This window comes from Neovison vison, chromosome 6 (genome assembly GCF_020171115.1).
Source record: "Neovison vison isolate M4711 chromosome 6, ASM_NN_V1, whole genome shotgun sequence".
Classification (NCBI taxonomy): domain Eukaryota; kingdom Metazoa; phylum Chordata; class Mammalia; order Carnivora; family Mustelidae; genus Neogale; species Neogale vison.
This window is the reverse complement of record NC_058096.1, coordinates 212,779,208-212,915,563: the sequence shown is the minus strand read 5'-3', so window position 1 is coordinate 212,915,563 and position 136,356 is coordinate 212,779,208. Positions and strand designations below refer to the sequence as shown.

The 136,356-nt window shown below is 55.8% G+C and overlaps 6 protein-coding genes and 1 pseudogene across 21 annotated transcripts in view; 5 read left to right on the top strand and 2 right to left on the bottom strand.

Annotated features, from left to right (window-relative positions):
• The window catches only part of KCNN1 (potassium calcium-activated channel subfamily N member 1), a 28,184-nt gene extending 8,387 nt beyond the window's left edge, over positions 1-19,797 (top strand). The window contains exons 2-11 of one of the 5 annotated variants that reach the window (XM_044253926.1): positions 1,125-1,613; positions 2,328-2,423; positions 5,187-5,605; positions 5,965-5,973; positions 8,254-8,395; positions 11,187-11,297; positions 11,891-12,018; positions 16,113-16,121; positions 16,567-16,636; positions 19,184-19,797. In XM_044253926.1, the coding sequence (XP_044109861.1) occupies positions 1,206-1,613; positions 2,328-2,423; positions 5,187-5,605; positions 5,965-5,973; positions 8,254-8,395; positions 11,187-11,297; positions 11,891-12,018; positions 16,113-16,121; positions 16,567-16,636; positions 19,184-19,438 (1,647 nt within the window). In that variant the 5' untranslated portion in view covers positions 1,125-1,205 and the 3' untranslated portion in view covers positions 19,439-19,797. Of the gene's footprint in view, positions 1-1,124; positions 1,614-2,327; positions 2,424-5,186; positions 5,606-5,964; positions 5,974-8,253; positions 8,396-11,186; positions 11,298-11,890; positions 12,019-16,112; positions 16,122-16,566; positions 16,637-16,936; positions 17,876-19,183 lie in introns of those variants that run through there. The other 4 variants (XM_044253924.1, XM_044253925.1, XM_044253922.1 and 1 more) reach the window with 4 other exon arrangements.
• A 1,681-nt stretch (positions 19,798-21,478) lies between these two features.
• ARRDC2 (arrestin domain containing 2) lies at positions 21,479-28,128 on the top strand. Of its 2 annotated transcripts, none has more exons than XM_044253928.1 (8): positions 21,479-21,774; positions 24,664-24,730; positions 24,961-25,108; positions 25,621-25,723; positions 25,813-26,069; positions 26,195-26,357; positions 26,635-26,792; positions 27,035-28,128. In XM_044253928.1, exons 1-8 carry the CDS (start codon positions 21,516-21,518, stop codon positions 27,086-27,088), a joined length of 1,209 nt encoding a protein of 402 aa, XP_044109863.1. In that variant the 5' UTR covers positions 21,479-21,515; the 3' UTR covers positions 27,089-28,128. The 2 variants fall into 2 exon arrangements, with proteins under 2 accessions (XP_044109863.1, XP_044109862.1); XM_044253927.1 differs by lacking the exon at positions 21,479-21,774 and adding an exon at positions 24,161-24,570.
• A 7,904-nt stretch (positions 28,129-36,032) lies between these two features.
• On the bottom strand, positions 36,033-36,262 carry LOC122910728 (annotated as a pseudogene).
• A 15,023-nt stretch (positions 36,263-51,285) lies between these two features.
• Positions 51,286-70,050, bottom strand: IL12RB1 (interleukin 12 receptor subunit beta 1). 2 transcript variants are annotated; one of them, XM_044255346.1, is made up of 16 exons: positions 69,921-70,050; positions 68,481-68,543; positions 67,603-67,717; positions 66,741-66,910; positions 65,494-65,636; positions 62,692-62,725; positions 62,143-62,277; positions 60,904-60,986; positions 59,591-59,834; positions 57,165-57,332; positions 56,313-56,450; positions 55,764-55,919; positions 54,021-54,155; positions 53,001-53,106; positions 52,607-52,688; positions 51,286-51,839 (listed from the first exon to the last, which is right to left on the bottom strand). In XM_044255346.1, exons 1-16 carry the CDS (start codon positions 70,048-70,050, stop codon positions 51,486-51,488), a joined length of 2,256 nt encoding a protein of 751 aa, XP_044111281.1. In that variant the 3' UTR covers positions 51,286-51,485. The 2 variants fall into 2 exon arrangements, with proteins under 2 accessions (XP_044111281.1, XP_044111282.1); XM_044255347.1 differs by having other exon boundaries at positions 57,165-57,326; positions 69,921-70,044.
• Positions 70,051-76,728: 6,678 nt separating this feature from the next.
• MAST3 (microtubule associated serine/threonine kinase 3) lies at positions 76,729-113,398 on the top strand. Of its 10 annotated transcripts, none has more exons than XM_044253905.1 (28): positions 76,729-76,805; positions 83,782-83,813; positions 94,532-94,620; positions 94,700-94,772; positions 94,954-94,974; positions 95,507-95,621; positions 96,032-96,192; positions 96,376-96,451; positions 96,745-96,954; positions 97,053-97,154; positions 97,409-97,541; positions 99,117-99,178; positions 99,545-99,630; positions 100,462-100,670; positions 101,325-101,463; positions 104,291-104,423; positions 104,613-104,778; positions 105,353-105,454; positions 106,116-106,238; positions 107,053-107,162; positions 107,990-108,165; positions 108,667-108,911; positions 109,399-109,605; positions 109,880-110,106; positions 110,583-110,705; positions 111,289-111,425; positions 111,545-111,732; positions 112,783-113,398. In XM_044253905.1, the coding sequence occupies exons 1-28, from the start codon at positions 76,767-76,769 to the stop codon at positions 113,313-113,315; spliced, it is 4,017 nt and encodes a 1,338-aa protein (XP_044109840.1). In that variant the 5' UTR covers positions 76,729-76,766; the 3' UTR covers positions 113,316-113,398. The 10 variants fall into 10 exon arrangements, with proteins under 10 accessions (XP_044109840.1, XP_044109847.1, XP_044109844.1 ...); XM_044253912.1 differs by lacking the exon at positions 94,954-94,974 and adding an exon at positions 86,309-86,398 and having other exon boundaries at positions 94,703-94,772; positions 95,507-95,585; XM_044253909.1 differs by lacking the exons at positions 76,729-76,805; positions 83,782-83,813 and adding an exon at positions 91,878-92,083 and having other exon boundaries at positions 94,703-94,772; positions 95,507-95,585.
• Positions 113,399-116,011: 2,613 nt separating this feature from the next.
• Positions 116,012-127,524, top strand: PIK3R2 (phosphoinositide-3-kinase regulatory subunit 2). The gene is made up of 16 exons (XM_044253913.1): positions 116,012-116,091; positions 117,923-118,668; positions 121,383-121,475; positions 121,833-121,883; positions 121,965-122,096; positions 122,186-122,396; positions 122,896-122,981; positions 123,128-123,236; positions 123,325-123,423; positions 123,581-123,761; positions 123,841-123,966; positions 124,946-125,088; positions 125,523-125,699; positions 126,528-126,599; positions 126,771-126,941; positions 127,223-127,524. The coding sequence occupies exons 2-16, from the start codon at positions 118,347-118,349 to the stop codon at positions 127,428-127,430; spliced, it is 2,181 nt and encodes a 726-aa protein (XP_044109848.1). The 5' UTR covers positions 116,012-116,091; positions 117,923-118,346; the 3' UTR covers positions 127,431-127,524.
• Positions 127,525-131,006: 3,482 nt separating this feature from the next.
• On the top strand, positions 131,007-134,737 carry IFI30 (IFI30 lysosomal thiol reductase). Its single transcript, XM_044253916.1, has 7 exons — positions 131,007-131,242; positions 132,265-132,447; positions 132,535-132,609; positions 133,043-133,135; positions 133,975-134,127; positions 134,303-134,356; positions 134,448-134,737. Exons 1-7 carry the CDS (start codon positions 131,108-131,110, stop codon positions 134,508-134,510), a joined length of 756 nt encoding a protein of 251 aa, XP_044109851.1. The 5' UTR covers positions 131,007-131,107; the 3' UTR covers positions 134,511-134,737.
• Positions 134,738-136,356: the final 1,619 nt, after the last annotated feature.

Here is a 136,356-nt window from a genome sequence, read left to right as displayed (position 1 = left end):
TGCATGCTAGCCTGGCCTTTTCAAAGAAGACAGCACTTGTCAGGGGAATCTCACAAGGCAGCCCGGTCTAGAATCTACCCTATAAGGAGATAGTCCCTTTATAGGGACCTCAGTTTCTCTAGCTATAAAACTGGCCAAATTCCAGGACCCCCTTCTTGGGAGCATTGTGAGGATGGAGGAGAAAATTGGGGGGAAGGATAGAGCCTGGCATGTAGTAGATGTTCACTAAATGCCATCTTGTGGGAGGGGGAGAGGTGGGGGAGGGTCTAGCAAGTGGTAACCCCGGAGGCGAGACTCCAGACAGCCTTGTCATGTATGTGTCACTGGCATCAAGGTTCTTGCCCTTGAACATGATGCCAGAGGACACTGCCCTATCCAAGGGCAGAATGCAAGGATATCAGGGTAATGAGTCTGCTCCTTGGTAGCCTGGTGGGGAAACTGAGGTTGACCTGAGATCACACAAGGCCAGGCTGAGCCCATCTCACAAGGCCCCACAGAATCCATTCTGGGACCTTAGAGCTGAATGCTCGGTTGCCACACTGGTCGTGGAATCTCTTTGTAGATCACGGACCTCCTTCCGCCCAGGCAGGAGGGAGCTGGGTAAGGGTGTCCCTGTAGCCCCAGCCATCGTCCTAATGTCCCCCACACTGAAGTGTGTTCAGGCTTTTGGACAGCTCTAGGGAAGGAAATGGAGGCTCAGTAGGGTGACATTAACTTGTCCAAGAGCCTGAAGGTCAGGAGGAGTCAAGCCTGGATTGGAGTCACCTCCGGACCACACACTTACACAGCCTCCAGCCCTCCCAGGCAAACCTGCCAGCAAATTCCATTTCCAGACCCTCAGAAGTCTTTACCGAGTGTCTGCTGTGTGCTAGGCATTGTTCTAGGTATCCAGAGACAGAAAATCAGTGGGCAAAGTTTTGGTAAGAGGCCACAGCAGATACAAGGACCCCAGGCAAGACCAGGCTTGTCACGATCTGGTCATGGGGATGCTTATGGGGCTGGAAGGCCTCTCTGGGTTCATGGCTTCCTGAGCCTCAAAATGTTCTGGGGTGGTGGCAGTGGCCCCTGGCCCTCTGGTCCGTTGGCCAGGCCCTGCCATGACTGTGTCCCTTATGCCCCCTCAGGTCAGCGCGGGCACCCAGTCTCTGAGCCATGCTGGGCCCCGGGCGGCCTACAGCGAGCCCAACCCCGGCGCCCACATAGTCATGAACAGCCACAGCCACAGCCACAATGGCTGCGGGGGGCGGCCGCTGGGCAGTGGGCTGGGTGCCCAGGGCAGAGATCCTTCGGAGCCCGAGGCTGGCCACCCCCCCCAGCCCCCACATGGCCCGAGCCTCCAGGTGGTGGTGGCCAAGAGCGAGCCAGCCCGGCCCTCACCCGGCAGTCCCCGGGGGCAGCCCCAGGACCAGGAAGAGGAGGAAGACGATGAAGAGGATGAGGCAGGCAGGAGGAGGGACTCCGGGAAGACCCCGAACGTGGGCCACCGCCTGGGCCACCGGCGGGCACTCTTTGAGAAGCGGAAGCGCCTCAGCGACTACGCCCTCATCTTCGGCATGTTCGGCATTGTTGTGATGGTGACGGAGACGGAGCTGTCCTGGGGGGTCTACACCAAGGTAGGCACAGCCCTTCCCCTCGGCACCCCAGGGAAGTCCCTTCTGGGCCTGCCTGGCTCCCCCATCGCTCCCTGGGCACCGGTCAGAGACCACATTGGCCACAGAAGAAGTAGGTGGAGAGTGCTGGGGGGAGGGGGCCCCGGCGGCGGGGAGTACTGGGCGGGCTGCCCAAGGGGAAGTTAGGTTTCAGCCCATTCCTTTTGCCCTGCACCAAGAGGCCACACCCTGGCTTCAGGTGGGGCCGGGGGGCTGGCTCCCAGGCGGGGCCCAGGATAAGAGAGCCCCAGAAGAAGGCCAGGGCCCCAAAGCCCAGAAAGAGCTTCTTCTGAGAGTGGTTGAGCTGGGTTATGAGTCTGGCTCTGTGTCCCCTTGTGCCCCCCAAGGTTGTGTGAGGACAGAGAGAGATCGGCATACCAGCCTATAAACGATGAAACAGAGAAGATGAAGGAGGCCAGGCCTTAGAGACGGTGACAGCCTGTGCCTACATGAGGCCAGGCCTCATAGATGGCCATACGCGAGGACTTTAGAAGGCCAGGCCTTATAAGCTCCGAAGTATAGGCCAGCCTTGCTGTCAACTCAGGCCTATGGAGTAAGGGCAGAAGCATGGCTTCCTGAATAGAGAGCCCAGGTGGGGGTCAGGAGGGCCACCTGCCCCCCAACATCCTTGTCCTCCTGCCCTCTGCTCTCTCTCTCTTTCTCTCTCTCTCTGCCCAGGAGTCCCTGTACTCATTTGCACTCAAATGCCTCATCAGCCTCTCTACCGTCATCCTGCTGGGCCTGGTCGTCCTGTACCACGCCCGGGAGATCCAGGTCAGTGCCCCGCTGTCCCTGGCGTTCCCCTCCCTGTGCCCCGCCCCCACCAACACCAGTCACCCAGGACCCCAACCCTCTAAAACATAAAAAGACCAATAGCTTCTTTCTAGAAAGAAGAAAAAAGATCTCAGTGAAGACACACGCTTTAGATCACTCCAAATTTCTTTGGAATGCCTATGTTTTACTCTTCAGAGATTATTGGCTGCAAGGAGTTGGGGGGAGAACAGTGAGGGAGCAGGAGGAGGTGAGCTGGGGTCTGGCACTCGCAAGCACCTTCCCAGCCCTGGGGTCTTCTGAGGTTTGGCAGCCTTGGAAACCAGTGTTTGCGACAGCAGGCTTCTGTTCCTATTTGATCAGACCCCGCATTTAAAGGGTTATTAGATGTCAGAGAGTCTGTTCTCTTGTTTCTTGTTTTGGGAGTTAATCGAAATCTCACTGGGCCAGAGAGCCCAGCTCAGGGCACATTGGGCATCTGTGCCCAGAGCAGGCAGAGGCCACCTGGGGCTGGCACAAGGGCCGGGGGATGCCACAGGGTATCAGAGTTGGCTCCTGAGTCTGGCTTCTGGCCTCTGACCTCTGACCTCAAGCAGCCATGGTTTGGCGGGAGACAGGTAGAGGAAAATCCTGCCTGGGTTGCACCACCCACAGACATCACTGGAGACAACCAGGGTCTGGCATGTGGAGAGGGCCAGTGGAGGGAACAGTGATCCATGAGTTGGAAGGAAGTAGTTCTAAAGGCACAGCAACTGGGGACAACAGTCAATTCCCCATACAGTGAAACACAGAGGTACCATGCGACTCAGCGATTCCATGACATCAAAGAGACATGAAAACCTACATCCACACAGAAGTTGTACACCTGTGTACCACTATTCACAGTAACCAAACACTGGACATAACCCAAAACAGGTGGATGGACACATAAAATGTCTTATGGGCATACAATGGAGTAAGATTCAACCATTCAAAAATGAAGCCCACGGGTCCTGGCTCAGTCGGTTAAGCATCTGACTCTTGGTTTTGGCTCAGGCCATGATCTCAGGGTCATGAGATCAAGCCGGTGCTGGGCTCTGTGCTCAGCTCAGTGCTGAGTCTGCTTGAGCATCTTTCCCCCTCCGTCTCCCTCTGCCCTCCCCTTGCTCGTGGGTGTGCACATGCATGCTCTCTCTCTTGCTCTCAAATAAACAAAATCTTTAAAACAAAAACAAAAAAAGAAACACTTTGTGAGTGTGCTCAGGCTGCCACAACAAAGCCCCCTTTAGGAACGGGAATGTCTATCCTATGCCTTCTCCCTGTGAACTCATGGCTTTCTCCATGTGTGTGCATCCATGGTTGTGGCCCTTGTCTTATGAGGAAACCTGTCCTGTAGGATCAGGGCCCCTCCCAGATGACCTCATTTAACCTTCAGTCTTTGAAGCCCCTCTCTCCAAATACAGTCACGATGGGACTTAGGGCTTTCAATTACAAATTTTGAGGGGACTCGAGTCAGTCTAGAACACTCCGCCAGCGGGGCCATCCCTCCAGTTCCTGTCCCCCTCCCAAGCAGAGTCCATTTACTGCATCCCAACAGCCGGCAGAGTCTTACTCCATCCCAGGAGCAACTCCAGGTCCCAAGCCTCACCGAAGTATCATTTACGGGTACGACTGAGGCATACTTCTTCTCTAGCCAAGAGCCAGACAAGTCACTGTCTCCCCGATTATGGGGCTGGGGCAGACATAGGGTAGACTTTCCCATTCCCAAAGAGAGAAAGGTGAAAGAAGAGAAGGTGTCAGGTGCTCAGCAAGTCAAAGAGCTAGCAGGGTTACATTCCATCAGATTTGTTCGAGAATGGCCCTCCTGAGCTCAGCACTCCAGCTTCTGAGCCCGCTGGGTTGGCCTAGTTGCCCCTTCGGCTGTGGGGGGTGACCTTGTGTGACAGCCTTCTTCGATTCAGCATGTTTTCGAGGTTCTTCCACATTGTAGCAAGTATCAGAGCTCTTCCCCGACACACACCTTTTTTTTTTTTAAGATTTTATACATTTATTTGACAGAGAACAGGCCGGGGGGTGGTGTCAAAGGGAGAAGCAGACTCCCTGCTGAGCAGGGAGCTTGCCATGGGGCTTGATCCTAGGACAGGACCTGAGCCAGCCCGGCACCCCTCCCCTTTAAAAAAAAAATTGTATTTATTCATTTGAAAGTGAGAGTGGGGGGAGGGGCAGAGGGAGAGGAAGAGAGAGAGAATCTCAAGCAGACCCACAGAGCTGGATGCAGGGCTCCATCTCAGCACCCTGAGATCATGATCTGGACCGAAATCACGAGTCAGACCCTTAACCAACTGAGCCACCCAGGTACCCCCCCAGATGGCTGAATCATTCTGTTGCAGCAAAGGACCCCATTTTTGTAATACATTCATTCATACACGGACCCTGGGGCTGTTTACACTTTGCACAATTGTTCACATACCAGGATTTGTTCCAAGGCCTGTTTTCCTCTCTCTTGCCTCTGTACCTAGGAGTGCGCGCGCTTGCTGGGTCATCGGTAACCCTGCATTTTCTTTTTCGGGAACGCCTGTCCCACATTTAATTGGGATTGTGGCTAACCCCGCCAGCTAGGGACAGCTAGGGAGTTTCGCACTCCAAGGCCAGTTTCTTGTAAAAGCCAAGCGCGGGGCGGGGCTGGGTGTGTGTGTGTCTCGGGCTGGGGGTCTGGGGCTGGGGTCTGGAGGGGGTATGGGCATGAGGTCGAGCCCCACCACCGCCCGCCCCGCCCTCCTCCCGCAGCTGTTCATGGTGGACAATGGGGCGGACGACTGGCGCATCGCCATGACGTGCGAGCGCGTCTTCCTCATCTCCCTGGAGCTGGCCGTGTGCGCCATCCACCCGGTGCCCGGCCACTACCGCTTCACGTGGACCGCGCGGCTGGCCTTCACGTACGCGCCGTCGGCGGCCGAGGCCGATGTGGACGTGCTACTGTCTGTGCCCATGTTCCTGCGCCTCTACCTGCTGGGCCGCGTCATGCTGCTGCACAGCAAGATATTCACAGACGCTTCCAGCCGCAGCATCGGCGCGCTCAACAAGATCACCTTCAACACACGCTTCGTCATGAAGACTCTCATGACCATCTGCCCGGGCACCGTGCTGCTCGTCTTCAGCATCTCCTCCTGGATCATCGCTGCCTGGACCGTGCGTGTTTGTGAGAGGTACGCCCCGCCCCCTCCAGCCCCGGCCCCGCCCACCGGGCCCACCCCAGCCCCGCCCCACGTCCTGGCCCCAGAGACCATCCCTCAAGCACAGGCCCCTCACCCCCCCAGAACTTCAGCCTGTCCCCCAACCCATACTCCTCTGGGACCCCTGCCCTCTCCTCCTGGGAGGGAGGGGGGTCTTGGGATCCGCTTTCTCCCTGCTCCTCCACAGTGAGCAGCCAACCTCCGACCTCCGGCCCCGGGCGGTGGAGGCAGCCGGAGCCGGATGGCCCCATTTCTGCCTGTTCCCCCCACAACCACCATCACCAATTTAACCTGCTCTCCTTCTCCCCTCTGCCCGCCCCACCGGACTGTAGGGAAAACATGTGAGTCCTACCTTTGACCGAGCTGTGTGCACAGAGCTGCTGCCGTCTGCCCGCCAGGAATTTAAGATTAGCTGCCGCACGGGGAGGGCATAGGGAGGTGAGGCGGGGTGGCTGTGACCAGCCCAGAGTCCCAGTGGGGCCCGGGCAGGCAAGTCTGGAGCAAGGCCAAGGATAGCGGGAGGCAGGCTGCTCTCCGGCTGCATCCCCTGGGCATCCTGGAGGTCCTGTGTCCAAGGTTGGGGAGGGTTTTGTTTGGACAGCTGACCCTGGGGGACTGGGACAGCTCCTCCCAAGAGCTGAGTGGGTCTGGGGTAAATAAAAACCGGCCCAGCCTTTGGCAACTCTCCCTGCCCAGGGTTTGTTCTGAACAACCCTGGAAGGTGTGGACCATCAACCCAGTTTCCAGATGAAGAAACAGAGGCTCTGGGGCAAACGGACATTCCTGAGGCCTGATTCCTGGTTGGCTCTGGAGACCCGCAGGTGCTTCAGGAAAGGGAGGGTCCCCCTGGGCTTCTCAGGGCACAGGGGCACCTTGCCTGGGAAGGAGACTCTTCTACCTCATGCCTTGCTGGGGAAGGACCTGGAGGGTTCTATGGCACGTGGTGCTGGGACTGGGCTTCCCATGGGATCCCTGGGCTGGACCTGCCCCCCAGGACCTCAGCCTTCCCCCTTTAAGCCCTTCTCCATGGCCCCTGCCTCAGACTGTTGTGGGGCTCATGTCGGTGGGGGCCCTGGCCTTATTGTCATTGGGGCCTACCACCTCAAGACCTGTCAAGGTCTCCTTGGACTCCCAATGTACTGCCAGGCCGGTACACACAAACCATACCCCACGCTGTCAGGAGTGTGGTCTGGGGAGTGAGAGGGGCACCCCTCCTCGGGCACCCTCAAGGTGCTGTCTGGATCATTGCAGGGCTCCCTGGGTTGGGGCAGGGAACGGGGCAGGACCGGGGGGCAGCAAATCCTAAATTCTGAGCCCTATGATGCTACTCGAAGCCCCCTCGCCTGCCTCGCTCCGCCCCTGTGGCTCTGTCCCACCCCCCACCCCACCCCTTGCCTCCCGCATGTCCCCCACTTCCTGGTCCTAAGCAGTCCTGGGGCATCCCGCAGTCCCCACCACAGCTCCAGCCAGGCCCAGGGCTCCCCCGCCCACCACTAGAGGGCCTCGCTCTCCTCTTGCCCCTGGGTGTTGGGTGCTGGTTGACTGAGAGGTAGAGGCCAGGGTAACTTGGGACTTAGGTACCTCAGTGAAAGATGGGGTTCAGCCCCAGGTCCCCCTCAGCCAGCAAGAAGACTGGCAGCCCAGGCAGGGGGGCCCGGAGTGGCATTCGGCCCCCAGGGTTGGGCAGGGAGTCCCAAACATCAGTCCTGCTGGGAAGTTCTCCATCCCTTCCATCCCCGTTTGGGGCCTCTGTCACCTCCCCATTTCCAGCCCCTGCCCCCAGCTTCCCCTGTCCTATCCCTGTCCACAGAAGAGGCCCACCCCCCTTTGTGCCACCTCAGTTGACCTCTGACCTTGAATACCCCCCTCAGGGCCTGAAGTCTGGGAAGGAGTGGGTCGCCTGGAAAGCGTCCTAGCTGGAAGGGCTGTGCAGGCTAGGGGCTGGGCTAGAGCAGAACCCTTGACCAACCCCGCAGACCCCCAGCCTAGGCTGACCATGGGTAGAACTTGTTTATAGCCCACAGGACCAGGTTCACAGTGTTAGCTCTGACCAGGGACAAAACCATGTCCCTTGCCCCCCCCCCCAAAAAAAACATGGTCCTCTTCCCAACATGGGGGCTTGCTGGCTGGGGAAGTTCTTCCCGGTGTCTGACCTGAATCCTCGCCTCCACTCCCTGCTGCTTCTGGTGCCCGTGGCCACCTGTGTCTGCGTCTGTCTGTGTGTCTGTCTTTGGGACGGGGATTGTGTGCACAGTGTGGACACATGTGGACACGTGCGGACGTACTCTCCCTTGGCCCACTCTGCCCCATAACTGGGGCTGGGGAGGGCACACATCCTGGATAGTAGCTCCGGGGGTGGGGGTTGGAAGGGAGGCTGGGAGGAGAGTGTGGGTACCCTCTGCCCCATGGTACCCTCAGGAGGCTGATAAACACCCCCCTCCCTGCTCGAAGTGATACCTTTATTACTTTGAGCCGTCAAAGCAATCAGCTTCTTGCAGTCAAGGTCCCCACACAGCTGGGAGGACCCAGGGCCCTAGTGGTCCGATGCTGCCTGCCCCAGGGGTATGATGATGGCAGAGACACCAGTGTAGACTGACTGGGCTATCCCTGGCTCCTCGCAGGTACCATGACAAGCAGGAAGTGACCAGCAACTTTCTGGGGGCCATGTGGCTCATCTCCATCACCTTCCTCTCCATCGGCTATGGTGACATGGTGCCTCACACCTACTGCGGGAAGGGCGTGTGCCTGCTCACTGGCATCATGGTAAGGGTGAGGGCCCTTGCATGCCCCCTGCTGGTGGGGAGCTCACCCCATTGCCAACAATAATGCATCAGAGTTCCTTCTTGTGTCATCCTAACCCATTCACCTTCTTCCTCCTTACCTCTGCCACCACTCAGAATCTGCACCCTTGGGCCTCCTGGGGGCATCTCTTCTTGGCTCCTTCCAGCCCTGGCTCTGTAGCTCCTGTAATACACACAGCACTAGATGCTGTGGTCTACTGAGAACAGAGTTTTCTTTGCCCTTTATTCTCTGCAGCCTGCTTAAATCATGGCCCTTGCGTCCAGGGCTAGGAGCTTGATACTTCCATGCCTCAGTTTCCCCAGTTGTAACCAGTGCCTACCTTCACTCACTATAAGGTTCAAGTCTGTTCCTTTCCATGAAATGCCTAGAAACTTGAATAGTGTGGACATCCAGTCAACACCTCCGATTCCCTATCCTTGCCTGACTATTCGGGTATCCCAAGCACCCCACTGAACCCCAGTGGTGTGAAGTTTGTCTCCTGTGACTCAGTGCACCCTGGCAGTTCCCCATCTTCCCCAAAGACTTCTCAAGGCCATCCATGGGTGTGGGCAGCCTTTGACATCCGGCCCCTTCTTTCCCTGACTCCATCACCAGTCTTCCTGCTCCTCTCTTCCTTCTCGAACCTTTTTCTCCAAACTTCTACCTCCTTCACAAATGCTTTTCCATGTTTTGAATTATGACTCGTTGGATGCACAGTCCTCTACTCCTCTCCCCACAGTCAATAACATGTTCATTGGTGACAACCAGTGAACACCAGCAGGCCAGACGCTAATCTGGTCCCCACCCCCCACCCCCCACCCCCCCCACCCCCCCCCCCCCCCCGCCCAGCTTCCATCACAGGCCGGTCCTTGGAGTCTCTCCTTCCTTATCTCTGCACGCAGAGATGCATTTGTTCTTGAAAAACAAGACGCCATCCCCACGACAGTGTCCTCCCCTCTGCAGACGGGGGTGGGGGCTGTCTTGCAATGCCTCTGCCCATCCCATTTCGTGGCTTGTAGACTGTGCCCAGTGATCACTGTCTCCCGAGGCCCGTGGCTCTGTCTTCTCTTCACCCCTCATCCCCTCTAAGCTGTTTGGGCAAAAGCTGGGGGTCCATATCCTCTTCCTGCCCCCACCCCCACAGGAGCCTCCCTTCTGGCCAAGCTGATATGGCCCCTGTCTTGTGAAATGGCTTCACGCGATTTGCTTATGTTATTTTACAAGAGCGGGGAGGGGAAAAGACTAAAGCCCGGTTGCAGTCCAACCCCTGACGACAAGCAAATGAAATTTGCAAATGAATAAAGATAAGTAGTCGGGTAATGTGAGGTCAAACCCAAAAGCCCAAGACAAAACGGAAAAGCTGAGTTCCGTTCTCTGGGACCTGGCTCCTGTCAGAACATGAGTTCCGTGTGTGGCCCGGAGCTTGCTCCCTGGTGCGCCTGGTGCACGCACGAACAGTCGTGCTGGGGTCGGTCCCAGGCTTGCTTTCTTTGAGGGAGAGGGAGAGCACAAGCAGGGAGGGGAAGGAGAGCAGAGGGAAAGGGTAGAGCGTGGAGCCCAACACGGGGCTCATTCGCAGGACCCCACGTGGAGGTTTCCAGCACGTTTCTTTGCCCCCGTGGGCCGGGCTTTTTCCAAGATGGAACTCCAGGAACCCGTGACAGGGTTTTCTCACAGGGTGACCTTGTGCCCATCCAACCCAGGCTGAGCATATGGCCATCTGGACCTGCCCAGGACCGTGCAGTAGTGTCCCTGGCCCTTGTCCTCCCCCTCCCCTTAAGTATTTCCTTCCATCCAGAAGAAAAACTGAACTATAGCCCGGACCTCTTAGGCTCCCCACCACCCACCAAGTCCCAAGGGCTGAGCTCAGACTCTCCTTCCTTCCTTCTTAGAGGCAGCAGCCTCAGGAGGAAGCAGCGGGCAGGTAAGGCACCAGGAACTTCTCTTCAGTGCAGATGGGGACCACCAGCCCTTGCTTGCTCCTGCCACCTGCCTTGGGCACTTCTGGGGCTTGATGACCCCTCCTGGGTGTCCTAGGCTCCGCAGCTCCCACTCCTGGGTGGCACACCCTTCCCCTCCCTCCCATGTTAACTTCGTGCAGCCTCCCTCCCCCTGTCAGCCCTCTCCTTTCTCTTGGGACCGCTCTGACCTTTTCCACTAGCCACGAGTTTGGCTGCCATTCAGGGTATCCTGGGGAATGTGGTTGCATCAAGCAGGGAGTCTGCCACTGGGGAGGCATCCTCCCCTCCCATTCCCCACCTCCAGGGACCCCCACTTTGCTTCTTCCTACCTGCAGATGCCCCCCCTCTTTCCTCACACTGCCTTCGCACCCTGCCAGCTGACCCCTCCCGTGACCCCTATCCTCTGGGTCTCTGTCCCCAGCACCCAGACCCCAAAGCCTGGATGGAAATGCTTCCAAATCCTCCCTCCTCCATGGTCACCAGTGTTGAATTCACCTGCAGATCGTCCCTTTCCATCTCCCTTTCTTATCTCTGAGCCTCAGTTTCCCCCTCTGCTCCATGGGGATAAGAGTGGGCTTACCTCCCAGGGCCTTTGGAAATCAAATAAGACATTCAACTGATACTAAGCCAGTGGGACTCGGAATCAGGGACCTCAACACTGATTGAGTGTTGGCAGTGGGATCTGCCAACACTGTGGGCTTGGAGGGGAAAGGTGAGGTAGGAATCAGGGCAGGCTTTCTGGAGGAGGGAGGGTGTGGCCTGGGACCTACCTGAGGCAGCACACTGATGTGTTCCCCACCCTCCGCATGCAGGGGGCTGGCTGCACAGCGCTCGTGGTGGCCGTGGTGGCCCGGAAACTGGAGCTCACCAAGGCAGAGAAACACGTGCACAACTTCATGATGGACACTCAGCTCACCAAGCGGGTAAAGACGTCCATCGCAGCCACTTCCTCTCCCAGTTATCAAGGGCAGACCCTCCCCGCCTTACCTCTGTACACAGCGGGCATGTCCATGTGCCCACAGGCCACTGCACTGCCTCGTGCTCTGCTGCCCGTGCAAATGTTCATGAGCCGCGCACGGAGACATGGCAGTGGTCCTGGGTGTCCACCTGTGTGCCCAGGCCTCACCCCACCCTGAACCACAAGCAAGAAGCAAGCCTTTTGGGGCCGGGGCAGCTAGGTACCATCTATAAGCTGTCAGACTTTGGTAGGTTAGCTCTCTGTGCCTCAGTTTCCCCATGTTTAAAGAGAGAGATGCCAGCATGTGCAGATACACTGATTTAACATTTGAAAGGTGTATAGAACAGGTCTGGCCCATGCCGAATGATATAAATGTGCACACACACACACCCACAGAGCGCAGATGTGGATGGGTAAACATGGCCTCACTTTATAGGCCCAGGACCCCAGAGGGGCATTTCCAGGAATTTCTAAGAGTTTCTGGCAGCTTCTGGAAGTTCCCAGAACCTTCTACAATTTTGTGCCTACCTTGAGGAACTGTTCTTTTTCTGGCCCCAGGTAAAAAATGCCGCTGCTAACGTTCTCAGGGAGACGTGGCTCATCTACAAACACACCAGGCTGGTGAAGAAGCCAGACCAAGCCCGGGTTCGGAAACACCAGCGTAAGTTCCTCCAAGCCATCCATCAGTAAGTCCAGCACCTTTCCCGCTCACGTTTCTGTGTCCACCTGGTGCAGAGGCAGCTGTGGTTCTTGGGAGGAGGCTATGGGCCAGGCCAGACAGCTAGCGTGGCCTTGTCATGGCCCCTCCCATTCCGGGTGGTCAGTTGGCTGGGGTTTGAAGCCTTTGTGCTGGGTGGGATGGTGGATGGTCAGAAGGAGGCAGTGATGGGCCCACCACTTGTCTAGGGTGATCACCTTTGATAAGTCAGGCAACCCAGGGGCACCTGGCTGGCTCAGTTGATCAGGCGTCTGCCTTCAGCTCAGGTCATGATCTCGGGGGCCTGGGGTCAAGCTCCACATCGGCCTCCCTGTTCAATGGGGAGTCTGCTTATTCCTCTGCCCTTCCCCCAATTGTGCACATACTCTCTCTCTCTCTCAAATAAAATAATAAAAAAAGAAAAGTCAGTCAACCCACCCAACATAAATGGCAAGAAGCATATTTTATTCTCCAGAAGAGCCAAAATTATTTTACCTTTTAGATACTAAGCAATTTCCCTTTTTTGCTTTGGCTGCCAGGAAGCTCAGAATTAACTTTGTGTCCTGATCCATGTGCTCATGTGGGGTAATTAGAAATTATTTGATTTTCTCTGTTGTCCCTTTGTATTGAGAATTATTTAGTCAAGTAGTTCTTATCCTTGGCTGCTTGCACCCACAGGGTTTTAAAAATCCTACAGGCAAAAAATAAAATAAAATAAAATATAAAAATTCTATAGGCTGCACCCAACACCGGTTACAGTGGAGTCTGGGAGGTACCCTAGGCTTAAGTTTAAGTCCCTCCAGTGAGTCCAGTGTACAGCTGGAGTTGGCAAATGTTATCTGTAGGGCCAGAGAGTAAATATTTGAGGCTCTGTGGACCAGACAGTCTATCACAACTACTTTACTCTCTGTTGTAGCAGGAATGCAGTAAAGAGGAATGGGTGGGCCATGATCTAATAAAACTTTATTTTTCCCAAATAGGCAGCTGGCCAGATTTGGCCTGGGCTAGGCTCTAATATGCCAATCACTGTCTGCTAGAACTATCATGTAAACCACTGTGTAATTTTAAGTTTCCTAGTAGCCACATTTAAAAAAAGTAAAAGAAAACAAGTGACATAAATTCTAATATATTCATTTAATATATGCAACATTATTTTAATATGATTAATGTAAAACTCAATAATGAGCTATTTTATTTTATTTTATTTTTTTAAAGAATTTTATTTATTTATTTGTCAGAGACAGAGGGAGAGAGAGCGAGTGAGCACAGGCAGACAGAGAGGCAGGAAGAGTCAGAGGGAGAAGCAGGCTCCCTGCCGAGGAAGGAGCCTGATGTGGGACTCGATCCCAGGACCCTGGGATCATGACCTGAGCCGAAGGCAGCTGCTTAACCAACTGAGCCACCCAGGCGTCCCAATGAGCTATTTTAGAAAGCTTTTGACACTAAATCTTCAAAGTCTATTGTGTATTGTATATTTATAGTCCATTTTTATTCTGACCAGCCACATTTCAAGTGCTTAGTAGCCACATATAGGATGTATGGGACATAGGGTGCCTGAGTAGTTCAGTCGGTTAAGCGTCTGCCCTTGGCTCAGGTCACGATCCCAGGGTTGGTCCTGGGATCAAGTCCCTCATTGGGCTCCTCGGTCAGCGGGGAGCCTCCTTTTCTCCCTTTGTCTGCTGCTCCCTCTGCTTGTGTGAGCTCTTGCTCTCTCTCTCTCTGACAAATAATTAAATCTTTAAAAAAAAAAGTTTGATCAGTGTATATACCCATCAAATAATTGCCACAGTCAAGATAAAAAGTAGGTCCATTGTCCCCAAAGTTTCCTGGGGCTTTTAACTATCTTTTAGCTCCAGAGTTTAGTCCATTTACATTTGTTGTGTTTACTGTTATAACTAGATTGCTTTTGAATGATAACGGTCTCTACTTCACAAGACTGCAGGGAGATCTAAATGGGATGATAGGCAGGAATGCCTGGCATAGTCCCTGGGTACATGGTAGCCACACCCACCCACCCCCACCCCTGTGTCTGCTCCCACCATCATCTAAAAAGTGGGGAGAGGAGCTGGTCCCACATTTACTCAACCTCACTGTGTCCAGGTCTCAGTCCTACCTCCTCACAAGACCCCAAGGCCCTGGAGGACAGAGACCCCTCTTTGTTGACCCTCCTACAGGTTTACCGACCACTGGGGCCCCATCTGCTATCTGCCACCTAATTGTGGGGACCTGGGCAAGTGACTGTGTTATTCCAAGCTTCGTTCTCTTATCTCTAAAGTGGAGGCAGTGGTAATTAATGTATCTTTCCTCCAGTGATAACATATAGATCAAACACAGCTGGGGACTCAACCATGTCTACCTGCCGTCCAGTATTTTCTAAACATGGGAGCTAGCATTGATACTGCCCTCTATACGTTCATTTGCTTATCATACCAGCATTTCCTATGCCAGCTGGTGTGCTAGGCATGGGGGACACAGACATGGCTCTGCCCTGGGCTTTGTCCCAAGGAATGTTCCAGAAGATTGTTGGAGGAAAGTGGGAGGATGGGAATTGAGGAGATCCAGGTCTGGGGAAGAAGGCACCTGCTCTATGAGTTACCTTTGTGTCCCTTTGTTCTAGGGTGCGACTGTCCCACTCTTATTTATAGATTTATCTATCTATCCATCTATTTATTTTAAGGGTTTTTTTTTTAATTTTTAAGATTTTATTTATTTATTCTTCAGAGAGAGAGAGCACAAGCAGGCAGAGCGGCAGGCAGAGGCAGAGGGAGAAGTGGGCTACCGGCTGAGCAAGGAGCCCGATGTGGTACTCGATCCCAGGACCCTGGGATCATGACCTGATCCAAAGGCAGGCGCTTAACCAACCAAGCCACCCAGGTGCCCCAAAACAACAGTATTTATAATCTCATGGTTCTAGAGGCCAGAAGTCCAAAACCAAAGCGTTGGCAAGGCCATTTTCCTTCTGAAGGCGCTAGGGGAAGATCTGTCCCAGGCCTTCTTCCTAGCTTCTGACAGCCTCAGGGCGCCCTTGGCTTCTGGATATATCACTCCAGTCCCCCATCTTCACATGGCCTTCCCCCCGGGTCTTCCCATCGTCCTCACTCTGTGCATGTCTGTGTCCAAATTTCTTCCCCCTCTTTACAAGGACACCAGTCATGTTGCTTTGGGGCCCACCCCAGGACCTCATTTTAACTTGGTTAGATCTAGAAAGACGCTGTTTCCAAATAAGGTCACATTCTGAGGTGCTGGGGGGTAGAATTTCAGTATATCTTTTTCGGTTGGCAAGGGGGACACTGTTCAACACATAACATGGAGGTTGCAAAGAGGTCAAGACTGACTTCCCTGGAAGAGGCACCCCAGAGCTTGGCAGACCGCGACTTCCACTCGGGGCAGCCTCAGACCTCCAGGGCTGGGGGTGTTTGTACCCACCGCGTTTCTCCAGACCGAGGGCTGGGTCCTATCAGGGATCCTGGTATCTAGCATAGGTAGGCCCTGAGGGCCTCCCCAAGCATCTGTCATATGTGGGCATGCAGGGATTCGAGCTTGGAGCAGTGAGGAGGAGCCTTACCTGGAACAGCTTCCCTGGGCCGGTTTCACTACACCAGGGATGGAGATGAGGGTCCAGGATACTGTGTAGCCACCTCCCCACCCCCTTTCCTCTGGGCAGCTATTTGGGAGGCCAAGGTGCAATGGCCCAGTGGCAGGTACAGGTTCAGATCCTGTTAGAAGGCCAGTGGGCACTGGCTTTGCCTCTCTGAGCCTTGTCACCCGCCTTGGGAAACAGCATGGCCAGAGTTCTCCGGACTAAATGCCCCCCCGTGGGGCCAGGTTTCTGGCACACACTAGGATACAGCAGGACCACAGGCTGAAAGCAGCTGCATTTGCTGGGGGGCCCTGCTGGAGGGAGGGGCAGAGAAGAGATGCATCCCTAAGGGGCTGGCACGGCCCCAGCAGCCACACGGGGCCCCCCGCCTGGTCCTGGGGTTATACGGGCGGGAGGCGGGCACGGTTGGGCACAAGCCAACCCAGCGGCACTGAGGTTAAAATTGCCTTGTGATTTCTCTCTGCTCTGCCGGGTCCTGCCAGAGCTCAGAAGTAAGTCTCTTCCTGGGGGTGGGGGTGGTGGTATATGGTGGGCACGGGGCAGGGGCACAGGCCCAGGGCAGCTTGTGGAGTGCTACCACCCCTTGGCCTCAGGCGGTGGCCCAGGGTTGTAGCCACCCTGCAGACCCGGTGCAGCCTTCACCTAGGCCAGGTGTGGGGGTGGGGGGAGGTTCCAGGTTCCCCAGGACCTCCTGACTGAGCCCGAGGGGACATGGCCAGAAAGAGGAACGCTGTGGGAGGTGGCTTAGCCATCCCCCAGGCCCTGCCACCCCATGTGTGCTGGGAGGGAACCAACAGCATGGGGCCCGATGCTAACTCCCACCCCATCCCCCCCTGCATGGCTCACAAGGCGACCCCAGGTGGGGCGGGTGCATGAAGGACCCCACTGCCCCCTGCAGCCTCCGCCCACAACCCCACCCACCCACCTGTCCCCCAGGCTCCGGAGCGTGAAGATTGAGCAGGGGAAGCTGAATGACCAGGCCAACACTCTCGCGGACCTGGCTAAGGTGAGCAGGGCAGGGGCGGGGGTGGGGGCAGCTCCTCAGGCCCACAGGAGGCTGCTCAGGCCCCCATGGGAGGAGAGGGAGGTATTCCAAAAAGAACTGAACCACCTCCTGCCAGGGCAGGAATTGTGGTGGCGCCTGGAGGACAGACAGCCGACGCAGGCCAGGGGCGCGAGCAAGGCAGGCAGGGACCAGCCCCGACTCTGCAGCCCTTTTATTGTTAAAAACCAGTCTCTCATAAAATAGCTTGCATCAGAGTATCTCATTAGTGGGCTAAACTGGGGATGTGCCCTTTTGTTGTAGGCAGATCTACATACAGCCTCCAAAACTGAAGAGAAAAACAAAATTCTTTCGCGATGGATATAAATTCAGATTCTAGAATCAGCAGAAAGCTCATTTATGCAGCAATTCAGCCTCCCTCGGGAGATTAACGTTGGTGGCCAGAGCTCTCTAAGACCCGTTTGTGTTACACATGAATCTCTCTGCTGGTTTTATTATCAAGCCCGACTCCATTTCCCACTTTTTATTCATCCTCCAGAAGATGGGACGTTTGACCCAACTTCTGTCAGGCAGGCTCTTAGCATACGCGCCCCACTGTCCTAAACTCCCTTCTGAGCAGTGGCCTACCTTCCACGAGTGGTTCACGCGTGAACTCTGCTCACCGGCTCCCTCCCCCTTATTCAGCTAATTAGGCTGAGGTTCATTTAATATTATCTCTGGGAAGATGTTAAGTCCTATTCTCCTTCTTATACCCAGAGCGTTTTGGACTCATTCTCTTCAACATTATCAAGAGAAATGCAGTATAATATTAACCTACATAAATTTAATTTGGAAAGAAACATTATAGAGGGGGGAAAAAAAACCCATATTGTGGATCCCTGAAGAAATCACTCAGTTGGTAGTAGAAAGAACATAATCCTGAGAGCAGACAGAAACCCTCGCCAAACTAATTTGATGTCATATAAGATTAGAGCTAGAAATACATAGGAAATGCCTTTGAATAACGCAGGTACTGGTTATTATCATTTGGATTATCCATATCGCTCTTTCTTCCATTAGTACAGATGATTGAAGTTTGAATTTTTCAGTTATTTAAACCTCGCTATCAACGGCAGTACGTCCCTCTCAGAATACATTTAACAAAGCCTGCTTTGAAGTAAGGCTTTAATTGGATAGGATGGTAGGGGTTCCTAATGTTTAAAATTTAACAAGGTTAAAATGTCGTCCAGTATTAAAACTTTAATGCGCTCCTACCCAAGACTGCTGATTTAATTTGTGTATCCCCGACCAAAGTACAAGGTGTCTTCTAAGTTTTGAAGAATTGAAACCTCAGAGAAGCCTGAAAAAAATCATCAGAGGCTGGACGCCTCTAGATGTTACCCTGTGGCCCTGGGGACTGTGGAAGTGGGGGCCCAAAGGGTGTGTTCGCCCTGGGGCTGGGGTGCGTGGGCCAGTAACAAAACGTGGTGGGGTCACCACTGAGGCTTGGGCACGGAGGCTGGGAGGGAGAGGCTGGGGTGGAAGGAAGCAAGATGCTGGTAGCTGCCTCATCCTGTCCCCCTCCCGTGGAGCGAGGTCAGGAGGGGGCCTCTCTCCCACCTCAGTATCTCTCCTCCTGTCTCAGGCCAGGGGGTGGTCAGCCGCTATTGGCCTGGGGGTCTGGTCAACCCTGAGGGGCGGGCAGAGACGAGGAACGATGTTCTATCGCCACCTGGTGGCAAGAGTGGCACTGCACCCAGGTCTGTCTGAGCCGCTGGCCTTCCCTTCCTTTACCGGGGCCCATCTGGACAGCGACAGAACCGGCTCCTGCTTGCTGGGTTGCGGGGAGCAGTTGAGGTGCTGGAGGTATCCCATTGCCTGCTGCGATGGTCATCGTCATAGCTGCTCTGCCCCCTGGTCTGTGATTGGGTCAGAGCCTTGGAGTCCGGTTGTCATGGCTGCCAACCCGCTCCATACCCCTGCCCCATCGCTGACCCTTGTCCCCTCCTCAGCCTACTGTGGAGTGCAGGGGGGACAGTTCTCAGCTGAACCTCCTCCCTCTCAACCACAATTGGGTAGGATGGTAGGGGTTCCTAATGTTTAAAATTTAACAAGGTTAAAATGTCGTCCAGTATTAAAACTTTGGAGCACTGTCAGCCCAGAATCTGCCCCACCCCCCACCGACCCCAGCTCTGCAGGCCATGGTTCCCCTGCGTGAAGGCAGCCCCAAGACCACTCTTGGTCTTCATGTGCCTGGTGGCCAGTCCATCCCCTCAGGGCGGCTCTGGCCACATCCACCCCAGGACTTCTCCAACCTTCCTCAGGCCTGCTGGTCCCCCGCATTCGAGACCTGTCTCTCCTCTTGCCTCTTCTCCTCCCATTCCCTGGGGTACAGCAACGGGGGTACAGCAGGAGGCCTGTGGGGTCAGGGTGCCCTCACAGTCATCTCCCACTTGGGTCCCTCTTAGTGGGCTCCCACCTTACTGGCGCTGGTCTCCTGTCTCTCTCTGCGTCTGTCCCTCCCTCTCTCTCACTTGGCTTCTCCTTTCTCTCCTGCTCTGTCTCTGGCAGACCCAGAATGTCCTGTATGACCTCATGTCCGAGCTGCACGCCCAGCACGAGGAGCTCGAGGCCCGCCTGGCCGCCCTTGAGAGCCGCCTGGATGCGCTGGGCGCCTCCCTGCAGGCCCTGCCCGGCCTCATCGCCCAAGCCATACGCCCACCCCCACCACCCCTGCCGCCTCGGCCTGGCCCCGGACCCCTGGACCAGGCAGCCCGGAGTCCCCCATTCCAGTGGCCACCTGTGGCCCCTTCAGACTGCGGGTGACTAACCCTGCCCACCACCAGACCCCTCAATCTTGGCCATCGTGTGGCCGCCACCTCCACGCCATCCAGGAAGCCCTGTACAGTGGCGCCTCTTGGAGTTCAAGGAGCCGAAGCTGAGTTGGGCTGAGTGGACCAGGGCTCTCCCCACCCAGACTGTCTGGGCAGAAGACAGGGCCGGACCGCAGGCGAGGGCAGGGGTGGGCCACCGCCCGCTTCCTCCCTGATTGGAGCCGGGGCAGGGGGCAGCCAGGAGCTTCCTTTTGGTCCCCTGGCCCCCCAACTCTCCCCAGGCCCCCGGTGGGCATGGAGCAACCAGGAGAGGGGTCCTTGCCAGTTCTGAATAAAGCAGGACCCACCCAGCTGCTGCCTGGTTTTGCCTGGCTATGGGACATGGGTCATCACAGCATGGGAGGTGGCCACTCGACTCCAGGGCCCAGAACGGATGTGGGGATCCGGCCGAGCTGGTCCCATCACTGTTCTAGCCGGGTAGCCCTCCTAAGCCTGAGCTCAGTTGGGTACACCTCCTGAGGACATCAGCATCAGGCCCCGCTGGCAGGGATGGCCCTGGCTGGCAGGAGGCAGCAGATCAGGGAGACCTCCTCCCCATTCCAGCAGCCAACTTTGCCAGAGCACCCGGTGTACGCCAAGCTCCAGTGGGGAAGGTGACATGAGTGAGGAGGACTATTCAGTCTTCGCTGGATGTATGTTGAACATTTGCCTGATACAGGGGACATAGTGTAAATTGCCATACTTCACCAAAACCTAACCAGGGGGAGGATAGGGAAACGGGGGGTTGGAGAAGTGAAGCCACCTGCCTGGGGTTCCAGAAAGGGGCAGGAGTTGGAGGAAATGCAGGGCAGGATTCAAACTCCGGCCAAAGTGAAGAACCTGGGACATGGGGGGAGGATATAGTGTGATTCAGGGGTTAGAGTGGCCTCAGGGTAGGCCAAGGGGGAAGGTTCTGGATACTAGTAGAATCAGAAAGGTCCCTCCAGGCCTCGCTCTCTGTGCTGGGATGAGGCAGGGATGCCAGGCGCTCGGCAGCCGCTGGGCTCCAGGCATAACAGAGAGGTAGAAGCCTGGCTCCTGGGAAGGCTAGTCTGAGGGCCTCGGGCCCTGGCAGTCTCTGATATATAGCCATCAGCCAGCCAGCCTCAGGAGATAACTTGGGCGCAAGACGGAGAAGAGTGGGGAGGTGCCAGTGGGCTCCAGACCTGCGTGGGGAGTCCTGATTGCCACTGCTGGGTGCTTCTGGGCAGAGGCTGCCCCCCTGTGAGGGCCTCACTTTCCCCATTTGTAAGATCTGGTGAGGAGAACAGGGCACAGCGCCCACCTTTGGGGAGCACCTAGTCTGATGCAGGAGGAGGAACAAAAAACATAGCGGTCACAAATACAGCGACCAGAGCCATAGAGAAACAAGACCAGAGTATGATCAGGGGACTCTGAGGAAGTGACATTTGGGCATAGGGGTGGGGATGGGGAGATGGGAGCGCCGATGTGGGGAAGGGCGTTCCTAACCGGGTAACGGTCAGTGCAAAAGCCAAGAGGCTAGGTCTGAGCTTGGTGTGTGGGGAGAACAGCCACGAAGACCAGAGTGGGAGGCTGGGGCGGTGCCGGGGCCAAAGGTGCTGGGTGGGGGGGACACATGAAGCCGCCAGATAGCCGGGTGGCTGCTCACTCTGGACCAGCCACATCCGCGTCTGAGTCAACAGCGCCGACCCTACAAAAACGGCACGCCCCGCGCTGGAGGGCGGGGGATTGGGGGGGTGGCAAAGTCAACAACACGAGCACGCGGGCGGTACGTCCCCGCCGGCCGGGGCGCGTCACGGGGGCGGACGTCCAGGACCAGGAAGTCGGCGGCAGACTCGCCGGCCGGGAGCCCTGGGCACAGGCCCGAGTTCGCGGAGGCCAGAGGAGGCTCGGGGGCGCTCGGGGGCGCCCGGGGCCGCGGGGAAGGGCTCCGAGCCGCGGGAGGGCAGCAGATACGCCCAGCCGTGCGCCCGCTCGCCACAGGGCCAGGACCGGGGCCGGGCTCCCTGCTGGGGGCGCCTTCCCGGCGGTGCGCCCCGGCCTGCGCCATGCGCCCCGGGGGCGTACGCAGCTTCGTGCTGGAACTGGCCCGGGTCCCCGGCGGCGCGTATCGCGGCGGGGAGCGGCTGTGCGGCCGGGTGTTGCTGGAGGCGGCGGCGCCGCTGCGGGTGAGAGCGCTCGAGGTGGCCGCACGCGGCGGGGCGGCGACGCACTGGCTCGAGGGCCGAAGTGTGGGCGTCAACGCGGTGTCCAGCGACTACGCGGCTGCGGAGACGTACTTGCGGCGGCGGCAGCTACTGCTCCGAGGTGAGCCGCTCGCTCCGCACTCCCCAGCCGGGATCCCCCGCGGGCCCCTCTCCCCAGGTCTGGGCGCTCTTCTCCAGTGCCCAGAGAGTTTCGACTTAGAGGTTGCGTGGTCGGGTGACCCGTCTTAAGAAGTGGAGACCTCCTCCCCAGGGTCTGGACCCTCTCGCCAGGACACACCCACCTACCTCCACCCCCAACCCTCTCTCACAGGGTCCACTCTCAGGGTCTAGGCATCACCCCCCTTTCCAAAGCCGGGAAGCCCTCCGCGTAAAGACTATGCGGCTGGACCCCCACCCCCCACCAGAGTCAGGAGGAACCCTGGGTAGAGTCAGGACATCCTCCTCTCTGGACCCTAGGATCCCCCTTTATCTCCAGACTTGGGGTCCCTTATTTCCCAGAGACGACCCCCATCTCACGTTCTGCCTGTGCTTCCTCCCTCAGTTTACCCCTAGGGCTTGCAGGGATGAATTCAAACCTGGGTGGGAGTTCTGGTGGTGTTTGCAGGCAGGTTTGCATTCCCAAGAGGCAAGAGACCTGGGATGGGGTCAGATCAGGCTGGGAGGACTCCCAAATGTCTCCCAGCTCTAAACTTCAGTCCCACTCAGGGCACACAGCGGGATCAGGAGCAGGCCAGGGGTGAGTCTGTGCCTCGGCACTGAGCTGTGTTTGCTGATGGAGGATGTTGCTACCCCCTCAGCTAAGCCAGACCTTACTATACTCTGCTGTAAAATGGGCAGAGGCAGAGCTGTACACAGTAGACCCTTTGCCCACAGCCTTTCAGCCTTAGCCCAACAGCCCCAGATGTGGGGACTGTCCCTACTAGCTATGGAAACCCAGGCCTAGAGGGCCCTAGGACGGGACAGGAAGAGGCCCCAGAGGCCCCAGAGGCACTTCCTTTCCCCTGAGACTTAAGGGAAATTGGTCACACCCCTGGTCCCACTCAACCAGCTGCTTCATTAAGACACTGGGGTGAAGCTTGCAGAACCGCCAGGTAAGGTCGGGTGAGGCCCTGCTCCTCTTTGGGCCTCTGGGAACCCATCTGTGAAAAGGACTCACCACATCCTCCACCTTTTCCTGGGCTTACAGCCTCCAGGGCTTCACTTGGCCCTGGAAGAAGGTACTAGACTTTCATTTCAATCCCAGAGTTCCCTCCTCCATGCAGCCCCCCAGGCTGATCGTTGTGTCTACAGCCTCTGCCCCTCCCTTAGGTACGGCTCTGACCCAATGCCTCTGTGGTCACTCTGACTGCAGAGCACCATGTCCGATTATGACCGCCCCCTACTGGGGTTCTGAGGCCTCAGGTGGTCAGACTCCACAAAAGTGGCCTCGAGGGTAAGGGGTGGGTTCGAGCGGCTGAGCATCTCGCTGCCACCAGAGGGCGCAGGCGTCCTGCAGACCGCGACCAGGAAACCCTTCGCTCAGAAACGCTGTTTGAGGTTCTTGTCTGAGTACACTGAGGCCCAGACAGCAGTCATACAGTTTTGTGGGTGGCTCCTGGGGTTCATGGGAAGTCCCCTCCACTTGGCTCTATCTGTGAAGGGATTGGGGCAGGGTGGAGGTGCCAGGAGAGGGCCCAAGGGCTGCGCCTAGGGGGCGTGTAGGAGTTTGTTGGGGGGCGCAAGTTGCGACGTGAACCTCAGGTGATGGGAACAGCTTGGGCAGAAACGCTAAGTCGTGACCCAGTGGCGATATGTGGGGAGTGAGCCGAAGACCTGGGAGCGAGGCTCTCTGGAGACGGAGGGTGTCTGAGCAGGGGCTACACCGTGACTCCTGCACAATACTCAGAGGTCGGGGCCGATTTTCTTCCAGCTCTACAAACGACAAACGTGGAAACTTAGGCTCAAGAGGTTGTCACTAGCCCGGGGTCATCCAGCTGAACGGGATTCGAATCACAAGAGGGGGCAGCAGGTGCCCAAGCAGAGGGAGGCCCTACCCACTTCCTCCTCCTTGCCGCATCTCTCAGAGTGGGAAATTGACGCTCAGTCTAGTCCGAAGCTCCCAGCCCCGATTGGAGCCAGGCCATTCCGCAGCCTTCCCGCTCGGAGCTGGACATGCCTCGAGTCAGATCTGCAAGCTGTGGCCAGTGGATGATTAAACCTAGTGGCCCCATGCTCTTGCTGGGCCTGGGGCCCGCTCCCGGCCCTGTTTTCCCCTCTTTACCCCCGAGGTCCACGAGAGACAGGCTCTGGTCCGCGATGCTTCAGTCTCACGCTAGGGTCCACGAGGGTAGAGGGCAAATGCAGAGTTTGTTATTTTGTTTCACGCCTGGGCGGAGCCACGCCTCTCGCCGCGCTATTGGCGTATTCCTTTATGGGGGTGGGGCCCGCGTGGCGCCCCGCCCCTCCCGCCGTATAAAGGCAGCGCCGGCGCAGGCCGCGCAGGAATTTCTGACCTGGTCCGCAAGTGCGCCTGCGCACCCCGGGCAGGTTCGCGTTCTGAGACTGTAGCCTCCGCGCCTCGCGCCACTGCGTCGCGGGTTCGAAGCCAGGGTCTGTGTGTCGCGGGTTCGCATCCCAAGCGCGATGCTGTTCGACAAGGTGAAGGCTTTCGTGGTGCAGCTGGATGGCGCGAGCGGCGGCGCCGAGCCGGTTTTCAGCGGCGGCCAGGCCGTCGCCGGCCGGGTGCTGCTGGAGCTGGCGGGCCCGGCGCGCGTGGGCGCCCTGAAGCTGCGCGCGCGGGGCCGCGCCCACGTGCACTGGACCGAGTCGCGCAGCGCGGGCTCGAGCACCGCATACACGCAGAGCTACAGCGAGCGCGTGGAGGTCGTGAGTCACCGTGCCACGCTGCTCGCGCCAGGTACGGGCCGGCTACCCAGACGCGGCACACGTGCTGCGCGCTCCTGGAACTAGGAGCTGCCGCTGAGCCTCCCCCTCTTGCTCCTACCTGCAGACACAGGAGAGACCACGACGCTGCCTCCTGGGCGCCACGAGTTTCCATTCAGCTTCCAGCTGCCTCCGTAAGTCCGGCGTCTGGGGCACGGGATTGTCGGGGAATCCCTCAGCCTGCAGCTCCTTTCAGGTTTAGGTCTCCATTGCTTGGTTTCTGGGGACCCTCTGGACCCCAAGACTGGGGAGGGGGGTCCTCAGTGTCTCTCTCGCGCGCTCTCTTAAGTCTCTGGGACCACCCCCACACACCTGGGTGTCTCTGTTTTTCTGCCCCTTGAAGTACCTTCCTTCAACCCTGCAGGACACTAGTGACGTCATTCGAGGGTAAGCATGGCAGTGTCCGGTATTGCGTCAAGGCCACCTTGCACCGTCCCTGGGTCCCTGCCCGCAGGGCAAGGAAGGTATTTACGGTCATTGAGCCCGTGGACATCAACACACCCGCCCTGCTGGTGAGTGGCTGCTCCCAGGGGAGATAGGTTGAGAGACCTTTGCAGGTGGGGGAGGGAGCGGGCTGGTAACTGGGTGACCCCAATTGGCTCCTCACCCCTTCGCTTCCTGCACAAAGTGGGAATCACAGCTGGGCCCTGGCAGGGAGGGAGGCAGGCACGGGAATGCTTTTGGAGTCCAGTGGAGCTGGATGCAGATCCCACCTGTGCCAGTTTGCTTTGTGGCTCTGGGCAAGTGTCTTACTCTCTCTGAGCCTCGAAGGCCTCATCTGTGAAATAGGGGATAGCCAGGGCTTGTGATAATAATAGCTTTCTGAGGACTAATTACATGCTAAATAATTAGCCTGTTCCTTTCATCTTCAACTTTATAAGATGGGTTTCATCTGTGGATTTTTTTGTCCAGATGGTATTTGGTTGTTAAGAGAAAACCAGGAACTCTGCCCCCAAATCCTCCCTCAGCTGGGAATGGCTTGCACAAAGTGACCTGTTACTTTCCCTTTCCTCCAACCTGCCAGGCCCCTCAGGCCGGAGCTCTAGAGAAGGTTGCCCGATCCTGGTACAGCAGCCGTGGTCTTGTCTCCCTCTCCGCCAAGATCGACCGAAAGGGTTACACCCCAGGTACCAGGCAGGCGGGGTTAGATGGGGAAGAGGGCCGACCTCAGGGCTGCAGACAGGGAGTCTGATGCCCCCACTGCACCCCACCACAGGCGAGGTCATCCCAGTTTTCGCGGAGATCGACAATGGCTCCACGCGCCCCGTGCTTCCTCGGGCAGCCGTAGTCCAGACGCAGACCTTCATGGCTCGGGGCGCCCACAAGCAGAAACGAGCGGTGGTGGCCAGTCTTGTGGGCGAGCCTGTGGGCCCTGGGCGGCGGGCGCTGTGGCAGGGCCGGGCGCTGCGGATCCCCCCTGTCGGTCCTTCCATCTTGCACTGCCGGGTCCTGCACGTAGACTACTCCCTCAAGGTAGAGTGTCCCGTTGGTCCGAGGAGGGCAGGTGGTGGCTGAATCCACCCGGTCCCCCAGACCGGAGTTCCCCCGGGGCTGGTGTCCGGGCGCCCTCCCGCATGGCTTGTTCCCTACCTCCCCAGGTCTGCGTGGACATCCCCGGCACATCCAAGTTGCTCCTGGAGCTACCACTGGTCATCGGGACCATCCCCCTGCACCCTTTTGGGAGCCGCTCATCCAGCGTGGGCAGCCATGCCAGCTTCCTGCTGGACTGGGGGCTGGGAGCCCTGCCAGAGCGCCCCGAGGGTGAGCCTCTCCCCGCCCCCATCCTGCTGCAGGGGGGCTGGGTGGGCAGAAAGGTGGCTGCTAGGTGGGCTCTCCCTCCCCCAGCCTCAGCGGCCCCCCTGTTAAAGGGCATGATAGTGATCATGCTGGCGGCCACAGGTCTCCCCAGAATCTCAGCCTGGGGACCCGCAGCCCATCAGCCCCAGAATTGGCCCAAGCCAGTTCCCGGCCATGGTCCCCGATTCCGGGGCTCCCCTCCTCCACCAGCCTCACCCAACCCCGTCTGTCTTACTTGCAGCCCCTCCCGAGTACTCAGAGGTGGTGTCTGATGGGGAGGTGGCGGCCGCGGGGCAGAGCCCCTTTCCACCACTGCAGGACACCAACCTGAGCCTCGAAGGCCCCTTCTTCGCCTACATCCAGGAATTCCGCTACCGCCCACCACCCCTGTACTCCGAGGTGAGTGTGGGGGGTCCAAAAAGCCCCCGTCCCTCTCCAGGCCCTGGGAGCACAGGTGGGCATGGGACTCGGATGAGTTTGGGGCCTGAGGCCGCCTTGCACCCCAGTCTGCTCTGCACTTTGCCCTCCCCTGCCCCCCGGTTGAGTGTGGGAGTTGGGGAGCTGGAGATCAGCAGGGCAGTGAAGGGGTGTTTCTGAGCCTCCAGTGCCCCCCTGAGACCGGATGGGACTATTTCCCTCAGGAGGATCCAAACCCCCCCCCAGAGGCCATGAGGCCACGCTGCATGACCTGCTGAGCAGCGAGGGGAGACCTCGAGGGATGAGGTCGCACACGCGCTTCCGGCCGCCATGGACGCGGGCGATGCTGGGTCAAGAGCTGACCAACCAGCTTCAACTTGGCTGTGTTGAAGTTGGGGACTCCGAGTCTCAGAACAGGCACGGCTTTCTGACAACACGCAGGACAGAGGAAGAGCCGGGCAGGAGTCTGATATATCCGGACCGGTCCTCGTGAGGCATTGAGTACCCGTCGACGGATCCTGTCGGTCCACACTGGGCCATGGATAGGGCTCGGGTCCCCCAGGAGCCTCTAGTCTGGGGGAGATGTAGCCAGACATAAATACTTCCAGTCTCGTGGGACCAGAGGAAGAGACCCAGGGCTGGGAGAGTCCCGAAGGGAGCAGAGAAGGCTTCCTGGAGCAAAGGGCCTTCGGCTGAGTCCTCGGCATACAAACAACTGCTCAGCAGGCAGACAGGCAAAGAGGAAGAAGAAGTCGGAGAAGGTCCGAGCTGAGTGATGTTGGAGATCACCCCCTTTGGGGCTTAGAGGGCAAGTGCCTCAGTTGAGGCCCCATGGCAAGGTCCGGCAGGCGAGAGGGCCCAGGAACAGGGCATTCAGGGATGTGTGTCTTCGAAGCAATGTGGGACCTAGGTGGGGCAGGGACATCGGCTCCAGCCTTTGAAAGCCAGAGAGAGATTGCCGGTTCAGGCCAGGACTGCCTGGGGACTCCTCCAAGTATTCCAAGACATGAGACCTCGTCTGCGTATTGTATGACCCCAGGAAAACTGGTTCAGAACATTCAGCTGGGCCCTGGGGACAGAGGTCAGCCTGGGGTAACATCAGGCCCAGTGCAGCTCTGGGAGACCTCCTGGAGGGAGGGAGGGACAAAGTATGAGGGGGGGCAGCCGGACCAACCCCCCACCCCCCGGGTTGCAGATTCTCAGCCCTGGCTGGGGCAGGGTCCCCGCCTGGGACTCAACATTTCTGATAAGCCTTAAATTGTTCCCTTTTTTATAGTTGGGTTTGTTTATTTTTTAAATAAAAGTGTGGGGAAAGAGACTATGTTTCTTGCCTTATTTCCTACAGCTGCCGAAGACGAGTGGCTTTGGCTTCCACCCTGGGTCAGAATCTCCGGGATTGAATGCCAGGCTAAGGGAGAGGGTTTTGAGAGGGCCCATTGTCCAGAAGGAGAAACTGAGGCCCAGGGACACATAGGAAGGCTGAGTTCAGGTTGGAGCTGGACCCCATTCCCTTTCCCTGGTGTAGTCACAGAGGCTGGGAGTGTGAATGGGGGAAGGCTTTTGTTTTCAAGACAGTTCGTATACCATGAAATAAGCCATGTGAAAGCCACGTGAAGTACCCTTTGGTGGCACTCTGTACATTGACATTGTCAGCTACCTGTCACCTCCATGTAGCTCCAGGACATTCCCATCACCCCAGGGGATGGCCCATCCCCAGGCGCAGTCCCTGCCTACCCCACCCCCCTCACTCCTGGTACCCACTGATCTGTGGATTTGCCTGTTCTGGACATTTCCTGTACGTGGGATCGTGCTCCCTGTGGCCTCATTTGTGTCTGGCTTTCTACTCAGCTTAAAGCTTCATCCAATGTTTCATTCCTTTTTATGGCCAAATAATATTCAGTTGTGTGGACGGACTCCCACTCTGTCCCATCACCCCTTTGATAGGCATTTGGGTCATTACCACCTTTTGGTGAATGTGAATAGGGCTGCGGGGGACATAGGTGTCCAAGGATTCGTTTGAAGACACACTGGGCTTCCAGGCAGCCCTGGTGACACGGAGGTCACGTCTTCTGGAGGTGAAAGTAAGGAAAGGGGAGTCCAACAGAGTGAAGTGACTCCTGCAGGCTCTGGAGTCGCCACTCAGAACACCCACACCTCACAGATCAGCAGCACCCACGGCGGTGCTCCCTGCCGGGTAGGGGCCCTCGACCCCGCCCCAGACTCGAGGCCCCGCCCCAGACCTGAGGCCCCACCCTCCTTGGGGCGGGGCCAAGTTAGAAGCCCATCTAATGGCTCTAACTGGGCTCACAGTTTGTCCAAGGGGGTGAAAATTAAGTGGCGGTCTGGGATGACCATTGGCAGGGCTGAGGCACAGGGATGGGGATGGGGGGGACCCCAAGGTTGGACACTGGCACGTATGGGTTCAGGCTTAGCTCTCTGAGTGACCATGGGCAAGTCACTTGCTTCTGAGCCGGTTTTCTCATCTGGGATTCCGGACACCTCTCTGCCACCGCCTCAAATGCCTCCCATCCCTGGTCTGAATTTGAGTCCTGATTTCTACCTGCTTCTGGTCCTGGGGTTTACCCAGCCCTCCCTGTCCGGCAGCATCTGCCCTGGCATCTAGTTCAGAGCTTGTCAGACTGGGGGTTCCTCTGGGCCCAGCACAGGGGAGATGGACCCACATGGCACAGTCACCCCAGACCTCCAACATATAGCAGCCTCGGGAATGGGCAGGTTCCCTGTCACCGTGGGTGTGCAGGACACAACACCCCAGCTTCCGGGTCCATGTTCCCAAACCGAGAAGAGTCTAAGACATCCCATTACAGCTGCAGATGGGGGTACATAGGAAGAGTTTCTCCCCAGCAGGCTTGGTCAGACAAGCCACCTTGTGTCCCCAGGACTCCTGCATCTGCAACTGTCTGGAACCTGATCTCTAGAAGAAGTGGACTATCTGATTCAGATAAATGAAAACCAGAATGGAGCAAGCTTGGGTCATCCAGAATTCAGGGAACTCCCTGAACACAGAGTGACGCCCATAGGGTATCAAAGAGGTTGGTCAAATATTCTTCTCCTAAAATAAAATCCTATCCCTCTCTAGGCCCCTAAGATCTCTCACCACTTCTCACCCACCTCTCCTTCCAGCTTCCCCTGAGTGGTAGGCAGAATACCTGACTGCCGCTAAGATACTCCAAGCTGGGTCCTACCTCAGGACCTTTGTACATGTGGTTCCCTCTGCTGAAAGGCTTTTCTCTAGGACTGGCTCCTCTCTGCCTCCTAGCCTAATCTTTTCAGGAAACAGCCCAACCTCCTGGCTTAAGCTGCCACTCCCCGTTACTCCCTCTCCCAACCCCCGTCCTATAGTCTTAATAGCCCTCATCGCTCTCTGGAATTTTTTATTTAGAGATTCACTTGTTTGTCTGAAGCTTTGAGGGCAGGGTTAGAGAGGGCTATGTCTCTGGCCCCAGCACCCAGCAGGCATGAGAGGCATGAAGGGGGTTGTTGATTGGAGGAGACTCCCCACCCTCTGTAGTGTGGACCAAGATTCCGATGGGGATGGGGGTATTACCACCTTACGTTGTTCCCAGGACCACCTAGAATCAGAACTTGTCACTCATTCGGAGAGTGAAATACCAGGTCTCTTCTCTGACTCACCCTCCTTATCACCGTCCCCTCTGGCTCTGCCTCTCTATGTGTTTTTTGCACTGTCCCTTTTGCTCGCTGTCTCTGTCTCTCATTGTTTCTGTCTCCCCTGTCTCTGTCTCTGGTTCACCATCTCTGCGTCTCTCTCTCTTTATTTCTTTGTCTCTGTCTCTCTCTCACCATCTCCTTGGATATCTCTCAGGCTCTCTCCGTCTCTGACACCTTCAGCAACTCTGTCTCCTCCCTTGGCCTGGCCCGGCCCCTGGGCCACAGGGTGACAGGCAGGCAGGGCTCCCTCCGCTTGTTTTCCGCCCTCGCTGGCAGGGGGCCCAGCTGGGCTGCTGTTCAGGAATCTTCCAGCTGCCCAGCTCCAGCCACCAGGCATAGCCGCTGGCCTCTCCTCCCAGCACATTCTGTCCCGAGCAGGGAGCACTGGGGGTGGGTGGGGTGGGAGTGGAGGGTTCCTGTCAGGCTCCGGTTACAGGACAACCCGTCCTGGTGGCCTTGCTCCCCACCAGTGCTGCCCCCTGCTGCCTCTCCTCCCTACTTTGGGCTTAGATCTTCCTGAATGGGGCCCCTCTGTCAGCTCATCCCTACCTCCGGGGCTTTGCACCTGCTCTGCCTTCTACCTGGAGCTCACTCTCCTAAGCTGTGCCCAGGACCTTCTCCCCAGCAGCCTTCAGATCACAAATCACCTCTTCAGGACGTCCTCTGTGTCTCTGGGCCAAAACGCCCTGCAGTTCCCCTACTTCTGTCCTGATGCCTTTTGCTTCCTGGTCTTTCCCCTTCCTTGGAGTTCTATATTTACTTGTTTGTTGGTGTGGTGTCAGTCACCCCATTGCCCTGCTCTATCCTCAGCCTTGGGCATGCACTAGATGCTCAGTGAATATTTTAAAGTTCGTGCCATTTCATCCCCAAAGCTCAGCTCTGCCTTAGCCCCCAGGCTCACACACACAGCTCCCATCTCTTCAGCTGACTGACCAACCCCTTCCCTGTGCCTCTTCCCAAACCTGCGGCCTCGCGTTCCCTGCACACACCTCCTGCCGCTGTCCCCTGCGCCCCCAACACACCAGCCATCTCCCAGCCCTCTCATCTCTTCCCAGGGAGTTCCCCCACCTAGATGCACCTTTTCCAGAGAGGGGCTGGGTCTCTCCGTCTGGGGCTGTTAGGACACACACACATACACACACACACACACACACACACATGCACGCACAGAAATGCATGCACACACGGGAAACACAGAGATAGGCCCGCGGACTCGGGGGGCACACAGCTTGGATCTCGATGAGCACGGGCCCGCGTGCACATGTATGCACGCGCACATAAAGCAGGTGCAACACTACTGACACTGGGTGCGCACGGCTCGAGAGGGAGGGCATGCAGGCTGTTCATGTGTGGAGTCCCCCAGCTCTGCCAGGAAGCAGGTAAAACGCCCTCCATCTCACATGTGGGTGCAGGATGGGGATTTTGAACCCATGCCAGGGTGTGCACAGGCTTGTCCACAGGGGTGTCTCTGCCCTCGCTTCCCCCACCTCATTTCTGATGGTCAAGGCCAGGAAAGTCCCCAGAAAACACAGGCCGGGCAAGGGGCCCAGGAGGAAGAAGTGACTCAGCCAGTGTCCATCCGGGCCTGCATAGATGGGAGACCCTTTGCGGGGGTGGGGGGGTGGGGGGATGGAAGGGAGAGTTGGGGGATTCACAGAGAACAATAAAGGAATGGGGGGCGGGGACACGGTAAGCAGGGCCTGCTAAGCAGGATTGAGGCATGGGCCATGCCTCAGTGGGTCCGCAGTGCTCCAATACCTCCCTTCTGCCAAGCCCGATTCACAGGTGGGGAAACCGAGGCACAGAGAACAGGTGACTTGCCTAAGACCCTCCAGCCAGGATGGGCAAGCAGAGGACCCCTTAGTCCTTCAAAAGTTTCTGCGGTTTTTTAGCTATTCTCCTCACCTGCCTTCCGGCAAAAGGAGCCAGGTCCCCTTCGTTGCTCCAGATGCGACATGTGACCACAGGTCTGGCCAGTTAGAGCCTTTTGTGACCACAGACTCAGGGATTGGTTCAGGAATAGTGACTCTGGGCCAGTCACCCCGGGAGTTGGGGGGCTCCTGAAGGTGAGAATGGGCACCATCTTTGCTACCCTAAGGAGGGGCAGAACAGAGAGTCCCCAGGTCATTGTGGTGAAATCCACAAACACCCCCAGCCCTGTGGAGTGAGGTAGAGCCTGAGGGTAGGGTGAGGGCAGGAGAGCCCTGGGTGGGCTTCCAGGAGGAGAGGAACCTGGAGTTAGGGCTTTGATGGATGAAGAGGAGTTCTCCAGGGAGCTAGAGAAGGGCATTCCAAGCAGAGGGAACAGCCTGTGCCACCATAGCAGGCCAGAGAGGGCCAGGTGTGTCCTCAGCCATTCCTGCGGCCCTGGGGGGCTGGAGCAGAGAGGGCAGTTGTAGATGTGTGGGATTCTCTGCTCCCAGGCACCCCCATCGGCCGCTTAAGGGTGAGACCAAGTCTTTGCTGGCAGCTTTGTTGGAACCTGACATTTCTTTAATGTTTGTAGTGTAGGTGGCCCTTCTTTGGGGACACGGATGAGAGACATGGGTGGGTAGTGAATGGGAGAATTGGGTTCACAGGGCAGGAGAGCCTGAGGCTGGGTGAGGATGGCACCGGGAACCCGAGAACAGGACCACAGTCCAAGGCAGGAGGGAACCTTTTCCTTTTCCCTGTCCGTGAGCCCTCAACCCCAGGCATGGTGCTCCAGGGGAAGTGGGGTAGGGGTTCAGGGTCTGGACACCCAGCACTACCTCTTCCTTCCTATGTGACCTTGGGATAGTGGCTGCACCTCTCTGAGCCTTGGATTTGTCATCTGGAACCTGACTCCGTTGTGGGACCGGGTCAGCACTGGGCATGGAAGCAATAAAAGGTCTGTGGGCCTGGATGGGGCATGCTGAGCGGAGGGAGGAGGGGCTGGGTCTGTCCAAAACATTCCCTCAGCAGTTCCTGGCCTCTTTGAAAACAGGAAGCTGGCTCTCAAGGGAGCCCCCAGCAGTGTTTCCTGAGCCTCCTTATGACGTGTGCTGTGCTTGCGGGGGTTGGGGGTGCACGCACACGTGTGGGTTTGCAGACAGCCTGGAGATAAACGGAGCCCCCAGTGCGTATGTGTGTGTTTGCGCGTCAGCCTTGGCTGTGGAGTTGCCAGAGGCGCGTGCATGTGTGTTGCATGTGCCCAAATGTGGGCTGACACATCTCAGCCGGTACGGGGAGCAAACAGGGGCTGCTTGGTGCATTTGCGAGTCTGGGTCTAGGTGTTGGGCATAGGTGTTTGTTGGTAGCGGGAACTGGTGAGTGCTGGCAAGAGCTAGCTTGTGCCAGGGTATGTATAGTGCTCTCCTTTCCTTCCATCTGCCCCTTCCTTCAATGGCCTCTAACCCCCTGGCTCTTCCTGGAGACTGCTAGGTAGTTCTTACCTCAGGGCCTTTGCACCTGCTATGCCCACTAACCAAGCTACTCTGCTCTCCATTCCTCTCTGTCTCTCAGGCCTCAGGACAATGGCCTTGAGCGAGTCACCCCGCCCACATCTTGGCTGTTCCCCTGCCCTTTCTTGAGTCCTGACTCAGCTTTGACCACTTCCCTCCACATCCTAGGTTGTGTGGGCTCCCTCTGTAAACCTCAGTTTATTCTCCTGTACCTAGGGTCAATCCTGGTGGTGTCTCACTTACCTAGAGTCACCAAAAAAGTGGAAAGGGTTGACTTCAAGGCTGGAATGGCCAGATCTGACAATGCATAAAGCCTTTGTCCTGACTCACATCCAGTGGGGGAACACCGGAGGGGCAGGGATGGTCCAGGGTCCACTCAGCCAGCAGGACCAGATGGGGTCAAACTGGGGCCTCCTGTATGCCATGTGCCTGCCCCAGAGCTCAGAGCAGGAGTTGATGATTTTCTCTGTAAAAAGTCAAATAATAGGGGCACGTAGGTGGCTCAGTGGGTTAAGCCTCTGCCTTCAGCTCGGGTCATGATCTCAGGGTCCTTGGATGGAGCCCCGCATTGGCTTCTCTGCTCAGCAGGGAGCCTGCTTCCCTCTCTCTCTGCTTGTCTCTCTGCCCACTTGTGATCCCTCTCTCTCTCTCTCTCTCTGTCAAAATAAATAAATAAAATCTTTTTAAAAAAGTCAGATAATAAATATTGGAGGCTTTGTGGGGCATGCAGTCTCTCAGATGCCAGACAGCTCCCTTGAAAGCAGCCATACACAGACACAAACGAGTGGGCATGGCCGGATCCCAATAAAACTTTATTTGTGAACACGGAACTTGAATTTCAGATAGTTTTCATGTGTCATGAAGTCCTCTTTTGGTCTGTTTCCAACACCATTTGAAAGCATAAAAGTCACTTCCTTCTGGGATGTGGCCAGAGCTGCTATTGGCCAACCCCAGGACGGGGAGCTCATCAGGCAACTAAGTATCAGGACTCCCTGTTTACAAAATATTGGAACTCTGCTCCAAGTGCTTCCAGGTCAGCCAGCTATGACGTAGTAGAGCTGGTCAGACACCAACAGTGTCTTACCATTGACAAATAACAGCTATCAAGACTCACTGTTTACAGAGTATTAGAACAGAGCGAGCGAGGATGGCCCACGAGGTGTCGGGACCCGGGTTAAGTTGGATCCGGCCTGGCTCGAGCAGCGGACTGACCAAACGGGGTGCTGCTGCCCATTCTCAGAACACTGTTTACTGAGTTTCAAGTGACAGGGGCCGGTGGCAGAGTATCGAGTCACAGGGCAGTCACACTGAGACTCGGGCACTGTGACAACAGCTCTAGACACCAGCTGTTTACAGTGACATAAGACCGGCTGTTTACAGGGGACCCAGCTGACCACCAGCTTCCGGATGCCAGAGTCCAGATGGCAGGTGGGACGGGCCCCTCTGCAGGTGTTTGCAGAGGACCCTAGGCCTGGGGACCCCTTTGGCTTAGCTGCCTCTGGCACCAGGAGCGGGAATGTGGAAAGGGTTCTTGGCCCAGGCAAGGCGAGGTTTTTGCTCACTGAGGACCCCCAGGCTCATACCTGCTTTTCAGAGGCAGGAATTGAGTCCCGCAGGTGTCAGGTCCCAGGGTCTGGCTTGCACCCTCTCTCTCTCTCTGCTTATTCCCGGCTGTGCCACTGTGTGCACATCACAAGCTCCACTTCCCATCTGTAAAATGGGCATGCCGATGGATCAGGGTGTCCAGATAAAATACAGGGTAGATACCCAGTTAACACTGAATTTCAGACAACCAGCACCCCCCCCCTTTTTTTTTCGTCACATGACCTGATTTTTATATTGTAGCAAAACGGGTGTTATGGAGAGGGGTACGGGGAAGCAGTTGATTTCTTCCAGTGAACACACCCATTGTTTTTTGTTTGTAAGCTTTTATTTATTTGAGAGAAAGAGAGAGCATGAGGAGGGGGAAGGGCAGAGGGAGAAGGAGAAGCAGGCTCCCTGCTGAGTGGGGAACCTGATGTGGGGCTCGATCCCAGGACCCTGGGATCATGACCTGAGCCAAAAGCAGATGCTTAACCAACTGAACCACCCAGGTGCCCCTTACACCCATTTTTTATATTTGTTCCAAAGCTTCTCACATGATGATGTCATTTCCTCATATTACTGCTGTTCCATTATTGTTCTGTGGCCCACTCACTAGTTGCCATCCCCACACATTCATCTGTCACAAGATTCCTAAAGGGATCAAACCCCCACAGTATTCCTTGGGCATGCCTGCCACCATTTAATTTCAATGATAATATCTTGTCCATAATTTTTTGTCAACTCGGGAGAGTGAGCTTTGCTTATGAGGTCTACTCGGCAAGCTCAAAGATCAAGCAATACATTTTTAGTATAAGTATATCCCAAATATTGTATGGGATTTACTTACACTAAAAACCACAAAGCAAACAAACAAGAAAATGAGATGTTTATTTGTCACATCTGCCTCTCCTGTGAGGACGTCTTCTGGAAGGGAAGCTGTGAAGGTCCTGAGGGGAATCTTGGGCCAGGCACGGAGAAAGGGCCCAATGCGTCGTAGTGTTGATGTTCACTGTCCTTGTCTTTGCCAGGACCTCGTCACGGGGATGAGCCTAAGTATGGTCTGTTGATGAGCTCATAAATGCATCATGTGTCTCTGGGGAACAGAGCCTGGATGACAAGAATGGCACCATTCAAGAGTTTCACTAGGATGTCAGCAAGAGGTTCTGGGCCACAGGAAGAAGGGAAGGTTCATTCACAGGATGTCCCCCCGCACCTGGGTGCTTTGAAGGGCTCAGGGGAGTTGGCTGATCAAATGTAAGACGATGTTCAATAAACAGTTGTTGAAGTCACTGCTCGATTCTATCACTTTTTATTGTATAATTGCTGTATGCCTGGTACTCCAACCCCTGCTTGCTCAGGGCTCCCATCAACAAGGGAGATGGATGTTAATACAGTCATCATCATAAATACAAAACTATAAGTCGGGCAAGACCTGCCAAAGGGAGATACTCAGTGCTAGGACCCCCTGAATAGGGTCCAGGAGGGCTTTCCGGGGGAGGTGACACTTGCCAGAGACCTGGAGGTGGAGGTTTGCAGGAATAGAGAATCCTAAGCAGTGGGATCTGTGTGTGCAAAGGTCCTGGGGTGAGAGGGAACACAATGATTTCAGGGGCTGCCTTCATGCCACTCCCAGCTACCTTTGACAATTTGCAGGCTCCAGCAGATAGTCAAGGCTAAGTTTAGGATGGCCAGGGTCGTCTGGCAATTCAGGCAGGATGTAGTGCCCTCAACAGCCCACAGGTGGAAAGACAAAAGTCTGAGCACAACCTTGGCCCAAGGGCCAGGGGAGAGTGGTGGAGGGGTGGGCAGCAGGTGAGATGAACAGTCAGCTCGCCTCTGCACAGGAATTTCCTGAGCCACCTGCTTCCCCAATGCACCGTCCTCTGCCCCATTGCCGTGGCTACCTCCCAGGACACAGAGCAGGAAGAATAAGAGACTACAGGCTGCTGGGTAGAGTCAGAGGCAGAGAGAAGAGTTTTGGGATGCCCAGCTGGGAACTCTCAGGACTGAAAACCAGGGCTGGGATGGAAACAGTAGCAACCACAGTCATCATAGCTGCCTAACATCTCCAGCCAAGCCTTGCTGGCGCTACCTCTAATAGCCACAAAAGCCCCCAGCAGGCTGGTCCAGAAATATCCCCATTTCACAGACCGGAAGACAGAGATTCAGAAGGATGAAGCTACTGGTTGAGGGCACATGGGGACCATGATGCAGCAAATCTTCGTTCAGGCTGCTATGACAAGCTACCATAGAATGGGGTTAACAGCAAACATGGACTTCTCACGCTTCTGAAGGCTGGCAAGTCCAAGGTCAAGGTGCTGGCAGATCTCATGTCTGTTGAGGGCTGATTCTGGGTTTATGGACACACACCTGCTCATGGTGTCCTCACATAGCAGAAAGCAGGGAGAGGAAGCCAGCTCTCCTGTGTCTTTTCTTCTAAGGGCACTAATTCTATCATGGGGGTTTCCCCCTCATGACCTAATGACCTCCCAAAGCCCCCACCCAACACTATCACACTGGGGCTTAGGGCTGCTTCAACTTATGAATATTGGGCAGACACATTCAGTCCATAACAACAGCCACCTTTCCTTTTTATCCTCAGTTCTGAGGTGAGAAGATGGAGGCCCAGGTTTCAGGGCTGGAATCTGGGTCACTGGACCATTTGTCTGGGCCATTTGTCTCTGGCCTCAGTAGTACTGGCTATGAAATGGGACTTTGGCCAATTGCCAGTATCCATAGGCAGACCCACACCCCAGGCTCCTGGACCCGTTCTGGGCTCAACGCCAGGGGACCATGGCAAGAGGCAGTCTCCATCTCCCCACCTGCTGAATCTATAACTCACTGTTTCCAGTTGGTAAGGACAAATGTGTTCACCCAGTATTTATAACTTACCGTATACCTGGAGAAGGGGATTGGCTCCAAGGGGGTGGGGGGCGATAGAGCTTTCTAGGTAATGGAAATCTATCCAGAGTGATTGTTTCAGAATTGTATCCCTTTGTCAATACTCATCCAACTGTACTCTGTTGTATGTGAGCTGTGCCCCAACAAAGCTGACCTTTAAAATAGTTATATGATATTTTATTTTAAGACTGTGGGGAGGGGAAGGCAACGTTGTAACAAAATCCAAATGCTTTGATACAAAGTCTTCTGTTTCAGGAAGTTGTGTGACAGGTTACAGCCAGGGAAGGGTGAAAAAAAATTTCTACTATAGAGTCTAGCTCTCCAGGCATGCCTGTTCGTATTCTTTTTCTCACTTCAAAATAAAGCACATCCGTCTTTTCAATCACATGAATATTAATGCAATACATACAAAGCCTTCCCGCAATTCACATGCGCATACTGTTAAGTAAAGGCATACACTCCAGTTGTACAATGAGGTCGTAACCCCCTGGGTTGGGGCTGGTGTAGTAGGTGCTATAGAGAAGCGATAAGTAAACCCTGGGTTGGATTTAATATCTTTTATCCTCTCTGCTGTATGTATTTGCTTTCTGCTGATGGCAATCCACAGAACAGAGATATCGCACATTGAACCATGGCCCCGCACTTGAGCTGTTCGTCTACAGGACAGGCTTGCTTGTGTGGCCCAGCCATCCCCAGTGCACAGCCGCCCCCTGACAAGGTCCACTTGTGGTGCTGCTTCTATTCTAGAACAATTGTGGGGATGCTGAGGAGCCCAGGCCGGCATCCTGAGGCCCCGGAGTCCCTGGGTCATTAGGAGTCCGGGTCATTGGACTCCAGGTGACAAATGGGGGAGCTCATGGCCCTTCAAGGGGACCTTTGCAGTGCAGGTCAAGGGGACTCAGCACTGTGACTGTCAGGATAGGGATTAACACGCGGGACAAGGCGGCTGGGCCCTGGCTCAGGCACAGCAAGGACAACTTTGACCTCATTCAAAAGTCCGACCCGTCAACCACTGACTGGACAGTTCAACAGTATGTCTCTTCCCACTCAGACTAGAGGCCCAGGGGTAGATGCCGGAGTGGGGGTGGGGGTGGGGCGGGGTGAGACTGGGCATCCAATCCACCTGGGAGACAGACAGACAGACAGTGGAAAACAGATGAGACAGACAGGGAGAGAGGACAGAGAGATGGGGGAGAGACTAGGAGAGAGATACAAAGAGATAGATGGGGGAAAGAGAGATAAAGAGAGACAGGGAGAGACAGAGATACAAAGAGAGAGAGGGAGAGAGAAAAGGTTTCAAGGGTGACTTAGATTTTGGAGCGGGGCTTGTCCTGTGAGAAGTATCTCAGGTCTCGGGTAAGGAGTGTGACTCTGGGATTAGCAGTACCCTAATAAGGTCGAGGGGGAAGGAGCGTCATGGACATGGGTCAGTGCCTCCTGGATCACTGCAAGTCTGGGGACAGCCCATGGGGTCAGTGCGCGTTCTTGACTCCAGGGCATGTTTGAAATTTTCCATAACACAAGCATTTTAAAATGATCTCTGCGCTCCTGGGTCTGATCCCAGGCCTGATGTCCAGGATGGAGGGAAATCTCAGCTCTTCCTGGAGACCAGCCCAGAGGCGCTGGAGTGGGGGTTGCTGAGAAAAGTCTGAGAATGCCCCAGGCCTGAGACAGAGGCACCAGGCAGCCTCAAGGAAGTGGCTCGGAATTCTGCCCCTGGCATTTCCCTGCCATTTCAGCAAGAGGTGGCTCATACCCCCCACGCCTGCCGGGAGCGAGGCTAGAATGACCCAGGCAGAGACTGCTCCTTCCTAACCCAGGGGAGGCACTTGTAACATACAGAGTGACCACTCCCCCTGCCATGGGCTATGATCCTGGGAGAGGCTGGGGGTGAGGGGAGGCCAGACCAGAAGAATGAGGAGGAGTGAGAAGTGATGGCCTGAGTTTTAGGGGAACTGGACTCTCATCCCATTCCCTGAGGTTGGGGAACTGAGATTGGCCTTATCATTGATGTCCCTGAGGAAATGGGCTGGAATCCAAATGACCAGATCTGGAGAAGCCCCTCATTTCACCAGGAAAAGCTTCTGAACCATGGCCTCCACCAAGAGTGGGAACAGGAGGACAGATAGGACAGAAGCTTAAAATGAACTTGATGTGCACCCCCAAAACTGACAAGGGGAGATGCTGGCCATGTGAAAATGGGTCCCTCTGAAAACAAACAAACAAAACAACTTGGTCCTATCAGGAATGTAGTGGGGGAAACCATACCCTGGTCAAACAGAAGGTCAGCTGGAGGACTCCCTACACAGGAAAGAGAAATAAATGAAATAAATAATGTTCTCAACCCTTCAGGGAAACAGAAATGGCTGCCTTAAGATGCCAAAGAGGATGCCTGGGTGGCTCCAGTCGGTTAAGCGTCTGCCTTCAGCTCATGTCATGATCCCAGGGTCCTGGGATTGAACCCCACGTTAGGCTTCCTCCTTGGGGGGGGGGGTGTCTCTGCTTTTCCCTCTGCCCCTCTCTCCTGCTCATGCTCTCTCTCTCTCTTTCAAATAATAAATAAAATCTTTTAAAAAAGAGAGAGGAGAGAGATCCCAAGGGAGCAACAGGGATAGTGGATGTACCATATTCATGGACAGGGAGGCTAAGACTCAAAGGATGCTAATTCTCCCCATCTGAAGGTTTGGGGTTTTCTCCCCGCCATCTGAAGTTTTAACACCATCCCAATCAAAGTCACAGCAGGGGATTTCCCTCAGGAACACGATAAGATGATTCAAACATTTACCTGGAAGAACAGACGGTTGCAAATAGTCAAAATACTTACACAGAACAGGCGGGGTGTTACCTGTCCTACCAGATATGGGAACCCATGACAAAGCCTGTAATTAAGTCAGAGGGATATTGGCACCGGGAAAGACAGGTTGACCAACGCATTGGAATTAGATGCCCGCAGACACCCTATGCAGGTCAAGGATTTGCTCCAAGATCAAGAAGGTCTATCCCAGGAGCAGGGAGGGGAGACAATTCTATAAAAGAATCTGTGAAGTGAGAGTCCCTGTCAAAAATAATTCACTTGAGTCCTCACATCACTTCACACAAAAAGCTCAGTCTTTGGCTCCAGCCTCTGCTTGTGTCTTATCTGGCCTGCTTAGCTCTCAGATCTGCCCCACCTTGCTTTTATCTTATAAGGACACTTATCATTGGATTTGGGGCCAATCCTAATCCAGGATGACCATATCTCGAGATCCTTACCTTACTGACAAATGCATAGACCCTATTTCCAAATACGGTCACATTCACAAGTTCTGGGTGGCTGTGTCTTTTGGAGGACACCATACAGCCCATTTTGGGAGACCCCTGATCTTAAGATCACACCCTAACACCCTGAACATCCATCAGGATGAGGTTCATAGTCAGGTCCCTGGTGCTGCCAGTTCTCGCTCGCCTCGTGTCCCCAGCTCTGTCAAGGACGTGGCCCACAGCAGATGGGAGGTGATTCGAGAGCAGGGAGATGGACAGATTCAGGGTCCAAACAGCTGGGCTTTAAGTCCTAGCCCTTCACATCAGCAGCCTGATCTCTCTGTGCCTCAGTTTCCCCTAAAGTAGCGCTGATAATACCTGTCTGGAGAACATAGATTGTGGCCCCCAAAAGACATGTCTACCCAGAACCTTAGAACGGGACCATAAAGGGCATTAAAAAGAAAACCACCGACCTAAAAGGATATTGCTTGGGCCAAGTCACTAGAAAGGGGCTTAATGCCTAACCTAATCGCAGTTTCAACCTCCCCCAGAATGTAAGTCTTAACCAGTCACCCAAGAATTTTCTGATCAGTGAGCTGTCAGACCAGTGAACTGTCTGACATGTGGGCCTTCTCCATCCCACTCCCCTAGGGAAGAGGAGGTAATCCACCTAACCAGACCTCCTGTCCTTCTCCCTAAGGGAAGGTGGCCTTGCTTGGACTAACCCTTTCTTTCCTTTTGCTGATAGCTGTCTTATCCCATCCTCCTTCCTGTAAAAACCTTCCATTTTGTACAACTCCTCTTCCCTCCACCTGCTAAATGCAATGTTGTCCCATCCATTCGTGGCTTCATAAGGCCAATAAGATCTTCAGATTTACTTGGTCCAATTTTTACAAGGGTCCCTGCAGATGGCATGAGTTATGGGTCTGGGGACAAGATCATCCTGGACTCCAGGGATCCTAAATCCAATGACAGGTATTCTTATAAGAGAGAAGACAAAGAGAGAGACAAAGGCCACAGGGAGATGGAGGCAGAGATCGGGGTTCTGCAGCCCCAAGCCAAGGAACCCCAAGGGCTGCTGGAAGCCTCCAGAAGCTGGGAGACAGGCCTGGGATGGGCTTTCCCTCTGAGCTCCCAGGAGGAACGCACCTTGCCACCACTTCCAGACTACTGCCCAACCCCCACCTCCGGCCCCACTGGATTGTGTAGGAATATTGTAGTTGAAACCCAGGCAGGGTTCATGGGCATTTGTTCCAGCAGCCCCAGGAATCTCACACGTTGCCGAAACAGAGCTATTGGGGGGGATCAAATGAGCCAGCACCTGGGACACAGCCTGCCAAACAGTAAGCACTTAATACATGCTCCCTGGGAGGATAAAATGTGCTAATTCAGCAAAGCATGAAGTAATGGTTGACTGTGGATTGAATGAGGGATCAAAGCTCAGTGGGGAGGAGGGCTCGTTGCACTCCCAGGCCCCGCCCCCCCCAGCCCACCGCTGAGGAGGGCCAACCCTCCGCCTTCTGCCCCCTCTGTCCAGGGTTGCCCCGCTCCTCTCTCCCCCTCTGCCCCCCAGCCCATGGGCTGCTCAGCCATCTCACACACAGACAGTGGTGCTGCAAGCCTTCCCAGGCTGTGGCTGGGGCAGGCAGGCAGTTGGAGCCTGACACTATTTGCAAACCGAAACTTGGGCTGAGGCTTTGGCCACCCACTTGTGAAACCAGCCGCTGCTGTTTCCTCCCTGTGAGAAAGTCCCCCAGTGAAGCTGCATCCGGGAGGGGCCAGGGGAGTGGAGGAAGGCTGACTACTGTGCTCCCCTGGGACCTTAGGAAGTGACGGCACCTTTGTGCCTCAGTTTACCCTCCTGCAACTGGGCGGCTCTGGGTGGGTGGAAAGGAAGGAGGGATTTGCAGGCTCCTGGTTGGAGACACTAGATCCGGAGATGCTAGGTAAGTGACTTCATTTTCCTGAGCCTCAGTTTCCCTGCCTGTGAACTGGGGAGACCCACATAGCTGCTCTTTCCTTTGGGAGACATGAATCAAATCCTGTCACTTGCCTTGAAACATCCCAGGGTGCCCTGTTGCTCTGAAGGTGAAGAGCAGCCTCCTCCCGGGCCCCCAGGGCCCCGTGAGTCCAGACTTGCTGCCCTCCCCACATGCTCTCCCGCTCTGCCTCCACACAAAGAAACAAGCTCATTCTCATCTCAGGGCTCGGGCCTCAATGCCCCCCCCTTCCAGGAGGTCTGATCTGAAAAAGACCCTCTCTCTGTCGCATCTGGCCACGTGTCCTCTTTTCTTCATTCTGTCCATCTCTCTCCCTGCCCCCAGGCCGTACGTCCCACCAGGGCAGGGATATGTCTCAATTGTCCTCAGCTCTGTCCCCAACCCCCAGCCCAGGGCCTGGCACACAGTAAGCGTCTGGGAAATGACTCATCACGAAAGTAATTGTGAGCGCAATGATGAAGCACGTTGGCTTAACACGGCTGTGAATAAAACACAGACTGCTGATGGCAAGAGAAAAAGGGCAATGTGGGCGGACATCGGAGCCGAGACCCAAATGAAGGAGGTGCTGGAGACACGCGGGTGTCTTGGGGAAGACTGTCCCAGGCAGAGCCACAGCCTGTGCAAAGGCCCTGGGGCTGAGTGGGCCTGATGTGGAACCGTTTTCAGGAAGTCCATGTAGATCAAGGGGAGAAAGGGTTGTGTTGGAGTAGGCAGCTAGTTAGGTTTTAACAGGATGCCTAGAGGCCAGCAAACTGTGAGGCCAGTCAGCTATCTGGAAAGTCAGAGGTCTGTCCTGGCAGCTCTCCAAAACAAAGCCACGAAAAGCCAGATTGAACTAGATGGACCCAAAACAAAGAAAAAGAAAAAAAAAAAGAAAAAGCACAAAACCCTGTTCCCCAAAATGTCTCCTCCCCAAGAAATAAATATTCCACTCCTTAATTAATAACTATCAACAACAGATAGAGACCCAAACCCCAGGCCCAAATGCCTGTCCCTTGAGCTTGCCTGCTCTCACATCTCAGACTGTACTTTTGCTTTAATTATATGTTCCTTCCTGCACCGTTATGTCTGGTCTCTCCTTGAATGCTTCCTTGCAGAGACGAAAAGCCTCTGGCAACATCCAAGGTGGGGCTGGGAGGTGGCACCAGCGAGACCAGCAGGGTCCTGTGGTTACAAGTGAACTTCCGGCTTTTACCCTAAGGGAGATGGGAGCCATAGAGGGTTCTGGAGAAAAGAAGGATAGCTAAGTCTGCCTCCGGGCACCATGGAGGGAAGATTCTATAGAGGCTGAGAGCAGAAGCAAGGAGAATGGGGAGGCAGTGCCTGTGTTGGTCTCAGGGATGGACTGATAGGGGGCAGGAACAAGTAGGGAGAAAGGGTCGGATATGTGAGCAGTTCTGCTGGAGAATGGAGAAGAGAGTCAAGGATGTCTGTTTGATCCCCTATTACAGGGAGGTAAACTGAGGATCTGGGAGCAGAGAAATCTAGGTAAAAGAGAGCCTGAAAGGGACAGTGGGAAGTGAAGAGGTGGCCAGGGTCCGGGAGGGAGATTCGGGGCTACCCCTCACTCACCAGGCCAGTCGGCCTCCTGATACAGACACCGTCATCATTCCATCTCTGATTTCCTCTATAATTTCAGTCTTGTCAGAGGGAAGCCGCTCACCACTTACGGTTGACAACAGGCCTGACCCAGCTTCGCACAGGTTCATTTACTCCCCTCAGCGATTCTGAGACCAGGGCACAACCCCTGTTTTACAAAAGGGGAAACTGAGGCCCAGAGAGACAGAGCGGTCATGCAGGTTGATGAGTGACAGAGAGGGGAATCGAACCCTGGACTTCAGGCTCCAGACCCTATTGCTGGGATGGCACTCCGCCTGGGGGCGGGGCAGCAGCATCAAATGTCCCATCCTAGAATGTACTACTTAGTACCCAGCTTCCGATGGGGTCTGGGGCGGGAGGCCCCAGGTGTGGAAGAACTCAGGTTTCCACCTGTATGGCCTTCCCAGTCTGGGGTTGTAGAACTGCTCGCTCTTCCATTCATTCATTCTTCACCACCTTCAGGTTCCTGCCTTCTGCAGGGTGAAGTCCAAGGTCTCAGGTTGGGAGGGTTCAGGCCTAGATACTCCTAGTTCCACAGAGCCCAGGCCAGAGGTGGTACCCAGACCTGGGGGTCCCCAGGGGTCCGGGGGCTTCCTGAAGAAAGGACCCTCAGCCTGAGACCCCCTTCCCTGTGGCCCCACCCCCACGGTTATTATGAAAGACAGGGAGTGGGGCCAATGAGGCGCTTCCTGGACTAGAGGCTCCAGCTTCAAGCCCCGCCTCCAGCCCCCACTCTCAGCTGGCACCAGGCAGCCTCGGATGGGACCGACGGGGACACGACTTGGGCCACCCGCCAGACCACAGCCTCTGGGAAACCAGCTCCGGGAGGTGAGAGTGTCACTGCCCAGTCTTCCCCGGGGTGGAGGCATCTGAAGTGACTATTTCTGGGACAGGCCCAGGGGACAGCACACTTGGAGGACGGTCTGAAGCCACAGAGCCTGGTGGCTGGGCCAGAATGACCAGTGATGTCCCTGGGGCTGGAGGCTCTGGATGCGACTTGTTCCTGATACAGGCCTCAGTTTACCCATCTAAAAACTTGGTGGCGGGGTGGTGTGTGGATGTTAAGAAGCTGGGTTTCCTAGGTCTGAGAGGGATTCTTACGCAGTCTGGGTCTTCTGGACGGCAAGTGAGTGTCCCAGGCTTTTGAGAGCTGCCCTTGAGGCCACAGTGGGGACAGATGCAGGGACATTAGGATCTGGGCTTTAGGGAGGTGCCTAGACTGACCACTACCCTGCGCCAGCAGGGGTAGTCTGGGCGATCCTCAGGCAGGGTTCTGGGAGAGACAGAAGTAGGGAGAGACAGGGAGAGAGGTGAAGGAGGAGAGAAAGGGAGAGAAACCGGGAAGGATGGAGGCGGGTGCAGTCAGGGAGACACAGGCCCATCCCTGCCCTGCAAATCCAGGGGAACCTGGGGGCTCAGGGTCAGTCCCCTGTCCCCTCACTGGAGCAGCCCCTGAGTGGAGCGTTAAATCTCTGGTTTGTTGTTGTTGTTTTAAAATGATGATGATGATGATGATGATGATGATTTTGATTTGAGAGATCGAGAATACAGAGGGAGAAGGAGAAGCGGACTCCCCGCGGGGCAAGGAGCCGGATGCGGGGGCTCTATCCCAGGACTCTAGGATTTTACCTGGTGGGAAAGGCAGACGCTTAACCGATTGAGCCACCCAGGCGCCCACAAACCATGACTTGAATATTATCATGGACGATGTTAACCACAGCTTCATCTTGCTCCCTCTCCCGCCTTCCCACCCTCAAAGAAAACTAACTACCCCCATTTCACCCACGGAGAAACTGAGGCTCAGGGCACCCCAGGCCGCACAGCCAGCTAGGGACAGGGCGCAGAGCCAGGGCAGCCTCGGATCCGTGAGGCGGTGTGACCCGCCCGTCCCCCCTAACCCCCGACTCGAAAGCACACCCGCGACTGCCCCCTCCCCCCACCAGCCCTCCCGGAGTGTTTTTCTTCCCTCCTCCTGGGTGTTTTGGTTTCGGCAGGAGCACCCGTGGTGCGGTAGCAGGCGGTTCCTGCCGGCAGGGTCAGCCCAGGGCTGGCGGGGAGCCAGAAGCAGCTCCGGGCCTGGGTAGGGAGGACTCAGGGCGCAACCTACGCCCTCGCCCCAGCACCGGGGCCAGCAAGTCCGGCTCCCCCCCCCTCAAATCCCCCCCCCCCCCCGTGTCTTCCTCGATCCTGGACAGCGGGGCCCAGCCGGGTCGCGGCCCCCACGTGTGGCCATATGGGGCGCCAAAGAGCGGATGGGTCCGGGCGGGGTTTCCCACGTCGGTGCCAAGGTTCCGTGTGCCCGGTTCGTTATTAAACATTGATGGAGACCGCTGGGTGCCTGCCCGAGAGGCCTCCCGGTTGGGGGACTAGGACGCAGATGCCCCAACGCCAGAGGGAGGGGGGGTTGCCGGCCGGACCGGGGCAATCGCGGAGGGCAGGGGGATGGGAGAGTTGCTCGAGGGCCAGGAGCCTTCTGGGCTAGGACACCTAATCACAAGCAACCAAAGGAACATGTGAATTGGTCTCCATCAAGTTAAAAAAATTTTTTTTTTCCTGCAAAGGACACTCTTAAGACAGTGAAAAGCTAACTCCCAGAGCGATAGAAAATATTTACAAATCTTGTATCTGACAACAGATCAATATCCAGACGATCTAAAGAATGCCTAGGACTCAGTAATAAAAAGATAAATAACCCAATGAAAAATAAGGAAAGGATTCAAATTGAGATTTCTCCAAAGATATAATAAATGGCCAATAAACACATGAAAAAGCGCGCAACACCAACAGTCCTCAGGGAAAGGCAGATCAAACCACAGTGAGACCCCACGCCACCTTAGCATGGCTCCCCTCTCCCTAACTGGGAAATAACAGGTATTGATGAGGATATGGGGAAATCTGAACGCTCACACATTGCTGATGGGAATCTGGCAGCGCCTCGAGAGGGAAAGTTAAACACAGAATTACCCTATGACCCAACAATTGTCCTCCCAGGTATATACCGAGAGAACTGAAAACAGGTGTTCACACCAAAGCCTGTAAACCAAGCTCACAGCCGCACTGCTCACGATCGCCAGCAGGTGGCGCCCATAGGATGCCCATCAAGGAACGGAGAAACCGAGTGATCCAGCCGCACAGCGGAATATTATTCAGCCATAAAAAGGAATGAGGCTCCGATTCATGCTACAACAACGGAGCTGAACTTCTAAAACATGATGCTGTTTCTTCCACAAGAGCACAGACAGAGAAGGCCAAGTGCTTGTGCCCACGGATAGGAAGTGTCCTAACAGGCCAATCCATAGAGACAGCTGATATTGTCGGTTGCCAGGGACTGGGTGAAGTGGGATGGGGAGTGATGGCTCATGGGCATAGGGTTTCGTTTTGAGGTCATGAAAGAGTTCTGGAATTACACAAGGCGGTGGTTTCACAACATTGGGAATGCACCAAATGCTACAGAACTATTCACTTTGCAAGGGTGATTTGTATGGTGTGTAGATGTCTCTTTAAAAGAAAAAAAAAATGACAGGGGCTCCGAGGTGGCTCAGCGGGTTAAGCCTCTGCCTTCGGCTCAGGTCATGGTCTCAGGGTCCTGGGATCAAGCCCCACATTGGGCTCTCTGCTCAGCAGGGAGCTGCTTCCCCCTCCCTCCCTGCCTACTTGTGATCTCTCTCTCTGTCAAATAAATAAATACAATCTTTTTTTTTTTTCTTCAAAGACAAAACACGAAAAAACAAAAAAGGAGGCATGAACAAAGGTGCCCAGTTGGGGGCAGGGCAACCTTGTCATCGAGGGCAGTTATGTGTGAGAGGCCTGGCCACGGCTGTCCTGTGTCATCTCCCACAGCCCAGAGTCCCCAGGGGGCCGCTGATACCTCAGTCCTATCCTGGCTCGAAGGCAGAGACAGAGACAACATCCCTTTCTGACCAAGCCCAGAGGCCACTGGAGAAATAGAGGAGGAATGTATCTGGGGAGGTAAACTGAGGCAGCCTCTCTCTCTGATAGAGACATGCTTCCTGACTCATGGTGGAAGCCATGGTGAGAGGGAGACCAAGAGAGATAGAGACAGAGGAGCGGAGAGAAGGGGCCAAGGGCTCTGGAGAGGCCACCTTATCCATTTTACAGACTAGAACACTGAGGCCAGCAGGGCTGGGTCACCCGCTCCTCTGAACGGCAGCAGGAAGAATCTTTAAAGAACTCAGAAATCGGGTTTCTACAATCCTGCTCTAGGACACCAGCTCCCCCAGCACAGGAATAAACCCCCTAAGTCCCCAGTAGGCAGTGATCTCTAACACCCTCCTCTCACGCACTCCCCCATTAACCACACCCACCTCAGGGCCTTTGCTCACTGGTTTTGCTGGCCTCCCCTCACCATCTTGACCCTGGTATCACCCCTTCCAGGAAGCCATCTCTTATCCACTGTTCTTCACTGGGCTGAAGTTCAGCCCCCTTGTAGCACGATTCAGAACCTCATTCCTTTTTATGGCTGGGTAATACTCCACTGTGCGGCTGGGTCTCTTTCTCCGTTCCTCAATGGGCATCCCGGTGGGGGCCACCTGCTGGCGGTCGTGAGCAGTGAGGAGCACAGGAGCAGTAGGGGTGGGTGTGGGGCCCTGATCTTGAAGGGGTAGTTCTGAGCCCGGGGCTCAGATCCCTCTGGTTTTCTTCTGTGAGAGCGCTGACCCAGCATCCCTTCCTGTCTGCCCACTCGGTCCTGCCACCGAAGAATGAGAACTGATTCACAAGGGAAGGCCTGCCAGACAGGGAGGTGGCAAATTCAAGGGAGGGAGCATGCGCGGAACAAGGAGCAGTCATTCATGGTTGGAGCACGGGGTCAAGGCTTCTGTGTCCCCATCTAGATGCATAAATGGGGGCCACCCAAAGGGGCAGGGCCTGGACCACTAGTCTCCCAGCCTATGGGGCCAGACCGCTCTCACCCAGAGGCTTCAGGTCCTTTTGCCACAGAATTCAGTGGCTCTGGGTTCTAATCTCCACCCCTCCCCCTCCCGTCCCCACTTAACACCGGAAAAGTCTGTTTTGCAAACTCCCTAGCGGGCTGAGAGGGGCGGGGAGGGCGGTGTGCCCCCACGCCCCCACTAGGCCAGAGAGACACGTGCTGCTGTTGCCACCTGGTGGCCACCAGGGGAATCGGAGACGCCTCGTTTAACAATGGGAGGAGCTCTGGGCAGGAGGGGAAAGGAAGAGGGCAGATTCAGGGTGTGAACGGCGGGGGGCGGGGGCGGGCACGCGTTCCTGCTGTGGGGCGTTGTGTGTCAGGAGAAAGGGGGAACCCGGATTCCTGACCTGAGCCCTGGGCGGAGGGCAGATCGACCCCCAAACGGGGCGGAGTGGGGGGGGGGAGCCGGCGGAGCTGGGGGAATGAACCAAGCCTCATGTTTTGAGGGAGCCAAATCCCACTCCCCCTCGAGTCGTCCCTCCCCTTGCCCAGTCCTGACTCTGCCGAGTGATCATCATTTTGTCTCCCCCAATCCGGGTGCCCCTGGGGGCGCCCAGAGGGAGAGATGGGTAAATGCGTGCGGAGAATGAATGAACTCCCCTACTGGGGGATTTTGAACTTGACACGCAGGCTTCAGCCAGGGGAACGTTGCCCAACAGAAGGCTCATTTGAGTTCAATATTATCCTCACCCCCATTCTAGAGGGGAGGAAACTAAGGCTAAGCAGGAAACCATCGCCTCCCTCAGAATGCTTAGGGCTGCCCTTGTTTTCCAACGACTAGATCTTCCAAGCCTGGAGCCTGCAGTGCTGCAGGAGTTCTGGGCCCAGACTCCCCATCAAGTGCTCCTGGGACACACATCCAGCTTAGTGTCCTATGGGCCCCCCTCCAATCTAGTCTACCCTGAAAAATTCTGTCCCTTCCCCATGGGTTTCATGGGGTGTGGCAGCTTCCTTCTCTTGGTGGTTCCTAGGGTTCCCGCCACAGGACGTGGTGCAACCTGTGTTGGCAGGAGGGGAGGGGCCGGGACCCGGAAATGGGGTCTGGATCTCTCTGCCCAGGTTTGAGTCCTGCCTGTGCTGGGTAGCTTCTGGCTATCCACTTGCTCTCTCTGAGCCTTAGTGGTCATTTCTATAAACTAGAATAGCCATGTACCTCTCGAGGTGGTTATGGGGAATCAGGACATCATGGGTGTGTCAAGACAGAACAGACTGGGTATGCAATGTTTGCTTAATAACCGGCCACCTTCAGTCTTCCTGTCTGAAGGTCAAGGCCGGCTTTCGTCTCTCTCACTCAGGCCTCCAAGTCCATGTTCAAAGGGCCACTGATTATGGGGGTCTGTATTAGGTTTCCCAAGGGCAGTGAGAGTCCAGCCCCCAGGGCAAGGTTGCCCTCCAGACCTTCCTGCCTGCCTGGCCCCAGAGCCTGAGGCTCAGGATGGCCTTGCACCTGTCTCCTGTCCTCCAACGGGAGCTCTGTGTCCAAGGTCAGCTCAGGAGTGTCCCGAAGTAGCTCTGTCTTCTCCTTGAGATGCACGGGTGTGTCCAGGTCAGTTCCCTCATCTTTTTCCCAGGACATGTTCACTACCAAGGCCTCTTTTGGGGACACCTCCTCCAGGAAGTCTGCCGGGCTTGTCCACTGCCAAGCCTAGATAGGAAGGGTGGGGCCAAGACTATGGGCAGGGCCCTATTTTCCTGGAATCAGGTTCCTACTGGCTTAATTCCCTAAGATCCTGAGACCAGAGGATTAGCTCTGCCTCAATGACCCCCCCCCCATTCAGCCCCTTTTAGGAAGCCCTCCCCACCACACACACACCATTTCTCTTTGGGAAATTATTCCTCCTCTTCTCGTTTTGATGTGGTTGTGCACTGACCCCACCACAATTTGACTGATGGATATGTGACATGGCCCAGCCAAGCAGAGCACTCTAGCCTCTGATTCCGGCAATGGGATCAGGGATGAGCATGTGACCCACTCTAGGCCTCTTGGTGATGGCCCTGGGACTTTTGCTAAAGTGAACTGAACACCCTTCTTCCACTGGGGAAAGGCTGAACCCGAGTGGGAGGGAAGCCTGCGGGCAGAACAGCAGTCCAGACAAATGGATACCCAGTCTCTGGATTCCTAGACCTAGCCTTGCCTGAAGACCACCATCTGGGGAATCCCCCCATCTCCCATCAGTTTCCCTTTTTGTTGAAGCCACTTTGAGTTGTTTCTACTGCTAAGAAAGGACCCACAGGAGGTTCCTCTCTGGGCCTCTTCTTGCCTATCTGTGAAATCGTACAGGTTCTTGGAGTCCCTGTGTCCATGGTTAGGGGAGGATAAAACGAGTTAGTCCATGGCCATTACTCTGTAGAACCCTGGCCCAGAGTATAGAACCAAGAAATAGGACTTGAAATCAGAAAAGGAGTCCTTACCTGCTTTCCCTGGCTGCTAGGGAACTCGATCACAGTGCTGGCGCAAGGTGTGGGCAGGGGCGGGCACAGGTACCGCGCAGCTCTGGGGACAGAAGGAAACTGGTCAGAGAAGTAGCGTTTTCTGTTTTTACTTTTTAATTGTTCCAACTTACTCTTTTCATCTCCACTACGTTACAAAGGGAGATTGGCTGTGGATTGGGGTTGGAGGGTGCGGGAGGCTGACAGACCTGGGTTGAAATCCCAGCTGTGCCCCCCTTGCTGGATACCTGGGCCCTGACTCTCTGGGCCTCAGTTTCCTTATCTGTAAACTGGGCACAAATACCGACTTGGCATGAGCGGTTACTATGACCACTATTGGCATTACGGATCATCTTGGGGAAGACATGCAAATTACCTGTTCAGGCAGAGGTACCCAAAGACGCCCAGGAGAAGGATGCTGGCGAAGCTCCCCAGAGACACGAGGAGTACGGACAAATCGAACAACCGGGAAACCTGGGCTTCTGGGAGTGCGAGAGGTTGGGTTGGCAGAGGGGCACCTCCTGCCTCTTACTAGGAAGGGTGTTGGGAGGGCTGGACCCTCCATCAACTCACTGCTGACTGTGGCACACCATGGGTCCCTCTGTGCCTGGTTCCTCATGTGTGAAGCAAAGAACCGGGGAACCCACCTGCCCTGGGTCTGCAGGATAAGTCCTGGCATACAGGGCTCGGGCCATGTTAGCTGCACATGCCTGCTTCTTGTGCCCCTGTGGTTGCACCCTGGGCCCAGATCTGCCACCCCATGCCAAGCCCGACTCACACTGGCTCTCTTGAGACCAAACTGCATTATAAGGGCAACAGGCAGAGACCACGGTAGGAACAGAGATCATTTGGTTTCCAAATCTCTTCTGGCCACACGCCCCAAGACAATGGAGTCCACCTCCTTATCTTTGTGATAAGAGAGATACCCATTCTTTCACTCGCTCAACAAATGGCCCCCATCCTCTCCCCCCCCCCCGCACCGGAGCCCCCAAGCTGGACAGAGCCTGGCAGAGCCTGGACAGCCTCACCCACTCCCAAGCTGTCAGGCCAGGAAGGGAGGATTGTCACAGCTTGGGGGGGAGGGGCGAGGCGCGTGGGGTAGGTATCCTGGAGAAAGAATGGTTGGCTTCCTGGAGGAGGAAGCTTTTGAACTGGGTTAGGAGTTAGCAGGAAGAACAAACATCCCAGGCAGAGGAGCCTGCACGGGCAAGGCAATGAGAGCATGAAAGGGAGGTTCACAAGGGGACACTGTGAAAGAGGGGAGAGCAGAGTGGGCTGGGACTTTCTCCTGCGGTTGCTACGTGGGGAGCAGGGCCAGGGTGGGGGGCTGCTTGTGGAGGCTTGGGATGGGGCAGTGCATGCTGGGTACATACCCAGGCCCTGCCCTCCTGCTCACCGATGCTGAATGGCTGGAGCCGGCTCCAGGCACCCTGCAGCGTCACTGTGTCCGCTCGAACCCGCACGGTGTAGGCTGTCCCAGCCCGAAGGCCGTCAAGCGTGACCCGGGTCTCTGTGGGCTTCACAGGCAGCTCTGTGGGAGGGAGGCAGCCGTGGGTCCCCAGACTCCCTTTACTGCCAGGAGGCCAGGCTCCGGAGTGGGATGCCCAGGTCCTGGGTGGACGGCTGCATGCTGAGAGTGGAACTGGGGACTCAAGGACATTTTGCTGAAAACACTTTTTTTAAAAAAATAATTTAAGATTTTATTTTAGAGAGAGAGCATGAGAGGAAGGGGCAGAAGGAGAATCCCAAGCAGACTGCTCGCTGAGTGTGGAGCCTGACTTGGGGCTCGATCTCACAGCCCTGAGATCACGGCCTGAGCCAAAACCAAGAGAGGGACCCTTGGCCCCTTCTGAAAACTCTGAATGCACCCATTCACCCCAGCTTACTTGGGGGACTGTTCTTCCCTCCTATATTTAGTGAATGATGCTATTTTTCTCAAATTCTGACCTCTGCTGGCTCCTTGCTCTCTCCCCCACACCACCCCATCTTCCAAGCTCCTTAAAGATACCAGGTTCAGTAGCACCTCAGGGCCTTTGCACTGGTTTTTGTACCCCCTCCCCCGTGCTCACCCTTTCCCCAGATAACCCCATGGTTTCTTCCCTCTCCTCCTTCCCATCTTTAGGGTCAAGTTCAGCATTAACTTTATCTTGCTTCCTCAGTATCCCTCAAACCTCAGCACACAGTAGGACTTCAGCAAACAGTGTGGAATCGGTTGGCTTTCATTCACAAATAAAGCTCTCCATAAAAGTCCTTAAAACGAGAATACAGTGGTTGGCTCTTATCAAGAAGAAAAAAATTCCTAGAACCCTAAGTCTATATTCAAGAGGAATGTTCTTCCAAAGAAACTGGAGTGGGGGGAATTGCTCAATTTGGCCAACAGGCATTTGGTGCATTCATCTTCAGCATTTCTGACTTTCAGCAAATCGGTAAAGGGGTGGCTTCCAGCTGTGCCACCAGAATGCTGGCCCCACTTACCCCCTCTAAACAGCGGGTGGTCAAGCAGATGACAAGATGCCTGTGTTTCTGATGCAAGAGCATCCCCCCAGTATCCCTCCCCCGCTCCCCGGCATTCACGCCTTGGCCTTGGCCGGTGCTGGGTGCTGGGTGAGAACATGAAGACACGAATAGGCCAGTCCTGCTGGCCCGGACTGTTGCTGCGGGAGGTGGGTGGGTGAGGCCACAGGAAAAGACTGCATGGAGGGCCCCCAGTGTGTGAAACGACAGGAAACTCCAGCGCCGGTGAGACTTACCATGTACAGACTGCTCTTTTTCCCTCCCAAGGGGCAGGAAGGAGCATCTGACTGAGCCCAAATCCAGGCTTGCTTAACCCTTGGGCAGGAGACCCTCTCCAAGCCTCAGTTTCCCCATCTGTGAAATGGACACGGTCATCCGGCTCCACGGCAGTCAAGCTGCTGATTTGCATGAGGAGCTGACTTCCACACATGGAAGCTGTGCCCACTGGGCCCTCCTGGGGGTCCAGAAAGGGCAGTCTGGCCTCTTGGAATCGAACAACTCTTGTTTTATGAGTGGGAAAACCAAGGCCCAAAGAGGGCTGATGAGGTGCTCAGGGGCCCGTAGCCAGGCAGAAGTCGATCCCTGGTCCCTTCTTCCCCTAGCCAGGCCCATGCTGCCCACGTACCAGAGACAAGGTTGCCTTCCTCATCCTCACAGCGCACGACGTACTCCTTCAGGACACCCGGGCAAGCGCTCAGCGGGGACGGCGCCCAGTCCACGTTCACAGAGCCCTGGCTGAGCTTCTTCACTGACACATGCTGTGGGCGTCCTGCCCCCGAGGCTGCAATCGGCCACCATGGTCAATTCCAAGAGCACCGGCTGAATTTTTTCTGCCTACCCAGCCTGGCGCTGTCCAGAGACCCAGGGAACCTTGGCAACAGAGTCAGGTGGGCCTGGGTTCGCATCCCGGCTCCACGACTCAGCCCCCATTGCTGCCCGTCTCTGAGACTCACTTTTCTTATCTATAAAATATCTTATCTATAAAATGGGGGCAGTGCCCTTCAGGCGGGGGGAGCAGAGTGGGGGGCGGTCTTCAGCTCATTCTGCACATCTGGATTCTGGTCAAGGCTTGACCTGGAGTAAGTGCCTCTAAGCGTTCATTCCCCTCTCCTGACACCCAAGACCCCTACCAAGCCCCTCTGGAGAGACCACCCTGCAGGTGTGGGCTGCTCACCATTGCCCCCGAAGTGGTAGGTGGACAAGACTGTGGACCACGAGATGGGCTTCTCTGGACGCGGAGAGGCGAAGATCGTGATGTGGTAACATACCTTCTGCTCCATTGCCCCAGATCCTCTGCTCCAGCTGTAGGTTGCTAGAAAGATCGGCGAGGCCCAGGCCGGTAGTGTAAATAGGTTGTACTGATGCCTCTGCCCCTTTGCACTGGCTGTGCGGCCTGCCAGGAACTCCTAAAGCTCTCCTGCTCACACCTCAAAGCCCTTGTGCCAATCTCCCCTCTTCCAGGATCCCTTTCTTACTCCCACCGCCCGCAGCCCATCCCCCCACCTGCAGCCCAGCCCGGATGCCACAGAGCCAGGTGCATCTGGCTCCAGCTCTATCTCCCCAGTCTAGGAACCTCAAGGGCCAGGTCTGAGGCTGAGGTTTCCGGGGGCCCTGGGCCAGGCCCCGGGTAGGAAGTGGGAGTGAGAGGCTGCCAGGGCTGGAAGGCTCCCCCTTTTTCTCCAGAGGTCTCATTAGTTTGCCACCAGCATCTTGGGAGCTGTCACCTTCTCTGGCACAGGGACCTGTTTAACAAACACCCTGGGATGTGAGACTCATTACCTATTGGTGTGCGATCTGCCCGGGGCTATGGCCCTGACACCTCAGGGTCCTGGCAGGAGGCTTCAGACATGCATGGGTGGCAGGGTCCCAGTCTCAGCCCGTCCCCACCTCTGTGTGACCCTGGGCAAGTAGCAAGACCTCTCTGGGCCTCAGACACCTCACATGCCCCTATGGCTGGAGCCAACCAGGAGCCCTAAGGGAGGAGGCAGAAGCAGAAGCAGAAGCAGGGCGACAGACATGACGGTACCCATTCCTGTAGGGTCCTGGTCCTGGGATGGAGTCAGGGTGCAGTTGGTGAGGTTCCTGTCCTGGTCTTGGGCCTGCCACTCAATGCAATATGCCTTGGCCCTGGCCTGGGCTGGCCAGTGCATGGAGGTCCCATTGGCTCCAACACTGATATTCAGAGCCCCTGGTTCTGGAAGGAGATGAGGGAGGCAGGTTAGGCTAACAATGGTGGTTTGAATGAGTTAGGTCTCCTGGTCTGACCGTGAGTCCCCTGCCAAGACGTCCACCATCAGGGCTGCCTGTGCTGCTATCCCAACCCCCACCCTCCACCCTCCCCCAACCAGCTTGGGGAGCATCTCCTGCTCTAGCAGGTGTCTGCAGGGTGGGCCTCCCAGCCGGACAGGAGCTCAGAGGCCTGAGGACACACCCACTCAGTCCCCAGGGTTCCTCCCTTCCTAGGCAACAATCTCAGGGAGGCGGGCACTGCTTCCAATTCCAGGGACAGCAACTACCATTTATTGAGCGCCAACTATATGCACCAGGCCAGTGCTGAGCACTTCACAGGTGTCATTCTGCTACAAAGTGAGAAGGTGATCACCCCAATAATACAGAAACTGAGATTCAGAGAGGGAGAGCCACTGGCACAAGGTCACACAGTGGGGCCATGACCCGAACCAGGCCAGGAGCTGACGGACTCGTGGCTGTGCCATCTTGGCACGTGGCTTTACCTCTCTGAGCCTCAGAGGTCTCATCTCTGAAATGGGCACGCCCGTACCAGCCCTGTCCTCACAGGATTGCTGAGTGCTCAGCAGGGACAGGACCAGGGTGAGATGAGTGAGGCACGTATCAGGCACAAAGCTAGAGGTACCAAAGAACTCTGTCGTCAAGACAAACACTGTTCCAATGCCATTTTTTTTAAGAACCAAAAAATGAGTGGAGGGGGTGCCTGGGTGGCTCAGTGGGTTAAAGCCTCTGCCTTCGGCTCACGTCATGATCTCAGGGTCCTGGGATCGAGCTCAGCAGGGAGCCTGCTCCCCCCACCTGCCTGCCTCTCTGCCTATTTGTGATCTGTCTGTCAAATAAATAAATAAAATCTTTTTTTTTTCTTTAAAGATTTTATTTATTTATTTGACAGAGAGAGATCACAAGTAGGCAGAGAGGCAGGCAGAGAGAGAGAGGAGGAAGCAGGCTTCCTGCTGAGCAGAGAGCCCAATGTGGGGCTCGATCCCAGGACCCCGGGATCATGACCTGAGCCGAAGGCAGAGGCTTTAACCCACTGAGCCACCCAGGCACCCGAAATAAAATCTTCTAAAAAATGAGTGGGAAAATATGCCATGAGCTCTCTTTGCGATGGCCCAAAGGTGGAAACAGCCCAAACATTCATTAACGGATAAACAGATAAACACCACGTGGTTCAGCCACACAGTGGAATATTACTCAGCCACGAAAAGGAGGGGAAGCCCTGATACACTCTACGATGTGGGGGAACCTCAAAAAAACATGACGCTGGATGAGAGAAGCCGATCACGAGGAGCCACAGGGTGTGCGGTCCCAGATATAAGGAATGCCCAAAATGGGCAAAGCCACAGAGACAGAAAGATTAGTGGGTGTCAGGGGCCAGGGATAAGAGGCGTGGGGTCAGGGTCGCCTGGGTGGCTCAGTGGGTTAAAGCCTCTGCCTTCGGCTCAAGTCATGGTCTCAGGATCCTGGGATCTAGTCCCGCATCGGGCTCTCTGCTCAGCAGAGAGCCTGCTTCCCTCTCTCTCTCTCTCTCCGCCTGCCTCTCTGCCTCCTTGTGATCTCTCAGTCAAATAAATAAATAAATAAATCTTTAAAAAAAAAAAAAAAAAAAGAGGCGTGGGGTCTCCTTTTAGGGATGATAGAAATGCTCCGGAACTAGACAGAGTTGACGGTTGCCCGTCGCTGCAAACGTCCTAAACACCACTGAATTCTACCTACCAAACTGGTTCATGCTGAGGTGTGACCTTCACCTCAATAACTTATGTAGACGTATTCACGTGCATGTATACATAAATATAAATCTTGATTTTTTTTCCTCTCATATCTATAAATATAGGGACATCTTTAATCACATCGATACCTATATAGAATGAGCAAATATCAAGATTTGAAATGAAGTTAGGGTCGGCCGCATATTCGCGTTGTCCTGCCTCACTCACCACACCCTGATCTCCGCCCTGGTCCCAGGAAACTTCACTTACAGATGGTTGCCTGGGCTGTAGTTTGCCAGCTAGAGTTTGGTAAAATATCACATTCTAACAATATGTACCTTAATTAGTGATTTTGACACATTCCTGAATGAGACACCTGCTTGATTTTTGTGCCTCACCTGCCTCACCCTAGTCTGGTAGAGGCTCAGAGGAGGCATTTAGCTCTGAGAGGCCCTTCCACAGCCCTCCCTCAGCCCTCCCCGGCCGGAGGAGGCACCTGTGTGGGTGTGGGTTTGGGCAGGAATGTGCCATGTCTGGTTGGGGCCGGGGCCGAAGCGATTCTGAGAGATGACAGCCAGGTCATAGGCCGCACCAGAGAGGTCGAGTGGCTTCTTCAGCTGAAAGTTCATTGTCGACTTGATCTTACACGAGCAGGATAGCATGTGCAGGCGGGCACGGTAGGTCACCTCCCCGCCAGAGTTGGATCCGAGGCAGCCTTCTGGAAGCTCAACCTGGGGCAGCTGTCATGAATGTGAGAGACGGTTTGTGGAGCCTTGAACACTGTCATCATCCCCACAGGCCAACATCGGCATGCAGCCCCTGAACAGACTCATCCACGGGCCACAGTCTGTGACATGAGCCAAAAACTTTTAAAAACAAACAAGCAAAAAAACAAAGCAAAACAAAACAAAAAAACCCTCGGTGCTGGTGAGGCTGTTGGGAAATAGGCATTCATGGCCAGTGCCTGTTGGTTTGGGAAGGAAATAATTTGGCAAAACCTACTGAGTGTCAGGAAAAAAATGTTTTTCCTATCTTTGGACCCAGTTACTTCAAGTCTGGAAGTGTTTCCTAAGAAAGGGAATTCAGGGGTGCCTGGGTGGCTCAGCAGCTTAAGCCTCTGCCTTCGGCTCAGGTCATGATCTCAGGGTCCTGGGATTGAGCCCAGCATCAGGCTCTCTGCTCAGCGAGAAGCCTGCTTCCCCCTCTCTCCCTCTGCCTGCCTCTCTGCCTACTTGTGATCTCTGTCAAATAAATAAATAAAATCTTTTTTTTTTTTTAAAGGAATTCAAATGAAAGGAATGCCAGGAAGTAAAGCTTCACTGTAAGCGTACTGGGCCAGTCTATTAGGGACCCGGCCAATTAATTATGGTAAAGCCAGTGGGTGAAATATCTGATGGTTTTGCCCCTGACTTGTGCAAGAGATTTTCCCTCTGTGCTTCAGTTTCCTTCTCATAACTTGGGAGTTAATTAGACTGCTCTTAATGGGTTGCTCGGGAGACTTCAAAGAAATCATCTCCCACCTAGACCAACATTGTCTACCCCTGGCCTGCCCACTTCCACCCTAGCCCCCCACACTCTGGTCCCCCCATGGGAGCTGGGGGAAGTCTGCGAACACTGAACCCAGTCATATCCCTCTTCTGCTCACACACCCTCCATTGCTCCCCTGCAGAGTTAAACCCAAAGTCCTCGGAATCCTCGACCCCTCCACATCTCTTCTCTCACAGTAGCCCCCTTGTGCACCCTGACTCCAGCCTCTTGTCTCCTTCTCCCCATCCCAGGCCACCCCACAGCCCCGTGACAGCCCATTACCTGCCCATGCAGGGTCACCTGCCTCCTTCCATTGGGACGGAGCGCCTCCACTGAGAACCTCAAGCTGGGTTGTGGAAGATGTTCTGTAATGGAATGGTGAGACAGTGATGCTGGGGGTGGTCCCTTGCTCACCGCCACCTCCCACAGACCATGCATGGGGACCCAGGACATTTTCCTTCCCTCCCTTGAAACACAGGATTCCTGTGGGTTGTTAAGAAGTTTTCAAAAGCGGAAACATGGAGATCTAGTCTATGACAATGTGACTATACTTAATGCCATAAAACTATCCACTTTGGGGCCTCCTGGGTGGCATTGGACTCTTGATTTCAGCTCAGGTCATGGTCTGGGGGTCATGGGATTAGGCTCCAGGCTTGATGGGGAGTCTGCTTGGAATTCTCTCTCCCTCTGTCCCTCCCCCTGCAGTGTATGTGCTCTCTCTCTCTCAAATAAATAAATATAGTCCTAAAAAAACCAAACCAAAACAAAAAAAACAAAACAAAACCCTATGCTTTAAAATGGTTAAAATGGTAGATCTTATCTAATGCATTTTCTACTACAATTTTCGTTTTAAAGTCTGAAAAGAACTCTTGGAGCTGTTTCCCAGTGGATAATGCACTGGGGGCAGGAAGAGACCTGCCAAGGTCACAAGGTCAGGGGCAAAATGTTGACAATCACCTCTTCCTTCCTTGCCTCTCGGGTCCCATCTCCACTTTGGAGCTGCCCAAACTCCAGCTCCCTATGTCCTTCAGGAAGCTATGTCTTCACGACACGACCATTTCCCCCTGCCGACTCCCTGCATGGCCTTAAAGAACAAAGCCAACAGGACACATGGGAAGGAAAGAAAGACTGGGAAATGTTTCTTTTCAGATTATGGATTCTCTACATTTTACAAAGTGAAACTCGCTCCACCTCTTTTTTTTTTTTTTTAAGATTTTATTTATTGATTTGCAAGAGAGAGCACGCATGAGTGAGGGTGGGGGATGGGGGATGGAGGGGCGCAGGGAGATGAACAGAAGCCGACTCCCTGCTGAGCAGGGAGCCCAAGGCCAGGTTCAGTCCCAGGACCCTGGGATCATGACCTGAGCTGAAGGCAGACGCTTAGCCCACTGAGCCACCTAGATCCCCTGCCCTAGCACCTTTTACTAATTTCCCCAAATTTCTCTTGCCACCTTATTTCTAGTACCCACTGCTGTATTTCTAATGCCTGCCCCAGTTCCAGTGGCTCTGGACTGCTCTCACCAGGGGGGACACACACGGGGCTGCTCCAGCTGCTCCAGGGGTCTCCTGGGTCTCCTGGGGCTGCTGGCCTGAGTCGCCTCCTGCGGAGCTGGAATTCCTGGGCTGCGTCCATCCGCAGGGGGCAGAGGCAGGACTCTAGTGGGGAAATGAGCCGAACTTCAAGCTGAAGGGCTGTCTCAGACCTGGGGGTGCCTGGGGCTTGGCGCTCATCATTTAGCCACCAGACACTTAATTGAGTGCCAACTGTGTGCTGGGCCCTGGGACCACTGTGGGAATAGGCCAGGCCGTGTCCTCTTGGGGGACCTTAAGGTGTCCCATTCTTGCCCTGGCCCTAGGTTGGCGTTGTAGCAGCTATCTATTGGGATGCGAGCCTGGTCAATGGCTTCTCACCCCCAAGCCCGTTTCCTCACCTGAGAAATGGGAATAATCCAATATGGAACTAAGGATGGGCCAGCAAGCGTACAACGAAATTAGCACTGGGCCTGGCACACAGTAGGCGCTCAATTAATGCTAGCACGCTGCAGCTGTAGTTGGTACTATTATTCTCACCGAAGCCAGCATCCTCCTGAGGTCCGCAGTTGCCCTAGGACCAGATCATATATACACAGTTTTACCTTTTGGTAAAAGGTAAAAAAAAAAAAAAAAAAGGTTTTTTTTTGAAAGAAATATTAGTTCTTTTATAATTTTAAACAATTATTCTAAGTGCAACGTGGAAGCTTGGGTTAGAAAAAGAAAGAAAGAGGACATTTGTTTTTTGTTTTGTTTTGTTTTTTAAAGATTATTTATTTATTTATTTGACAGAGAGAGAGAGAGAGATCGCAAGTAGGCAGAGAAGCACACAGAGAGAGAGGGAGAAGCGGACTCCCCACTGAGCAGAGAGCCTGATGAGGGGCTCGATCTCAGGACCCTGAGACTATGACCTGAGCTGAAGGCAGAGGCTTAACCCACTGAGCTACCCAGGCGCTTTAAAAAAAAAAAAGAGAGAGAGAACTTTCATGGAAAAACAGGTGGCTCAGAATAAGCCCAGGGATTTAGTCCCCAGCAACATGGCAACATTTATCTTGGTGGTAGACAGACACGCTCAAGAATGTAAGATGTGGGGCGCCTGGGTGGCTCAGTGGGTTAAAGCCTCTGCCTTCAGTTCAGGTCATGATCCCAGGGTCCTGGGATCGAGCCCCATGTTGGGCTCTCTGTCCAGCAGGAAGCCTGCTTCCTTTCCTCTCTCTCTGCCTGCCTCTCGGCCTACTTGTGATCTCTGTCAAATAAATAAATAAAATCTTTAAAAAAAAAAAGAATGTAAGATGTTTGCATGTGGGGCAGCTGGGGGACCTTTCTAGGGGAGCTGGATACTTCTTTGTAACTTTTCTGAAAATCTAAGATTATTCCCAAAGTAAAAGTTGGCTTAAAAGATTTTCAGAGGCAAAATTATTATTCTGTACTTTCCTACAAAAATTGTTTTAGGAGGGAAAACCTGTATGTCAGTGGTGTTGGGGATCAGGAGAGTCAGGTGTAGGATATGGCCTGCCCCCCACACCCTGTGTCATGCGGAGAGGTCCCCCAACATCCGGAATTTCAAATCAAACTGACAGAGAGACCCCTCCCCCAGCAGGAGTCCCATATCACCTGCCTCTGACAGATCCCATTCACCGGAGGGGGTCACTGAGGCTCAGGGGGCTCCGACACTGGAAAGGGAGATGGGGCTGAAGCTGGGGTTGCTCCCTGGCCTGAAAATGCCACCAGTCTGAGGGAGGAGGAGATGCCATGATTCAGAGGCTGGAGGTCTCTGTCTCTCCCCATCTAGGGGCTTCTTGGGCCTGAAGCAAGGGCTGAGGTTCCTTGCAGACCCAGCTTGCTCCGCGTGGGGGCAACAGAAGGGACAGCAGAAGGTAGCTGGAGAATGAACGAAGGTCTGCGGAAGACACACAGCCAGCCAACAGGTAGAGAGACCATGCTTGACATCACTCTTCATCAGGGAAGTGCAAATCAAAACCATAATGAGATACCACCTCAGTTCGAATGACTATCATCAAGAAGACACAAGACGGGGGCACTTGGGTAGCTCAGTCGGTTAAGTATCTGCCTTCATGTCCCCAGGGTCCTGGGATCGAGCCCCCATCGGGCTCCCTGCTTGGCGGGAAGCCTGCTTCTCCCTCTCCAATTCTCCCTGCTTGTGTTCCACACACGCCACCCCCCAACAAATAAATAAATAAATAGTCTTGAAAAAAATGTTTACTGCAGCCTCACGTACAATAGCCAAGATACGGAAGCAACCAAAGTGTTTCCATTCATCTGCCGATGAATGGAAAAAGAACATGGGGTATACACACACACACACACACACACATACACACATACACAGGGATATTATTCAGCTGTAAAAGAAGGACACCCTGATGTGTGTGACAATGTGAACAAGCCTCGAGGGCACTATACTAAGTGAAATAATTCAGAGAAGGACAAATACCATAGGATCTCTCTCGCACACATGGAATCCAAAGCAAAATAAAATGGAACTCATGGACATGGAGAACAGATCGGTGGTCACCAGAGGCAGGGGGTTGGGGGGTGGGAGGAATGGGGGTCAAAGGTACACAATTCAGTTATAGAATAAGTAAGTCCTAGGATGTCATGTACTGTATGGTGACTATAGTTCCTAATACTGTATGATGTACTTGGACGCGCCTAGGAGAGTAGATCTTACAAGTTCTTACAAGACATAAGGTTTGTATCACAGGTGGTGATGGACAGTAGCTAGATTGACAGTGATCACTTGACAATACATACAAATATCAAATAATGATGTTGTACACCTACAGCCAACATAATGTTACATGTCAATTGTATCTCAAAAACAAAACAAAAAACAGAAGGAGAAAAAGGAAGGGAGGAAGGAAAGAAAGAAGGAAAGAGGGAAGTGGAAGGGGAGCTTCCTAGAGAGGCTGCCCTTGAACTAGACCCTGAAGATCAACTGGATTTTCAGCCACTCATAGAGAAGAAGGCGTGAAGATGGAGGAGACTGCATGGGCAAAGGTAGAGCTTGGAAATTCAGGGCATGGGCAGATAATGATGGCTATTCAGAGGGGGCCAGAGGAAACATGAGGTTGGTGAGGGTGCCTGGGGCCAGGTGAGGAAAGGATGCTCTCCCGAGGTAATAGGGAGCTATGGAGGGTGTGTGAGCAAGGGAGGTTCCGATGAGATCTGAGTGTCAAAGAGACTCCAGAGGCTAGCTGCAGGGCAAGAGTGGAGACCAGGCAGGAGGGGAGATGGATGTAGAGATGGTGAAACTGATTTGGGGGTCATGTTCCCCGGGAAGAAGCCTGTGTTCTCTCCTGACCTAGGGAAGAAACTCACCAACTCCCACAGGCTGCTGGATGTCCGGTGCCGGAACTGCACCTCGGCGCCATCCTGGCGGGCTGGGTTCTCCCACTTCAAGAGCACCTGCCCCGAGGACCTAGACATGGTGACGTCTCCAACCAGCGGGGGGTCGTATTTAACTAGGAACAGAGATGGAGATTGGGGAGGCGAGCCAGCATATGTGTAAGTTATTGATACTTAAAATTTTGGAAAATCTGCCCCACCCAGCCCAGGGTACCTGACTGAGTCTCCAGGATGTGCATCAGGGAAACCCTTACAAGGTCCATCTAAGCCTAGGATTCTATGGCTCAAAGATTCAAGACTGACACTCCTTGTACCAATATTGTGGTGAGATGGGCACTTTTGTGAGTTGCTGATAAGAGGCTAATTAATTGAATCTATTTTTTAGAAGACTATTAGGGAAATCTTACTAATTTTTTAAACCCTGACTTGAAGAGAAGCATCCATCATTCTTCTCTGCATCTTGGTCATACCATGTCTGATTCTACCTCAGGACCTTTGCACTTGCTGTGCCCTTATGCCCTCTACCTGGAACACACTTCTCTACCCCTGATTATTGTTGGATCCTTTTTGTCCTTCCGGGCTCAGCTTGACCTCCCAGCAGCATTTCCTCATATATAATAGTCCTTCCTGTTCATCACTTCCTCTTGACTCTGGCCTCCATGAGGGATGGTGGGATCCTGCCTTCATCTTAAAATTTGATACATTGCTCATCATGGATTTTTTGGCATTAATTTTGATTTTTCAAAAAACATCTCTTTATATTGACAATTATTTATATTGACTCCTGAGTTTTCTGGCATCCCTTACAATTTCGTGCCCAAGGCAGGTTCCTCCCTCACCTTACCCTAATGCCAGCCCAGAGTGGCCAACTTTGTTGGCCTCACTCATGTCCCCTATGACTCAGCATAGCACACAGGAGCATCTCAAACACTAGGTGTTAAGTGTCCGTGGTTGCGTCGTGAAAACAGATTTTAAAGACCCAACGAGGTCCCAGTGGTATTACAGTTTCGGGGAGAAACCAGAAGCAACCTAAGTGCCCAGCAGATGGGGATTGGTGAGGGGACCGTGAAGAACTCTACCATGTCCCGCAACAGGGTTTGATGTGAAAATCATTGGCATTATCAAGCCCCTGGCCCAGATCCCTGCGGGTCTAGGCTCAGGGACCCGAGGCATCTCTGGGTGAGGAAGGGGCGGCGGGGAGGAGGAGAACGGGTGCTGACCTGCACTATGAAGCTTCAGGGTGATCTTAGGGGACTTCTGTGTCTGGTTCTCAGCTCGAGATTCCACCCAGAACGTGACGGCTTGGAGCACAGCTACGCCATCCTGGTCAGAGAACTGCAGGCTGGTGGCTGAGCCCGCGGCAAAGTAGCAGCAGCGCCCGGACCTGAGGCTGCGTGAGGGGAGCACTGGGGCTGAGTCTGGGGGTGCAGGACCCACAGGGGGGCTCAGCAGCCCCAGTAGATGGGCCGCGTCACATTCCAGGATCTTCTTCTTCTTTTTTTTTTTTTAAAGATTTTATTTATTTATTTGACAGACAGAGATCACAAGTAGGCAGAGAGGCAGGCAGAGAAAGAGGGGGGAAGCAGGCTCCCCTCCAAGCAGAGAGCCCAATGCAGGACTCGATCCCAGGACCCTGGGACCATGACCCGAGCCGAAGGCAGAGAGGCTCTAACCCACTGAGCCACACAGGCGCCCCATCCCAGGATCTTCTTCTGCCCTTTTGACTCCCCCTCCCCAGCCTGGGGACTCTAGGGGGATCAGCCTGCCACTGAGGGTTTGGGGGGAACCCCAGAATCTCACGATGCAGATGAAGAAATGAATGGTTGGAAGGATGGACAAACGAGTAAGCGGGTGAGGAGGAAGGATGAGAGGGACCCTAATTGCCACCCAACTTAGATGCCCACCTACGCTGACACGCCCCCCCCCAAATAGAGTCCCCACTCTCCCTTCTCACATAAGACACTGAGCCACCAGGAAGGGCAAGGACCTTGCTAAGATCACATCTCTGAGAGCAGGGTCATGGGGGCAGGAGCAAGTGTGGGATGATGGGTGAAGGTTTGGGCACCGGGGCAGGGTCCTTACCAGCACCTCAGGAAGTGGCTGACCCCAGTCGTGGGGCCCTCATACTGCCAGGAGCATTCATAACCAGCACTGACTATCCGGTAGCAGTTCAGGTCCCTGGGGCCTGAAGCCGAGCCTGGAGGAGATCCCAAAGGTTTTAGAAGGAACCAAGAGCTGGGAGGGGGCCCTCCTTGCTGGTGCACACTTGGGATGAATCTTTGTGACATTTAAGTAATCCAGTGTCAACCTCAGCCTTGGCGAACTCCCAGCACCCTCCCTGTGCCCTTCGCTCCTGTCTCCTGCCTTCTCCCCTGCTCACCCTCCTCCAGCCACACCAGCCTCCTCACCAGTCCCCAAACACAGCAGGCTCACTCCCACCTCAGGGCCTTTGCGCATGCTGTGCCATCTGCCTGGAATGCTTTTCCCACAGATCTTGACATTCTAGTTTCTCCTTCAGCGTCACCTCCTTGTCCACCAGGCAACCTGAAGCCGCCCCCTCCTCCAGCCTCCCTCCCCTTCCTCTGGTTTCTCATAGCACATTCTGGCATGCTGTCTGTGCATTTGTCTGCCTGTTATCCACCTCCCACACTAGGCTGTGGCCCCAGGAAGTCAGTCGGGCTTGTGGCTGATTCTTTCACGCCTAGAACTGGGTCTGCATGCAGTAGGAGCTTGGTAAATAGTTCTTGCACGAAAGGAAGGACGAAACACCTGTTTGGTGGCAGACCCTGGGACACCGGAGCTTGGTGAGGACAGGAAGAGTAGGCTATCAGGCTGTTCCCAAGACCTCAGGTGCACCTAAATCTTTGACTGGGTGGGAGGGAACTAAGGGAGGAGCAGCTAAGGAAGGGGCAGTCAGACCCCAGCATGACCTCTCCCCGCAATAAGGAACTGTCCCAGACCTGCGCCTGCATCCGGATACGGCGGGTCCTGAAAACAGCACCCACTGGTACTGCAGGCTTCAGCTGCAAAGACAACGAAGAGAGAATGACGTTTCCAGTCTTTTACTGCATGACGGAGGCGCTCCGGCGGGGGGGCTTGCCAAGAGATCATCTGTCCACCCACCCCCTCTCCCATCTATGGGTCCGCCCACCCATCCATCCACACATCCTATCTTCCACCGAGCCACCCATCAGGCATTCACGCATTCATCTGTCCTACGCTCCATCCATCCATCCATCCATCCAACCATCCATCCATCCATCCACCGCTCATTCATCCACTCAACAACCTCTGAGGCTGCTCGGCCCCTGTCCTCCTCTCAGTTTCTGGTCTCCAGCCCTGCCTAATCCCTGCAGGCCCTGAAACCTTGCTGATTATCAGTTTACAGAGACACACAGAGAGGCAAAGTAGTGACTTGAGGTCACACAGCAGCCACAGGAGAGCTGGAACTAGATTTCAAACCCAGTCATCTGCAGGGGTCTGGGCTCCTTTCTGTCCGATCCCACGAGAAGGAGAGATAGTATGTACATATATTTTGTCTAATAATAAAAGAAAACTATAAACATGTATAACCATTATATACATACTTGTTCCTTATCCTTTTCTTCTTCTTTTTTTTCTTAAAGATTTTATTTATTTATTTGAGAGAGAGAGAGAGAAAAAACACAATCAGGGGGAGGGGAGAGGGAGAAGCAGGCTCCCCACTGAGCAAGGAGCCTGATGTGGGACTTGATCCCAGGACCCTGAGATCATGATCTGAACTGAAGGCAGACACTCAACCAACTAAGCAACCCAGGCATCCTGCTTTCTCTTTTTTTAAAAGATTTTGTTTATTTTACAGAGAGAGAAGGCACAAGCAGGCAGAACGGCAGGCAAAAGGAGAGGGAGAAGCAGGCTCCCCGCCGACATAGGGCTCCATCCCAGGACCCTGGGATCATGACCTGAGCCGAAAGCAGACTGAGCCACTCAGGTGCCTCTCCTTATCGTTTTTGGATTTTAGCATTTCTCACAGAACCTCAGGGAGTGGTTAAGATTCAGAGATTTAGGGCGCCTGGGTGGCTCAGTGGGTTAAGCCGCTGCCTTCGGCTCGGGTCATGACCTCAGGGTCCTGGGATCGAGTCCCGCATCGGGCTCTCTGCTCAGCAGGGAGCCTGCTTCCTCCTCTCTCTCTCTCTGCCTGCCTCTCTGTCTATTTGTAATCTCTCTCTGTCAAATAAATAAATAAAATCTTTAAAAAAAAGATTCAGAGATTTAGCCCATTCCACAGAAGATGATGTCAAGACCAGAGCAGAGATGCCCAAGTTTGATAGAGGGAAAGACTGAGGCTCAGCCAGGTCCATCACCCTACACGCACATGCCCCGCGGCAAGAAAAGCCATGGTGTCAAGGTGGGGAACTCACCGCCTTGCTCTCGGAGCAGGAGCAGAAGGAGGGGGACCAGCCTGGCCCACAGCTGTCCCATGGAGCCCACACAGAAGCTCACAGCCCCAGATGAACTTCTGCCAGCCACCCCGTCCTTGCCCCTGAACATGTTGAAGCTGAGTAAGAAGGAGGACTTAAAAGATTAAAAAAAAAAAAGTTAGATGTCATGGCCCCTCCTGCCACAAGTCAAACTGAAAGAGAAACTAAGAAGTCAGCATGGTGGTGGCGGCCTCATCGCGGCCACAAACCCACCTGGAGTCACGGATCTGGGGGTCTACACTGATGGCACAAGCCTTAGCCAGAGGTGCCAACCCCTTGAGTGGCCAGCTGCTCTGAGCCCTTGCCCTGGTTTCCGGCCCTCTCTAGCTGACCTCTGAGACTCAGGTGCCAAGAGGGAGCCCCGTGTTCTCGGATGTCTGTGTTCACTCTCCTAACAAACCGTTATGAAGTGTTTGCTCTACGCTGCCCCCTCCCCACACGCCCACCTCTCCATTTCCCAAACTTCACCCCAGGGCACCCTGGGTTCCCGCTCCTGAAGAGTCCTTTGCTTCCTTCAGACTAAGCTTTGTCCCCTCTCTGCGTCTGTTTCTTGGCATCGGGGGCGGGCGGGTCTCAGTTTCTGAGCCTTTCTCCTCACTGTCTACAAAGTCCCAAAATGTCCATGGAGAAGGACAGACTCATGCTAAAAAGTGGGTGAACCCCAAAAAAGTCCTGCTGAGTGAGAACAGCCAGACACAGCAGCCCACATGTTGTATGGTCCCCATGTACGTGAAATGTCCAGAACCGGCAAATTCAGAGACAGAAACATGAGTGGTTGCCAGGGCCTGGGAGATGGGGTTTGGGGAGTGACTGCTAATGGGGACAGTGTCCATTTGGGGTGATGAGAATGTTCTGGGACTGGACAGAGGAGATGGTTGCAGAACACTGTGAAAGTTCTAAATGTCCCTGAAGTGTAGATTTTAAAATGGTTTATTTTAAGTTATGTGATTTTCACCTTAAAGAAAAATGTTCCTGGAGCACAGGGGGCTGAGGAGCATGGTGGGAGTCTCTCCCGGAAGAGCATCTGGGGACCGGGACCCAGGTGGGTTGGGAGGAAGCCCAGTCTCAGAGGCTCCCTGTTCCTGCGGGCAGCTGAGCTAGTCAGGGTCAGGCGCCCAGGAGGCCATGAGGTCAGAGACATGGGAACAAAGAGGCAGTGTCCCAGGCCTGGCACAGTGGGGACGGGGACCCCGTGACCCCGCACAGAGCAGCCTTCACTGGCAATAGGGCCCAGGCCAGGCCAGGGGGTGGAGTGGGCTGCAGGACGGATGTGTGAGGCCTGGGGGAGGGGTAGAGACAGAGAGAGACAGAGACAGAGAGCCAGAGCCAGAGACAGATTGGTAGAAACATAAAGAAAGATGAAAGAGACAGAGATGGAGCCAAATCCTTAGTCTCCTCTCAAAGATCCTGACACCCTACCCCAGGAGACACCATCTCTGTGTCCCATTTCACAGATGGAGAGACTGAGCCCTGAGGTGCCCAGACCCCTCCAGTCCCCAGCTGCACATGAAGAGATGGATTCAGACAGAGGCCCCCCCTTTCCCCCCAGCGAGGGTGAGCTTTGCATCTTCGGGAACAAGCCTCATGCCCCAGGGCTGGCCCCCACCAAGGCTGGCCCGTCTAGGCTTCAGCTACACCATCTGCAAAATAGACAGTTGTGAAACGCTAAAGGAGGGCCCGGCTCCCGGCAGGTAATGCCCACCAGACAGCCGGGGTAATGAATTGTTCTTTGGGGGTCCCCCAGCAGCCTCTGCTCTTGTTGCAGCTCTTTCCCAGCCCCCCAAAGTCACCGGGCTTCCCAGAGCAGCCCTTGGAAAGACATTGGGGGGTGAGGGAGGAGCAGAGGAAGGGACAGAGCTGGACACGGGTGCCCACAGATCCTTGGCGGCAGGGGTGGGTGCAGGGAGTGTCAGAGGTGGGGGGCACGTCCCAAGGGAGAGTTGGGAGAGATGCCCAGAGAAGGGGGCTCTTGAACTCGGTTTATAGAAAAAGCATTCCTGGCAGAGGGCACAGCAGAAGCCAAGTTCAGGGACATGCTTTGGGGAATATCAAAATGAACACGGCAATCTGTGGCTCCACAGCAGTAAGGCAGATGAGGACTTCAAGTGCCAGGCCGAAGGGCTGGACTTTCTCCTAAGGGGACTGGGGAGCCATAGCAGGTGTTTGAGCACGATACCAGATACCAGCCACAGGGGAGGTGGCGTTTCTACCCTTATCAAAGTCGGGATCTGAAGCTTGCCCCAAGATTCACTGCACTTCACCTTCCCCGTGCCAAATCTGCACACCCACCGCCCCTGGTCTGCCTGCACCCTCCGCCAGGAAGCCCTCAGGGTGCCCTTATGGGTCCCTCCCTGCTGCCCCAGAAATACAGCCAGGATATGCTTCTAGGGCTGCCCCACTTTCAGATGCCTCCTCGCTAGCTGCGGGGAGGGTGAGGCAGGAAGGACTGGGTTAAAAGGGGCCCAGGAAATGGAAATCATGATGGGAGGGACCACAGAATTTCCCTACCCCCTCGGTTTCCGTTTTCTTCCAGGGTGAGTGACTTGCAGCCCAAGGGAGGCTGAGCTTCTCTCCATGTGGCCACGAGACCCTAATGCCTCCAGAGGGCATCTAAGGAGAATGCTGAAGGATAAGTAGGAGTTTGCAAGGAGAAAATCTTAGTTTACAAACCCTTTTGTGGTTTCTCATTCACCAATAAGATCAGTTTTCATTCGTTCATCCATTCATCCAGAACTTTCTAATGCCTCCAGGGATCATTTAAGGATGTTTTAAATAATACCCAAAAGGATGCGCCTGGGTGGCTCAGTCGTTAACCATCTGCCTTCGACTCAGGTCGTGATCCCAGAGTCCTGGGATCGAGCCCAGCATTGAGCCCCCCACCAAGCCCTCCATCAAGCCCCCCATCAGCTTCTCTGTTCAGCAAAGAACCTGCTTCTCCCTCTCCCTCTGCCTGCTGCTCCCTCTACTTGTGCTTGCTTGCTCTCTGTCAAATGAATAAATAAAATCTTTAACAAGGAAGAAAAAAAGAAGGGGTGTCTGGGTGGCTCAGTTGGTTGAGCATCTGACTCTTGATTTCAGCTCAGTATAGTAATCTTGGGGTCATGGGATCAAGCCCTGCATACAGCTCTGCCCTAGGCACGGAGACTTCTTGTCCCTCTCCCTCTGCTCCTCTCACTGCTTGCTTTCTTTCTTTCTCTCTCTCTCTCTCTCTCTCTCAGATAAATAAATAAATAAAATCTGGGTGGCTCAGTCGTTAAGCGTCTGCCTTCAGCTAAGGTCATGAAACCAGGGTCCTGGGATCGAGCCCTGCATCGGGCTTTCTGCTCAGCAGGAAGCTTTCTTCTCCCTCTCCCACTCCCCCTGCTTGTGTTTCCTCTCTCACTGTGCCTCTCACTGTCAAATAAATAAAACCTTAAAAAAAAAAAAAACCAACACAGAAGATTATCAAGAAAATAAACTCTCGTGTTCATTCAACAATCACACTCGCTGATGCCCTCTAGAGACATATGAAAAGGGCTTTGATGGGTGTGTAGAAGTTCACAGGAAAAAATATATTCATTCAATATGTGTTCTCTGATGCTTCTCAAAGAAAACTTGAAGTGGGTTTTGAAGGATGCATAGGTGTTCACCATGGGAAAATTTCACGCATTGATTCATGTGTTCAGTCAATCAGTAAGTCAGATGTCCCTTGTAGCCCATTGAAGGGACATCTTGGAAATTCTTGTGTAAGTTCTTGTCATCTTGGAAGTTCTATGTATTCTCCAGATGGAGCAGGGGCATTTGATACAGCCCTGATGGCCCCTCCAGCAGGTCCCAATTTACCTGGTCCAACCACTTCCGGTTCAGGGATCCTGTCTTTCTCTGGGATTCCAGACCAAGTCCCCAAGGAAGACTGATTGGCTGGGCTTGAGTTACCTTTCCTCCATGAGCTAATCACAGTGGCTGAAGTGGATGATCTCTAGGGGCACCTGGGTGGCTCAATTGGTTAAGCATCTGCCTTCAGCTCAGGTCATGATTCCAGGGTCCTGGGATAGAGCCCTAAGTCAGGCTCCCTGCTCAGCAGGACGTCTGCTTCTCTCTCTTCCTCTGCCCACACCCCACCACCACTCGTGCTCTCTCTCCCAAATAAATAAATAAATGTTTCTCCCTCTCCCTGTGCCTCCCCGTAGTGCGCGCTCTCTCTCTCAAATAAATAAATAAAATCTTAAAAAAAAAAAAAAAACGAACCATAAAGGCCTTATCTCCAAATGCAGCCACATTCTGAAGTACAAACTGAAAGGATTTCAACATACAAGTTTTGGAAAGACACTACTCAGCCCATGACCGTGACTGCTTTGGACTGCCCGTAACAGTCTGGAAGTTTCTGGAAAAGCTGAAATAGAGAATTCCCATAGGAGCCAGGGATTCTCCTCCTAAGGGTAAAAACCCAAGAGCATTGAAAGCAGATGTCCACACAATAACTTGTGTGTGAATGTTCAGAGCAAAACAATTCACAATAGCCAAAAGGTGAGAAAACTCCAACATCTATTAACAGATGAATGAGGAAACAAAATGTGGTCCATCCACACAACGGAATACTATTTAGCCAAAAAAAAGGAAGGAGGCACTGATTCAAGCTATGATACAGATAAACCTTGAAAACGTACTGAGTATGCCTGGGTGGCTCAGTGGGTTAAGCCTCTGCCTTTGGCTCAGGTCATGGTCTCGGGGTCCTGGGATCGAGCCCCGCATCAGGCTCTCTGCTCAGCAGGGAGCGTGCTTCCCCCTCTCTCTCTGCCTGCCTCTCTGCTTACTTGTGATCTCTCTCTCTGTCAAATAAATAAATAAAATCTTAAAAATGCAATGAGCAAAAGAAGCCAGACACACAAAGCCATGTGTTGTGTGGGCCCATATATATGAAATGTCTACAACAGGCAAGTCCATAGAGAGAGAAAGCAGACGGTGGTTGCCAGGGGCTGGGGAAGGAGGACGGGGACTGCTCCTGGGTCAAGGTTTTCTTTTAGGGTTGATGTAATATTCTGGGGTTAGATAGTGGTGATGATTACACAACTCTGAGAATATGTTAAATACCACTTTAAAAAGCTGTATTTAGAAAAATAAAAAATTGGGGTGCCTGGATGGCTCAGTTGTTAAGCGTCTGCCTTCGGCTCAGAGCATGATCCCAGGGTCCTGGAAGCAAGCCCCGCATCGGGTTCCCTGCTTAGTGGGAAGCCTGCTTCTCCCTCTCCCACTCCTCCTGCTTGTGTTCCCTCTCTCACTGTCTCTCTCTGTCAAGTAAATAAATAAAATCTTTTTAAAAAATTTACAAAGAGTGTAATTTTTTTCTTTTTTTTCCCCAATTTATTTATTTTCAGAAAAACAGTATTCATTATTTTTTCACCACACCCAGTGCTCCATGCAAGCCGTGCCCTCTATAATACCCACCACCTGGTACCCCAACCTCCCACCCCCCCGCCACTTCAAACCCCTCAGATTGTTTTTCAGAGTCCATAGTCTCTCATGGTTCACCTACAAAGAGTGTATTTTATGGTGTGTGAATTATATGTCAATTTTTAAATGTGCATAAGAAAAACTAGTGCTGTCAGGGATTTTTCTGTGTTTTTTTAATGTATTTTTATGTGCTCATTCTGACCATTGTGATTCGGTAGGAGCCTATAGAACGTCAAAGGCAAGTGGACCCTCCCTAGGGTCTCCTCCAGCCTGAGAAGATACTGTTAATGCCCACGTCCAACAGTGGAGTAGCCAAGGGAATCTGAAGCTGCAGAGACCAGAGAATGGAAGTCCCAGTGAAAGAGAGAACACGGATGTCATCTTGGGACTTTGGGATTTTCCCTGCCTCAGTTTCCCTTCTGCAAAGTGGAGCTGACCCAATTATCATCAGATAACCTGTGAAAGGTGGTCTTCATGAGGCACTTAGCCGGGTGCCCAGTTGGCTTAGCAAAAGCAGCCGTCCTCAAAACAGAAAGTGCCAACAACAGTGGCTTCCTGTTCTTGTAAATAAAGTTTTATTGGGACTAAGGCAAGGATTAGGGTGAAAAAAAGAGAGGCAGGTTCACGTACAGGCAGAGTTTGATACTGTCTTTATTTTAAATTGTGATATTTAGCGGCGCCTGGGTGGCTCAGTGGGTTAATCCTCTGCCTTCGGCTCCGGTCATGATCTCAGGGTCCTAGGATCGAGCCCCGCATCGGGCTCTCTGCTCAGCAGGGAGCCTGCTTCCCCCCTCTCTCTGTCTGCTTCTCTGTCTACTTGTGATTCCCTCTCTCTGTCAAATAAATAAATAAAATATTAAAAACAAAAAAAAATAAATAAATTGTGATATTTAGTTCATCACGCCTCTTTTGAGTTAGTTTAAATTCTTTAAGCTATCCTCTTACAATCTTGGGGTCTCTTAATTACTGATGTTTGTGGGCCCTCTTAAATTTTGAATGGAACTGGGTGCTTCATTCACCTCACCCTAGAACCAGCCCTGTTGTGTGCCCTGGGCATATTAACTAACTTCTAGGAGCCTCAGTTTCTTCATCTGCAAAATGGGGATGATAATGTTCCCTTACTTCTGGGAGGACTCATTGAAAAAAAAAAAATGTTTTCATCTTGGCTGGTGGGTAGGGTGGGGCCTGGAAGGAGGTCCGGCCATCCGATGGAGGCGGAGCCCTGCCAGGAGGGTTCCGAGAGAGGGGCGGGGCAAGGCCCATCAGCTGACCGGCTTGACCAATGGCGCGGGGTGGCGGGGCTTGGCAGGTTGGGGCGGGGCCGGGGGCGGGCCGGGCGGTGCGGACTAGCGGGCCATGGACGAACCGAGCCTCCTGCGGCGCCGAGGGCTCCAGGTGAGGCCCCTGCGTGGGCGGGCGGAGAGCGTGGCAGAGTAGACCTGAACTGGGTGCCAGGGGCGGAGCTTCGGCATCCGGAGAAACTGAGGCGGAAGGCGGGACGTGCGCTCCGGTCTTTCCTTCTGCCCACCCGCTTGTCAAAGTGCTTTTTGCCTGGTGGGAAGGGGCTATACCCCGTTTGACATATGGGGAAACTGAGGCTCCAAGTGCCAGCGTGGGAAAAAGGGGCTGAAGGCTGCGCCCCTTACCACCAGCTGCTCTAATAATAATATGAGCAACAGCAGCCTTTGAGCGCTCACCATATGTTCATCCTTGAATTAATCTTTTTACTAGTGATATATTAATATTAATTAATGTGTATTATTACCTGCCTCTTGGTTTCGCTGCGCCACCGCGCCCCAGCCTCAGATCACCCCTAAGGTGAGCCCGGGAGGTTGGGGCTGTCCAGGCGCCCATTTGTCAGATAAGGAAAGTGAGGCTCGAGTCTGGAAAAGTCACAAACTCGAGGTGGCCCAACAGGGCTTCAATCCGGCGGCTTTAACCAGCTCTCTCGCGCACAGGGCACTGCCAACTGGCTGCGGCGGTGGGGAGTGGGGAGGAGGAGGAGGGCGGGAGCCACTTTTGCTTCTCCGGACCTCAGTTTCCCCATTTGCTGTAAGGGCTCTCCTTTTCTGACCTCTAGCCTTGGGTTTGTGTTTGGGAGGCTCACTTACTAGGAGGTAAGAACATGGGTGTCAGAATTCGAACCCACGCAGGGGGCCCTGTGACCCCGGTGGGCAACGTCTTTGACTTTTCTGGACCTCGGTGCAAAGGGAATTGAGGCGATTTAGCCAATTCCCCCTGGGGCCTTAGACCACACCCTTAACAAGCTCCCAGGTTGCTGATCGGGAATCTGAGACGCATCATTTACACAACAAACATTCATTGAGTGCCTGCTGTGTGCCCGGCAGTGGAGAGGCAACGGGGTGCTGACCCTCTAAAACCGCTCTTCGGGATCTCCCAGCCTTTTGGGCGAAACAATGAGCAGCAGCGACCCCAAGGAGTGGTCAGCTGCATCGTGGGACGCTCGGGCACACTTGGAGAAGGCGCCTGAACTGAGCGTGGCTGGGTGGCCTCGGAGCGGAGGAAGCAGCCGCGGGTTGGGGGTGGGGGGAGGTGGGGGGTGTGTATGGGGAAATAAAAGCGTCTGAGCGAAGCTAAAACCTAGAAAGGACGGGGTGGGCGGTGGGTCAGGGAGGGCAGGGACAGAGCTGCGGGCAGAAACACCCCCACTCCCGCTCGGCGTTGGGGGGAGGGGGCTGAAAGACGAAAGTCCGAGGCCAGAGGCAGGAGTGAGGGGGCTGGGCCTAGAGGAGGGGGCGGTGAGCAGTGGGGTGTTGTGGGGGGACAGGCCCCGCCCGGAGCCCCAGTTAGACTCGAGCCCCGCCCGCGGCCTCTTAAAATAGAGGAACTGCCATCGGGTAGGCGAATGGGGGCGCTGCTGACGTCAGGAAGTGGGGGCCTGTTCCATGGTGGGGGCATCCGTACCCTGATGGCGAGCCCCATGCTACAAAAGGGGAAACTGAGGCTTTGAGGAGCGTAGCCACTGTTCAGGTGTCACAGCATGTAGGTGACAGAGTCAGGATTTGAACCCAGGCAGGTTTGGCTCCCCCTCCAGACCAGCTCTGCACTAGCAGTCCTTCCCCATGGAGGCAGAGGAACACGTGGGGACACCCCCAGATGGGTGCCGGAATTCTGGGCCCAGAAGCATGTAACTCTATGTGTTTTATGGGAAAACTAGAAGCCATTTCTTAGCTCCAGAGCTGGGGATGTCAGAGGGGAACCATCTGCTTCAGGAGCTTCCAGCGCTGATTTGGAAGAGGTTAGACTTTCCCCCTAGGGTGACTGGGAACTAGGAAAAGTGCTGAAGCAGGGGAGAAGAACACACCGGGGCTTTGAAGGACTCCTCTGGAGCCGGTGGAGGGCAAAGAGGTGGCCCGAAGCCAGGGAGGGGACTGGAGTGAACGACCAAGTAGGAGACAAAAATTAAGGAGGAAAAAAGAAATGTATATATATATACATTTTTTTTTTTTAAGATTTTATTTGTTCATTTGGCAAAGAGAGGGAACACAAGTAGGCAGAGTGGCAGGCAGAGGGGGAGGGAGAAGCTGGCTCCCCGCTGAGCAGAGAGCCCAACATGGGGCTCCATCTCAGGACCCTGGGATCACAACCGGAGCCAAAAGCAGATGCTTAACCGACTGAGCCTCGTGAAAATATATTTAATAATCAAATTAAATTTATTAAATTTAATTAAATAAATAAAATCTAAAAAAAAAAAAAGGAGGGGCATCTGGGTGGCTCAGTCAGTTAAGCGTCCGCCATCAGCTCAGGTCATGATCTCAGGGTCCTGGGATCAAGCCTCTGAATCGGGCTCCCTGGTCCGTGGGGAGCCTACTTCTCCCTCTCCCATTTCCCCTGCTTGTGTTCTCTCTCTCTCTCTCTCGCTGTCTCTCTGTCAAATAAATAAATAAAATCTTTAAATTTATTTATTTATTTACTTACTTTAGAGCGAGAAAGAGAGCGCATGAGTGGGGGAGGAGCACAGAGAGGGTCAGACTCCACGCTGGAATGGGATGCAGGGCTCGACCCCACCACCCAGAAATCCTGACCTGAGCCGAAATCAAGAGTCAGACGCTCAACCCACCGAGCCACCCAGGTGCCCCAGACAATGAAAATAATTTATAAAGAATAATATTAGTATAAATAACGGCTCACATCAAAAGAAATGAAATCTTTCCATTTGCGACGACGTGGATGGAACTAGAGGGTATCATGCTTAGAGAAATAAGTCAATCGGAGAAAGACAACTGTCATATGATCTCCCTGATATGAGGAAGTGGAGATGCAACATGGGGAGTATGGGGGGTAGGAAAAGAAAAAAATGAAAGAAGATGAGATCAGGAGGGAGATAAACCATAGAAGACTCAATCTCAAAAAACAGACTGAGGGTTGCTGGGGGGAGAGGGGTCAGGAGAGGGTGGTGGGGATATGGTCATTGGGGAGGGTATGTGCTGTGGTGGGTCCTGTGAAATGTGTAAACCTGGCGATTCACAGACCTGTACCCTGGGGATAAAACTACATTATATGTTTATAAAAAATTTTAAAAATTAATTTTAAAAATGTGAATAAATAACGGCTCACATGAACAGGCACCTATAAATGCTGAACACTGGCTGTACATTTAATTCTCCTAACACCGCAAGAGATCAGTGCTATTATTAGCCTCCTTTTTCAGAGGCAGAAACTGAGGATCAGAGAGGGAGAGTAAGAGATTTGGAATTCTAGCCAGTCTGGCTCCTGTGGGTACAAAGATGTTGAGGACCTCAGTTTGGGCCATTAAGGTATACAGTCCCTTAACTGGAGCTTCGTTAATGGGCCCAGGAGCACCACCTCCCGGCCAATCAGGGGCCAGCCTACTGGTCCGAGCCAATCAGATACTCTGGAGGCTGACTTCCTAAAGGTCAGAGAGTCAATTCATAAAAGCTTTAGGAAGCCGTGGCGAGGTCAGTTGCTTACTGAGCAGTCCAGGCAGTGGCTCTGGGCACACTGGCCAGTCTGGTTGTGCCAATGTAGGCGGCGCAGCTGGCTGTGCGCTGGGAGGTGGTGAACAGGACCTGGTGTTGCCCTCCAAACACCAGTTTGCGTTTGGTCAAGGCAGGAGCCGGCATCTGGGCCTTCTGGGTTTGGCTTCAGCTCCCTCTTCTGTGCCGTGATTTTAGGGGCTAGTTCATGGAAGCCGTTATTGCTACAAATGCTATTCTTACTATTTTATCATTATTTTTATCATCTCCCACTTGGCCTTTTGCTTCACAAAGGACAGAATTTTATTTTTTTTTTAAGTTTTATTTATTTATTTATTTGGCAGAGAGATACAGAGAGCACAAGTAGAGTGGCAGGGAGAGGGAGAAGCAGGCTCTCTGCTGAGTTGGGAGCCAGAGGCGGAGCTCGATCCCAGGATGCTGGGATCATGACCTGAGCTGAAGACAGAGGCTTAACCAGTTAACTGAGCCACCCAGGCGCCCCAGGACAGAATTTTAAAACCCTAGGTGCCTAAATCCAGGCGGCAAGGAGGTGGTCAGAGCTGTATCTGTACTTTGTCTCTCCCGCAGCTGTTGGAGGGCTTCCCTGAAAGGCCCAGCCTTTCTCCTCGTGGTCCATTTCCACTTACTCTGTTCCTCGCAAAAGCCCTCAGGCTGGTGCTATGTGGTCCCTGCTGACTTCTCTCCCTTCCTTGCAGCTGCCAACTTCCCATGGGGCTCGGTGCCAGGTGGGCTGAGTCCCACCTCCACCCTACAGTTTCCCACTAGCCTGACAGCCCCTCCAAGGAAGCCTCTTGGCTCCCTCCAGCCCCACCTCCAACCCTTCTCTCCCTCTGGGTCCCCCCTGTTGCCTCCAGTATGGGGGTGTCCATGTCCTGCTCTGTCTTCTTCAGATTGAGGGTTCCTCAGGATGGAGCTGAGGCTTCTGGCTGGAAGGCAGCATTGCCCAGCCAAGAACACAAGAGAATGCCGTAAATATTATCTTTAAAGGGCAGTTTTAAGGGATCGGAGCCCCCACCTACCCCGTCTACGCGGGAGTCACTCCTTGGGGAACAGCCTGCAAAGAGGGGGCTGAAGGCGGAAGCAGATGGCTCTGGGAGCAGAGGGTCCGGGGGCGGTGCCAGGAGAGTTCCATGTGGTCCTAGCTTTCCACAGAGCCTTTGCAGGGGGCTGCCGACCTTCCCTCGCTTCTCTCTGCCACTTCACATCTTTTTGTATTTTGGAAGCAAATTAAAATATGTGGTTCAATTGGTGGTTATTATTAATCTCACGAAATCACTGTCTTGGCTCTGATTTATCAAAACCTCCCATGGTGCCAAGCCCTTGGCTTGCTACTTGATTCCTTCCAGGACCTTGTGTCACCAGGAGGCTTTCCAAATGAAGAAACTGAGGCACAGAGGTGTGAGATTGCTTGGAGGGGGTCATACAGCTCAGATGAGGGGGAGCTTGCCAGAACACAGGGCTGCCGGGCTTTGGAAGGAAATGGTTGGAATGGGGGAGGGTGCAGCTAGCAGCCCTGGCCGACGCCAGCTCCTCACTCTTTCACAGGTTAGAGGAGAAGGGTAAGCTGCCATAGGATCCCAAAACAATTGGAGGGGGCCGAAGGAGGTATTAATGGTGGTGGTGGTGGTGGTGGTTCTGGGACTATGATCAATTTCCCTGAATGATATTGAGCTCCGGGTCCCCAGAGGTATTCATTCAGGCAGACAGAAACATCTCAGGATGGCAGGTTAGCCTCTTCCTGTCTTGCATGGCTTGGTTTTGTTTTGTGGGCTCAAGGTAATTGGGGTCAGCCCTTGGGATGATACCCCAATCCTGTGGACCCTCCCCTTACCTAGCTGGGGGACCCAGCCAGCCTCTCCCAGCTGAGTCCTGCGCGGGGCAGCTTCCGGCCCTCTGGAATTGGCTGCGGAGGCTGATGACGTCAGTGGTTGCCATGGTGAACGCCCCGCTCTGGATGTGGGCAGCCCAGAGCCCACCTGGGTAAAAATAGTCGTGTGTCCTCTAGGCGACTGCCCTGGTGTGTGTGTGTGTGTGTGTGTGTGTGTGTGTGTGTGTTGGTGGTGGGGACGGGGAGTGGGGGGAAGAGGGATGTCCAGAGACCCGGATTCCCCACCTTCTCCCTGTCAAGAGACATGGGCGGCAGGCTTCCCTCTGCGCCTCAGTTTCCCAGCCGGTGAAATGGCCCTGCTCCTGATCTGTAGTAGGTGGCTCGGTAAATGTAAAATGTATCAGGTATTATAACAGTCCGCCTGGACCCTGGCTGAGCTCAACAATAGCACAGCGACACACAACAGCAACAGTAATACTAACTGATCCTTATTACCCTGGACCCCTCCTGATGTTAACCTCCACATTATAGATGGGAAAATCAAAGCACAGATAGTACAAGTTTCTTGCTCAAGGTCCCACAGCCAGGAAGGAACAGATAATAAGTAGATCCTGATCCAGGTCAGAGTAAACACAGATTCTAAACTGGTGCTACATGACCTTTTGAGAATTTAAAAACCTTCTTGGGTGAGCCACATTTGAGGATGGATTCAGGTCACCGTGGACCCCAAGTTCGGGCTTTTTGCCCTGGTGAGGACACCCAGGGTTGATGCAAGTCAGCTTGTTGAGCTCTAAAAGGGTCTTCAATAGGGAGTCACAGATCAGGGTCCCCACCCTTCAGTGGCTCCCAGGACACAAATCTGCATAGGTAAGAGGGGAAGGGCTTTCAGATCTGGCAGGGGCAGGATGAGAATGAGTCAAGGATCTCCCTTTCTGGGGCATCTGGGTGGCTCAGTCATTAAGCATCTGCCTTCAGCTCAAATAATGATCCCGGGGTCCTGGGATCAAGCCCCAAAGCATTGGGTTCCCTGCTCAGCAGGGAGCTTCTCCCTCTGCTTCTCCCTCTCCCACTCCCCTTGCTTGTATTCCCTCTCTCACTGTCTCTCTGTCAAATAAATAAAATCTTAAGAAAAAAAAAAAAAGAATCTCCCATTCCTCAGCAGATCGTTAGTATTTAGCCACTACTGGCACACTTATTTATAAATATAACTAATTTGTTATTTAAAGTTACGAAGCTGTTTTTGGTGCGAGTAGGGTATGAGCTGGGCAGAGAAGTGACTGGGAGTCTGGGAGGGCTTCCGGGAGGAAGGGATGCCTGAGCTGAGGAAGGATGTGCAATTAACTAGCACTAAAGGAGAGGGAAGGCTGTCCTGGCAGAAGACAAAGCAGGTGCAAAGGCTTTGAGGCAGGGCAGAGCCCAGCGTGTGGGGCAGTAGAAAGGAGACATTGGCTGGAGTTGGGTGATGAAGGGGCCAACGGGGTGTGGGGGGGGAGAGCTGGGAGGAGGGCCAGGGATGTGAAGGCCTTGCCACCTCAGGAATGACCCTTGTTTCCTCTCATTTCAGAAGGAGCTGAGCCTGCCACGCCGAGGACGTGGGTGAGTTCATCTAAGGCCAGTGGGCTGGGCCCTATGGTCCTGGATACAGATTTTTTTCAGCAGCAGCCTCCAAACTGTGAATATATTTAATAATTATAACAAAGCTTCTCACTTTGATCCTTTCCCCCGGCGTTTACAAAATGTTTCAGAAGTGCTTTACTTGGTGGTCACAAACTGGGAGGCCCAGGCCAGTTTGCAATTTAGGAAACAATTGACAAGTGCAGCAGGGTTTACCACTGACACAAGGACATCCAGCCTGGAAAAGGGAAAATTGTCTCACACCTAAAGTCCAAACTATAGAATTCCAGCCAAGTATCCCAGAACCAGCTTGCATGCCTCCCGTGATGGGGTGCTCACTCTCAGGAAACACGGGTAGAAAAGTGTATGCTTCAGGGTCTCATTAACGTTTGTCTGTAGGTTGGCATTTTTGATCCCAAAAGCTCACAGAACATTTTGGTCCGTGCCTTTGCCAGTGTATGGATGGGAAACCAAAGCCCAAGACAGTGAGGGGTTTGCCTTGTGCTGGTGGTCCGAAAGTGTGTAAGTGCAAGACACCCCCTCTTTGGGGCCTGTGTTGGCCTGAGGGGTGGGAATTCTCTTGCCTTGCGTGAAATCATCCACTTAACAAACTTTTTTTGAGTGCCTACTGTGCGTCAGGCCCTGTTCCAGGCAAGGGGGACCCAGAGATGGGGTCCAATGCTGAACCCTGCCCATGAGCTCATACTCTCTTGGGGAGAGTGATGGTGAAGTGATACTATGCAGGGGAAAAATTAAACAGAGATCGAGGGGCTAGGGGACAGCTTTAGCCCTGCAGATATGGGGCCTCTTGAAGGAGGTGACATTTGAGCCTAGATCTGGAAAAGGAGGCAGAGGCAAGGGGGAAAATTCGAGGGGAATGGCCTTCCAGCTAGAGGGAATAGCATGGGCAAAGGTCCTGGGGTGCAAACCAGCTTGACATTGGAAGAACACCGTGGAAACAGGGGTAGCTGGAGTGAAGACAGCATAGGGGAGATGGAGGGTGAGGAGAAGGGGGAAGTCCTAGGGGTTGGATGAGAGTTTGAAATCTGATGGTGGGGATGGGGTCAAACTGGCCCCCAAGCCCAGACCATCTGTTCTTGTTGGGCTGGGGATAGTGCAGCTGGTGAGGAGGAGCCTGAGGGGCCCAGTAGGGGCAGGGCTCCAACATTGACCAGAAGGCGGGCACTGTTTCTGGCCTTTGCCCAGTTTGGGGGCGGGGTAGTGGGCAGGAAAAAGAACCATAGAGGGCAAAGTCCTGGGCTACTGGGGCAGGACCAGGACAAAGACTCCCCTGAGGGTTGTCTACTCTGCTCCCTGCCGTGTTCCTGACTGGGTCCAAGTGGGGTGTTAAGGGGGCCATAGCCAGACACAAACAACCCCAGACTCTTGGGATCTGCACCGGGCAAAAGAGAGGATGGGACTCAGGGAGCCATGCGTGGTTGTGTAGGGACGGCTCCGCGAAAGAGGGGCCCGCGGGACTGAATTCGGATGTGGGTGAGGGAGACGACGCTCCTGACGAGAGGGAAACCGGTGAAGCAAAGGCCTGGAGGCGTAGCCCCGGCCCCTGGTAACCGCGGGGATGCTGAGACCGCCAAGAGGGGCTCCGAATGCTGTGCTGAGCTGCTAGTGATGGGGAACAGGGTCAAGACGCACTCAGATCCCGGGTCCGAGTGACACCCCCCCCCACCGGCAACCCCCCCGGGGGGGCGGGGCGAGGGCAGAGACCCGGCCGTAGCCGGGAAGGGGCGGGGCCAGACGATGGAGCAATATTGCCAATCTGGAAGACAGTGACCGCCCTTCCTTTCCGGTGGCGCAGCCCGGGGGCTGGAGACCTGGCAGCCTTGGCGTCGCTCTCCGGGAGGGGGTGGCACCCGCGACTCCAGCCTCCCGCAACCCGACTTTTCCTGCTGGGCTGGGCCTGCGCGCAGGTGCGGGGCTCCGAGCCCCGCCCCGAGGAGGAGAGAGCCCGCCCCCCGCGCCCCCAGCGGCCCAGCCTCCACGCCGCGTTGGTAGCGCCGACCAGGCGTGCTGTCCCCACGTCCGCGTCTGTGGGTCTGCCCGATCGCACGGTGATCGGGGTTCAGGGGGCCACAAAGGTGGTTTTGGCACCCGGCCACGTAGACGCAGCCCCGGCCTCGGCATGAAGTCTCGCAGAGACAAGCTGCACATCCCGGCGCTGACCCTTGAGTGAGTGCTTGTCGGAGAAGGGGGGAAATAGGGTGGCGGGGAGAGAAGCAGACAGATAACCACCCTTATCCGTGTGTCTCAGTTTAAGTCGCCCAGAGTCGCACCACCGCCTCCGGGGAGCCCTCTGGGGTCATCAGTCAGGCCCCGCCCTCGCGGCCTGCTAGAGACCCAGAATCCTGGGCCTTGGGGCCCCTTCTCCCTAAGGGAACTGAAATCCCTGTCCATCTCTGGCTTTGGCCACACGCAGGGGCCACCACCAGGTTCACCGTCCCCGGCCTCTTTCTTTGCAGTCTGTCTCCGAGCAGCCAGAGCCCATCTTTGCTGAGCCCCAGCAGCCCCTGCAGCCCCTGCAGCCCCTCGCTGGGCCTGCACCCCTGGAGGTAAGTGACAGCCTATCGGGGCGGGGCTCGGACATTGCCCTGGCACCCCCAGAGCCTCAGAAGCCACCAAGACCCTCCCCACCAAGGTACTGTGGGCTGGTGACATTGCCTCTCTGGGCCTCAGTTTACCCCTCCGTAAAATGAAAGTGCTATCCACACTAAGACCTTGATGGGAAATTTTCAGCCCTAGCCAACAGGTCCTCCATCCGACAGGTGGCCAAGGTGAGGCCAGAACTTGAGCTCTTGCCCAAGGACATCCTGAGACAGGTGTTGGGTTCCCAGCCTGACCCCTACTGAATCAGCCTCACCTTCCAGGCTAGGACCTCAGGGACCCTCCCCACACCCAGGTCAGCGGGTCGGAAAGCTCCTCCCTCAGAGTTTATAGACACACACTCACGTGCACACACGCACACACATACCCACCCAAGGCTGAGAGTTCACCATGACTGCCCCATGCACTGAACAAGGCAAAGTGGTGTCAGGAGAGAATCAGCCTGACTGGGGCCAGCTCTCCCAAATGCCTTCTGTTTCCTCCCCCAGGAGGGAGGAAAGGTGCCCCGGGAGAGAGGTGCCCTTCCCGACCCCATTCCTCAGCTGGAGAAACCGAGGCTCAGAGAGGACACACCAGTTCTCCTCGTTTAGTACATCTGGAGACTAAGCATCAGGGCCAGCTTGGCTGCCCAAGTCTTTTGAGGGTCTGAGCCACCCTCTGTGACTGGCGCCATCTCAGGGTCCCCCCCACCCCCCGCCTGGTACAGGAGGGAATATAAGGGTTATCACGGGCTCTTCACACAGCTTGGGAAAAGTTCAGGGAGACGACAGATGTGTAAATCAGTGATGTCTAGAATTTGAGGGCCCATCAATCATTTATACCTTAGGGTGAATGAGCTGCTTAGATTCTTTCCACAGACCTTTAATGGGGAGAAGAGAGAACAATTTGGAGTCCACACTTGGTGCTGGGTAACAAACAGTTAACATTAAGTAGACGCCTACTGCAAGCCAGGTGCTAAGGGCATAGATGTGAACAGGACTGAAATAGCCCCTCCTTCAAGTGGCTTTTAGTCAGCTCTAAGGAGGTGGGCAGTAAAGAAGTGAGTGGACAAACAGGATACATTCAGATAGTGACCTCTTGGGGGAGGTGGTGTTTTATTTTATTTAAGATTTTATTTATTTATTTATTTGTTTGTTTGACAGAGAGCACAAGCAGGGGGAGTGGGAGAGGGAGAAGCAGACTCCTCACTAAGCAGGGAGTCTAATTTTGGGCTCAATCCCAGGACCCTGGGATTGTGACCTGAGCAGATGACAGATGCTTAACCACCTGAGTTACCCAGGCACTCCAGGGAGGTGGGTTTTAATCAAGACCTAGGCAGAGCCAGGGGCAGGGGGGCACCAGACAATGGGAACTTCACATGCAAAGGTCCTGAGGCAGGGCCAAGGTTTGTGTGGGGTCTTTTGAAGATTTTATTTATTTATCTGAGAGAGAGAGAGACAGAAATAGTGACAGAGAGCATGAGTGGGGAGGAGAGGGAGAAGCAGGCCCCCTGCCAAGCAAGGAACCCAATGTGGGGCTCGACCCCAACCAAGACCTGAGCCAAAGGCAGATACTAACCAGCTGAGCCACCCAGGCGCCCCAGGACCAAGATTTTTAAAGCCTCTGTGGCTGTTTTGGGGGAAGAGTATCTGCCGGGGCATGTGACAGTAATGGAGGTGGCAGTCAGGGAGGTGGCTAGGACAACATCTGGGTAGGAGATGGTGGGGGCTGGACCAGGTGGGGGTGTCCTGTGGAAGGCAGGGACTGCTGTACCCCTATTTAGGAGAGGAGGAAACTCAGGATTTAAGAGTGTGTTGTCTAGGGCCACCCTGGGAGAGAATGTCAGGCCAAATCTGACCCTGACTCTTTGGCCTCTACTACCTCCTTGGCCTTTACCCCGGGTGAGGACCAGAAGAGGGGAGGAACCTGTTGTGAACCGTTGAGCCAGTTTTACCAGGAGCAAATGGAGGCAGTGTTTGGGGTTCTGAGCAGAAAAGTCTCCTCACCCACCACGAGAGGGCAGCAGAACCACATCACTTGGGGCCAGGAAAGGAAATGGGTCCCTACCTCCCCTGCCCCAAGCACCCTAGGAATAAGCCCACCTTTTTTCCCTCAGCTTCTGAGGCCCCATCAGTCTGGCCCCTGCAACCCCCACCTCCTCCCCGTCTATCTCCCCATCTGGCTCACCCTACTCTAGCCATGAGACTTCCTGGGCTGCCAGAACACAAGCTGGTCCAACCTCAGGGCATGTGCTGCTTGTCTGCCCAGAGGTCCATTTCCTCCATTTCCTCCATTTCTTCATTTCTTCATTTGTCAAATCTCTATCAAGCCCCCATATAGGAAGCTTTTCCAAACCACAGCCCCCCATTCAGGGTCTCCCAAGCCCCGATTATGTCCATTATACCTGTCCCTTTCCCTCATGGACACTGCATTATAGGTGTGATTTCTATGTTTTCTTGTGTGATTATTGGGTTGTTTTTCTTACCCAGAGGCTTGGGAGCCCCTTGAGGACCAGACCTGCATCTGTCCTCTATCCTAGGGCAGGGCTTGGTCTATAGCTGATGCTGTTTAATGCTTGTGGCACAGATACATGGGAAGCAGGTAGGGCTCTGCTTGTGGTGGTGGTGGTGGTGGGTAGAGAGGAAAGCTGTGAGTTTGGTCCTTTCCGACAGGGTCACAGCAAAAGGTATTGTCAGAAGAGTGTTCCCTTGGGGGACACTTGGGGCCTTGAGTGCCAAAGACAGGAAGATTTGCATTTTTCTCTCCAGGGTACTAAGAACCGCCCAGCATCCGTGACTGGAAGTGGTGTGGACAAGGCATGGGCAGGTGGGAAGGGCGGTCAGACCAAGGAAGAGTTGGGGGTAGGGGTCTGTATGCTCCCTGTGGCTTTGCCATTTACGCAGTCACGAGTACAAGCAGAGGGAGACAGATCCTGAGTCGCAGACAGGGTTGGGATCTGAGACGAATTCACCCAGAAGTGTGGTTTGGCTGTAAAAGCAATGAGGAGCCATGGAAAATGTGTGAGTTGGGGAGGGACGGGATCTGCTGGGCAGCGAGCCGGCGCCAGAGATCAGCGGCTTGGTCAGGCTTTCATGGGAGGCCTTTGCTGTGGCCACGGGCACTCTGGATTGTCAACTGCATCCCTGTTCTGCAGAGGAGGAAACTGAGGCCAGATGGCCGTGGGAGAAGTGGCTGCTGGGGATGCCAGAGCAGTGGGCGTAATGGGGCGCATGTAGATGGTGTGGGGTGTAGCCACAGCTGGGATTAAGCAGGGTAGTTCCTTTCCTAACTGCGCAGCATTGTCCCTGGCACACGTGGCAGGGAGGGTTCGTGGGCATAGCATGTCAGCAGAGGGTGACACGAGACCATGACTCCGTCCCTACTTGGGTCCCCAGACCTATGGGAATTTGCATTTCCCATGAGCAGGAGGCTCTGGCCCTGGCCCATGGCCCAGATGGAACACCTAAGGGTCAGAAGTGACTGCTTCCATCCTCCCTTCCACATCTGGCCCTCAGCAGGGCCCATCCATTGGCCACAAAACAATTCCAGAATCTCCCCCACTTTTCTCCACAGCGTCCCCCTGGTCCAGGCCTCAGTGTCTCCCCTCCCAGACCCTGTCAGTCTCTCACTGGCCTAATGCCATCTGCATTCCTGTCCCTGATATCTCCTGTTCCACATGGCAGACATGGGAGGGCGGTGACAGTTCAGATCGTGCCCCTCCCCTGCCCACACACCCTTCATGGCACCCCTTTGATTCTGCTGTTCAGCTGCACTCCTCTTAGAATGCACAAGGCTTACATGGTAAGCCCTGCTGGCATCCTTCCCTCAGTCCTGTCTCAGGACCTTTGCCCAAGCTGTGCCCTCTGCCTGGAACACTGTTTCCATGACTGGCTCCTCTTCCTTCTCAATCTCTACTGGCTTTATTGTCATCTCCTCACAGAGGCCTCCAGACTAAAGTCATCCTTTGCCATTGTTACCTCTGTTCCTTTATTTCCTTGACTTCAGTGTTGGAAACTACCTTGATCATTTCATTGTTTCTGGTTTACTCTCTGCCTCCCCCTCCAGACTTGGAGCCTCTTGAGGGCATGGTCTTCAGGGTTCAGCGCAGGGTCAGGCACACAGTAGGTACTCAATGAATGTTGAGTGACTGAATGACCAGTTATGGGTGTTTGAGACCCAGGCTTGGGGGACCTGGAGATGGAGAGCGTTCTGGGGGGACACACCCAAGAGATACCTGAGAGTGACACTGGCTGGGAAGACAGGGTGGGGAGTCTCTTGGGAGACCTGAGAAGCAAAATTGGTGGCAAGGGGGTTGGAGAGAGTTAGGATTACATATCAGGCAAGGGTGCCTTTCTATGCCTTCCCTTCTCAGATGTGGGGTCTGGGCTTCAATGTCAGGCCCCTTGGGTTAGTTCCCAAATGTGTCCTGTGACCTGTGAAGGGGCTGCTCTTAAGGTGACACCGTCCCTGTCTTCTTGGGACTGTCACAAGCAGAAGCATTAATTCTGCCTACTGCCTACTGCCTACTGTGTGAGATAGTCCTATTCCCATGGTGAGCATGTATCATACTCCTAGCACTTTCTGTCCCTCTGATTCGATTCCATTTTCATGAGGGAACATTTGTAGATGGAGAAGCAGAGGCGTGGAAGTTTAGCCTGATGCTAACATTGATCAAACATGTATCAGGCACTGTGGGTGCCACCTTGCATCTAATTCGTGTAATCATCCCATTGACCTGGTTCCCCTCCCATCGAGAAGACCGGCATGAGGCGGTACCTATTAGGTGTCCTCTGAGTCCTGACTGTAGCCAGGTTGATGGCCTTTCCATCACATAGGCAGAGCATGTCAGATGCCCTGACTCCATTAATCATGCCCTTTCTGCCAGTCCAGTGCTGGGAGATGCTGGGACCCCCAGGAGCCGAAGCCTGGGGAAGACAGAGCCAGACACAAGAAAAGGCTCCCTGGGAGAGGGGACGCTAGATTTTGCCAGGCAGGAAGGACATTCCGAGAACTGAAGCCAGCGTGGGCGCGGTAGCATGAGCCAAGCCAGGCCATTGGAGAGTTCTCAAGTGCCACACTCAGAAGAGGTTAGCGCAGGGGAGTTGGGGGAAAGAGAGAGAGGGAAAAAGGGACATGAACAGATTTACATTTCGAGGAAAGGGGCCAAGTTCCAGGGCCTAACCTACGAGGCGCCAACGCTCCGCCCCCGCTGCTCGCAGCCCTGGCAACGCCCCGCCCCTCCGCCCGCGGCCCTGGCAACGCCCAGCCCACTAGCCTGCACGCGGGTCCTCCAGCCTCGCTTCCGCGTCGCTCGCCCCGCCCCTCAAGGCCCTGCCCCCGCAAGGCCCCGCCCCCGCGCTCGCCTGGGCGGGGTTCCCGGCCGCGCTGCGGGGCGCGCGCTTCCTCCTCGCCCCCTACCCCCAACCCCGCGGCGCGCACACTCTGCCCCGCTCCGCGGGGCTCCCGGGGCCAATCCGGCCGCGGAGGTTCGCGCCCCGCCGCCGCCGGCTGCGCCCCCGCGCCTCCCGGGTCTCCGACGGCGGCGGCGGCACAAAGAGAAGCAGCATGTCCGATCCCAGCTACTGGACGGCTGTGGCTGCGCCAGGCCACCGGAGCCGCCTTGCCAAGGGCGCGCTGCTGCAGCGCTCCAAGAGGTAGGGGCACCGTGCGGGCAAAGGTTCGGCGGCCGGCCAAGCAAACACGAGTTGCCAGAAGTATATCCCGGCAGCGTGGCGAGGGCCGCTGTGTGTGCGACAGTAGGGGGAAGGGGGAGGACGCTTTGGGATCAGGGTATTCGCTAGGGTCCCAGACAACCTCCTTTTTGCCCCTCGTTACCCGGAGTTGGATGTCTGCCTGCCGGGGTCGCAGTTAGGGTGTGGGACCGGGCCAGGATTCAAACCCGGGTCTTTAGGCCCGGGCAGACCTGGAGAGGATCTTCTTGGAAAAACTGAAGCTCGTCTGTCCCTGGGGCCCCCGTCAGCGGAAATACTGTTTCAGAAGCAGATATTTGCCGCACGAGGCTGGTGTGCAGGTGGTGTGGTAGGAGCCGGTAAATCGGGTAAAATACTGGGTTTAACCACAGCAAAGCCTCGCCTGTTTTGGAGTCTCCGTTTCCCTCTCTGAAAAGCAAAGGCCAAGTAAGGGCTGTGGACTTGACGGGACTCGGCTTCAAATTACAGCTCCGCTCCTCTGTGGCTGTGTGACCTCCGGCAGTTCCTTAACGTCTCTGTTTTCTGGCCTTTCACTGGTGCTGGGTTGGGGCATTCCTAGAGGGGAGCATAGGCAAAGGCCGGGCAGGGACGGCAGCTGCTAAAGGACCTGGAGTACTAGGGGTCAGGACTTAGACCCTTTTCCCAGATCCTGTGGAGTGACAGAGGACTTAGGGGCACCTCAGGGATCAGGTGCAGGCAGCTGGCCTCAGGCCAGTGTTTTCTGCCATATTCTCACTCTGTGTTGTCCCACGTGGGGGTTTATTGAATGGCCAGGCAGCCTCTCAGGGTCGTGGGTCTTCTCCAGGGAGGGCTGAGCGAGTGGACACTGGACAGATGCTCGGCAAGTGAATAAATGATGCCCAGGTTCCCCTTGAGACATCAAATATGGCTGTTTTCAAGAAGGCCCCGCCTGAGCGCAAGAGGGAGGTGGGGCAAGTGTTTTTCCCAAAGGCTGCCACTGGTGTCAAATGCGCAGCATGGGGCTGACGACCCAGATGAGGGCTGGGAGAGGATATGGCACCGGCGGCTATATGGGTGGGGGGGCTGGGTGTTGGCAGGAAGTTTTATAGGAACCTGTGGGTTTCACTTTTGCTTTTGCACATCAGACTACAGGCAGTTCCCTGCGGCTGTTGACATCTGTGGCCTCAGTTTCCTAGGCTGGGAAATGGGTGCAGGTGGTCTCTCCCACCTCTGGGGCTGTTGGGATGGGCAGCTGGTGACTGAATTCACTGGGGAGGCATTGCCTGGCCTCCTGCTGCACATCCCAGGCCCTGCAGGACTTGTGGGGAGAGAGACAACACCGCCCGTACCCACTGCCGTCTACCCAGTGCTGGGCCCAGACCTGAACACTGTGTATATACTTCATCAAATCTTCCTGGTACCTTGCAAGGTATACAGATTGGGAAACTGAGCCTCAGAAGGGCAGCTGCTCATGGCTCCCTGCCTGTCTTGATGCCTCAGTCGGTGGCTGACCATGCCGTCCCATGCCTTAACCTGCACTGTGCCTTCTGCCTGGGACACCATTCCTGGCCCCGTGAGGCCCTGAGGTTTCATCTCTCCCTCCCTGAGCCACTGAGCTGCGTTGGCGGCTGGGAGTCTGTGGGCTGATGCACTTCCAGAGCCGTTGCTGGGCGACTGCACCGGGGAGGGAGGGGAGATGATGTTGCTCTCAATTTCCCTCTGCCAGGGCGGAGGCTGGGGCCCCGGCACAGGTGGGAGAGGCTGGGCCAGGGTGGGAGTGGCCTGGGCCAGGGGGTTCTAGAAGAAGGGAATTGGGATGGAGGGAGGGATACATGTGGACAAAAGTTAAGAAGGATGGCACCTTCTGCAAGGTGCTGACTTGAGGGTTTTTAAGGGTCAGATTGGCCTTTTGGGGAGGTCCAGGGGAGGGGGGGTTGCCAAGACACTTGGGGCCATGGGCCTGGGAAAGGGTGCATGGGATGGAATGGACACCTGCTTCAGTTCCCCAGTGGGCTCCAGGGTCCTCTCCGCCATCTGCTTTATTTGCCAGTGCTCCTGGCAGCGGGCAGGGCATAGGCAAAGGTGTGGGGGTGGGATCATGAACACAGAAGCCCAAGAAGGCGAGCCAGGGGCTCCTGGCCATGGGCAGGGTTCACCAGGAGCCTGGAAGTGCTTAATGCCACTACTGATAATAACCACAGTAATCTTAATAATAGGTAATATTCGTCAAAAAGGGCTACCCCAGGCCTCAAAGGTGGTGTGAACAAGGGGCCATGCCAGCGTCCAGTTGGGGTCAGAGGGGCAGTGGTCGCGCCTAGCTTCCCATCCTGCCCCAAAGCTGGCCAGATGTGTTCTCCGGCCTGGGCATGCACGTCTCTGTGCCCGGAGGGCTGGGCCAGCACCTAATCCTGTCCCCTTGTCTTCTGACAGCTGCCGTAGTGGGAACCGCAAAAGCCTGGTGGTAGGAACGCCCTCGCCGACCCTCTCCCGGCCCCTGTCTCCACTCTCCGTGCCCACAGGTGAGTGTGGGAGCAAGCACGCAGGGGCGGCGTCCTATCTTCGCCATCTCTGACTCATTGTCCCCCGCCTCGTCCCCAGCAGGCAACAGCCCCCTGGACAGTCCTCGGAACTTCTCAGCGGCATCTGCGGTGAACTTCCCCTTTGCCCGAAGGTGAGTGGTCACAGGCTTTGAGGGCTGGTGTTGGCACAGCTGGGAAGGGGACAGGCAGGAGCATGTGCTTGGTGGCTGGGCCTGCCTCCTCATTCACTTTTTCCCCCTCCCCTATCCCCTGCCCTGTGGTGGTCTCTCCCTCTGGCTTCTGCCCCTGGCAAACATGCACGGCCTTCTGCAGCCACATCCCACGCGTGGAAAGGTAATTTCAGGGAGCCCTTGGGGAGGAGGAGGGCACACCTTCCCGTCTAAAAACTATTAACTCACTAAAAGCCACGAACTCACTCAATGAGAGTTGATGAAGGACCTGTTGGTAGCAGGCGCTTAAATGTCACTTACTCACTCTATAACATTTACTCGGTATTTGCCACGTGCTATACCCTTTGCTGGGGGCCAAGGAAGGGGAGGCCAGACTCTGGCCCCTGAGGAGTCCTCAGTCTGGTAGGGCGGGGGCATGACTAGCATGTGTCCCAGCAGCTGCAACTCAGAGAAGTCGGAGCTTTGATGAAGTATGCTTTGACAGCTAGGTCAGGGAGGACTTCCTGGAGGAGGTGTCTGAAGGATGAGGAGAAAACATATAGCAGACTTGTTGACCTTGAATCTCTGTTCTCAGCCTTTTCAGAAGATTCTTCCTCCAACAGAGCCAGAATCTGCCAGCCCTGGTATTTGTCTTTAGTCCCCGTACACCACGGGGGCCATGCCTTCCTTTTAACTCTTCTGGTTCTCCTCTCTAGGGCTGACGGCAGAAGATGGTCCCTTGCATCCCTCCCATCTTCTGGCTACGGAACCAACACGCCCAGCTCCACCGTCTCGGTACCCACAGTCCCACCTTGGCCAGCAGACAGGCGGGTGCGAGGTGGGGCGGGACACGTCTTTGCTTTTTATCAAGGTGTTGGATAGTTGTCCAGTCAGCCAACATCCTGGCTGCCCCCTTTGTGCCCCATTCTGGGCAACATATGCGTCCCTGAAAAGACCCAGCCTCAGTCCCAAAGAACCCCCAATCTGGAGGACACAGACATCCTCATCCCATGGGGTTAGTGCCCAGCCAGAGGGAGTCTTCGGGTTGCTTAGGGAGCAGGCAGGGAGGATTGCTGGAGGAGGGGGCATCGGAGCTGGGGTTTTGAGGGATGCATAGGAGCCAGGCAGGAGCATATTACCATCCAGTGACCAGCAGGCAGCCTAGGCCTTAATGGGTAATGCTGGGGTTCTTGCTTTGGCGCTGACTGTGAACTCGTGGTCTTGGTACCCCCTACTGCCAGTCGAGCTCATCCTCCCGGGAGCGCCTCCACCAGCTTCCTTTCCAACCGACGCCGGATGAACTATGCTTCCTGTCCAAGCATTTCCGCAGCTCAGAGAGCGTGGTTGATGAGGAGGGTGGCCACCGCTCACCCCACCTTCGCCCCCGTTCCCGCAGCCTCAGGTAGGTCTTGACCTCGGACTCCAGCCCCTCCCTGGGCTGGCTTTGGGGCCCACATTGTGACTCCTCCTCCATCTCTGCCCCCGACCCTGTCCAAGCTTGGCCTCTGATCCTCAACCCTCCCCTGAACTGGGTCTCTGGTCCCACATCGCAAGCTGACTGTGTGTTGTCATCCCCCTCCCCCAGCCCGGGACGCACCACAGGGACCTTCGACAATGAGATCGTCATGATGAATCATGTATACCGGGAGCGGTTCCCAAAGGTGGGCAGTGCCGGTGCCTGCACCGGCCCTAACTCCCCTCCGTGTCATTGTTCCTCCGTGACACTCTGTCTTCCTGGCTCTGTCGCCCCCCGCCCCCCGTCCCTTTCCTGCCTGTCCTTACCTCTCTGTCTCAAAATGCCCCTCCCACAACCTAGGTATATTGCTCCCTGTCCCGCCCCCAATTCCCTGACCCCATTGCCACGTCTCTCTCCCCAACTGTCTCTCTTGCCCCGATCTGTGTGTCGCTCCCCAGCCCCATCCAATGACCAGGTTGCCCCGTCCACCCTGCCCAGGCCACGGCACAGATGGAAGGCCGTCTGCAGGAGTTCCTGGCGGCCTTTGCGCCCGGCGCCCGGCTGGCACTGGCCGATGGCGTCCTGGGCTTCATCCACCACCAGATCATTGAGCTGGCCCGCGACTGCCTGGCCAAGTCCGGAGAGGCGCTCGTCACCTCCCGCTACTTTATGGAGATGCAGGAGAAGCTGGAGAGGCTGCTTCAAGATGTGCGTGGGCAGTGGGGGGAGCGCAGGGGTTCAGGGGTCCCCAGGCCGGCCAGGGCCCGGGGCCCACGGGTGACGCCATCACCCACCTGCCCCCGCAGGCCCACGAGCGCTCAGACAGTGAAGAGGTCGGCTTCATTGTCCAGCTTGTCCGGAAGCTGCTCATCATCATCTCGAGGCCAGCGAGGCTCCTCGAGTGCCTGGTGAGTCTCTGCACACGGCCGGGTGACAGTCCCACCGACGTACAGGAGACAGTGTCTGTAGGGGTGGAGGTTTGAGGGGCACCCAGGGTGCCTCCGGGCCGGGGTGGGCTTCTTTCCCCGGGGAAGGGTCAGGCGCTGAGACTCAGGGGAGAGCTGGGACCGCCCCTCAGGCTGCTCCAGACAGAGGGAGCACCATGTGCAAAGGCCTGGGGGTGAGACCAAGCCCCGTCTGACCAGCCTCTCTGCACCTCCAGGAGTTTGACCCCGAGGAGTTTTATCATCTGCTGGAGGCTGCCGAGGGCCAGGCCCGAGAGGGCCAGGGCATCAAGACGGACCTGCCACAGTACATCATTGGGCAGCTGGGCCTGGCTAAGGACCCCCTCGAGGGTGAGCTGACAGGGGAGTGGTGTGGAAAGGGAAAACCCAAGACAAGGCCAGAGCAGACCTGTGGTTTGAGCCCAGGCCCGTTGACTTCACAGCTGCCATATTGTCCTTTATCCCTCTGTGGCCCTGCCCTCAGCCACCTGCGGGGCCCACTGTGGGGAAGTGCCTGGGGTTCCTTCGTCGAACAGCCACACGTCAGACCCCCTGACCTGCCAGGGCCTAGGAGCCTCAGTGTCTTCCAGTGCAAAGTTAAGATGAGCCAGGGAGCCACCATTAACAATAGCATTCCCATCATCCCGCAGACTCCAGAAATACTTCCCCGATGTCATCTGACTGTGGTCCAGGGGGTAGACTCGGAGTCAGACAGGGTGACCCATGGGCTGGACCAAGCTGGCCAGGGACTACCCCCATCCCCCCAGATAGCTGAGGCAGGAAAACTGAGACTTGGTACTAGGGGAGCATCGAACTTGGACCTGGCCTGGTCCAGGTGTGGTCACGGGTGGCTCTGGGGAAAGGTGACATGTAAGCTGAGTGCTCACAGATGGAGAGGTGGCGAAGTATAGCTCTGGGGAAGGGAAGGGGTGAACCAGGCAGGGGAGGGGCGAATGCAAAGGCCCTGAGGTGGACCTGTGCACGGGAGGAGGGGTGTGGCTAGAGCCGAGGAAGGAAGGAAGCTGGGAGGAAGGCGATGGGGTTGGCAGAGCTCCATGCTGTGGCCAGTGTCCACCCAGCATCATTGCTGTGTTAACCTTGGGACTGGGCTGCCATCGTCCCCTTTAAAGCTGGAAAGACTGAGGCTCTGGGTTGATGAGGTCGAGCAGGGGTCAGACCTCAGTGAGCCCAAGGCCAGACCAGTTAGAGACTTGCTGTGTGGCCGTGGCCGGACTTGGCCCTCCAGTGGAGATAACGCAGGGGGTGCTATGGGTGGTCCCAGTGTCGGAGGAGACAGAAAGTGGCCAGGTAGTTGGCGGCTGACACTGTGGGGCAGATCATCTGTCCTGTGCCCCCGGCAGGGAACTCTCGGCGTGGAAGGGAAGTGGAAAGGGCTGCATTCAAACCCAGGCTTCCCTCGCCTGTGACACTCCACATTGTCCCATCCCAGCCCTGCCCTGTGACCATGAGACACTGTCTTCATTGCCATCCTCACATCTCATGTTCACCAACCACTCAGTTGGGGCCACCCCTCTGCCAAGCCGTGGGGCCAGAAAATGGCTGGGGGGCTCCCTCTGGGCCACACACCAAGCTGACGAGGATATTAGGAGCCAAACCCCAGAGGGCCCATGTCACAGCCTATGTTAACAGGCTCAAGGCTGGGAGCCAGGAGGACAACTGTGCCATTCAGAGGCTGGGCTTCCCACTGGTCCTTCTAGAAGGTTCCCTGGTTATTGCTTCATTTGGCCTCCTGGGTTTGGCCAAGAATTGGATGTAGTAGGGGCTCACTGATGGTATCATGGGATCTGGTCAGGGAAGCACCAATGTCTGCAGCCCAGGATGAGCCTTGGAAGCCGTAGGAGATCTCTGGGGGATCGAGGGGCAGGGCATGGAGGCCACATTTCAGGCTCCTCCCTTGTCTTACAGAGATGGTGCCTCTGAGTCACCTCGAAGAAGAAGGACAGCCTCCAGCTCCTGAGTCCCCGGAAGTAAGTCACAGAGCTTTGATGCTCCCACCTGTCTCGTTCTTTTCAAGATAGACCAAGCGGCCGTGGGAAGGGCTGAGTTTGTCAAGCTTTTGCATGTAGTAGGTGCTTAATAAATGCCCGTGACTTCAGGGAGAAAATAGAGGCAAATGGGACTACCTGCCATGGTTGGTTGGGCAGGGCCAGACTGGAGAGGACATCAGAAAGGGGAGTTTTGGAGGATGTAGAGTTTTCTGGAAGGAGAACATTATTTGAGCCAAAGCTTAGAAATTCAGAAGCTGAGCTGGAGAAGTTGAGAAGGAGGAAGTAACACCAGGCCCAGTAGTTGGGACTTGAGGGCAGGGACACTGACCCCTTCTTGCCCGCTAGAGCCGTGCCCTCATCGGCCCATCACGGAGGAAGCCATGTGAGAGCGACTTCGAGACCATCAAACTCATTAGCAACGGGGCCTACGGGTAAGTCCTCAGGTCCCCCATAGACCCATTTCTCAGATGCCCATGGGGCTGCCCTGGGGTCCAACAGTGGCCCCTGGAATGTGGAGATGGGGAAACCAAGGCCTGATGAGGAAAGTAGAAATGCAGTACAGCCAGGCCAGAGCCTCAGATGGTCTCGTTCATGATCTAGGCTGTTACCTGCCCCAAGTAACTCTCCAGATATAGGAAGTCACAGGCATTTCAGGGCCACGCAAGCCAGCAGATGGCTGCACGGCAGCAGGAAGGTGCAGCGAGCATTATCTGAGCGCCCCCCCCCCCACTCACGGATTTGTGTGGAGGTGGGGGGGGAGGGGCCTTCCCCACAGCATCAGACTATGGAGCAGGTGGCCAGAGAGGGGGGCTTCTCGTCTGGCTGACGTCACTCAGCAGCGTGGCCAGGAGTCCAGGACAGACAGCTCCAGAAGGCCGTAGTGACTCTGGGGTCTTCATAGCCCCCTGGGTGATCTTATTGTTGGCTAGTCAATTCAAGGCAGTTTTACTAGATACACAAACCTGGCAAGCTCTAAATGCCTCAAAATATGCTCATTTCGGCTGTGCGTAAAGCAGTTTGAGCCTGGTGCTGGGGCTTTTGAGCTAAAAGGTCTGCTATGAAGAAGTAACCTAGAGGCCATCTTGGGCTTCTCTGTGACACCAGGGAGAGTGGCTGAGACCCATAGCAGGGCTGCTTTCGGAGAGGGGCTGGGGAAGGAGAAAGGCTGTCCCGGATGTAGGGTCAGACGGCTTGGGTGAAGGCCTGGCCCCATTGAGTGCGGGGGCCTCAGCGTCCAGCCTCAGCGACCCCGGCTCCCCCAGGGCTGTCTACCTGGTGCGGCACCGAGACACACGGCAGCGCTTTGCCATCAAGAAGATCAACAAGCAGAACCTGATTCTGCGCAACCAGATCCAACAGGTCTTTGTGGAGCGTGACATCCTCACGTTTGCCGAGAACCCGTTTGTGGTCAGCATGTTCTGCTCCTTCGAGACCCGGCGCCACTTGTGTATGGTCATGGAGTATGTGGAAGGTGCGGTCACAAGGGCTTTGTATGCCTCTGGTGACGGGGAGCTCACCCTCTACCCTGAAAGAGAGTCCCTCCTTTGACCATGCTGGGGTTTGCTCTGTCCTCCCAGGGGTCCCAGCCTGCCTTGGGGGACCCTCAGTCTGAGGTGGAGGGCCCATCCTCAGGGCTTGGGGCTGAGGGAGCTCAAAGAGGAGTGTGAGAATAGAACCCTGGGGGATAGGGTGAGGATGGACATCTTCGGCAGGGGGGGCCTGATGAGCAGAGACCTGAAGGCCAGGAGTTAAAGCAGGGAAGGGAGGGAGGTGTGGGGTGGAAGGGCTGGCATGGTTGGGGGCCAGGGAGAGGAGTTTGGGGAGCAAGTTTGCAGTTTAAGAATGAGCACTCCAGGTGAGTGCAGGGGTTTTAGGCAAGGAAAGGGAATGACCACTTAGGAGGCATCAGCTGTGTACAGGGTAGCGGACTGGTGCCCTTCCGGAGCTGCTGTCCTGCCAGCAAGAGAATCAGGAGTCAAGGTCTGCCCTCCCTCCTGCCCCTCTTGGTTCCCTGCCTTGGTTCGGTCCAGACTGGGGACATTCTATAGGAGGTTGGAGTGGTCCTGTAGGCCTGGGGCGAGGCTGTAGAGCCCAGGGCCTGTGAATGCGTCTGTGCCCCCCACAGGCGGCGACTGCGCCACACTCCTGAAGAACATGGGCCCACTGCCCGTGGACATGGCCCGCATGTACTTCGCCGAGACAGTGCTGGCGCTCGAATATTTGCACAACTATGGCATCGTGCACCGTGACCTCAAGCCTGACAAGTGAGCAGCCTGGAGTCTTGGGGGTATGGGGGCAGGGCCTCTGATTGGGGTCTGGGGCTGCTCAGAGCCCCGCCTGCCCAGATTCTCCTGGCCCCTGGGGCCCCCGGTGACAGGAAGACACAGAACAGTGGCAATCTTGGGCAGCTGGTGTATACAGAGGCAAACAGGTACTTAATAGGCACCTGCTGTATGCAAGGGAGAGACCGTACATTTATAGAGAGGCTGCCAAGCAAAGAGAGAATGGATGCACAAAATATACAGGGGAAGGAACTGTGCACTCACAGAGCTGTTGCTCCAGGGGGAGAGAGAACATGCACTTAGGAGGCAACATCTGTATACCAGGAATAGGGATCGGCCCTTTGCAAGACCTACATGTGAAGGAAGGGATTGTGCATATCTTGAGCATGTGTTGTATGTTCGTGAAGGGAAGAAAAGAAAAGAATGTGTTTCTTGAAAGCGTTGGGAGGTTTATTTTACTCTAGCACCTAAGAAGCACCTACTGCATACCAGGTTCTCTAAGGGTGACACATGTGTGAATAATCCTTCATGCTCTGTAAACCCTGCATAATTTGCAAGGCACTCTCACCTGCATTAATTGAGCACTGCTATTTATAGAGCCAGGGGCTGGGTTTTTTTTTGTTTTTTTTTTTTAAGATTTTACTTATCTGACAGAGAGAGAGAAATCACAAGTAGGCAGAGAGGCAGGCAGAGAGAGAGAGGGGAGAAAGCAGGTTCCCTGCGGAGCAGAGAGCCCGACGCGGGGCTCGACCCCAGAACCCCGGGATCATGACCTGAGCCGAAGGCAGAGGCTTTAACCCACTGAGCCACCCAGGCGCCCCCAGGGGCTGTTTTTATATCAAGTGCCCTGTGGCTACCAGGCTAGAAGTGTTAAGAGCCCTGCCTGTTTCCAGGGCATCTCATAGTTTGCCAGTGGCTCAGAAGATGAAGTATGTATTTGGCACCTGCTATATACCTGGGCCTTTATGCTCAACGCTCTAAGAAAGCCCAGCAAAACTCGGTGGATCGTCCTGGCATGGGGTGGGGTCTCCCCAGGGTCTCAGGTCACACCCCAAGGCAGGACCCGCCCCTCCCAGGTGTGGGACCATCATCTGCAAAAAGGTGCAGGCAAGTGTCTGGCCCCAGAGTGCTCAGGAAGGTAGGCACACGTAACAGGTGCTTGGGAACAATAGATATTTTTTTCACTTTGGAAAATTTCAAATATATCCCAAAGTCAGGAGAAGGTGCATTCGTTGGTGAGGGCTGTCAGAGCAGAGTAGCACAGACTAGGCTGCTGAAGCCACAAAAATGTGTTTTCACGGTCCTGGAGGCCAGAAGTCGAAGATCAGGATATCAGCAAGGGCTACCTCTGGAGGTGCCAGGAAGCGATCTCTTCCAGATCTCTCCCCAAGGTTCTGGTGATTTCATGGCTTGTCACAGCATCGCTCCAGCCTTCATGTGATATCCTCCCTCCGCATAACTGTTTCCACATGTCCCCTCTTCGTAAGGATACTAGTCCTGTTGGATGAGGGGCCGCCATGCTCTAGCACATCCTCATTTATTTATTTTTAAAAAGATTTTATTTACTTATTGGACAGAAAGAGAGACAGCAAAAGAGGGAACACAAGCAGGGGGAATGGGAGAGGGAGAAGCAGGCTCCCCGCTGAGCAAGGAGCCCAATGTGGGGCTCGAACCCAGGACCCTGGGATCATAACCTGAGCGGAAGGCAGATTCTTTTTTTTTTTTTTTTTTAAGATTTTATTTATTTATTTGACAGACAGAGATCACAAGTAGAGAGGCAGGCAGAGAGAGAGGAAGGGAAGCAGGCTCCCCACTGAGCAGAGAGCCCGATGCGGGGCTCGATCCCAGGACCCTGGGATCATGACCTGAGCCGAAGGCAGAGACTTAACCCACTGAGCCACCCAGGCGCCCCCGGAAGGCAGATTCTTAAACGACTGAGCCACTCGAGCCCCAATCCCTTGGTTTTAACTGTACCTGGCGGCTACACCAAAATGGGTTTCCTCGACTGGTGTACAGAGTAGTTGCTCAGGAAACGTCCCTTATGTTTAAAAATAGTGTCTGCACATAGTTGGTGTAGGGAGTTGTTTCTTCATAGAGTCGAGGTATACAGGATGTGCCAAATGAAGGATTTATCAGACCACTTGGATCTACACAGTGAGTTCTCTAGAAATGAACCAGCCCATGTACCAGGAGGTACATGAAAATGTGACTTTATAAAGATGGTGGGGGGCATTCTACAACCTAGGAAAATGTGTATGTACTTCAGCTGATGGGAAAACTCCAGCAGCAGGGTACACAGTAGGTGTACAAGTTTTCAAAAGTGGGTCCTCTTGGGAAGTGCATAGAAAGATTTCTGTATACAGCAGCTCCTCAAGCTTTGTTCACTGTTCAACAGGGAATGTAAACAATAAGTGCCTGAAAGGGTTTAGTTTGTTAAAAAGAACGAACACATGTACAAAAATACATTGTAGATCCCCCCCCAGTAGGGGTGCAGGTGTTTTAACACACAGTGGGAGACGGAGTGATTCTTAGGAATTTTATATTTGAAAAGTGGCGTATACAGTAGGTGCTCAGTAGTGACAGCAGAAGCATGCAGTAGATGCACCAAGGTGTTTGCCAGATTTGAAATACCGCCTAAGGACCCACTGGTTATTATGAGAACGTGCCAGCGTTCAGGAAGCTTCCCTGGCTGGACCTCTGCCCAGCTGGGGTGTCACCAGATTCTGGGGTAGCATGCGCAGGCACCAGGCACCTCAGGGGGGACCCCCTCCGGCCTCCGGCCCTGAGTGCACCACTTACCCGCCCGCAGCCTGCTCATCACCTCGCTTGGCCACATCAAGCTGACTGACTTCGGCCTGTCCAAGATTGGGCTCATGAGCATGGCCACCAATCTCTACGAGGGTCACATCGAAAAGGACACCCGGGAATTCGTGGACAAGCAGGTGTGCGGGTGTGCCAGTGGCCCCAGGGGTGGGACCACCTCCCTCTGTCTGGACCCCGACCCTCGGGACATGGGGAGACCCTGCAGCACCTCCACCCCCGTGCACAGCCTGGCCTTGGCCGCTCTGTCTCTCTCGAGGCCTCTCTGGAGTTGGAGGCCATCCTCGTTTTCCCCCTTCTGCCTGACCCAGGTGTGCGGGACACCTGAGTACATCGCGCCCGAGGTGATCTTCCGCCAAGGCTATGGGAAGCCAGTGGACTGGTGGGCCATGGGCGTGGTCCTCTATGAATTCCTGGTGGGCTGTGTGCCTTTCTTCGGAGACACCCCCGAGGAACTCTTCGGCCAGGTGGTCAGTGGTGCGTTTCTCCCCACATGGCCGCAGTTCGAGTCTTACCCACCCTGCCGGGGCTCTGGGCAGCAGCCCCCCACCCCCTTCAGGGTGCCTTGCCCCAACCAGATGCTGGGGACATGGCCAAGGGCAAGACAGACAGTGAGGGAGATCAGTATGGAAATTACGGGACATCAGATACCAAAAATGCCAAGGAAAAGAAGCAGGAAGAGGGGAAGGGATGGGGTACTAGACATGATAGGGGGCTGCCTTAAAAAGGGGGGTCACAGAGGCCTCTGAGGTGACGGTGTGAGCAAAGCCTAAAGGAGCAAGAGGGAGCCACAGAAGTAGAAGAAGGGTGCAGTCCTGGTAGAGGGGCGCAGCCAGAGCAAAGGCTGTGGCAGGACTGAGCCTGGTGGCGTTGAGGGGACAGAGGAGGCTGCTGGTTTGGTGTGCAGTGAGGGGAGGTAGGGGAGTTGCTACGAAGGGCTATCCTCACACTCTCACTCCCTCTTATTTTACTCTATTTTATTCATTTTATTAATCTATTTATTTCAGCTTATTAATTTATTTCATTTTTTTTTCCTCGCTCCTCATTTTAGATGAGATCATGTGGCCAGAAGGGGATGAGGCCCTCCCAGCTGATGCCCAGGACCTCATCACCAGGCTTCTCCGACAGAGCCCACTGGACCGTCTGGGCACGGGTATGTGAATGTGGAGGGCGGGGGTCCAGGTGGGGGGTAAGCAAGAACTCTACTTGAGAGGCTACATGGAGGAGGGGGACTTGGGGCTGGGGTTTTGAAGGATACTTAGGAGTTCACCAGGAACTTGCAGATAGCTGGGTCTGATGCAGACAAGGGGCACTGAGGCCAAGTATGGGAGACTGCAAGGTCACCATAGGCTATGTCCTAAGGTCCTCAGAGGCCCCGCCCACTGGATCCCACTGTTTGGATTTCCCTAGCCATCTAATTAATGGTTAAAGGACTGTTTGAGACTCTTGGAGCCACTATAGGTCACGTTCTTGATGAAGCTCAGCCGCTGGGGAGGAGCATAGGGGCTGAGGCTGGGGAACAGTATACCTTCATGCCGTCAGCTCTACTCCATGGAGTTGAAATACATGGAAAAGGCCTGGGAAGGAAGCCCTCCTGGGGCTCTGCGGTTTCTCCAGGTGGTGGGATCTCAGAATCCAGCAGAGGCAAGAGCAAGACCTGGGTTCTAGGCCCAGCTCTGTCCCCTTCAGGCTATGAAAGAGTCGCTGCTCCCATAGCCATCTTCATGGTTCTGTGTTGGCCAAGTTTGTGCTCATTGCTGCCCAGGGAGCAGTGGGGACAGGGACCTGCAGGGCTAAGCTGGGCATGTCTGCAGGGGGCACCCATGAGGTAAAGCAGCACCCCTTCTTCTGGACATTGGACTGGGCTGGGCTTCTGCGACACAAAGCTGAGTTTGTGCCACAGCTTGAAGCCGAGGACGACACGAGCTACTTTGACAGTAAGTGCGGCTTGAGGGGGTGGGCTCTGCTGTCCCACATTCTCCTGAGACAGGGAGGGGGGTGTCTGCCAGGGTCTCCACCCAAGTGCCTCACCCTGAGCCTGGAGCTTCTGACTTCCTGAGCTTTCTGAGAAATTAGAGCATGTCTGCTGGCAGCTGCTCCCCACTTGACCTGGTTTCCTGTGCATCTGGGTTCAGGAGGCCACAGCATCCTCCCGGTTGCGGGAGAGGAAGCCGAGGTGCTGAGTGTGGCACACCCTTGCCCGGCAGGTTCAGCCTCCTCAGTGTCCAGCCCTGACCAGACAGGGAGCCCTGTCTGTCAAACAAGAGGGCAGGGCGCTTTGCTGTGTCCCTCTGCCACTGTGGGTGGGCTCAGATGAGTCTTCCTTTGCCTACTTGGGGTTCCAGCCAAATGAAAGGCCGTCGGTCTCCAATTCCTCTTCCAGAACTTGCTGTGTGATCTTGGGCATGTCAGAGGTCCTCTGAGCATCTGTTTCCTCTTATGTAAAAAGGGGAGCATCCTTTTAAGATGCACAGTATTCCTTAATTCTGGGTGACCCATCCCAAGGGTGAGGATACAGAGGGCCACACACAAGAATTCCCACCCACGATGCCACAGATCATAGGGACACAGCTGGGGTTTATTGCCATGTAGTCTGCCACTCAAGCATCCTATGGTCCCTGAGTACACCAGACACGGTCCCACTTCAATGCCTTTGCCCTGACAGTGTCTCCCTGCCTAGGGACGCCCTCCACAGCCTTTGCAGCCACCTCTGGGCATCGGGTTGGTTGCATGTGCCTTTCCTTCCCGCAGCACGCTCAGAACGGTACCGCCACCTGGGCTCGGAGGATGAGGAGACCAACGACGAGGAATCATCCACAGAGATCCCTCAGTTCTCGTCCTGTTCCCACCGGTTCAGCAAGGTGGGCGGGGGCCGCAGACACTGCTAGCGCTCTGGAAGCCTGGCGGGATGTTCATTCTGGGGGCGCAGCAGTGTTCTTTAGTACATTGAAAATGTTGGACCCCCATCACCTCTGGTCTAGCTCTAGAACCTTCCTGTCACCCCAGAGGGAGACCCCTGTCCCCAGGGGCAGTCACTCCCCTGCCCTCCTCCTCTGGCCCCTTGCCCCTGCAACCACTAATCTTTCTGTCTCTGGATTTGCCTGTTCTGGATCTTTCACCGAGCCAGAATCCCACAACACGTCTGGCCTCTCGCATTCTCAGCCCGACATCTTCCAGGCTCATCTGCGGTGTAGACCGCATATCAGCTTCGTTCCTCTTTATGGCCCAATAACATTCCATTGTATGGATGGGCCCCACTGTGTTCACCCCTCCAACAATGGACATTTGGGGTGTGTCCGCGTTGGGGTCGTTGTGAGCAGTGCTGCTCTGCTGGGTCTCACCTTAGAGCCTCGCCAGCTTCAGGCCCTCCTTCCTCCTTCCTTTGTAACTGGATGAAAAAAACTGTCTGTGCCGCTTATGGGCCTGAGCCCCATGCGGAGCGCCCTGATCAGCAGCAGAAACTCCCAGCTGGGGCCCCATTGGTAGCCAGGCCCCTCTGAACCTCAGTTTCTCCATCTGTACAGTGCGCTAAAGACTCCTCTATTCTTAGGGATGGGTATGGATGGAAGGAAATGACTCACGAGGAAGCATGGGGAATATAGGAAGCTTTTGACTCAGCGGGCTCTCCTTCCCCGGGGGTGTGGTTGCCTGTCTCCTTGTCCTTACTGGTGTGTTCTCTTGCTGCCAGGTCTACAGCAGCTCCGAGTTCCTGGCTGTCCAGCCCACCCCAACCTTCGCTGAACGCAGCTTCAGCGAGGACCGGGAGGAAGGCTGGGAGCGGGGCGGCGAGGTGGACTACGGCCGCCGCTTGAGCTTGAACACCTTGAGCACTGGCTTGAGCACTGGCTTGAGCACAGAGATCCGGTAGGTGGGCCGGGGAGCATGCGCAGATCCAGCCTTCCAGCCCACCGGGGGCTGGAGCCACTAGAAAGCTTCCCAGTGGCCCAGTCAAAAAGGGTCAAACCCATGGGCCGGCGTGTTCAAGCCCCGTCAGTGTGGCCAGGGGCTTTGCATCTCTAACCACACCGAGCATAGCGCGGCGGCGCGACCATACTATGTTGGCCCTGTTCCCTCCACCAGAATATCCTTTGCTAACGAACTCCTATTCATTCCCCAAAGACAAGACTCAACAGAAAAATAATCAATGTCTGCTAAAGGATGAGTGTTGGAAGCTGGATTTTAATAAAAAAGACACAAATTCCTCGGGCAGACAGAAGACCCAGCATGCAGAGGGAACTCACTCGCATTTACAGATTACCTCTGTTTCTAAGCTGGAAGTTAAAATATGGCTACTGGGCGGGGGTGACTGGGTGTCCTGGGGCCAGGGTACCTGGCAAGTGTGACTTTAGCTCTTCTCTGCCGCAGGCTACGGTCCTGGACATCCTCTGGTTCTTCCTGCCAGTCGTCTTCTTCCCAGCCTGAGCGGGGGCCCAGCCCATCCCTCTTGAATACTATTAGCCTGGACACAATGCCTAAGTTTGCCTTCTCGTCAGAGGATGAAGGAGCCAGTACAGCCTCTGTGGGCCCCAAGAGGCCCATCTTCATTCTGGGGGAGCCTGATCCACCCCCAGCAGCCACCCCTGTGATGTCCAAGCCCTCAAGCCTTTCTGGTAGGTGAGGTCCCGGATGGGAGGGATAGTATTGTAGAAAGTTATCCAGAGGAGGGACTATTTGAGATGGGCTTTGAAGGCTGAATAGGAGCTCTCCAAAGAGACTATTCACTTGCCTAACAAAGGCTTTAAGATAGGAAAGGCCAGGGCTTCAGAGAGGCCTCAGTGTTACTCCCGCGTGATACCCCCAGCTTCATGGGGTCAGGATGGGACTGGAGACGGGGAAGAGGCTGGGGAGCTGTGAGAGGGATGTAGGGGTGTGAGGGATGGGGGAAGGCTTCCCAGAGGAGGGGACTTGAAGAGTGGAGCTTTCCAGGGAGAGCAAGGCAGGAAGGAAGTGTAGGAAGAGGGAACTGCCTGAAGAAAGGCCAGGAGGAGGCTGAACGGTGTACACGCCGACTGCAGAGGAAGGAGCTTTGCTCCCTGAGGGCAGAAGGGCAGAGTGGTGAGACTGGCCAGGCTAACCCCCAACCGTGCTGACCCCCAGCTGACACAGCCGCCCTCAGCCACGCGCGCCTGCGAAGCAACAGCACCGGAGCCCGACACTCGACACCGCGGGCCCTGGATGCTGGGCGGGGCCGCCGCCTTGGGGGCTCAAGAGAGCCAGCTCCCGAGAAGTCCCGGGTCTCCCCCAGCGGGGGCCGCGTGCCCAAGTCTGCCTCAGTGTCCGCCCTGTCCCTCATCATCACAGCCGGTACCGCGCATGGCCTAGCCTTGTCTTTCTTTGCCTGCCCACGTCTATTTCGACCTCTGGGTTGGGGCCATGCCATGGGACAGGGGGCCGCAGCTAGACCCAGGGAGAGCGGGGGGACTGGCATTCCTGTGCAGAGGCCAGATGGGGAGACCGTGCTTGGGGCATTGGAACAGCAGCAAAGCAGCCAGAGTGATCAGCTTGGTGGGGGCGGGGGGTGCCCTCCCAACCCTGGTCCCTGCAAGGGAGTGACCCTCTCCCAACCCTGGTCCTGCAGATGATGGCAGCGGCGGCCCCCTCATGAGCCCTCTGTCCCCACGCTCACTGTCCTCAAACCCGTCATCCCGAGACTCCTCTCCAAGCCGAGACCCGTCCCCCGTGTGTGGCAGCCTGCGGCCCCCCATTGTCATCCACAGCTCAGGCAAGAAGTATGGCTTCAGCCTACGGGCCATCCGCGTCTACATGGGTGATAGCGATGTCTACACTGTGCACCACGTCGTCTGGGTAAGTTGGCCGCGGGGTGAGCAGGAAGAGCGGGACCTGGTTTGAGTCTAGCTTCCCCCTGGCAAGGTGCCTCACTTTTGGAGCTGCCCTCTCTAGTTTCTGGAAGGCAGGCTCATTCCCTGCAAGATTTGGAGTCCAGGGCAGGGAGCTGGGGCCACCTGGGCCTTTGCTGTCCCTCTTCTTTATGGGCAGGGGGGTTGGGCAAGACACACAGGGACGGACAGAGAGAGAGAGACCTCAGTGGGGCACGTAGCTCCCATCCCATGCCTGCAGGTGCGGAGTGGGGTGTCGTCCTGCCTCCCCCCAGCCCAGGGCCTGTTCCCTCTCCACTGGTCACTCTCTGAACAGCCCGCAAGGTCAAGGAAACAGCATGGGCAGCAGCAGCTCGCTGAGCTCCCGCGGCTGACTCAGGTGGCGTGGGGTCTCCATCCGCGGGGCCCCAGACCACTGACGCTGCCATCCACCCTCACCCCCAGAACGTGGAGGAGGGAAGCCCCGCCCAGGAGGCGGGCCTGCGAGCTGGGGACCTCATCACCCACATCAACGGCGAGTCCGTCCTGGGGCTGGTGCACATGGACGTCGTTGAGCTGCTGCTGAAGGTGCAGCCCCCTACCACTGCCCACCCTTGGGGCTCCCAGAACCCCTGCCCCTGACCTCTACACTCTGGTTTGCTCCTGTGACCCCCTGACAGCTCCAGACTCTGAGGTTCTTGCCCCAGAACCACACCTTTCCACACTTGGTCCCACCTCCAGGCCTTGCAGGTCCCCTCCCCTCTGCCCAGGTTGTACTGCCTTCTTTGTCCCCCTTTCCCCCCGTCCCATGCCCCTGCGTTTGGCTCTCCCTCTGGCTTACCTCAACCATTTGAGGCTGGGGGTATCTGTACTGTCTTTGTCTTCCCCAAACCATGCGTCCTTAGGGGCTGAGGCCTGGGGGTGGGGAGGTGGGCACAGGCCAGGAGGCAGGGCCTTGCTTGGATAGCTCCTAGGACTGGCAGGTGGGGGGCGGGCGGCTGGTTGCGTGGGCAGACAGATGATGGACATGTACCTTTGGTCTACCGGGTGGTGGGCATTAGGCGAAAAGTGGGTAGATAAGATCGGGAGCTTCAATGGATGAGGAGGCAAGTGGGCAGGTGGCTCCCTAGATGGGAGGCACCCAGGTCACCCCTCACTGTCCGGCCCGCAGAGCGGCAACAAGATCGCCCTCCGGACCACCGCCCTGGAGAACACCTCCATCAAGGTGGGCCCCGCCCGGAAGAATGTGGCCAAGGGCCGCATGGCTCGGCGGAGCAAGCGGAGCCGCCGGCGGGAGACGCAGGACCGGTGAGCGGTGGGTGGGCCCTCCACGGAGTGTTGGTGGAGGACCCGGGGCCAGCTCCCCGGGCTGCTGGGTGTGGGGAGGTGAGCACAGGTTCTGAAGCATCAGTCCCTCTCACCCTCAGGCGGAAGTCGCTTTTCAAGAAGATCTCAAAACAGTCCTCTGTGCTGCATACCAGCCGCAGCTTCTCTTCCGGCCTCCACCACTCCCTGTCATCCAGCGAGAGCCTCCCAGGGTCACCCACCCACAGCCTCTCCCCCAGCCCCACCACGCCTTGCCGCAGTCCAGCGCCCGATGTCCCAGCAGGTACAGGTACGTGTACTCTCCGGGGGCAGCTCAGGTCTGTGGTGCCTGGGCCATCGAGGGAGCCACCTGGGTTTAAAGGAGGGAATGACAGGAGGTGGGAAATGAGGCCCCCAGAAGGGCCTTTCCAGGCAGCCTGGAGGTGGTAGGGGACAGGTGTTAGAGCAAAGGAGAGTGTACCCCGCCCCCAGCCAAGGGAGCATCATAAACAGCAGACAGAAGGGTTGTGAAAACAGGGGAAGGTTGGGGAGGGAGGAAGTTGGGAGATGGGTCAGGCCAAGGAGCTGGGCTTATGTTGGTGGGCAGTTGGGAGCCATGGAGGGTGTGTGAACAGAAGAGGGCATGTTTTAGATGGATCTAAGTTTTATTTATTTTTTTTTTATTTAAAGATTTTATTTATTTATTTGACAGAGATCAAAAGTAGGCAGAGAGGCAGGCAGAAAGAGAGAGAGGAGGAAGCAGGCTCCCCATGGAGGAGAGAGCCCAATGTGGGGCTCGATCCCAGGACCCTGGGATCATGACCTGCGCTGAAGGCAAAGGCTTTAACCCACTGAGCCACCCAGGTGCCCCGGATCTGAGTTTTAGAAAGACCATTCTGGGGTAGGAAAGGGTGACTTGGCCCAATGCTGAGCACCCCAGTCCATGAGACAGCCAAACACAGACACCCCCAGCCTCACTGGGTTAGCATTCAGCTGAAGGGAGGAATAGGCTGGGGCAACCCAAAGGGGAAGCAGGGAAGGCCTCCAGGGGGCCGGGGGCACCCCAGCTGCTACCCCTCTGGCTCACTCTGACTTCATGGGACGGAGCATATCTTTGGCCTTTTGAGAACTAGGTCATTAGATGGGAAGTGGGTGGATAGGAACTAGGGCTTTGATGGATGAGTAGGAGTTCACCATATCCAAGACAAGGGAACAACTTGCACACAGAATAGGAGGCAAGAAAAGCAGAAATACTGGGTAGCCATGGGGAAGGACGTGGGCTTTGGCAGGTGTGCTCAGCCCCACCTCAAGGCTAGAGACATTGAAGCTGGTGGCCCTGACCCTCATCTGTTCCCCACAGACACCACATCCCCTCCCAGTGTCTCCCCGAGCTCCAGCAGCCCTGCCTCTCCTGCCGCCAGTGGCCACACCCGCCCTAGCTCCCTGCATGGCCTGGCCGCCAAGCTCGGGCCCCCCCGCCCCAAGACTGGCCGCCGCAAGTCTACCAGCAGCATCCCGCCCTCACCACTGGCCTGCCCACCCGTGCCTGTGCCCCCACCCCGCTCACCCTCACCCCTCCCCGGGCACCCACCAGCACCGGCCCGATCTCCACGGTTACGCCGGGGGCAGTCAGCTGATAAGCTGGGTTCTGGCGAACGGCTGGATGGGGAGTCGGGGCGCCGCGGCCGTGGGCCAGACTCAGAGCTGGTGGTCATGCGGCGGCTACACCTGTCCGAGCGCCGAGACTCCTTCAAGAAGCAGGAGGCTGTGCAGGAGGTGAGCTTTGATGAGCCACCCGAGGAGGCCACCGGACCACTCACCTCTGTACCACAGATTGCCGTGGAGGGCGCTGAGGCTGTGCTGGGAACTCTTGGACCTGCCGGAAAGGACTGATCCCTCCCACCTGGCCTCTCCCTGGCCTAGGAGTTGGGCTTTTTTTGTGCAATGTGTTTTCCATAAAGTGACTTCTGGATGGAGACTGAGCCACCAGACTAAGACACCTGGAAGGCGAGAACCCATCATGGTCCTTACTGGAAGGCAGAGACCGCACCTCCCTCATGTTCTGGTGCAGATCAGGGGCCGGAATGGGGAACGAGGGTGGCATTGTAAATAGCAGCAAATCCCGCGACTAATTTATTACTTTTTATAAGCGCTGGGTAGACTGAGCTGCCACTGTGAAGGCGGCTGCCCAGGTCCTGCCCCTTGCACCTGGGACCCCATTTGCAGACACTGCCCCCTGGGCTGAGAAGGAAGCACTTTGGACAAGTCATGTATGTTCGTGTTTTCTAGGTTTCCTGTATTTTTTTAGTTTTGTGTGTGTGTGTGTGTGTATTACTTGATCCCATCCTGGCCCAAGACCCACTGATCTGAGGGGATACAGGCAAGCTTACCTGTCTGGGCCCAGTTTGGAGAGTCTACAACTGATTCCCCTCTACCACAAAACAAGCAATGGCGATGATGGACTGGATTCTGGAAACTACTTCTCACTATCATAGCCTCCATCCTTAGGCCAGTCTTGCTAGAGTTTGCTTCTAGTCCTGAAGGCTTCAGCTTAGAGGAGGGGGTGTGGAAACTGGGACTTTGATGGATGAGTAGGAGTTCGACAGATCTAGGCAGAGGGGTCATCCATCCCACAGGGTGACACAGATGCTCTGGGAGGGAGACTCAGGACTCCAAGGGTACTGCCAGGGCAGAAGAATGTCTGCCCTCCACAAGATTTCATGTGCTTGATGCCCACCAAGGTGAACCCTTGACCGTGATGTGTCTGAAACACCCCATGGCAGGGGGTGGTCCCTCCATGTGTCACAGCCTTCCTAGATTGAAATTCAAGTGAGAAAACCCAACTGGGGGGGCAGTGGGGCCCAAGTTTGAATCTTGGCTTCCATGTGTGGCTCTGGGAAAATGGCTTCCCCGCTCTGTGCCTCAGTTTCCTTGTGTTTACAAAACTAATCCCAATGACTATTTATTCAGCATCTACTCTATGCCAAACGCTTTTACTCGTGGCTTCTTCCTCAGCCAGCCTTGAGAAGGCTGCAGGTGGTGTCGTCATCCCCATTTTACAGTCAAGTAACTGAGGCCTGGTGAGGAGTGGAGACTTGTCCCACAAATCACATGGTAAAAATCATGCAGCCAGGCCCTTTGATGGGCCTAGTCAAGAAGGGAGCTTGAATGGAGAGTCTGGTGCCAGATACAGCTGACTCCCATCTCCAGCTTTCTTCCCTAGGATGCTACATGACCCAGTGGGCATGTCAGACAGAACCTCCATTTCCTATTTGGAGGTGCCTGGCAAGATCACTGTGCCCCACATGGTAAGGGCACTTTCCAGGCACTGCAGCCCACTCTGCATCCCTCCCAGAGACCCCCACCCAGCACTGGCTGGTGTTGGAGCTAGACCGAGGCTGTGCATGACTTGCTCCCTCTTTCCATCCTGGAGCTGACCGTGAATAAAAGCCCACATTTACAAAGAGGTCCAGTGTCTGGATTTGTGAGGGGCAAAGGAAGGGGTAAGGGAAGAGAGAGTGCGGTGGGGACCGGGTGAAAACTGGCTTCATTTACAGGGGTTCTGAAGGCTGCATAGGAGTTCACCAATGAGGTATCTCCCTGATGCCTTCTCAGGTCCCTGGCCTCCTGCTGCCCTCTCCCTGAATACCCATCATAGGCTCTGCCCTTAAAATCTTCATCCAGACACCGATCTGGGGCCCTGAGCTGTGTTAAGTAAATAAACCATCTTTGTGCCCTTTCTATACAGGTTTTTGCTTGGACTGTACCCCACCACCAAACACCCCACCCCACCCCACCTCCCCGCCCAAATCCCCCTACTCAGCTCAGCTCTAGTGCTTTGGGTTACTTCCTGAGCTCCGGGTGGTACAAGAAACCTTTGGCCACGCCCCCGTCCCCGAGTGTCTTCGGCTATTTCCGGAAACACTCGTCCACATCTAGGCTCTTGTTGGGCGTGTTCTCGCGCTCGCAGGGCTGCGTTCGTTCAGCAGTTCCCACAAGCTCTAGGTTGCCATGGAAACGCTTTCAACCCAGGCCTGTTCCGCTTTCCTGAAAAGCTCAGCTTTCTGTGGCGAGCTCCTCTTCCACCCGACGTTCCTTCCCTGAGCCTCGGTCCACCTCAATCGCCCTCTGGAGTTATCCATTCTTGGCAAGTTCCGGAAGTTAGTGGTCAGCCTGTGGATCTAAACTTCCAGGGCCTCTATCTGGGTCCGAGCACACTCGGTTCTTTTCAAAACTCTCCGCAGTCTGGAGGCTCAGCCTCTGTTCCGTCAGTCCCGCTGGAAAGCGCTTGGAGATTTCCGGAATTGTTCCGTCATCTCAAAGCCCAGCCCAGCCGGGGAAAGGCTTAGCAGACCCTATTGCACTCGGCTGTTTCCGGAAATGATCGGCGATCTCGTGGCAGCCTCTACCCGCCAGTCCCGCGGGAGTATGTTCGGCTCTTTCCGGAAATACTCGGACGTCCCGAGGCTCCGCCTCCGCCGCGCTTCGCCCGCCTGGCCCGAATGCGCTCGGCCATTTCCGCCGGGGGCGGGCCCGGCTGTTCGGAACCGCCGCGGCGGTGGCGGAGGCGGGGATCCCGGGGCTGCGGCGACGGCGGCCGCGCTGGAGCCACGGGTCGGCCTCTGCTCGGTGTGACGGCGGCCTCGGCGGCGGTGGCGGCCGCGACCAGGTAAGTCCAGGCCGGCCGGCGTGGCAGACTGGGCTGGCGTGCGCTCAGATGCGGGGCTCCCAAGCAGAATGTGGGGCCGAGGTGGAAGTCAGAACGCAGGCTCCGAGCTTCATCGCGCCCCGCGGGAACTGGGGGCCTCAGGGGACGGGAGGGAGGCCTTGGGCTCGACCTGGCAGCGGTGTTGCCTGCCCGGAACTGTGGGAGGGGAACGGAATGCTCGCAGGCCGAGATAAGGGGCTGGGGCTGCGGCCCCGAATGTAAGGAGGCCCTGCCTGGAGTGGGGCGTCGAGCAGTAATGAGGGGCACCCAGGCATTGTGTGGGACATAGTGGGATGCAGGAGGGTCGGGGGTCGACTCCGCTTGCGTTGCCCGGGCTAGGCTGCTGGGTCCACGGAGGCCCGCGTGCGCGTCTGAACACGCATGAGCGCGCGCGGGCCCTGCGTCCAGCCGCCAAACCCCTGGCCAGGCCTAGCCCCTCCACCCCGCCTCTTGGATTCGGGGAGCGCTGGTTCCCGGGCGCACACACTGGGGCGTGTGCAAACCTGTGCATGCTGGAGCGCGGAGGCGGGCAGGCAAGCGGATCCAGGCGCTTTCCTGGATGTCCCCTCGCTGGGCCTCAGTTTCCCCACTTGTAGAATGGGAGTACGGGGCGGGGGGGAGATCAGGAAGCAGGTAAGTTTGAGCACCCCGGAATGTGGAGCCTCTGCTCCCTGCTTCGACACCTTCCGAGGCTCTCGTGGTCGGGGGATATAAAGCCCCGACCTGCTCTCTGGTACTCGAGCACCAGCGTGGTCCACATTTGGTGGCTTTATAAAAGCCAACCTGAACTCTTGGCAAGCAACTTCCCGCTGCCAAGCCTTTGCAGGGACTATTTCCTCTAGCCGGTGCTGTCTCCTTGCCTCTGTGAGGACCTACCCTCTAAAAAAGCATGCCCTCCCCCACTACCCCCTCTGAGAGGAGAACTGAATCTGCAGGACTGAGACAGGGAATGCTATCTGTGGTGGGCTGTTTCCCCAAAAGTTGGGACTTCTGGGGCTTGAGCATCGCCCTGCATCCAGCAGCCTGCCCCCTTGGCAGCTGTGATGCCCTCCTCCCATTCACGCTCTCCTGGCTCCATGTCTCCCTTGGGGCCAAGATCCCCTTGATCTCCCATGACCACCGCCCCTCATGTTTTGAGATCCTCCTCTAGGCCCCTCATTTAGCCAAGCCGGGACATGGTCCCCTCTCTTCATTTCTCCCCTGCAGAGACCTTGGACTCACTTCTTAGTCCTTTGACTGTGCTGGGGCTTCTGCCTGGACCGGCTTTCCTACCTCTTTGCTTCCTTACTGCCTCCTCCTGTGCTTAAGTGGCCCAGCCCCTCCTCGGGCTTCCACAGTACCCTGAGAATTCCCCATCACACTCCACCCACTGTGGGTATAACCACCTGGCCATGTGGCTGCTGCCTCCTGCAATCCATTCTGGGCCTTGAGGTTGGGTGGATCCCGGTCTTTGAGTCCTGGCTTCCTGGTGCACTGAGTGATCGAACAAAGACCTCCAGCTCTGAGCCTCAGTTTTTCCATCTGTAATAAAGGGGCAAGGAAGAGCTGGTTTACTGAGCATGCATTATGCCTGGGGCAGGTTCCTCGAAGCTCTGCTCACAGGGACCCCCAAGGCAGGGCTGTTGTTACACCCATTTTACAGCTGGGGAAACAAGCCTAGAGAGGGGCTGGGACTGCTCCAAGTTTACCTAGTGAGTCAGGGGATTGCGACCCCGTATTGGGGCCCATCTCTGGGGCGGGGGGTGGGAGGAGCCCAACCTGGCTGATGCCACCCTGCCCATCTCCCCCCTAGGTCGGCGTCCTGGCCAAGCATGGTGACAGCCTGTGCCCTCGGCCCCCTCGTCTGGCGCAGCCGGAAGAGCCGCCAGCCTCGGGCGCCGATGGCCCCCCATGTGAGGGAGTGAGCAGCCTGGCATTGCCCTACGGATTGAGGGGGGACGCAGCGGCTGAGTGAGCTGAGACCACGCTGCCGACCCCCTCCCACCAGCTGACGAATGGTGGACGGAGCAATGAGTGACCCATTTCAGGGTCATGGAATAATGGTGGGAAGCAAGGCATGAGTGACCCCCCCGCGGTCACCTGTAACTTCTCAGTAGAAATAGTGGTCTCAGTGCCCCAGGCCGACTCAGCAGACCCTCCCAGCCCTCGGCCCAGCTGATGGGGCCACTGGGGCCCCGAGCAGCAGCTTGACCGTCCAGACCCCACCTGGCCCAGCCATGGCCGGTGCCGAGGGCTTCCAGTACCGTGCACTGTACCCGTTCCGCCGGGAGCGGCCGGAGGACCTGGAGCTGCTGCCGGGCGACGTGCTGGTGGTGAGCCGGGCAGCCCTGCAGGTGCTGGGCGTGGCTGAGGGCAACGAGCGCTGCCCACAGAACGTGGGCTGGATGCCTGGCCTCAATGAGCGCACGCGGCAACGAGGTGACTTCCCTGGCACCTACGTCGAGTTCCTGGGTCCTGTAGCCCTGGCCCGGCCTGGCCCTCGTCCACGTGGCCCCCGCCCACTGCCCGCCAGGCCCCGGGATGGGCCCCCTGAGCCAGGTGAGCAGCAGGCAGGGGCCCTGGCAGGGACGGGGTCCCCTCAGACCCTCAATTTCCTCTTCTTTCTAGTGAGGCAGTGGCATGTCTTCCAGAGGAGGAGGAATAAGCTCATTTGGTCAGTTGACAAGTGTTGACTATGCTGCTGTCAGGGCTGGGCTCAATTCATGGCACTGGGAACACAGTGGGGGGCATAGGCCTGGCCCTGCCCTTGCAGGGCTCCCTGTTCAAGAAGTGACAAGGATGTGATTAGGTGATGAAAAATGCTGTGGGGAAGGAGCCTCAGTGGGGAGAGCTGAGGGTGAAGGGCTCCAGGCTATGAGGTAGGAATGTAATGGCAGGTTCGGGGAACAGCCAGCGGAGTGGAGTGGGAGGGGAAGGGCAGCGGGGGCTGTGCCTCAGGGACTCTGTGGGATTGATTTTGATGACAGTGGGGAGCGTTCAGTAGGATTCAGAGGTTCAACTTAGCTTCGTCCCTCAGTTTGCAGATAGAGTCCCTTGAGAAACCCCCTTTGTTACCTGGTTTCCAAAATCAAGGGAGCCACAAGGCCAAAAAGGATGGACTGATCCCTCGAGGCCATGCAGCGTGAGGACCCCATATCCCTCCCCGAAGATCCCTGGCCATCTACACTTCCAAGGGACGTGCTGGGAGGGAAGAATTGAGGGCAGTCAGGGTATGCGGAAGTTGCTGTGTGCTGGGCAGAGTGCATGGGTTCCAGCCAGGGAAACTGAGGCTCAGCTTGTGGGGAGGAGGCCAAGTTCCCAGTGCCTGGTAGTCTGCACCAACCTTCACAACAACCCAGGGAGGCCCCGTGTACAGATGGGGAGACCGAGGCCCAAAGAGGTCAAACCACGCACTTGGGGTCCATCCCCCAGTGAAGGCCAAAGCCCTGGGAAGCACCATGGCCCTGACCTTTGGCCTGCCTGGTCAGGGGACCCTGGTGCCCAAGAGGGTCATGCCAGAGCCCCACAGCATGGGGCCGGATGGGAGGCATGGAGGCGACAGTTTGCAGCATCTGGTGCCTCCAGGGCTGGGGCCTATGTCCCGCCTCAGCCTGGAGGAGCAGGAGGCGGCCCCATCCGGGCTCCCAGCCAAAATCTGCCTCTCCCCCTGGTAACAGCCGCCTCCCTCCTCTGCCTGGCCTCCGTCCAGCCTCCACACACATGCCCACTCCCGGTGGCTGCCTGGCCCCGCCCTCCAAATCCTCCAGGGCTGCGTGACAGCCGCTGGGGCCAGCCCTCCCCAGGCCTCAGTTTCCTCATCTGGCAACTAGAAGGCTTGGTTCTTTGCACGCTCAGGCCCGGCCCCTCCAGGGTGCTAGGACCACCCAGCAACATGCTGTGGCCCGCCTGTGTTTCCTCTACTCAACCCCACACCGGGAGCTGAGTGCAGAACGGTGTCACCTGGGCCCGCAGAGGGAGGTTGCTCCCTCTCTCAGCCTCAGTTCCGATTCATAAAATGGGCGTGACACATGTTCTGATGAGTCTTCCCTCCCCGTTTTGCAGACTCATCACAGGCAGATTTTAGAACCGTGCCTTCCCCTCCATCACCCACCTCCTCCCCCCTTGTTCTCTCTCTCCTTTATTTTTTTTCCCTTCAGTGTTTTGGACTTAGCTGGGCCTTTCTCCAGCTTGAGGCACCACCTGGCCCGTCACTCAGGGACGCCCCGCAGGCCTGGGCTTGCCCCTGCTCTATGCCAGGGCGTCCCTGCCGAGGGCCAAGCCGCATCAGACGGTGGCCGGGCAGGCAGAGCGCGCCTGCACACAAAGGGCCCGGTGGAGCGAGAAACGCAGGGCCATGGAGGCCCCTGGCACCCGCTGAGAGGGCTTTCTGCATCGTTAAAAACGGGGAAATACTTTTTTTTTTTTTTTTTTAAGACAAGATGACTTAGAGAATGAAGGAAGGTCCTCGGAATGAGGTGTTCTGACCCACAGAGGGATTTCGTCCTTTTATTCTTTTCAACCACTTTGTTGTTCACACTGAGGAGGGAGAGAGGACACCGTGAGCAAGTTTCTTACTTGAGGAGACTGAGGCACAGAGAGGGCGAGTGCTGGGCCCCAGGTTGCACAGCAGAGCCCTGGCAGGCCCCTGAACCTGCTCTCCTGAACGCCCACAAGCTCGATGGCTTCAAGCAACAGTTTACTTCCTCGATATTCTGGAGGCCGGAAGCCCGAGATCCAGGTGTCGGCGGGGCCCTGCTCCCTCTGGAGGTTCTCGGAGTGGATGGTTCTTTGCCTTCTCCGGCTTCCAGTACCTCCAGGCGTCCCTTGGCTTGCGGCCGCATCACCCCAGTCTCTGCCTCTGTCCTCATGTGGCCTTCTCTTCTTATAAAAATACCAGTCATTGGATTGAGAGCCCAGAATCTAAGATCTTGTCTCAGAATTCTTATTTTCATTATATCTGCATAGTAAGGTCATAGTCACAGGAATCAGATTAAGATATGGACATATCATTTTGAGGGACACTAATCAACCCACTATACCTAGTCTCTGAAGTTGTGTAAACTGATATTTTAACCCAGAAAATTGCTGACCACCAACTCAGCCCTCCCAGCCCCTCCAGCCAGGTTTTGGCTTCCCTAGGATGGTGGTGCAGATGTCAGGCACTTGTTTAGACCAGACCCTACCTGGAGCTGCCCAAGCTGAGGTTCACCAGGCAAAGAAAGGGGATGGGGGCCTTCCAGGGACCCCACCAACACGCCATCCCCTTCTGCCAGGCCTCACTCTCCCTGACCTGCCAGAGCAGTTCTCCCCACCTGATGTGGCTCCCCCGATCCTGGTGAAGCTGGTGGAGGCCATTGAGCGGACAGGTGAGCCTCAGCCCCCTTAGAACCCCTGTATGCTGCTTGCTTACCTCTGGTGATGGGCAACTCATTCCTTCAGGGGGCTGCCAGACACTCTGCGTGGAAAGAAGCTGAGCTTGGATGCTCTGGGTCTCCATGTTGAGTCGGGGCAGTAGTGACTCCTAGGGTGTGGATGGGAATGTCACCAGACCCTCCATTGCATGTACTGTGCCCTCTGGCACCATCTTTCTCCCCTCCCCCCTCCAATTATCCCTGGGAGGTTGAATAGTCCTCCCAGGCCCCACAAATGGGTCCAGGAACCATCTTCGAGCTGGGCTTGCCACCCGGGATAGAGCTGATCTACCCTTTCCCCTTTCTCCCCAGGTTTAGACAGTGAATCCCTCTACAGGCCTGAACTGCCTGCGCCACGCACAGGTAAGGGGAAGCTTCGATGGGCAGGGGTGGGGGACAGCTGGCCCGGACATCACAGCCGACATGCCCCCCCTGCTCCTGCAGACTGGTCCCTGAGCGACGTGGAGCAGTGGGACTCCGCAGCCCTGACTGACGGTGTCAAGGGCTTCCTGCTGGCGCTACCCGCGCCCCTCGTGACTCCCGAGGCTGTGGCCGAGGCACGCCGGGTCCTGCGGGGTGAGCCTGGCGGAAAGCCCGGTTGGGGAGGGGGCTGCGGCAGACAGGAGCCGACTCGGGCTCACCCTGCTCCGGCCGTCTGTCCGCAGAGGCCGCGGGGCCAGTGGGGCCTGCGCTGGAGCCCCCGACGCTGCCACTGCACCGCGCGCTCACGCTGCGGTTCCTGCTCCAGCACCTGGGCCGGGTGGCCCGACGCACCCCCGCTCCGGGCCCCGCCGTGCGAGCCCTGGGCGCCACCTTCGGGCCGCTGCTGCTGCGGGCGCCGCCTCCCTCGCCGCCGCCAGGGGGCGCGCCCGACGGGTGAGCTGGCGGAGGGGGCGGGGCCTCGGCCCGATTAGCAAGGGGTGGGGCTTTAAATGGAGGAAGGGCCCGAGAGCCTCTGCCTGGCAGGAGTCCAGACCAAGTTAAAGGATTGCGAACAGGGGCCTGGGGGGAAAGAGGCCAGAGCTGTTGTGACAGCAGGCCAGAAAGGATAGCGAGGCTGGGACCTGGGCCCCAGGAAGACCCCAGCAGGCCTGAGACGGAGTGATGGGACCCAGACCAGAGGGAAGGCACGTGGGTGGTACGTGTCCCATCGCTTCTCCGCCACCCCAGGTGCTGGACTCCTGTGCGTTCGTTGTACGAACGTTTACTGAGTGCTTGCTACATATACATAAACAGGAGTTGGTTTCCCACACCCGCCTGTCATCTGCCCTTCTTCCCTACACCTGCTTTCCCGTCCAGCTGCCCCAGGAGTGCAGACACGGTGCAGGACCAGGTGCGCGTCAGGCCCTACCCACTGCACTCCCCTTCCCCCCAGGACTGAGTCCAGCCCTGACTTCCCGGTGCTGCTGTTGGAGAAGTTGCTTCAGGAACATCTGGAGGAGCAGGAGGTTGCGCCCCCAGGTGACCCCTGTCCCCATATTATCTCTTATTGTTGGGAGCCTCGAATGCTAACTCAGGGCCTTGCCGATACCCAGAAGGTCTGTTGCAATAGGAGCTGGCCACAGTATACAGTTGGTACTCAATGTGCATTTTTTCCTGTCCCTCAGCGCTGCCTCCTAAACCCCCCAAAGCAAAGCCTACCCCTGCAGGCCTGGCCAATGGGGGAAGCCCACCCTCCCTGCAGGACGCGGAGTGGTACTGGGGTGACATCTCCAGGTAGGGTTTGGGGATGGGCCACGAGGCGGGCAGGGCCCGGAGGGCAGGGTCTCTGGGCAGGCGCCCCCAATCCTGGGTGTTGCCACAGGGAGGAGGTGAACGAGAAGCTCCGGGACACGCCTGATGGCACCTTTCTGGTCCGAGATGCATCTAGCAAGATCCAAGGGGAGTACACGCTGACCCTCAGGTGGGGGCCTGTCCCTTCAGGGGTGCCTGGGTGTGAAAGCTGCAAGGGAGGCTACCAGGTCAGGAGGACTGGGGATGGCATGGGGAGCGGGACATGTACAGTTAGCAGGATGGCTGGGGGGGTCCCCCTGGCTGCTGACCCCCCTTCCTGCCCCCAGGAAAGGCGGGAACAACAAGCTGATCAAAGTCTTCCACCGCGACGGGCACTACGGCTTCTCGGAGCCTCTCACCTTCTGCTCTGTTGTGGACCTCATCACCCACTACCGCCATGAGTCGCTGGCCCAGTACAATGCCAAGCTGGACACCCGGCTCCTCTACCCCGTGTCCAAGTACCAGCAGGTCTGTGCCAGGTAGGGCGGCTCCAGCCGTGGGCCCAAGTGTCCCCGGCAGCTTCTCTGATCACACCGGCTCTCCCCAGGACCAGATTGTCAAGGAGGACAGTGTGGAGGCGGTGGGTGCCCAGCTCAAAGTCTACCACCAGCAGTACCAGGACAAGAGCCGCGAGTATGACCAGCTCTATGAGGAGTACACCCGCACCTCCCAGGTACCACAGGCAGCGAGGGGCAGTGGCGAGGCCCTGGGGACAGACATCTGCTTCCAGGTCACAGAGCAGCCACGTAGTGCCCAGGACTGCCCTACAAACAGAAATCAACGTTTTCAAAAAAACACAAAAGAACTGATCAGAAAGCACCAGCCAACGCCCTGGGGAACAGCCAAGTCAGGACCTTGGAGTGTCTCCTTGAGCCTCTGAGTCTCCCTGGGCCTCAGTTTCCCCATCTGGAACTGTAAACTGGGGCCGCAGGTCTATTTCTCCTGGCCCTTCAACCTGGATGTTATTCAAAGTGCTAGCTAGTAACCTGATGAGAGTTGACAGAAACAGAGTCAGGAGGTCATGGGAAAGGGCAGGGTCTTTTAAAACAGGGAAGAGGGAGGACGGTTTTGTCACACGAGGACTTTGTTAATAAATTACCTTTCAAAAGTTGGGATGTAGCTTATTCAGATCAGACATCCCATCTCAGGCAGAGAATATTTCTGTCTCCCCTGTTATCCCCAAGAAATTTCTTTCTTGTCCCCGTTTTACATGATGGATCAACTGAGGCTCTGAGTGGACAAGACGCCTGTCCAAGATTGGTTATGAACATCAGGATCTTGGAAGTGACTTAGGGCCCCTGAGTCTGTTTCCCCATGAATAGTTCTGACTTTGTAGGAGGCTGTTGGCAGGTTCTACAAGATGATGTATAGAAAGTACTCCGCAGAGCATCTACCCTGAGAGGCCCCGTGAACTGTATGTTGCAACTAGATCTGTCTTTAATTCTTAGCAGTGCTAAGGAGGAGTGGGTTTGGGGGTTCTGAAAGCTGAATAGGAGTTCGTTGTGTACAGTAGGGGCTAGAGGAATGAGGCACCTGATAGAGGGAACAGCTTGAGCAAAGTCTCCATATCAAAGGTGGGATCTGCCTTCGCCCCCCATGAGGGGCTTGTCAGGAGTCTCGGCAGAAACTGAGATTCGCCCCCGTTCCCACAGGAGCTGCAGATGAAGCGCACAGCTATTGAGGCCTTCAATGAGACCATCAAGATCTTTGAAGAGCAGGGCCAGACGCAAGAGAAGTGTAGCAAGGAATATCTGGAGCGCTTCCGACGTGAGGGCAATGAGAAGGAGATGCAGAGGTGAGTTGCCTCCCCTGTCCTGCCCTGCCCCACCTGATCTGGCATAGGCAAGTGGGGAAAGAAAGGAAACACTGGGCAGCCCGAGTTCCAGGAGGAGGGGCATCATTTAAAAATGGACTTGGGGATGCCTGGATGGCTCAGTGGGTTGAGTCTCTACCTTTGGCTTGGGTCATGATCTCAGGGTCCTGGGATCGAGCCCTGCATCGGGCTCTCTGCTTGGCGGGGGGCCTGCTTCCCCCCCACCCCCACTCTCTGCCTGCTGCTCTGCCAACTTGTGATGTCTCTCTAGCAAATAAATAAAATCTTAAAAAGTAAATAAAAATGGGCTTTGAAGGATGAATAGGAGTTCACTAGCAAGCAATCAGGGAAATCAGCATGTGCCAAGGCTTGGAGGCTAGGAGTCTTCTGAGGCCTCAGAGCTGCCCCTCTGCCAGGATCCTGCTGAACTCAGAGCGGCTCAAGTCTCGCATCGCTGAGATCCACGAGAGCCGCACAAAGCTGGAGCAGGAGCTGCGGGCGCAGGCCTCAGACAACCGGGAGATCGACAAGCGCATGAACAGCCTCAAGCCAGACCTCATGCAGCTGCGCAAGATCCGAGACCAGTACCTCGTGTGAGTGCCCGGCCCCGTGCTCACCGGCAGGCCCCTTGGTTCGGGGACATCTGGTGAGGTGATCTCTGCCGCTGTCTCACTCGTGTTTTCTCCACCAAGTGGTCCCACCTTGCCCCTGAGACTCCTCAGCTGTCCAGGAGCCCCCTCCCTCTCCATAGGTCCCTCCTGGGCCCCTCGGCAGGGCTCCCTGTGGGTGGGTCTCAGCCTCCCAGGTGTCTGTGACATGGGAGCACTGCTCCCCTGGGGCTGGGTTGCTGGGAGCCTTCCACAGGATGGACTCCCTGAATGCTAACTGGATGCCCTCGCTCGTGCTGGCAGCCCCAGTCTGGGCTCAACTCCTGCCTCTGGCCCCTGGGAACCTCCCTGCCTTAGGTGCTTACGTGTACCTGCCGTGTACCAGGCACACTGCTGAGCACCCCGTGCACATGAGCTCACTCTGTCTTCTCAAAGTTCTTTGCAAAGTTGCAAAGCTGAGGGAAACTGAGGTACAGAACAGACAGCTGCCCTGTGTGAAGTCACACTGCCATGCAACCCTCAGGTGAGACTGGTGGTGATAAGACCTTGCTGAAATGGTGCATTCTGGGGGTTCAGTAAGAATGAGCAGACACATAATAGTAAGTAGTAAGTCAAGCTTTCCTTGACCAAGCCAAGGCTGACCCCTTGTGGCAACTGGCGTCATTGCACCGAGAACCGGCCCTCGGAGGTCCCCCCGCACCCCTTGCCTCCAGCCAGGCCCGCCCTGGCCCACTGGGGGCTAGTCAGCCTGTGCTGCGGCTGCTGTTCCCCTACCAGCAGTGTGGAACAAGCCCACCTTTCCTCTTCCTCCAGGTGGCTCACTCAGAAAGGCGCCCGGCAGAAGAAAATCAACGAGTGGTTGGGGATCAAAAATGAGACTGAGGAGTAAGTGAACCCCTACCTGCTAGGGGCCAGGGAAGGCTTCCCAGTGGAGGGGCCATTTTCAGGGGGTTTTGCAGAATGAGTAGGAGTTCGCCATGAGCGCTGTCCAGGCAGCAGGGGAGCCTCAGAGGCATGGGGGTGAGTGACCAGGTCCTCTCCTTGCTTCCCCCACAGCCAGTATGCGCTGATGGAGGATGAGGACGACCTGCCCCACCATGAGGAACGCACGTGGTATGTGGGCAAGATCAACCGGACACAGGCTGAGGAAATGCTGAGCGGCAAGCGGGATGGCACCTTCCTCATCCGCGAGAGCAGCCAGCGTGGCTGCTACGCCTGCTCCGTGGTGTGAGTGCCTGGTGGGGGCTCCGGGAGTGAGCTGAGGCGTGGGGGATCTACACCTCTGGGAAGATCTGCCGGGAAGGAGTCCTGCCCCCCCATGGCTGCCAGAGGCAGAAGGGATTGTTGGGGGGCAAGGGAGGAAGCTAGGGCCACATTTGGGCAGGAGGTGGTGGCATCTGGGCCAGGTTAGGGTCGTGGGCAGAGGTCACCGGAAAGAATCGGCAGGAACTCAGGGGAACCCTGCGGGAGCGCCCCCTGACCTCCAGCCCCTCTGCCCGTGCCTGCAGGGTGGACGGCGACACCAAGCACTGCGTCATCTACCGCACGGCCACAGGCTTCGGCTTCGCGGAGCCCTACAACCTGTACGGGTCACTGAAGGAGCTGGTGCTGCACTACCAGCACGCCTCGCTCGTGCAGCACAACGACGCGCTCACGGTCACGCTCGCCCACCCGGTGCGCGCCCCCGGCCCTGGGCCCCCGCCCCCTGCCCGCTGAGCGCTGGGCGCAGGACAGCGCAGAGCGGATACACCCCAGGGCCTGGAGGCTGGGGAGGCAACAACCCCCCGCCCCCCGACCGAGGGCTCCGACTTTTGGGTTTTCTGTCTGCCTCTCTCCTTTGTGAGTCTCTTCTGTCTCTTTCTCCATTTCTCTCTTTCTGAGCCTCTCTCTCAGTCTCTCCCTGTCTCTTTCCCTTCCCATCCAACTGCCCTTCTCTCTGTCCCTCCATGTCTCTGGGTTGGGACTCCTGCCTCCCCTGCCCCTTATGCCCCTCTCCTGTAGGCACTGCCCTCTGGCCACCCTGAACCCTGTGCCCTGCCCACCAGAGGCCCCCCTCCCCAGGGTCCCCAAAGACCCACCTGGCTGCACCTGCCATGTTTACAGAGGCCCCTGGGCTGTGCGGCCCAAGCCTGGGTGCCCCAATTTTTAAGCCATAGACCTGGAGTCACGGCAGGAAGGAACTTTACTTGGCCACGTCCAAGAACCACCTTGGCCGGGACATTCTGGGCCGGGCGGGACCCGCCCCACAGACCCCAACTTCCCCTCCAAACCCTGAAGTGAAACCACCACTTGGTCGTCCCCATATAGGGGCCACTGCCAAGAAGTACCCCCCAAAAAAGAAAAGAATTAAAAATAAACGGACGAGCCAGCTCCACCCGGCAGCAGGCCTCCCAGAAGTAGAGGTGGCCCAGCCGCACCGCTGCCCATGGCACTTCTACCCCGTGCAGAGTCAAGGCCTCTCCTCGATCACCTGGGTTCTGATTTTATTTCTTCTTGACTGTAAAGCCCTTTTTTCTCTCCTCTTTTGGGACGAGAGCCCTGGTTTTCTACACTGCCCGCGGACCCCCAACCCCCCACACACACCTGCCCAGCTAGGCTGGCGGGCCAGTTTTGTATGGTACGTTGATACTGATACGGATATAAAACACAGAACATGTGGATGCTTCTGTTGGTGGTGGGGGGGCTTCTCTACGGCTGCAGTGTGCTGGGGACCCCGGCGTTCCCAGGGGCACACACACATCTAGCCCCTGGGTTTATAATTCCAGGGAGCAAAGGAAGGCTGACGACCCTCCCTGAGCACCACCCAGTTTAGCTGCTTGTGACCAGAGAAGGTGAGAGACTTGCCCAACCAAGGTCACACAGCAAAGAGGTTCAAACCCTGAGCTCTGCTCTACAGTACGGCCTGCTCAAGGCACCCCAGACGTCAGACACCAGCCTTTTACCAGTACCCGGGCTGCCCCCGACCCTGGCCCCAGCCCCCCAAGGCTGGAGTCCCAGCACTCTGACACCACCAGCCAGGCCCTTCGGAAAGTCCCCTCCCCTCTGACATGCAGCAGCATGTCATGGTCGGGTGGAGGCAAGAGCACGACCCCTTCCCCGGCACCCAGAGAGGCCCCCCCACGTCCTTAATGCCCTCAGTGCCACCCCTCCCTGCTGACTCTGTTCTGACCTCCTCCCCATACCTGTCCCTGACGTGCAGGCCGCCAGGTCCCAGGAGGACATTGACTTGGGGCCTCTTGGCGTCTTTGACCTGGAACATTCGTTACCCTCCCCTCCCCAGAGTCCCTGTGTCTTGGCCCTTCCATTCTTAGAAGACTAAACCTGCCCCCCTCCTCTCCCCATATGGCACCCGTCAGGGCCCAGCATGCCCACAGCAGCCGGTGAACGAACAAAGCTGCCCTCTAATCTTTTCTCCTCTGCTGGGATCTCTGAAGGACAGGACCTGGCCCCCTTGCCCCCGGCCTCAGAGACCTCGGGCCTTCCCAAGTGCTGTCCCTACTGTGTGCCCAAGTCAGGAGCTGCCATATGAGGAACCCCAGTCCCGATGCTATCTCCCCTGAGGTCTTCACCCACCGCAAGGGCGGCACAGGGTAAAGGCCACTTTCTAGATCCCATGACCCCAGTCGGCAGAGCTTGGAGACAGAAGATAACAACAGCCCATGTGGCCTCACATGGCCTCTGCAGGTGTCTGTCCTCCACCACCAGCCTGGGCATGTCACCTCAGGGAAAGTCACCCCCCACCTCTGATCCTCAAACTCCTCTTATCAAATAGGGTCAATATCTGTTTCCCCCACCCCCCCAAGGGGAAGTCGCTCAAGGATTGAGGATCGGACCACCTAATGAGTGAGGTTACCTTTGTGAAGCCATCCATCAGGGCCATGCTTAGTGAGCCCTGGGAAAACTAGCCGTGGATGACGGCTTCTGTCCAACCCAGCAACAGGGCAAGCATGGGCTAACTGCCATCGGGCTGCTTAGTCTTAGACGCATCACAGAGAACCTGGGTTTTCCAAAGGAGGGCAGGACCTTCCGGCCGTGGGGACTTAAGAGAAACCCCAGTCTGGGGCTGCTGCTCTGGACAGCAGGCTGGGGCTTCCCCTAAACCGGAAGAAGACAGGAGCTGGGGACTTGCCTGTAATCTGGGCCAGGCGTGGGTGTTTCCTCCCGTGGGATCAGGTGCCCGGTAATGCTTGGCATTTGAGGCCCTGCAAATTCTGAACATCTGGGTTATTCCCTCACCACCCCAGGCTCCACGCCTAGGCCCTTCTCTGCCTGACTTCCCCTCGGCTGTCAACACCTCTCCGCCGGCTTCCCCCACCCCCACCTCAACCTGGGGCAACTCTACTTCTGCCTCCAAGCCTTCCCTGTAGCTGCAGTCCCCAAGCTTCACTCTTGTGCCCACGGACAGAAGGGGAAGCTGAGGGTCCAGCGCTTGAGGTGCCTGGTGCAATCCCGAGGCAAACCTGGTAACTCCAGGAGGTCTGGGTCCCACATCACCAACCCCCTCCCCCAGTCTACCTGACATGCACAGTATAGGCTTCGTCCCAAGGGCTTCCCTCTCCCGTGGGAGTTCCCTGCGGGCCTGCATGCCGCCCACCCCACCCCAACGACCGCCTCGAGCTCTGGATGCTGGAAAGCAGCAGCCCGGCTTTCCTTTTACCCCCCACCCCAACCCCCACCTCAAACAAGGCTGGGAAGACCAAGAGAAGTGAGGCGCCCTCCCCGCGCTGGCTTCTGCTTTCTGGCCTAGCAGTGACGACGCCTGAGTCAGCCCCACGCGACCACGCTTGGTGGGACTGGAGCGTCGGGGCGGAGGACCCTGAGAGGAGGTCCGGGTGCCCGGGTCAGCTCCGATGGGTTAAGCGGGAGGGAGTGGAAGAGGGCCGGGTCGCCACAGTCCCTGCCCACGATCGGGCAGGGGATCAGCCGCCGTAAAAGGGCGGGGTAGGGAGGCGAGGTTCCCAGGCTAGGAACGGAGGGCTTGGATCACCCTGGCCGCCCCCAGATCGATCCGCGGGGCGTGCGCGCTTGGAGACCCGTCTCAGTCTGCCTGCCTGTGTCTCCCTGTCTCTGAAGCCGACACCTAATCTCTGCTCTTGCCCCAGGCTCACATGACCTGGTGGCCCTGACGGCCCGGAGGGGGCGGGTGGGGGAGGGGGAGGAGGACGGCCCCACGGCCGGGTGACTGCGGGCCCCGCACCTGGCGGGAGTGCGGATGGGGGCCAGGTTTTAAGAGGACCCAGACCTGCCAGTAGACACCGATAGACGCCCGCCCCAGCCCCCTAGGGGCGTGGACACCGGGAGGCGGGTCCGGCCCGGGGGCTGGGCCACCGCCGGGTTAAAGGCTGCTCCTTCCCGGGCCGCTGCTCCCGCCTCCGCACCCTGGCCCCGCAGTGATGGCCTCGTCGCCACTCCTGCCGGTCCTGCCGCCCCTGTTCTTGCTGCTGCTGCTGCTACTGCCGCCGGAGGTCCCCGCGGCGGTGCGGGCGTCCCCGCTGAGGACACTCCCCGAGGGGGCGGCCGCCTGCAAGGTAGGGACGGCAACGCGGTGGGAGGGCCAGCGGGACAGGCGCCCAGGCAGCGGGTGCTGCGGGACCGGCGCCTCCTCCCCTCTCCCCAGGTTTTGCCGCGAAAGACCGGTTCGGAGAGGGGTACGCTGCCCCGCTCGGGACTGAAAACCCCCCAACACTGTGGCCTCGCGCCGAGTCGTTTCACTTCCCCATCTCGCGTCTGACACTCTCAGCTGTCCTCTACCCCATCCCCACCCGCCCCACGCGGGGGTGCATTGAGCTCCTGCTGTGTACGTCTGGGGCGGCAATGGAGTCTCCTCTCGTCGTCCAGGGGAAGCCCAGAGAAGTCGGGCCGTGGCACGGACCCTCTAGGTGCTGCTTACTGGGTGCCTTTCGGCCAGGGAAAAGCTCACAAGTTTCTGGTGCGGGGCGGGGGTTGAGGGGGGCGGCAAAGAGATGCCCCGGAGGCTGAGCCACTTGCTCTCGGCTGCATAGACCCTGGCTGCCTGCTGCCCCGCAGCTGCAACCGGAAGTCAGCACATATTAGGCGCCGCCTCAGCAGCAGAGCTCGGGAGGGGTTCACCTGGGCCCCTTGAGAGGAAGAATAAATAAAGACTCAGCGCAAGTGTAGGGCCTTGCTCAGGTCAGGGCCAAGGCTCTGGGGATGAAGTGGCAACAAATGAGCATGCATTAGTCTCCAGTGGTATGCACCTTGGGAAGGCAGGATGGAGGGCAGTGACCAGAAACGTGCATGTGTTGAGTCCTTACTGCACACGTTTACCTCGGGGGCGAGGGGTTTCACCTCAACTGAAGGAAAGCAAGAGCTGTTCATAAATTAAGTGCCTACTGCTTCCAAGTCTTTGTCACATCCGTTTTGCAGATAAACTGAGATCAAGGAAGATTGAGGGAAGCGATAAAATCTTAGAGTCAGGATTCCACCTGGCCTTGTCTGGAAAGAGTGCAAGATAGACTTACCTACTGTTTGTAGCTGCCAGAGAACCAAGCAGGGCTAAACTCCCTTCACACCCCTTCCTCCTGCATAGGCTGGGGGCCTGTGCCTGCCGGTGCCCCTCAGGAAGTCACAAGCACCTCCTGTCAATGTAAGCCTCTACTACGAGGCGCTGTGCCCCGGCTGCCGGGCCTTCCTGGTCCGAGAACTTTTCCCGACCTGGCTGATGGTGCTGGAGATCCTCAATGTCACACTGGTGCCCTACGGAAATGCCCAGGTATGTTGGTACTGGGGAAACCGAGGCACTAGGCCAGGGAGGGGGGCACCTGATGGGCTGGCCAGCACTCACCTAGCTGCCTTACAGGAACAGAATGTCAGCGGCCGGTGGGAGTTCACCTGCCAGCACGGGGAGCAGGAATGCAAGCTCAACAAGGTGGAGGTGAGCGGCCCCCCAGGAACCTGAGCGGTGGGGGGCATGGAGGCTGGGGGGCCTGCCCATTGTTGAGAAAGACTAAAGCCGGGCGCCTGGGTGGCTCAGTGGGTTAAGCCACTGCCTTCGGCTCGGGTCATGATCTCAGGGTCCTGGGATCGAGTCCCGCATGGGGCTCTCTGCTCAGCAGGGAGCCTGCTTCCTCCTCTCTCTGCCTACTTGTGATCTCTCTCTGTCAAATAAATAAATAAAATCTTAAAAAAAAAAAAAAAAAAGGCTAAAGCCAGGCTCAGAAGGGACTGGAAGCAGCCCCATCCTCTGTGTCTTCAATCACCTCTTCATTCACCGCTTCATTAGGGAACACCCGTGATTACTCCCAGAGCTGTCTCGGGCTGCCCTGGGCCGGCTTTCTGCCCTTGCCTATCCACCCGCTATCCTACAGGCCTGCCTGTGGGACCAACTGGAGAAGGAAGCAGCCTTCCTGACCATTGTCTGCATGGAGGAAATGGATGACATGGAGAAAAATCTGAGACCGGTGAGCAGCACCCCTCACTTGGCCCTGGGTTGGGAGACCCTGATCTTCCCTGTACCCAGACAGACCCAGGTTCAGGTTCTGGCCTGACCACCACTCTCTTTGTAGCCCCAGGAAAATGGCCTTCCCTCTGGAAGCCTCCGATCTCTGAAGCAAGGGAACAAAGATCTTTGGGAAGCATGAGTAGATCAAGGAGGGCTTCCTGGAGGAGGTGCCTCTGAGCCGGGCTTGGATGAACAGAAACATTCAGGGACGTAGATGATGATCCTCACCTGGGGTATGGGGATGGCAGGACAGGCCCGCCTGCTTCTCTGGAGGGTTATGAAAAACAACTCCCAGTGGAGTGACTCATTGACACCAATAGCTTATTCATTCTTCGAACATCTGGACCACCCAAAAGGCTCACCCTGGGACACCCTCAGCAGCCCTGCAGAGTCATAGCGGGGCCAGAGGTGGGCAGGGGAAGAGGGAGTACTGGAAAGATTCTGGGGGAAGGAAGTGGAAGGGCGTTCCTGGTGGAGGGAATAGCACAGACGGAAGCTCTGAGGAAAATGAGACCCCTGTAAGGGGCCCGGGGCTGCGGTCTTCTGAGTCTGGTCTTCTGAAAAGCAAGAGCAGCCTGAGCCCCTGCCTTGGGGGCGTCCACTCAAGTAAGTGTTAAGCATGTGCTGTGTATGCTGTGGACCCAACTGTCTCCTATTGCCCAGGAGGTACAAGCTTGGCCCCAGCAGCGGGGGAGGGGGGGGCGGGGCGGGGTGGCTGGAGGAGGGAACACTGGGGAGACAATGCCTAGGAAGCTGAGGCAATGCTCCCGCTCACCAGGCACCCTTGTCTGCCCTCAGTGCCTGGAGATCTATGCCCCAAAGGTGTCCCCGGACACCATCATGGAGTGCGCAATGGGGGACCGGGGCATGCAGCTTTTGCATGTCAATGCCCAGCTTACCGATGCCCTGCAGCCGCCCCACGAGTATGTGCCCTGGGTCGTCGTCAATGGGGTAAGAGTTCTTACAGCCTCGCTCTGGCCACCGGGCCAGCACCAGCATGATGGGTGTGCCCTCTGGCAGGAGGCCAGCCATGGGGCCATTTGCCGCCCTTCTGGGCCGGGCGTGGGTTGACGGGGGGCGCGGGAGGCAAAGGAGACTGTGTGACTTCCTGTCTTGCTTTCTGCAGAAACCCCTGAAAAATCCAAGTCAGCTCCTAAGCCTCGTGTGCCATCTGTACCAGGCAAGCCGGAAGGGGAACGGAGGGATCCACTGGGGGCTGGGGTGGGCAGCGGCTGCTTTCAGGACCCCCAGCTCATGGCCCTCTCCTCCAGGGTGAGAAACCAGACATCTGCCAACCTATGGCCAGCTCCCAGAGGGAAGTCTGCTTCAAGTGACAGCTGGTAACCTGGAAGGGACCTGCTGGAGGAAGAGCAGGAGCGCACCTGTCCCTGCTTGTCCCGTCCCTGACTCTCAGCAGCCCCTGCCTACCATCCAGATAACTTCTACACATTCCATGAAAGCCCAGACTCAGACTCCTGCCCCAGGATCAAGCATCTTGCCCCACTGAGAATGGTGCTACATTGAAATGAGTTTAATAAACACCTCTGGATTTTGTGATTCATATAATAAGTTAACAAACTCCCCCTGGACCATGACACGCTGCTGGGACCCTCCTGAGAAGGCCCCTTTCTCAGGGAGGCAGAGGCGGACAGACACTCCTCATCCCACGGGGAGCAGAAATGGGCCAGAGGGAGGCACCAGGCCTGGAGGAGCCCAGAGAGAGAGTGAAGGCTCTGCTTAGGGAATAGGAGCACAGGGGTTGGGGTTTTGAAGGGTGACTAGGAGGGGCACCTGGGTGGCTCAGTGGGTTGGGCCACTGCCTTCGGCTCAGGTCATGATCTCAGGGTCCTGGGATCGAGTCCCGCATTGGGCTCGCTGCTCAGCAGGGAGCCTGCTTCCTCCTCTCTCTCTCTCTGCCTGCCTCTGTGCCTACTTGTGTCTCTCCCTGTCAAATAAATAAATAAAAATCTAAAAAAAAAAAAAATTTGAAGGGTGACTAGGAGTTCATGAGGCAGAAGACATATTCAGTAATTCAACAAACAACCCTAACTACTCCCTTTTGCAGACCCCACAATGAGCCAGAAGAAGGAGCCGGGGATTTTGGCTGGGAGTTTCAAAGAATGTGTTCCCTGGTGGTGGGGGATGCGTCACAGTGTTCCAGGAAAGAGGAACAGAGTGTGCAAAAGACAAGCCAGCAGCAAAATGTGAAGCTAGAATGGGGGCTGAGACATCTGAGAACATCAGGGCATGTTACGGGATACTATTCAAAAAAAAAAATCATGGTTCTTAAACTGATCTAGAATGATTACATGCCAAAGATTTTATTTAACCCATGACTAATGAGGAAAACTGGTCAAATGTTTCAAAGAACAGATAGATTTATAAATGAGAAATCTTGAAATGATGGTGCAAAGAGAAAATTGATCCACTTTTTCACAAAGCAGTGGGGGCAAGGGTGGGGGTAACACTTTCTTCACTCCCAGCTTTTTTTTTTTCCATTTTTTTTTAAGATTTTATTTATTTATTTGACAGAGAGAGATCACAAGTAGACGGAGAGGCAGGCAGAGAGAGAGAGAGGGAAGCAGGCTCCCTGCTGAGCAGAGAGCCCGATGCGGGACTCGATCCCAGGACCCTGAGATCATGACCTGAGCCGAAGGCAGCGGCTTAACCCACTGAGCCACCCAGGCGCCCCTTTTTTTCAAATTTTAATAATAGGTTTTATTGGGGTAGCACAGCCGGTTAAGTGCCCAACTTGATTTTGGCTCGGGTTGTGACCTGCAAGTCATGAGATCGAGTCCCCCTTCAGGCTCCCCGGTCAGCAGGGAATCTGCTTGAAGTTCTCTCTCCCTCTCCCTTTGCCCCTCCTACCACTCTCCCTCTCTCAAATAAATAAATAAATCTTTGCCCCTCCCCCCAAAAAGGAATAGATTTTCTTTAACCTGATACAAATCTGATACATTATCATTTCAACCCCTAGGCAATACGAAAAAATTTAATGAGCGCCTCCTCATTCTTTTTTTCTTCCTAAGTCTTTTTCTCATACTAAGTCTTAACTGCTGTGTATTTTATAGCATCTCTCAACTCAGATTAACTGTGTGCACTAGCCCAGTGGGTGACTGATTACCGTACAAGGCAGGAAACATCACTGCCCCCATCCTAGGCTCTGCAGCGAGACTCCTG

Coding starts and splice junctions, on each gene's coding strand:
- ARRDC2 (XM_044253927.1), top strand. CDS start 24,297: ATGCTGTTCGACAAGGTGAAGGCTTTCGTGGTGCAGCTGGATGGCGCG. Junction 25,724..25,812: donor CCGAAAGGGTTACACCCCAG/GTACCAGGCAGG, acceptor ACCCCACCACAG/GCGAGGTCATCCCAGTTTTC. Junction 26,070..26,194: donor ACGTAGACTACTCCCTCAAG/GTAGAGTGTCCC, acceptor CTACCTCCCCAG/GTCTGCGTGGACATCCCCGG.
- IL12RB1 (XM_044255346.1), bottom strand. CDS start 70,050: ATGTTCAGGGGCAAGGACGGGGTGGCTGGCAGAAGTTCATCTGGGGCT. Junction 53,107..54,020: donor GCTCCAGCCATTCAGCATCG/GTGAGCAGGAGG, acceptor TCGCACTCCCAG/AAGCCCAGGTTTCCCGGTTG. Junction 52,689..53,000: donor GGGTACCTCTGCCTGAACAG/GTAATTTGCATG, acceptor TTCTGTCCCCAG/AGCTGCGCGGTACCTGTGCC.
- MAST3 (XM_044253912.1), top strand. CDS start 76,767: ATGGACGAACCGAGCCTCCTGCGGCGCCGAGGGCTCCAG. Junction 99,179..99,544: donor CAGCTCCTGAGTCCCCGGAA/GTAAGTCACAGA, acceptor CTTGCCCGCTAG/AGCCGTGCCCTCATCGGCCC. Junction 108,166..108,666: donor GGCTTGAGCACAGAGATCCG/GTAGGTGGGCCG, acceptor TCTCTGCCGCAG/GCTACGGTCCTGGACATCCT.
- PIK3R2 (XM_044253913.1), top strand. CDS start 118,347: ATGGCCGGTGCCGAGGGCTTCCAGTACCGTGCACTGTACCCGTTCCGC. Junction 123,424..123,580: donor GAGTACACGCTGACCCTCAG/GTGGGGGCCTGT, acceptor TCCTGCCCCCAG/GAAAGGCGGGAACAACAAGC. Junction 123,762..123,840: donor CCGTGTCCAAGTACCAGCAG/GTCTGTGCCAGG, acceptor GGCTCTCCCCAG/GACCAGATTGTCAAGGAGGA.
- IFI30 (XM_044253916.1), top strand. CDS start 131,108: ATGGCCTCGTCGCCACTCCTGCCGGTCCTGCCGCCCCTGTTCTTGCTG. Junction 131,243..132,264: donor AGGGGGCGGCCGCCTGCAAG/GTAGGGACGGCA, acceptor CCTCCTGCATAG/GCTGGGGGCCTGTGCCTGCC. Junction 132,448..132,534: donor TGCCCTACGGAAATGCCCAG/GTATGTTGGTAC, acceptor GCTGCCTTACAG/GAACAGAATGTCAGCGGCCG.